The sequence below is a fragment of the Nyctereutes procyonoides genome, unplaced genomic scaffold, assembly GCF_905146905.1.
Source record: "Nyctereutes procyonoides isolate TBG_1078 unplaced genomic scaffold, NYPRO_anot_genome, whole genome shotgun sequence".
NCBI classification, from domain to species: domain Eukaryota; kingdom Metazoa; phylum Chordata; class Mammalia; order Carnivora; family Canidae; genus Nyctereutes; species Nyctereutes procyonoides.
In genome coordinates this window covers 73,970,656-74,111,145 of record NW_026575140.1, presented here as the reverse complement: position 1 = coordinate 74,111,145, position 140,490 = coordinate 73,970,656, and the positions used below count along the sequence as shown (strand labels likewise).

Below are 140,490 nucleotides of genomic sequence, written 5' to 3'. Positions count from 1 at the left end.
GCTTCACTTCATTCCCCAGGGCCTCTCTGACTTGGTTTGAACTTGGCTGGCCTCTCTGAGGGTCTTTGCTCCAGGCATGCAGATGGCCCCCAGCCCAAGTTAGACGACCATATCAACTCACCTCCCCACTCTGGGCCTTGGTGTCCCTCAAAATGAAATCAGTACTTCCATGTCAGTACTAAAGACATGGAAATCCTAAAGATTTAGGAAATAAAGAAATAATCAGACTTGTATACTGAGATTTATGAACATGGTTGCTGTAGCCCTGATGATAATTCAACATTGAAATCATCCTCAGTAACTGTCAGGAAGGTGATGATTCACTAAATCAGCATTCCACTCAGTCAAATACTACACAATCCCAAATGTAACGGCATGGGAAGATGTCCCAGGAATCACATTACAGAATATATAGCAGGATCTCATTTTTATAAAAAAGAAAATTAGATAATACTCACTTTGGCAGCAGATGCAATAAATACATTTTGTGTGAGTGCAGTAAGGCCTGCATTGAGAAAGGTTGGAAAGAATTATTCCAAAGTATTAGTAGTGCTGTTTGGGTGAAAAGAGAAGGTGGATCCCACAGGGGCAGGAGGTTTACTGGAACTTCAAACTTAACTCTCTGAGTTTCTTTATTATTTGAATTATTTTACAGTGAGAAGATACAACTTTATAATCAGAATGTATGAGAAAACTATTTCCTCCACTTTGAGACAAAAAAAAAAAAATGACTTCTAGCTTTAACCCTGATTTTTTTTTTAAGTTCTACCTTAGACCAAAATAGAAAAAAAAAAGGAACTATATTAAGTGGCAGATGCAGAGGGCAGATGGTCAAGAGATCAAAGGCCAAGGGCTGGGAAGGGGCCAGGGTTGGCAGCTTAGGGGGTTTGTGGCACTATTTCTGCTCAGCCTCTTCCCCAGGGGAGGAGCCTTTGAACTGTGTGTCTCAGCTGAGCTTCTATTGCCCCCTGCTGGCATGGCTACATCTCCCTACTCCTGGGTGAATGATAAAAATCCAATCCCATGATGGCCCTCCCTATTAATTCACTTAAAACAGTGTGGACACAGAAAGATGTTAAGTAGGTAATAGGGAAGTCAGAGCCGTTCAGCCCAGACTACCTCCGGAATGCTTCATTCTCTCCATCAGAGAGATGCACTGCTCAGATTTCGCAGTGAGCTGGGTGGCTTTGGCGGTGGGAGTCTAGAGACAATGGTTCCCCCTCTGGGGTCCCCCTCATCACAAGACTCTGTGGGGTCTCATGTGGGCACCCTGGAATTTACAGTGCCAGCCAGTTAATTCCACATGCTTTTCCTGCCTTGCAGCTCAGTGACATCCACAACCCTGGTAAAAAGCCTGGAGAACATAAAGAAGGCTGATCCAGAGGTAAGGCAAGAACTCAAAACTCCGTTTTGCAGCTGTGTCCAGTGAGGGCAGGGTAGATATGGCTCCAACATCCAGGGTGTCATTGGCATTATCTGTGGACTGTCTTACTCAGTATTGTATCTCAGTGTGGTGGTCAGTGCTGGGAACAGCACAGGGGCTCAGGAAATCTTCATCACCAGAGTGAGAGCCCCCCACCCCACCCCAGGAGGGAGCGGACAGGGCCCTGGGGACTCTGGGTAGGGTCACAGGAAAGAGCCCTGGGCTCAGTGTCAGAGAATCCCCATTCAAGCCCACCTCAGCCACCTCCCAGAGCCACACTTGTCTCACCAGTAAAATGAGGATGAGGACAAGCATATTTGCCCTGTGGTAAGGTTCAAATAATCAGATGATCTGTAAGTGCTTCATCATCTGTGGGCACTGTGGAACCATAAGGGAGAATTGTGGTACATTCAGGAATTAAGTGAAGGAGTTAACAGTTCAGATCAAATATTCAGGGACTCTAGGTGGCTGGGTGGCTCAGTTGGTTAAGCATCTGCCTTCGGCTCAGGTCATGGTCTCAGGGTCCTGGGATTGAGTCTTGCATGGGGCTCCCTGCTCATCTTTATGCACTCTCTCTCAAATAAATAAAATCTTAAAAAAATATTCAGGGACCTTAAGAAAGAGGATCAAGAAGAGCTTTTTCTTCCATATTACTTTGTAATGGGGCTATAAATAATTGCCATTAGGGTCTGAGAAATGAATTCATTTCCTTAAACTACCTTTCCTCTCTCCTTTCGTCCCTCCCTCCCTTCTTTTAAAAACTCCTCTTGGAATATTTACTTTTTCCACCTTTTGCCCTGTTTATGACCTAAGTGTAGGATTTTGTCACAACCTAGTGCAGGGGCCTCCAGAAGCCCAAGAGTTTGTCACTGGATGACATCACCTCCCCAAATAGTGACAGGAACGTGAATCACAAAGTACCACCCACCTCACAGATGTGAGGTTCAGTGAGGGCTGTCCCTGCCATATAAACCCTCTCAGAGATGACCACAGTTAGTGGCCAATCAATGCCATCCTGCCATGGCTCCAGTCAGAAGGAAATAAGCACGGAGTACAAATAATCCGGCAAGGTAAGAATTCCCTGCTGCTGCCTAAGTGCCTGTCCAAACAAGGAGCTTTGTCTTTTGAAGCAAAGAATTTGGTTCTCAAGAGAGTAATCTTTGCTGATGAGCCAACTTTCTTAATTGCCAGGAAGACTGGGAACTAAATTATCATTATCCACGATAATTTTCTAACTCTCAATTACCTTTTGGTGTTGATGCCCTGTGAATAGTAGTAGATGGTTTTTTCCTCTGGCATCTAACATTTGCTGATCTTTGGTTAATGTTCCCACCACTCCTGTCCCTCTAGAAACACGTTTATTCTTCAGTAGCCACACGGATGCTGATTGAGGATGAAGAATCAAACGGAAAAGCAGAGGCTACCTACATGACCATGGTGAGAGTGCTTCTGGGCCCAGCCGAGCCAGGTGTCTGGAGGGTGGACAAGGATCTGGCAAGGATGTGGCAAGCCCGTGCGTGGTGGGCATAGTTAGGTCACCTGGGGAGGTGACTGCTGAGGGCAGAGATTTTTCTAAGTCATAGGGAAGTCTGAGAAGCTGACGCTCTGCTGGATAGAAGAGTAATACCAAACTTGCCTTCATACCTGGTCTCCAGTATTAAAGGTCATTAGAGCTAAAGATGATCGATTTGGGGGGTGAAAAGAGCACTTTCATCAAGGATAAACAAAATGGCTCATTCGAGGTTAAGCACAACCTAGTAGGGTACCTTAGGTCCTTGGACAAACGTTGTGTCGCAATTTTCCATCCTATTCAAGAACCCTTTCCAATTCTAACATTTTAAAATTCTGTGGCTTATGATGTTTTGACATAATCTGATTGCCAGGAAGGCTGCATGCTGCATTCCATATAATAATATGGAGTCGGATTCCTTTTTTCTCCTTCCTCTACTCCTCAGGGAGGCACAACACCTACAAGAGGCACCTGGTGTGTAGTGAGTAGGAGTAAAGACAGAAGGAGTGAGCTGGCAGTGGGAACGATACTATTTGTAGGCTAATTATAGGCACCCAGGCCATGAAGGCAGCAGTGTTCCTCTGGGCTTGGGAAGGCTGGCCTCCTCTTTTTGGGGGATGGTGACTTCTGTTTGTTCCCATCACACCAGCACTGAGGACACATGATTCCCAGATGATTGCCGCAGAGAAAGATCCTGCCAAGGAAGCGTGAGATCAGGGACCTGGCCGGGTTCCAGCAAATCAAACAGTAGCTCCACTCTGAAGTTGTGTGCAGTCATATTTCCCCTCCGTCCCTCTCCCGTTATTACCATGTGATGCTTCGGGCACTGCCAGGCCTTGTTTGGCCTCTTAGAGACCTGCTGATGACAGCTAACGGTGGCTACTGCTGAGTGTGGCACCACCTGGGTGACGCTGTTTGCAGAAAACCTGGGAGGTCTATCCTCCTCATGATCGGCAGAGGTTGTTGGATTGAAACGCTATGGGAAACAGCACTTCTGTCCTTTTGAAACAGATCCAGTAAAGCAAGCGTGATGAGAGGCCAAAGCCGCAAAACTCAGAGGCCTGTGGAAGCCGGTCAAGTTATTTTAAAGACTGTGTGCCAAATTCAGGAAGCCTCAGGGTGAATTCTGGCCTGCAGGCCACCTGTTTGAGACCTCAGGTGTAGAGGCGTTATTTAATTAGAGAGCATAGATAACAACAGATCTTTGGTTTTCTGTTATTGTTGTTGTTGAATTGATTACATTTACTTCAATAAATGGGGCACCACACTGTGTCCCCTTTATAAGGCTGGACAGCACAATGGTTAACACCACAAGCTTTGAAGTTGGGCAGACCGGGCCCAAATCCTGGCTCTGTGACTTAGAAGCTAGATGGCCCTGGGCAGGTAACTTAGCCTCTATGACACTCAGTTTCCTCATCCTTAAAATGGGAATAATAGTACCCACCTCCCAGGTGGTGAGGCTCTAACTCATTAGTGCTAGTGAAATTCAGAATTGGGCCAGATAGATGGAAAGAGCTCAATAAATGGTAACTATTATGATTGAAATACTTACGCATGTGCTTTGTTTCTCCCCCCCCCCCCACCCCTGCAGCACCCAGTTTGGCCTTCTGTGAAATCAGCACCAAATAATCCACTTGAAAAAAGTCAGCTGGGGGAATTCTAAAACCAGAGCAAGACTTTTGAGAAGAAGCGAGAGTTCCTTTTGTCTTTAGCAGTGGCAGCGGCTCTCTCCTCTGTGTGTCCTGAGTTACTATGCTGGTCATTCTGGGACTCCTTGCTCCCTGTGTTGTTCTCTTGCCTCATTGGTCAAAGGGCTGAAGAAGGAGGGTTCAGAACGTGGCAGAAAGACAGGACAGCTTGGGAGGAACAGGCCCGATGGAGGGAAGCCTGCATGCAGTCCTTTTGGACTGGGACACTGGCCCTGGGGACCGTGGCGGAGCTGCTATGGCGGCCTCAAGCATTCCATTAGATCCTCTGCTTCGACGGTGTTCTTCGTGATGGGTTCCTGGGAAGAAGTGCAGAAATAAACACCAACTCAAATGATTCCTTTGGCAGATTATCCCTAAATAAACATGGCTTGTGGAAATCATCTTGTTTGTGTACCCTGGCTGAGGGGCAAGTGGAGACTTGGTAAGGAATTTATGGTCAGGAATGCCTCAAACAACTGAAGTGATTGGAGGAGAGTCATTCTTGGCTCAACACACAGGAGACCAGTGTTGGCCCTGGGACGGTGTGGGGGTGAGTGGGTTGGAGTGGGGTATGAATACAGCTTGAGGATTTAACCCAGCACTTTGTTAGCCTGGCTGGCTATAAGAATGGCTGGAGGCTCTTTGCTGGGCCGTTGCTGTCCTTTTCAAAAATGGCTGCTCATGGGTTGCCAAAGTGGACAGCCACCGATTTAACTCTTGGTCTAAAAAAGTGAGGTTCCTATACTTTTTGGTTACCACTGTAAGATATAATGAGGTTTGTTTTAAAGACCCTTTGGCTCTGAGCTCCCATTTCTAGCCTGGGCTCTGCTCAGGCCTCCTCTCTTCGACCACTAAGGCCCTTCCTCATTCTCTGCACCCCATTAGCCATTCAGGGCATGGGTTTCTGATCCAACCTCAAGTGGAGCTACATTTTTGTTTTGTTTTGTTTTGGAGGGAGGAGGAGGGGCAGACAGAAGAGGGAGAGAGAGAATCTCAAGCAGACTCCTCTCAGAGCCTGATGCAGGGCTCAATCTTACAACCCTGAGATCAGGAGCTGACTCAAAATCAAGAGTCGGATGCTTAACCGACCGAGCCACCCCAGTGCCCCTGGAACTACATTTTTTAAGAATTCTCCTAACTAGGGCAACCCTGGTGGTGCAGCGGTTTGGTGCCGCCTGCAGCCTGGGGTGTGATCCTGGGGACCCGGGATTGGGTCCCACGTCGGGCTCCCTGTGTGGAGCCTGCTTCTCCCTCTGCCTGTGTCTCTGCCTCTCTCTCTCTCTCTCTCTCTCTCTCTCTCTCTCTGTGTCTATGAATAAATAAATAAAATCTTAAAAAAAAAGAATTCTCCTAACTCTCCAAACATCAGGACCCTCTTATAACACATCCATTTTTACCTCTTTTACCAACTGTTCTTCGTTATCTACTTGGAGTCCTGTAGTCTCTTATTGTTCTTAGCCAAGGCTAAGAGTCATTATATGTTCCCTTCTCACCTGTTAGCTCTAAATAAAGAGTATGTCAATAATTTGCAATACATGCATCCTGTCCAAGACATACCAGAGAAGTGACACATGTTGCCATGATAAGTAGAGCGGGGAGAAAGACTCTTTCATATCCTAAAAATTCATGGAGAGGAAGTGATTTCATTTCTGGGCTCTAACACTCTCTCCTGGCTTAGGGGGTCTTTTTCTACTTCCTCAAGTATTATTTGCAGAGGATGAGGACCTTGAGGATACGAGTTAGGTGGATGGATGGTGATTTTAACTCTGCTGTTCTGGGTCAAGGAGAATGAATGGGGGTAAGTGTTGGAGGGTGGGCTGTGCAGTTGCCCACAAGCTCCTGCAGAGGGCACTTGGATGGGGGGCAGCGTGGGCACACCCCTCTGGAGGTGGGTAAGTCCAGATTTGAACTTGATTCATTACAAGGGTCGCTTCCATTCTGGGTGGAGCAGTTGTAACTGAGGAGGAAGAGAAGCCTACTTCTCTCTCCCTACCCTATCTCCGCACAAACCTGTCTTTTATACACGGGCCTCAAGTCGAGGTGGAGACGGAAAATGCACAGATGTCAAATACTAATTTTGCCTCACACCCCAACAGCCCTGCGGGGCCATGAGACCTGCTTGCTTGTCATGCCCTTCTCCTAGGGGGTGTTTGTTAAATCCAGGAGTATGAAGACATATGGCATAGGGGATGTGCCTTATGCTCAAACAAACCTGGTTCAAACCCTGGCTCTCCCTTTTGCTCTCTCTTCAATATTGCAAACTTTACTTAACTTCTCTGAGACTGCTGCCCCTAAATATAAAATGGAGACTCACAGGGTTTTTTTGTGAGGGCTAAATGGGGTCCCTTAGGTGCCAGTGCTTGGTGCGGGCCCTCCAGCCCCTTCCAATATGTTCTTCCCCCACTGGATTTGTCTTCCGGGGACTCAGTCTCCATTTCTCATTAATTTTTATTTCTATGGGGAGGAAGCCCTTTACCCCAACACACCTAAATCCCTCTTCCCACCCCAAGGAAGAGAGAGCTAGGAAGCTGAGCTTCCGGAAGGGTTTTACATGGCTCCTAGGGCTGGGAGAGCTGCTGGAGACAGCAGGCTGGAGCTCCTTGTGGTAGGTCCTTTTGCCAGCACTTTTGTTGCTTGAATTTGCACTAGTTTAAGTCCCTAGAGCACCAGATGCTCCCATATTCAAAGGTTTCCAGAAGTATGCAGGCTTTTGGCAACAGAAATTGGGCCTTGAAAGGGTGGAGAGGGTGGGGTCACCCATGAGTAATGCAGAAGCTAGCAGACTCAGAGCTTGGCACTGGAATTGAAAACACTTCAGCCTGTCCCGTGGGGACCTGTAGATGTGCCTCCTGGAAAAGCCTTCCACCAGCCCTTTACTCTTTGTCCCTGATTCCCACCCCACTTTGTCTCCTTTTGGCTACTTAGTATGCTTCTATGTCTACACTGGCAGTTTATTTTACGAATCACTAGCTGTGCGCACGTGTGTGGGCGAGGGGAGGTGGTTTGGAAAGGGTCACGCTACCACTGAATTAGCTTAGTTACTCAGGGCCAGAGAACCTTAGATTACAAATTTTGCCCCAACACAGACCAGTTATCCCCTTATTAAGAAAAAAAACAAAGTTCCTAAGGACTACTGACCTCTGCCCAGGCCTGCTGGTTTGCAAATGTGGTCTGGCCTTCCTCAAGGGAAATCAGGCAATCCATAACCACTTCTGTAAAACTCAGCTCTCAAAACATCTTTTTTAGAAAAAAAATAAGGGAACTCAGAGTTTTCTCAGAAAGCTAAAACCTTATTTTATGGTTGATGAGAACAACAGTGGGTGGCCTGTCCCAGAACTTTCAAAGCATCTGTCTGGACCCCACATCCTATGTTCATGGCCTTCTGAGATTGAGTGGCATGTTGTCTACCCATCCATTTCTCTCTCTCTCTCTCTCTCTCTCTCTCTCTCTCTCTCTCACTCTCTTTCTTTCATGGAACCTTATGCTCCATATACCTGTGTCTTTTTTGCTTCTGAGCCTTTGCTCTTGGTATTTCCCTGCCTGGAATTCTCTATCCCTTCTTTCCTGCCCAAATCAATATTCTTTCAAGGCCCTGCTTCAGTCCTGCCTGGGTGGACTGTTTCTCACATCTTCCTAGCTGTCTCTGCACTTACCAGATTTTATCTCCTAATGTTCTCTAATGGTCTCATGGGTATGGGGCTTTATTTTCTCCAAGAGATCTTAAGCTCTTAGAGATCCTATTTTTAGGTCTTTTCTGTGTGCTTTGTAGCATCTGACCCCATGTAGGTCAGTCCCTTGTTGAATGGGATTCCTAGAAGTGGCATAGGCCAGCATGTACAGGGAGCTGCCGGATCCGTCTCCCAGTTGGGGGTCTACCACACGTTGGCCGCACAAACTCAGGCTGATGGAGTTTCTGTCCTTTCCCCAGATGTAAAGTAGGCATTCATTCATTCTCATGTGCTCAGGGACAAGGAGAAGCTCTGCTCAAATCTGAAATAAGACCTAACCCCTGTTCTTCAAGAGCTATAGTTTAGTTGGGGAGATAAGATACATTAAACAAAAGATGACAATACTTTCTGACACCCAAGTAATACCCAGTATACCTTTGTTTCTGTACCCTTGTCAAGGGTCATTTATACCTTTGTCTCCTTATCTAGAACGTGAGCTCTCAGAGGGTGAGCTGTATCTCATTCATGTCAGAGTCTCTAGCTTCTAGCCCAGTGTCTGGACATGGGGGATATTAAGTAGATATTTGAGTTTGTTGAATGAGGGAGTTGATCAACAAACGAGTTGAACGTACCCATGGGAAGAAGAGGTATATAGGAGACAAGGAGTAGATGAGTTGGTGGCAGATTTTTGAAGAAAGGCTAGGAGGTTGCTGACCAGACAAGACAGGAAGGGCATTCCCAGACTAAGAGACTGCAAAGGAAGGACACCCAGTTGTGAAGCGCTGTGCTGGGTGAGGGGAACCACCCGGTGTGCAATGGCTGGAGAAGGGCATGGGGCAGAGAAGAGAGGTGAGTAAAATGAGTCCATGCCTTTGTTATTCTTCACTGGGTGGCTGGTGCTCTGCAGAGTGTGGGACCAGATTTTCATCCTATGCTTGCTCCTGCTTACCAGTCCCTTCTCCTCAGCCCCCAGCCCTGGGTTCTCATCACCCTTTGCTCACAGGATGCAAACCTTTTACTATCAGTTGAAGTCAAGTCTTGGATGTGCTCAAGAAGCACCTGGAGATCTTATTGAAAATGCAGGCTGTGGTTTCATGGGTCCGTGGTTTCATGGGGCCTGTGGCTCTGCGTGTCCAAGGAGCTCCCACATGATGCTGCTGATGCTGCTCCAGGGACCACACTTTGAGAAGCAAGGCTTTAAGGCAAATTCACTAGGGAGACTCTGTAGAATTGGGATTGGGCATTCCAAAGGCAAAAGGAAACAACCTTCCTTCGGATTATTGAGAACACTTCTTCTCCCAGCAGGGTAGGTGATTGAATGTTGTCTCATAAAATATTCAGTGGTAAATGGTACCGGGTAGAAATGCCAAAAATAGGGCTTTACTCCTCAGATAGCTCATCTTTGATATTGGTGTCTTCATTCTGCAAAATACCTCTGAGTTTCAGCCTCCTCGGCTTTACTGGCACCTAGGGAAAGCTTACTCTTTTGGAGCACGTGGGCGTTTGGAGGTCCAAGTGAGCCATGGGAGGTTCTAGGGTAGCCCTCCTTCTGCCTCACCCTGCCAGCACACTTCGACACCCCTCACCCCCCCACCAGATCTTTTGACCCTTAGTCCTGGGGGACAGAATTGCACAAAGGCTATTCTGTTATAAATGGGACACTTGGTTTCTCTTAGTCAAACTTTGGATAGAAGCAGAGAAGCAGATAAGAATTTCTTATCTCAGATGTCCCCAGAAGTTTCTGGACCCTGCGTGAGACCAAATGAGCTGAGGAAGCAGCTTCTCTGAGCCCCACAGTCACCCTCAGCTGCATTAAGGAAAAGGAGGAGGCCGGCTACGTCAAACCAAAACTCTCTGGCTGACATGTGCCTGCGGCAGCATGGGTGACTGAGCCGCAGACCCGGACAGGCAGGGCTGTGGCCGGGCTGGTGCCAGCCTCTCCCCTGGGCACACCTGCAGCCTGGCCGCTGCGCGGTGGAGGAGGACTGCGGCCCGAGGGCAGTGGGGAGGGAGATAGGCCGTGGCCACTGGAGGACACCTTCCCTAGGCTGCCCCCTCCGCGCCTTTGCTCCTTTGCTCCCTTCCTGTGGGCTGTGCATCGGGTGGAGGAACCTGCCTGCTGGAGAAACCTGCTGAACCAGCCACAGCCAGATGCTAGTCAAGTGACAGAGGCTGAAGATCCGGCAGGGACAGGCACCTCTCCACCCACCCTTCTGCCTTCAGCAACTGCCACAAAACCTGGCCCACATCACTCCTCCCAGCCTAGCACAGCTTCGGCCGCCTTGGTGGCTAGGAAAACCTGCCTTCACGATGCTGTGTACCCCTATTTCCTCATCAAATTCATTCATTCCCTCGTTCACTCATTCATTCATTCATTCATTCTTTGGTTCCTTCATTCAGGCATGCTCTTGTGCAGTGATGTATATCACCTGTTTCTCGAGTGCTCTGAGCCAGACTCTGCACTGGGCTCCCGGTTCTGTTCCTCTACACCCTGCGATTTAGCACCTTTTTTTTTTAAATTTTTTTAAATTTATTTATGATAGTCACAGAGAGAGAAAGAGAGAGAGGCAGAGAAATAGGCAGAGGGAGAAGCAGGCTCCATGCACCGGGAGCCCGATGTGGGATTCGATCCAGGGTCTCCAGGATCGCGCCCTGGGCCAAAGGCAGGCACCAAACCGCTGCGCCACCCAGGGATCCCTGCACCTTTTTATATCCTATGCAAAGGTCCCTTGCTTTGTCCATTCCAGTCTTCTTTTCCCTGTGCCTCTAAACATCCTGGTGCAAGGTCTGGGGTCTTCTCCCCTGGGAGATAGGCAATGTGGAATACTTGGAAGTGCCCCTTGTTTCACACAGACCTCAGTTTGAATACTGCTCTGACTCTGCCCTTGACTACCATAAGTCATTTTGGGTAGGGTAAGTTCGGTTATCCTCAGTTTCTCCATTTGCAAGTTAAAAAAGAGAGAGAGAGATAATAATAAATTGCCTATCTCAGGGTGACAGTCCAGTTGGGGTATCACAGGTGGAGTTATAGCTCAAAAATATTCATTGCTCCCTTTTTGGTGCCTCAATAGCCCATTGCAAGTGTGAAGAATTATTGCACAGGAACCTGCGTTCTACTTCAATGTCTCCCCAGAAGCGTGGGGGCCACCTTCTGTGCCCAGGGCCACTTTGCTACTCTACCACAAGTCCTCCTACTTGTGCTATTTGCCTATATTTTTCTTCCTTTTTAAAAAGGAAAGTTTTCAAGCATATACAACCCAGAAGAGAATTGTATAATGAGTCCTTTGCACCTGCCACCAACTTCATTGAACAGTCACATCTGTGCTTGTGTCACCTACCTCCCCCAGTTCTTTTTTTTTCCTGGAATATCTTTTTTTTAATTTTTTAAAGTTTTTATTTATTTATGATAGTCACACACAGAGAGAGAGAGAGGCAGAGACACAGGCAGAGGGAGAAGCAGGCTCCATGCACCAGGAGCCTGATGTGGGATTCGATCCCGGGTCTCCAGGATCGGGCCCTGGGCCAAAGGCAGGCGCCAAACCGCTGCGCCACCCAGGGATCCCTTTTTCCTGGAATATCTTAAAGCAAATTCAATTCACCCTGTCATCTTATCTATAAACCCTCCAGGGTATATAACAGATAAAGATGTTCAAATCAAAATGAGATACCATCTCACACCGGTCAAAATGGCTAAAATGAACAACTCGGGAAACAACAGGTGTTAGTAAGGATGCAGAGAACAGGGAATCCTCTTGAACTGTTGGTGGGAATGCAGACTGGTACAGCTACTTTGGAAGACAGTATGGCAGTTCCTCAAAAAGTTTAAAATAGAACTACCCTAAGACCCAGCAATTGCAGTACTAGCTATTTATCCAAAGGATACAAACATAGTGATTTGAAGGGGCACATGCACCCCAGTGTTTATAGAAGATTAGCCAAACTATGGAAAGAGCCCAGATGTCCATTGACAGGTGAATGGATAAAGATGTGGTATGGAATACAATGGGATATTAGCCATGAGAATGAAATCTTGCTATTTGCAACAGTGTGGATGGAACTAGAGGGTGTTATGCTAAGTGAAATAAGTCAGAGAAAGACAAATACCATATGATTTCACCAATATGTACATTTAAGAAACAAAATAGATGAACATAGGGAGAGGGAAAGAAAAATAAATAAGATGAAATCAGAGAGGGAGATAAACCATGAGACACTCTTGACTCTGGGAAACAAACCTAAGGGTTGCTGGAAGGGAGGCAGGTGGTGGGACGGGGTAACCGGGTGATGGGCATTAAGGAGGACACGTGATGTAATGAGCACTGGGTGTTATAGAAGACTGATGAATCACTAAATTCTATCTCTGAAACTAATAATACGGTATATGTTAACTAAATTGACATTAAATAAAAAAAATACAGATAAGAACGTTCAAGAACAGAATCGCAATATTTTTATAACACTCAACAAAATTAAGAATTATTCATTAATATAATTTAATACTCAGCCCACATTTATTTTTTTCCCCAATTGTCTTAAAAATGTCTTTTTACTATTGATTTGATTGGGTATCAGGAGTCCCCCCAAAGGTTCCTATTACATTCGATTGCAAGATCTCTTAGGTGTTTTTACACTGGTCTACTTGGACATGTTCTGGTTTCAGTGGAAATGGTAGAAAAACGAGGAAGTCTTTACTTCCAGAAAGTCTCCCTAACTCACTTCCCTGAATCCTTTCCAAATAACACAAAACAAGCATCTCCTTTTTTGGGTGTTTTTAAATGACAAAATAGATCCCCCCCCTTCACAGCAGTTTTGAAATGAATGAGCTCCTTTACAACTTTCAAATCCCAACAATCATCTAAGAGCAGCAGCAGCACAGAAGAAGAAGAAGAAGAAGAAGAAGAAGAAGAAGAAGAAGAAGAAGAAGAAGAAGAAGTTGGAGGAGGAGGAGGAGGAGGAGGAGGAGGAGGAGGAGGAGGAGGAGAAAGGCAGAATTTGCTTTAGTTCTTGATTAATTGGGAGAGAATTGCTGGGGAACTTTGTTCTTTTCAAAAAGACTTTTTTCCTGCCCTCCCACCTGCTTTTCAAAATCCACCAACCACAAAATTTACTCCATCCCCCCTTTTCTCTCTCCCTTACACACTCCCTCTCTCTTTTTAGCAGCAACATACAAGCCGGCCATATTAGAGAGATGGAAATAAAGCTTCCTTAATGTTGTATGTGTCTTTGAAGTACATCTGTGCATTTTTTTTTAGCATCTAACCATTCCTCCCTTGTAGCCCTCGGCCCCTCAAATCACCCTCTCCCCCATCCCACCCGACTAACATCTCAGTCTCTGAAAATGCACAGAGATGCCTGGCTACCTCGCCCTGCCTTCAGTCTCACGGGGCTCAGTCTCTTTTTCTCTTTGGGTAAGTTAGACTGCACATCTGCATGCTCCTGATGGTCCAGAGGTGTAGCCACAGCTGGAAGAGGATGGGGGCCGGGGGCAGGAAAGACGATATTGGTTGAACTTCCCTTCATGTCCTTGGGAAGGGAGCTAATGAACGGGGACTGGGGAAGACATTACTGGGGACTGCATAACGCTGAGACTACTTGGTCGTGGAAATGTTGGGTCGTGGGATCTTGAGTGTGCCTGTGTGTGGGGGGGTGAGGGTTATCACGGGAGGTGATTTTTCTTTGGATTTCCCTGAAATGGACTTGTGTGGGGGTGGGGGCAGAGGGTGGGTCGATCTGCAAAATCTCTTCGTGGATTTTTTTTAAGCTGCTACAAATATGGGGTCCTGGGTCTTCTTGCTCCCTTAAGGGGCTTCTCTTGCAGACCTTGATCTTTGGGATCTGGTGGATTCAGGATATGAAGAAAGAATGTTTGGGGGAGTGGGAAGTGGGAAGTTGAGTCTGGGTCTTGCTTCCTGGAAATCTATACCATTGATTTTTTGAAATGTGTCAGGGAGCAGGTGGGAAGCAGGCTTGAGGTATGAGCTTGGCACTGGGAAGAGATTTGCTGAAGCAAGTGCTGATGGAGGCCTCTGACTTGGGCCCGATGGAGTGGAGGAAGGGGCCAGGTGAAGGGACCAGGAAAAAAAAAGAAAAAGAAAAAGGAAAAAAAAAAAAAAAGGAACTCCAGGCTGGGTGTAGCTGTGGCCCTTTAAGAGCAGCCCAGCCTCGCTGACTGCCTTGTCAAGTGATCCACATGTTAATTTCATATTTGACCACTCATGACTTCCTGGTGAGTAGGTGGGCTAGAGAGTTATTTGCAAGCCTGCTTTATGGGTAGTTTCATTCTTGCTCCTACACTTACTCATCAGTGGTGTACTCATTGGTCAAGTCCAAGGACTGTCAGTGGGATACTCCCCATCATCGAATCCCACTTCCTCTCTCTGTCTCCTCTTTCTCTGATGTGCTGTGTTGGATATTAGGCAGGAGTCCTAGACAGAGACAACATAGAGCCCCTGGCAGCATCATAAGGCCCATTAGCTTTGCTGAGTTACTGGACATGTTAACAACAGAGCAGGAATGTGACGGAAGCCAGTGCGGGGCAGTATCAAGAGGGTGAGCTTTGGAATCAGCTCTGGGTTTAAAGCCATCTTTGCCATTTACCCCATGACCATAGGCAAGTTACTTGACCCTTCTGAGATTTGGTTCCTTTGTGGGTAAACTGGAGAATGCCTGGGTTTTTTTGGGGGGAAGCTGGCATACAGCAGGTGCTCAATAAGAGCTGAACTTTGTGAATGCTTGTCATGCATTCAGATGCTGTAGAATTTTAGTCCTCATGGTAATCAGTAATCGAATGAGATAGATACTGCTATATCCTTCTGTAACAGATGAGGAAACAAGCACAGAGAAATGAAGTAACTAACTTATTTAAATTAAGTGACTTAAAGTCACATGACTAGTTTAAGGCGAACTGAGTTTTGAACTCATTTGTCTGACTTCCGGTACTTACCTGTTGGACTCTACTGCCCCCAATGTTCAAGAAATGGCACTGCTATATCAATAGTGATCAAAGAATTTCAAGTGCAGGCAAAAAGATGGGGAGTTGGGTGGATGACCTGTGTGTAAGGAGCCAGGGATGGAGGACAGGTGACTCCTCTGGGAGTTAGGGAGAGCTTTCTGTGGGAGAGGGAGAGAGTCTTGTGAGAGCCTGATCTAAGTGAAGGAGGGAAGGGGGCTCCATGACCGTGACCAGGGTGTATCTTAGGGGGAGGATGGGGTCTGGAGTGAAGAGGTCAAGGAGTGGGGGTTGTGAGGCAGTGGTGGGAGGAAGCTAGGGCCTCTGCAAACCTGGGTGGTAGAGGATGCAGGAACGGGGAGCTTGATCGATGCTATGATGAGGCTTGCCTTGGCACTCCAAGGCTAAGAGCTCAGAGGCACAATGGAACTTTGGTGGTTGTAGTGGTATCAGTCCCCAAGATGGAGGGACAAATTGTGAAGAAGGGGCCGCCTTAGGGGCAGGGTTTGTGAGAATAACCATAGAGCTGATAAAGGAGGAAGGGGACCAGCTGGGCAACCTGCCTTATACACAACAAAAGCATGTGAGACTAGTTTTTACCTAGAAGCAATCCAAATGCCTGGACTTCCCAGAGTTTTTCTTAAGACCACTGGCTCTGCGGGCATCAATCTAGTTATCCAAATGTGGGTTATATTAGATGAAGCCTAGAAAGTGGAGTCTGGTCCTCACTGAAGCCCACTGCACATGTCTGCTGCTGGGGGCAGGGATCCAGACATGGAGGGAAAAGGCCTTTCCTTCCTTTTATAGGTGTTTATTGAGTGCCCATCTGCGCATCAAATACTGTTCTGGATCCAGAGATACCAAGATGAGCAAAAATCAGCTCCCCAGAGCCTCCTGGGGGGCACAGGCACATGAACAGATAATGAGAGCACAGCATCATAGGTGCTGCCACAATGATAATCATAATGATGATGACAATGACAGCGGCTAGCCTCCGTCAAGGGCTGACTATGCACCAGGCATTCCTGTGAGCTTCCTACATTAGCAAGTCATGTAATCTTCACAAGCGCCCTAGAAGTCAGGTTCTATTATCATCCCCCATTTTACAGATGAGGAAACTGAGGTCAGAAGGTTCACTATCTTGCCAAAGATCAGGCGGCTTGGCCACAATGCCGTTCTGCCTTCTGGTCATGTAGGTCATGTAGAAGAGAGAACAGGGCTGGGGAGAGGGCCCAGGCGCTGGGGATGCTGTCATTTGGGCATGCCTGGTTAGCTGGGAACCGCGGGACAGGTAAGAGGGCTCCAGGTGGAGAAGGGTGAACGAGCTTCCCGACCTGAAGCAAGCATGTGTGCAGAGGCATGGCGGTGTGAAAGAAAGTGGGGTTAACAGAAAAAGTAAGAAGTCAGGGATCACTGGAGTGGAGGAAGCATGGAGGGTTGGGAGCTGGCAGGAGAGGAGGCCAGGACCTAGATTGGTCCCAGATGGCAGAGGGTTGGAAGCCGTGCCCAGGAGCCTGGACTCGATCCTGAAAGCAACAGGGAGGCAGTGGAAGGGTGATGAGGACATGCTGCGTGGGGGTAGACTGGGCTTCCATCCTGGTGTGGGGGAGGGTCTGAAAGCAGTAGGCGAGGTCTGGGTGTCACACTCCCCTGGGATGCTGGGGCTGCTCCAGGAGACAACATGCTCCAGAAGCTTGGGGGGACCATTTCTCTGCTTGGACGCTCTCTCTTTTATTTTATTTTTTATTTTTATTTTTTTTGACACTCTCTCTTTTAAACAAGAAGAAAATAAACCTACCTCATTGGTTGCTGTAGGGTTGGAAAGAGGAGTGAAGAAAATTCACTTTTACCTTCCAGGAGGTAGCACTTCACCGGAAGTGAGCAAATTTTTGTGATCTCTGAAAGATGGGCCAGTTAGAATAGTGGATAACATGGGGCCTGGGATGCCCAGATGTGCCCCCAGAGAAAGAGTGGGGGCCTGGGTGCCAGTGATGCCTTGGAACTAAGACCAGAAGCCACATCCTCACTGTGCTCCTAAATAATTCTCATTTTCTTTCTATGAGTTGGAAATCAGGAGACCGACCTGGTCCCAAATGGGGCAAGCAGGAGGACTGGGCTTCCTTGTATGGAGGTTCCTTTAAACAGGACCATTCCCCTCTGGCCAGCCTGGCCTGAGCTGGGAGCTGCTCTGCTATGGAGACAGTGGGAGGCCTGGGGGTCCCTCGCAAGTCTTGGAATGTCACCCAGTCTCAGCCCTTCACCCCTGTCTGGAGCCCAGCAGCCTGGGCTAAAATCAAGCTTTCTCACTTACTAGCTGTGACCTTGGGCTGTTCGTGTAACTTCTTTGTGCCCAATTGCATTGTCTGGAAAGTGGGATGGTAATAGGGCTGTTGTAAGTATCAAATGAGGTCATATTCTTGGAATGGGTAAGACAGCCTCTGGCACACAGCAAGCACTTAGTTGTTATCGTGAAGTCTTTTCTGGGACCCTTGCTAGAGACTCGGCTACTTTCCTGAAGCCGCAGAGTTTATTGGGATTTTGCTCACAGCTCTGACCCTGCTGCATGGTGGTTTCTTTAATGGGGGTCTGGATTGGTGAGAGACCTAAAGCCCCGGTGGGGACTCAGGTTGACGTGGGAGCGTTGGAGTAGGAACCAGGAAGTACGGTCTGGCCTGGGCTCTGGCCTGGGCTCATCCCTGTCCTCTGTGTGTCTCCCTTGGGCCTCACCTGCCTCGCTGGTGAGGCGGAGGGTCTAGATTCACAATTCTGGAGGTGCCCCTGCCTGGCTGCCTCTGATCTGGTGATCCTGCGCCCCGATCTGCAGTTGGGACTGGCTGGACATCTCTGACCACTAGAGGGTGCACGGTTCCTTCTGGAGCCTCCAGCAAGGGCCATGCTGCAGGGTTGCGGGAAAGGGACTCTGAATTGCACCTGTGCTCCCCCTCCCCCGCCAGCCAGGAAGGACCTCCCCATAGCTCTGCCCTTCCACGCGGGAGGATGCTGGCTCCTTCACAGTGGAGGGGGCTGCCCTGGGGGTTCAAGTTCTAGCCTGAGCAGTGTGGGCCAGGCTGGGAAAGGGGTTGCAGATAGGTCAGCCCGATTCACAGCCCCTGCTTTCTGGGGTCACTTGGAGACCCCTTTTGGTAGGGGGCCCTGGGAAGGTCGCGGAGCTCGAGCTTGGAAGGGGTTAGAGAAGCAGGGCCTTCCCCGGGTAAGAGGTGAACTCAGGACAAGGCCTTGCCGGGTTCCTTCCCTGCAGATTCTCTGCCTCTGCAGAGCAGGGGCGGCAGTGGCATTTGCTGCACACCTCCTCCTTGCCTGGCGCCGAGCTACGTGCTTTCATAATGGTGGTGAAAGCGGGGCTGTGGGAACTGGGCTTTGTTCTTCTTGGCAGGCCCACTCAGCCTCCCCAGTTCATGCTCCCCTAGTGAGTACTCAGCCCACACACGAACCCGAACCCAGGGCCCTGCAGGTGGATGTGCATGCCTAATCCCTCCACCTGAGGCTCTTCTGGGACCTCTAGGGCCAGCATTTTGGAGCATCTCCTGTCCTTAAGTCCTGTTCGCTAGCCCTGGCCACTCATCCTGAAGGATGGGCTGAGCAGATTGACAGTCCTACTTGCAGGCAGGCTGCTGTGATGCTGCGTCCTTCTGGCTTGGGGCCCATCAGCAGTGCCCTACACAGTTGTTTGGGAAACCAGAGCCCTGTAGGGGATGCTGCTGGACTGTCACTGCAGGGGTTGGGGGGGGGTGCTGGGCCTTGTGCCAGAGCTGGGGGGATTCCAAGGGGCTGCCCTCTGCCAGGAGGAGACTGTCCCAGAAGGCCTTCCTGTTTAGAGAACTTGAGGAGAACATAGGGTAACAGGAGCTGCGACTGTCCACCATGCTTCATGCTTTACATATTTTATCTTTTTAAAATGATCATGGCAATCCCTGGAGGTGGGTGTCATTAGCCAAGTTTTACAGAGCAGGGGACTGAGGCTTGGAAGGTGAAGTAGCTTGCGCACATTCTCCCAGCCGATTGAAGGCAGAGCCGGAATGGGACCTGAATCTCATGGGATCTTCTTGTCTACACTAATTCTGCATCCACAGCCTCCTAGTCAGCCCTCTGACTCCCTGCCTCCTCACCCCCACTGAGTCCCCTGCTGGCTTCCTATCTCACTCGGAGATGAAAATCCTAACTGCCAGTTCTAGCCCCCAAGGCCCCCAGGGCCTCGCCCCTGCCTAACTCTGGGACCTCAGGTCTCACCACTTGCCCTTTGAATCACCACTCCTTGTGCTTCAGACACACAAAGCTTGTTGCAGCCACTGGGACTTTGCTCTTAATATTCTGCTGCTTGGAACTTGATTCCTTCAGAATTTTAAATGGCTCACTCCCTCACTTTGCCAGGGACTGCCTACCTGTCAGCCCCTTCGAGCAGTCCTCCCTGACTACCAACAGGAAACAGCACCCCTTACGATGGCCACCATGCATCACGACGTAAAGTCACATTATTATTTTTTTTCTTGTTAACGTCGATTCCCTTCCCTAGAACACAAGCTTTGTGTTGTGGCCACTCGGGCCTGGCTTGTTCACAGCCATAACCCCCAAGGCCTAGGCTAAATGTGTGGGGCATAGGGAGTGGCTTATTAATAGGGGGTAAATGAGCAAATGCATGGCTCATACTGACCATTACTGTTTATCCCCTGTAAAGAAAATGAACCTTTTGGGATGATGTTTTGATGATTTTGGCAGAAAATCTTAGTGTTAAGGTCAGGACTTGGGTGAGGCCAGTGAGGTGCCTATGGTGTACAGTTTAAGGAGGTATTTGCCTGACACTGAGGATGGGTCCTCCCTTCGATTCTGTGTTCAAGGCCTTCTTCTCCATGGCGATCACTGCAGCTTCAACTGGAAAGGCTTGGGCTCACTTACCTCACCCTAGACTTTGCTCTGCTTTGAATGTCAGAGAGGGCCGGGCAGCCCCAGCACCCAGCTCTTCTGGCCCAGGGCTGGTGCTCCTTACAGGATTTGACAGAAAACTGCCATTCCCACCCTGCCACCCCTTCAGCCTGGATCAGCTCCTTGCTGTGGTGCTTCCAGGCCTGACATCTGCAGAGGGGACTCCTGTCCTCATAGAACCATCCGTCAGTCCCTTGGAATCGTGCTTATTCTGGGATGCATCTTCCCTCCTACTGCTCGTCTGCCTTCTTTCCTGCTTGCTAGAAGCTGGGGGGAGATGAGGGGGCTGGGCTGGGCTGGGTATGCCGCTTCACTCTGGTCTTGGTGTATAGAGAGCAAGGCCTTCTGAATCTCCATCTGTCTGAAGGCTTTCTGCCACATGGGAGACACTGTAGCTTTAGCTGGAGGAGCTTTGATCACCAGAGATGGTTGGAAGTGGTGGGGAAGAAGGGGAACCTGAGGCCAGTACAGTAGAGTCCGAGGTCTTCAGTTAGCAGGTGGCAGTGGTAAAGCTGGGGCAGGCCAGCCAGAGGAGCGGCTGCACAACCATGGTCCTAGGTAAGTCTTGGGGCCATTTGTCTGCCTCTGGTTTGGTAGGCGATTCAGTTCTCTCCACCCCAGCCTTGCTCTACCCCAAGGCCCACATCAGGTACCCCTTAGGAGCTTTGCCCACTGCACTCCACTCTCTGACTAATTTCAGATGTAAGGGACCCAATCCACTGCCATAGCTCTGCCCCACTGACAGCAGGTGCAGAAGGCTTGCCCCCCTCCCTAACCACCCCCCCCCCCGCAACCAGAATTCTCACCAGTTTGTGGCTTTATCCACAGTGCCACCAGGGCGGAGCATGGAGGTCACAGTACCTACCACCCTCAACGTCCTCAATGGCTCTAATGCCCGTCTGCCCTGTACCTTCAACTCCTGCTACACAGTGAACCACAAACAGTTCTCCCTAAACTGGACTTACCAGGAGTGTAGTAACTGCTCGGAGGAGATGGTGAGTCCGGGATGGAGGTGGAGGTGAGGGAGGGGGTGGGAGCCCCTGGGCATGAAGCCCCCATTTCTCACCACCTGCCCACACACTCGACCAGCACCCTGGAGATCCTGGTGGGCTAGTATGCTCCAGGGGACTTTGGCAGAAGGTGTACTGTCACGCCTGGGTGGCCCTGGGAGGGTAGGGCCCTGGAGGTAACTGCCTCTTTTCCAGTGGGGTGGGGAGGGGCACCCCCTCTCCCGGCGCCTCCTTGCTCAGCCAGCTTCCATCCCCAGTTCCTCCAGTTCCGCATGAAGATCATCAACCTGAAGCTGGAGCGGTTCCGAGACCGCGTGGAGTTCTCGGGGAACCCCAGCAAGTATGATGTGTCTGTGACGCTGAGAAACGTGCAGCTCGAAGATGTGGGCACCTACAACTGCTACATCATGAACCCGCCCGACCGCCACCGCGGCCACGGCAGGATCCAACTGCAGGTCCTCATGGAAGGTGAGGGGTGGGCGGGGCAGGCAGGGTGAGGAGCCCGCTGCCCTGGGGGCCCCTGTCCCACCCACCACCCTCCAGCAGGAGGAGCCCCCTGGCTCCTTGGGAGGGGCTGTGCTCTTGGGGTAGAGCAGGGCTGGGGTGGAGAGAACTGAATCTCCAGCGTGTGCTGGGCACCCTATTTACCAGGGATTAAGTAAGGATTAAGTTAAGGATTAAGACCAGGTTTTATCCTTATAATGACCCCAGTCACGGGTCAATCGTAGTAGCAGCTCTCATTCGTTGGGCACTTGCTATAGAGAGGTCATCACCCAAGGTCACAAGGTGAGTGAATAGTACAGTTAGGACCTTTCCACCAAGAGCATCCGGTGAGGACCACAGGGGGGTGGGGGTGGGGCACACACTGCAGGGAGGGGGTGCTTGGGGGAGGCTCCCTTTCGGGGCCCCGGTCCTCAGTGGGTCTGTTTCTTTTCCTTCTCCAGAGCCCCCTGAGCGGGACTCCACGGTGGCTGTGATCGTGGGCGCCTCCGTGGGCGGCTTCCTGGCGGTGGTCATCCTGGTGCTGATGGTAGTAAAGTGTGTGAGGAGGAAAAAAGAGCAGAAACTGAGCGCCGATGACCTGAAGACAGATGAGGAGGGCAAGACTGATGGAGAGGGAAACGCGGACGACGGCCCCAAGTAACAGGCCCCGCAGCCCCCCTCCCGTCCTGTTGCCCTCCCACCCTCCACCCCGCACACTGTGCCCCTGCCTGCCCTCTCTTGGTGTGCTTCTCCTGAACCGGGGTCCCAGTGCCCACCTGGGGCCTCCCGAACCCCTCATGTCGTGTCCCCCACCCTGCACCAAGAGTGACCCACCTCTCTTTCATTTGGGAAACCTACCGTGGCGAGTGGGATGTGTGGGCCCCCAGGGGAGGGACAAGTGGGCTCTGACTGCCGGCCCCTGAGTGGAGGCAGGAGGCCTGTGAAAGGGTCCCAGGAAGAGACGGGGCGCCCAGCCCGCCCTGTCTGTGCACTGGTCTGGTGGGCCCCAGGGAGCACCTCCGGGCGGCGGAGGGGCTCTCCTGCGCTGCCTCCCGGAGCCACTCCAGGCCTGGCGGCCCTGTCAGGCTGGGGGTGCTGGTGGGTTCCTATAACTTGGGTGGCGGGCGTGTCAGAGGGACGACTGTGTTTCCTGGACATTGCAGGGAAGCTGGGGCCGGAGGGCAGGTGGAGAGGAGCCTAAGCCCGGGGACCCATGGTCTTACCCCCTCTCCATCAGTAGCTGCTACCACAGAAGCCTTGGGGAGTTTCTGTGGGCTGCTAATCTCTTGGGATTTGGAGGGGGGAGCATTGTGCTGAAGAGTTGCCAAGCTGGGCGGTGGGGAGGTTGTATCATTTTTCACCATAGCCATAAAGAACAGGAGACAAAATTCAAAGTCAGCTAAGATCTGAAGGGGTGGGGGTGCCACTGTAACATGGAATTGGTTGCAGACTGGCTTCTCCAACCTGGTGACCTTCCTGTCAGCTGAGTGTGGGGCTGGGGAGGCGTGGAAGCCACGCGGCAGTGGGTGAGGGGAGTCGGGGCTTCCTCTGGGCCCTTGTGTTTTGTGTTTGAACTTTCCCAGGTACCATCAGCAGGGCTTTTAGTTGGCTTTTGGGTAGAGACTGGGAAGGGAGCACCCCGAGGGGAGAGTGAGGGGAGCCTTGGAGCTTCTGAGACGCTATGGGCATGTTATACCCTCCCTGCCCCAGGGACTCCCTCTGTGGGGAGGAAGGTAGCATTTATGGAGAGCCAACTTTCACTGCCATTTTACTCACATTAAGAGGGAATCATTTAAGCCTCAAGAGAGGGAGAGAACCAGAGAGAAACTGCTGACGTAAACACTACCTTGGAAGATCCTCAGGGATCAACCAGGCAAGTTCCACTACAGATGGGGAAACGGGTTCAAAATGACAGAGACCAAGAGTCCTGCCATCCCCTCCTCCGGCTCCTCAGTCTCCAGTTTGAATCAACAGAGCCATAGTTTTCCTCTCCATAGGGAGGGGAGGGGACGGGAGGGAGGGCTGCTCCTCTCCCAGGCCGGTGGGAATGGAGGGATGGTGCAGGAGGGCAGAGCTGCTGGCAAGGCCCTGCCCCTGCCCCGCACTGACTGACCTTCAGCCCTTCCCTGGCCTTTCCAGGAGCTCAGACCCCACCCAGGTTCTGGGAGTCAGCGCCCTGGGCAGGAACCGGTCTGGGGAAAGTGAGTGGAGACAGGACTGTGACAGTCTCAGGGACAGTCTCAGGGACCATTCTCTGCCTCTGCCCATCAGATGGCCAATTTGGGGAGAGAACAGTAGCATCCATGAGGTTCGGTTTAATTCACTTCAATTCGACATCCATTTATTGAGCATCTCCTGTGTGCCAGGCACTGTGCCAGGTGCCAGGGATGCACACAAAGCCATAACACAGTTGGAAGCTGCCAGGTCAGCACTGTGGGGACCAAGATTAATTTTTTTGGTGCATCTAATTCCACCTCCGCAGCCACTGCTTCCAGGGCTGGAGTTGGAGAAGGAAGACAGTCCCAAATCTGGGCCCTGGGAAGGGAAGAAAGGCAGGAAGGCGGGTAGTGGTGGTGAGGGTGGGAGATTCAACAGGGAACAGGGTGACAGGCCAGGCAGAGTGGGCACAGAGTGGGGGACGGACAGCCTGGGTGACAGCTCCCGGGTGGGGGGAGTCCAGCTCAGTACCTAACTGCCAATCAACACACTGCCAATGGGGGTGGGCTAAGCCACCAGGATGCCTGGGGCAGGAGGACACAGCCATCCTTGGAGCCAACCAGCCATGAGGGGAGCGATGGGCAGCTGAGACCAAGGGCGGTTGCGATACGCAGAAGCAGCCCGCAGATTTCTCCTCGCGGCCACCTCTCAAGTATTCTCTTCTCCCAGGATGAGTGAGGATCTGTGCTGATGCGGGGCACGCCTCACATTTAGGGAACTTTTTGCGCGATTCCCTAGGGTTATTCTAAGAAATCCCAACTCCCCATCAAGAAGCTCCAGACTTCTGGGCTCCTTCCTTCCAACGTCCTGGCCCAGGGTGGGGGGCCTCCCGAGCTGCCCCACTCTCTTGTGCACTTTCTCCTGCAGCCTCTTTGAATCTCTTCGGGAGGAGGTCTCCTAGAGCTGCCTCCCCCAGGGCCATGAGGTTGGGAACAAGATGGGGCTTCTGTGCATAGAGGTGGGAAACCCGTGACATGTTTCCACAGCAGCCATTTCTCTACCCTGCTTTCTAGTTTATACCAGCAAGCCGCTCCTCTCCCTGCACTGTGGGTTCACGTCCCACTTGTCCCACTTGCGGCTGCATGTTCCCATCACTGCGCTCTCCTGGGTCCAGTCTGCTGGTTTTCCCAACAGCCCCTGCCTCTCCTGTTGTCTTAGAACTCCCTGTCTGTCTCTTCCTCCTAATTTAAGGGCCACTGTAAGGAGATGGGCTGGCCAACCCATGCGATTGAGCTTATAAGAGCAGAGTACAATTTTTCAGGACTGAAATGCCTTGAGGTGCCTTGAAACTGGCTTTGAAAACGGCTGTCTGCCCCTTAGCGATGGACTAATCACAGTTATTCCCAATCTATAAAAAGGAAAAGCCAACTGGTTCCATATTTCTCCCTGGAGGTCCCTTTGGGGAAGTTGGGCTGGTATTTACAAGGTCAGGTTAAAGCAGATGGACGATGGAAAATACTGGCCAGGTCCCAAAAGACAGTCCCAGGCCATAGGAATGGCGTGATGCAGTTGGAATGAGTGATGAATCAAGAAATTTTCCTTGCAACTCATCTTAAGGATAGACAGCCTGTGTCTCTTGCTGTGCCTCGTGCTAATGTCTTCCTTTATTGAAGCTTGCTGATGCATTTGTACATAGTCTATATATAGGTATAGATATATTATATATACAAATATAAAACATCTCACTACATCCACTCCAAAAGTTACACTGGGTGTTGAGGGAAAAACCATCATTTCTCAGTGTTTTGAGTTGATTCACCAAAGGCAAATTATGGAATGTTCTTACTGCTTTTTGTGCACTTGGAGGAGAAAACTCAGCTACTTACGCACTTTCTGGGTTTTCTGTGCTGCAGGGTGGTTGGAGGGGGTGGTGGGGAGAACAACTTCGATGGTCCTCTGTGACCCAGCTGCTGTGATGTGTCTGCTTTGGGGAGCAGGCTGTGTTTTCTTTGCAGTTTGTTGTATTGCTTGGATCTATTGGCTACAATAAACAGATCATCTCCCCTGAACATCCCTCGAGTGTGGCTTTTTTCAGGGCTCCAGAGCGGGGCAAGTGGAGGCTTTGCCAGGATCCTGCCAGGGACCCCTCCTGCTCCTCTCATGGGAATCCCACTACCATTGCCGGGCCCGCAGCAAGGACACAGTCCTTCTGCTCTGCTCATGTAGACGAATGCCTTATCTCTTTCCCTCTTTGCCTTCTCTCAGAATCCTGGAGGACTCTATCCACCTTGGAAGCACCCTGAAGACAGGGTGTCTGAACACTCCCCACTTTTGGAGGGCCTCTTGATTACTTCTGGGATGACGACAACCTTTGATATTGTGGGTGCTGCCTATTTTTTCCCTGGATGGGTGAGCCATCCTTCCTGCCTGCCTGTGTCTGAGCTGCGTCTGACCAGACAGACGCTTCCTTTGCCTGCTCTGGACTCGGGGGAAAGAAATAGTTGACAGTGCCTCTGAGTCTGCCCTCATGCACCTTCAAGGTTGAGGGTGTCTGGGGGGAAGAGTCAGGATGTTCAGGTCCCACCTGAGTCCTGCTGGATCTTATTTACATGCACCTGGATCTTCGGAAGCTCAGGACCAAAGAGGACCCCCTGGTAGAGGGGCTCCACTAGCCCGGACACACCCAGCCTTTTTCTCTTTTGCTACCTGTTCTCCATCTCTGCGTTTTTCTCCTATGCGCACACACGAAACGTAAGAAATGTTTCAACTTTCTGAATGGCAAGTGGAAGTGGTTGGTTCCTACTTTTGTTCTGGTTTCTTGGTCTTCCCTGTCTCCTCCCTGGTGACCCAGAGACCTTTGCCAGTGTTCAGTGGCCAGATGCACTTTAGAATACTTCCAGAGGACCCTGACCCTGTAGTTGTAGCACCTGCGGGGGTTGCTGCTGCTACCTGGGAGCGAAGCCAGAAGGAGCGGCAGCATCAAACAGAGGGGGCTGGTAGTCAACTGAACCACAGATACCTTGGCTTAAAAGGGTGTCTGTCCCCCAGAGCCCCTGAGTCCTTCCAAGGATGGGATGTCAGGCGGTGCTTCTCTACCTGACAACTAGGGAAACTGAGGCAAAGCCTGTGGACTCGGCAGCAGAAGGCACTAGGGATTCTGGCTGGTTCTCTCTGGGGTAGGGCCAGCATCTTCCTCATTCTAGGGCTTTTCTCCCAGAACACTTTGGATCTGGGCCTGGCTTCTGGGAGAGTTGGATTTGGCTCTGGCAATCTCCTTAAATTGATGTTCTCTAGCCCAGCCTGCTTGGGGCCTGGGTGGGGGTAGTTCTGATTGCAGAATGAGGTGCCTTGTGGGGGAAGAGCTAGTTGCCATTCTGGGGTTCAGAATCGGTCACCGACTTTCTGTACCCCCATTTGTGATAGAGGCGTCTGTACAAGAGCCTCTCCATTCCCGCGGCTCCTTCACTTCCTGCCGGAGCCCCCTGCAGGGCTTGGGCACCCCATCCACCCACCCACTGCCTGCCACCTGGAATAGGAGTCCATATGGGCATGGGGAGAGGGTGATTTCAGAGTCCCTAGGACAGGTCCCAAAGGCCAAAGGGAGTGGGATGGGAGAGGAGATCTTTACAACATCAGAGACAAGGAAGGGTCTTGGGGACCATTGGCCAAGCCTCCGGAGTATCCTGAAGGGAAAGTTGAGGATCACAACAGGGAAGTGACTGGCTTAAGGCCACACGATGCGTCAAGGACAGGACAGGATCTCCAATCAGGCTCTAGGTCGGTGGTTCTTCCCACAGTCCACAGTCTGGGCACAGCTAGGCACAGCTGGGCACAGCTGCACACACAGCCCAGAACCCTGTCTGCCCCTCCCCAGCTGGGGCTGGGTGGAGCTTCCGCAAAGGCTGTTTATAAAGCTGAGATTCAGAGAGCGAAAGCGTTTCTCCCAAAGTCACGCAGTTGGCTAATGAAGAGCCTGGCAACCAAGTCTCTCTTCCCTAGGTAAGGCCTTCCCCAGGTTGACCTGATGCCCATCAATAGACAAGAGACGCATGTCTCCCGGCTCCAATTCCCAGAGTCCCATTCCCACACCCCGAGTGTAGTTTGCTTCATGCTTTTATATGAGCCCCTCTTAGACTATGTGTCTCCTTCTCATTTTGCAGGGCTGGGCGTAGTACCTGAAAACCTTCAGGTGAGGGGAGGTGGGCTGGGCAGCTTGATGGACAGGAGCATGAGTCCCCACTAGGTCTCTGGCCCTCCTGCACGGCATTTTGAGGTCCCGGAAGGTCCACACTGGCAAGGATCTGCAGGAACTCTTCTCATATGGCCCTGGGAGCATTGCCCCCCACAGACTTCTCACCCTGAAGCCCACCAGGTTCTAGTCCTCCCTGGCTGCACACTGCCATGCTGATGTCCAGGGCACCAGCCACCCTTCAAGACAAGCTCCACCTGTCCAGTGGATGAGAGCTCCAGGGGGCCTTGGGGAGGGCAGCCCATCTGAGAACTCTATCATGGCATCTTGACATAGGTTTGATCCTAAGATAGACTGGCCTAGCCTAGAAGCCCCTTGCCCTGCAGGGCTGAGGAGGCCTCTGGATAGAACCAAGAGAAAGACTGATAAAGTAGCTTTTCCTTTTCTCTGGCATTAATGATCTCGAGAGCCCAGGAAGTGCCAGGGAAGGGGGCAAGTGAGCACTGGGCACTCAGCCTGGCTACTTGGGATTCCACGGGAGGGGCTTCCCTTACAACCCTGGCAAAGTCACCTTCATCTCAGCCACAGCTGCTTCTGCTTCTCAACAATGACAACTGCCCCGTAAACAGGTGACACAGGGAGTAGAAACTGTTTGCCTCAATAGACTGAGAGCCCCTCTTGTGGGCAAATGGGCAGATGGAGAGGGTTTGTTCTCTGCCTGTGGGTGGGGGAGAGTGTGCATCCCAACTGTTGGCCAATACGGTGGCTGGGTCTGTGGCCACCGGGATAGGGATGAGACTTGTCCCATTCTGCCCCAAGGCAAAAACACTAGGGCAGGCGGGCAGAGACAGATATTGATCCAATGTAAGTCAGGGCTGTGCAGAGGGTTGAGTTTCTCTGAGGTAATGAGATCCCCATCCTGGAAGGTATTCAAGTATAGCTTGAGGGTGTTGTTGAGAAGATTCATATATCAGGGCATACTTTTAGATGACTTCTAAGTTCACTGATGATTATCCCTCTGCAGCTCTCACTTTAGGATTCAAGTGATAGAAGGGGGATTAACTCTTGCTTGCCCGAAGAGAAATATGACACATGTAGGGTCAAGCTCCTGTCCCTCTGCCTTCTAACTCTGTCACACTCTACTCCAGCCTGCTTCTGTGCCCTTCTGTGCCCCTTACCTGTTCCTCTTTACCTGATTATCCATGGTGGGGGGAGGGGAGGTGGTAAGCACCTATTCACAGTGAGAAATAGGCTGGAAGAGGGCAGAAATTTGGGGCCACGCATCCTCGGGAACCTCTTTCCAAAGATGAGGCCATGCAGAAATTGCGTCCTTGGCCCTTTGGCCAGGGCGAAGCTTTCTCTGTCCTTCCAGCCAAGACTGTAGAGAACAGTCTTCACAGCCTTCTCTTCTGTGGAGGGCATTTGGCTTCATCAAAGTCTCCAGCTTCCCCTCCCTGCCCTGTGTCCTGCTCACACCACAGGGACACTCTGCTGCTGGGAAGGGCTGTGGGGTTGGGTTTGAGTCCAGCCCAGAGAGCTGGGGGGTGTAGTGGGGGGCTGATGAGTAAGAGCTGGCTGGGCAGGTAAGGATGGCCACCAGTTTCCTGGTTTCCTGAGTATGGACCCTGCCCCTGGCCCCGAGCTGAGTATTCCATGGATGTCAGCTGACGGAATCTTCAGGGCAACTCCCCAAACTGGCACTTTTCTGACTTTTATAGATGGGGAGGCCAAGGCTCTGCTCTATTAAGTCCAAGGCTAGAGCAGGGCAGAGGACTCAAACCCAGGGCAGAGTGATGCCAAAGGCACCATGTCATGCAGACAGAACGGGGCTGAGGACTGGTCTCTCTCGGCCCAAAGCTCTAGGAGTGAGAGTGGGGGAAGTGTAGCTCAGCGCCAACTGACCAGATGACCATGGACCAGAGAAGGGCAAAAGTGTTTGGAAGCAGAGGCGAAGCCTTCTCAGTGGGCCCCTAACACCCCACTGCCTCCACTGCCCAGCCCTTGACTCCACAGCTCTGTGGCTACTACAGTTCTGGTCTCTGGTGGCCGCCTTCTCCTCTCTTGGTTTCTAAAAACCTTCAAAACCTCTTCTTCACTTGCCTGGGGGAGGAGTTGTCTCCGGGCCCTACCCCTCCTCCTGGGCCTGTGTCACACTCTGACTTCTCCAAGTTACCCTTCACTCCAGGGAGCCGCCTCTCCATCTCCCCCACCTTCTTCCCCAGCCATGTATCCCTCCTACCCACATCCTCTCCTCCCCTCCCCTCTCCTCCCTTTGCCAGATCTGGGCTCCTGCACTACAGTGCTCAAAGCGGACAGGATCAGGACATTCAGCGAGTCTTGCCTGGCACTCCACACCATTTTACACTTCTGTTTTGGTCGATGCGTCTCAGCACCAGTCTTCAGGGCAGAACCAGGTCCAGGGGCCAGGACATCTGGCCATCCAGCTGATGAGGCAGTCCCATGGGGCAGCTGGGCTGCCACCGATTTCCCAATGCCTCCAGCCCCCAGCCCTTCTGAGCCCCCATGCTCACTTGACGGGAGGGCAGGGGTTATGGCAACCCACGAAGCAGGGAGTAAGCACAGCTCTGGGGTGTTGGCTGGGGCTGCTGAGACCCCAGCCTGGGACTTCACACCCCACCCCGATGTGGCCCAGAATAAAGAGATGTCCAGGACTCACCCCATCTCTGAGCTGCAGCGGGGAAGCAGACGCCTGCTCCTGGAAATGGGCACACGCCCCTCCCCAGCTTGGGACTGTCCGGTGAGCACCTTTCTGGTCAGGATGCTTCAGCTCCCTCCTCCCTCGGCCCTCCTCCTCCCAATGAGCTCATCTGTCTGGGGCTCCCCACCCCCTTTGCCTGAAAGGATGTTTGGAAAGAACCTGGAAGAAAACAGAAGACGGGGTGGGTGGGATGTAGGAGGTGCCTGCCTACCTGCCTGTGCCCAGAGCCCTTAGAAAGTGGAGGGTTCAGGAAGAGCTTATCTCTACTCCAACTCCACCAGGCAAGGCGGGCTGGGGAGCAGCAGCAGTGGCCAGTACTGGGTCCCAGTCGGACTGCTAGACCACGTGCCTGCGGGCTGGTTTGGTGCATGCTCTCCTGTTAACCCCCTCGGCACCTGCCAAACTTCAGTGGATGCGGACACTGTGGCTGGGGGTGGGCAAGCAGGCACTCTGAGCTGGAGGGAAGGAGTGGAGAGGAGGGGTGCACAGGGAACAGATGTAGGTGCACGAGGGAGGAGGCGCTCAAAACTTTGTGCAGGTGGGATCCACCCAACCCCAACCGGAGAGGCAGAAGGGTTTGAGGGCGTTTAACTTTAAATTAATGCAGGCATGCAGGCGAGAATGTCACCTGCATTTCCACTGTCCTGAGGTCGGGACTCTGTGCATAAGCAGAGGGAGAACAGCCCAGGGAAGTGGTGGAAGCAGATTCTGGTGTAGATCAGAGGCTGGTGGGAGAGGAGCTGTGAGGTGGGGGTGTAGGGACTCCCCACAGAGCCCCATGTTCTCTGCCTCCCGGAGCAGAGTCTGCGCCACTGCCAGTGAGCTCCGTTACCTGCAAGGCTCTGCAAGGCTCGGACAGGGACAGAGACAGGAGCCTTGCGCAGGGGCTTGTGGGGGCAGAGAGGAGAGGGGAAGCAAGGGCCTGGGGGAGCCAAGGGCAGGAGGCTCCCTGCCAGGCTCCTGTTACTTAGGAGAAACTCCTCTTAAAAAAGACCTCTTAGGAGCATTCCCTTTCCCTCCCTCCTCTGTCAGGGTCTAGACAGCCTTTCTGAGAACTGGCAGGAGACGGGAACCTTCTATCTACCTGCCCTGGTAGAAGGTGGGACCCCTCCCCCACCCCACAGCCACCCCTGCATGAATGCCTTCCCATGGGAGAGCATTTCCCAATTACTGGGACCTGGAGCTCCTCCCCAGAACTGCGGGGGGGGGGGCTCCCTTTCTCCCTAGCCACACACTGACCCTCTACAGCTCTCCCTCCAGCTCCAATCCAGCTCCCTGGAGGACAGGAACTGACAGGTCATCTGCTCTCAGAGAGGACTATTGGATTGACTGTTTCAAAGAATCTACATGACTCCCTTTCCCAGGAGACAACCTCCTTCTCTTTAAATCTGGGCCCAGTCTCCTCATCCTTCCGCTGCCACCTCCCCTCCCCCAAATGACAGCTCCCTGGCAGCTCCTTGGCATGGGGCCTGCTCCCTCACTGCATCCCTGAAAACTGGCTCTCCCAAGACCTGAGTGTGCATTACCCATCACCGAGGATCAAGCCTCTCAGGTGCACTGGAAGCTATGTCCAAGCCACCATCCCCACCCTCAAGGGACTTCCAGCCAAAAGAGGGAAGAGAACCAAAGAGCCGAGGTGCTGTGACATTGCTTTGCACCCCCATCCAGAGACTGGGGGTTCTTGAGTTGGGCGGAGGGGGCCAAATAGGGAGGGTTCCTCAAAGAGATGGTTCTCAAAGGTAGGAGAGAATGAGCCTGACCTTCTGTCACCCTCTCCCTGAGCACCCTCAGGAAGATCCTCCAAGCTGGATCAATGGTCCAGGATTTTGAAAAATTTTGAGGAAAGTGCTCTATAAATGTAGAAATCTTCTAGCCACTAATGCATTTCTCAAGCACTTTTTCTGCCCAGGGTGTGGAACCCTCCTGATGTTCTTTAGAGAAAAGCTGAGGGTGGAGGGAGGGAATCACATAGTGGGGGAGGTTCTAATCCTGACTTTAAGACACAATTTCTCTGTGACCTTGGGCTACACATTCTACCTCTCTGGACCCATTTCTTCATCTGTGAAATGCCTGTGTCTCCTAAGGATTCTTCCGACTCTCAGCAAGGTGAGCAGTGAGGCAGTGGGGAAAGTGGAGGGCACTGGGGACACTGGCCCCTTTTCCTATCGCCAAGATCTAAAGATATCCAGAGCTCTGTCCCCTTCCCTCCCCCTTCTCTAGGCAAGGGTCATTTTCCTTCCCTTTGGCTCACCTCCTCTCTCACCTCAGCCTCCTCTTCTGAGAAACATGACCCCTGCTGTAAAAATAAAGTGGGCGGGCATGGATGCCTGGCTTTGTTGATCTAGTGTCCAGGACCTCCTGGGGGGGAAGGAGAGGGCGAGCCTGCAGATGGGAAGAGACTGAGTGTTTTTGGGCCACAGACCTCTTGGAAAATACCAAGAACTAAAATGGACTGTGTGCTTATTACCTTGTCCAGCACTCTGCTAAGCACTTTTACACTCAATCATGTATCATTCGGTTCTTCACAGCCAGGTCCCCTTCCGATGTTCATAAGGCCTGGAGCATGTGTACACACATGCTTAAATATAAGTTATAAATCAAGATAACAAGTGTTAAAGTTTATGTTATCCTCTGACTTGATTACTTTTCCCTGGCCTTAATTTGAAGACCAGGACCAGAAAGCTTTCTCTGGTCCACATTCATGCATGTCTGAGAACGTTCAGCCTGCATGTCAACTTTTAGCCCCTCAGCAGCCCCAGCGAACAGCTGCCCCTTGCCCACTATCTGTGCCTGAGGTTGCACATCTGGCTCAGGTGGGCTCCTGCGAGGTGGAGCCTGGGGAAGAGTCTTCCTTGCAGGGAATTCCAGGGTTCTGGATCCCCAGAGCATCGTCTAGAAGTGGAGGTGCATGGACCACCCTTCCTTTCTAGTCCATGGGACCCCTTTGCCAGGGAGGAGACTATGGCCAGAGGAGGGCCAGAGTGAGGCTCCGGAAAGCTCAGGAGCCCAGGGCCCCTGAGGCCCCCTCCCTGTTGTTGAGTCTAAGTGTGGCATTGTTCTTAACAATCTCACGAGGTAAATATCATTCCTTTCACCGGAGTACAGATGAGGCTTCTGCAGAAGATTGCATAACTTGCTCAAGGTCGTACAGCAATACATGCTGGAGCTGGGATTCGACTCCCCAGTGCTTAACTCCAGGGTGACAGTAGCACTGTCACAGCTACACTGGGGAAAGGCAGTGGGGTCTCTCTTCTGGAAAAACAGACATTCAGCTTTTTCCAGCCAACCTCAAGGGGTCCTTAATCTCTGGGTAGCACATGGGGGGACAGGTTAGGAAGGTGGGGGTGTTGGAGAGGCACTGGTGGGGCTGTAGCAGGGGTTGAGCGATGTGTGGGAGCAGGTTTCCCAGTTGGAACCAGCCTCCAGACCTACAAGGAGTGAAGGACCAGGAATGTAGACAGGATCTGCAGGGGAGGGACGGGGGTCTGAGTGGTTGGCTACCACCGCCAGGGAAAAGCACTTCTCACTTTCCCCTCCAGGTTCGGAAAGATTTGCTGGTTAGCAGTCTCACCTCCACCCTCTGACCCGGCTGCAACAGCAAGCAGGATGGCCTGCTCTGGGCTCCTTCACCCCCGCCCCCAAAGGGAGGCCCAGGGAATCTCTTGGAGGAGGGTGAAAGCAGAGTCTGGGGGGTGGGGGCAGCCTAGGTGGGAATAATGAGAAGTAGGGGTGCGGCAGATAGGGAGTGTCTTGCCTGATTCCCTAGCTGGGAGCATCACGATTTCCAACGAGTCCACGGAGAAATGGGGGAGGTTGGTGGGCGGTGGGCGGGGGCGTGTTGCAACTGGAAGCGCTGTTCTCCGAGCCCTGAGCCGCGGGGGCGGAGGCGGCAGGCTGCAGGCTGCGGGCGCCGGGGTCCTGGTGGGCAAGCTGCACCTGCACCCGCTCACCGGCTGCGGCGGGGCCAGCTGCGGGCGTTTTTCGAGCGGTCCCTCTGCGGCCCGGGGAGACGGAGCCGCTACCTGACTCATGTGCCCCGAAGCAGAACAACACAGCGTCCTAACACCCGAAGGGCTCCACATCTACTCCCCCCTAGTCATCCCCCCCACCCCCCAAAAAACCCCTATCCTCCCAACTGGCAGCTCAGCGCCTGGGATGATGCGGGCGGCCCTGCAGTGCCCAGCCGCGGCCGCCCGGCCCGAGCTGGCGAGGGAGTGGGGTGCCCGGCGGGCTCCCGGGGCTCCGGGCAGGGCGCCCCGGGCTCCGCGGCGGCCACCGCCCCTCCTGCGGCTGGAGCGCTTCCAGGGCAGAGGCGCAGCGCCGCTCTCCTCGGCGCCCGCTCAGCGGTCCTCCGCTAGTCGCCGTCCCCTCCTCTGGCTCCTCCTCCTCCCGGTGCCCTCAGCAGCCGCCCCGGCAGCCGGCTCCTCCTCTCCCCCCGCCCCCCAGGCCCCCCCCGCCCTGGCGCGCTCCCCGCTAACTTTCCCGAGCCCCGAGCGGCGGCGCAGAGCTCCCGGCGGCCCCGCGGCCCACTGCAGACCGCGCTGCGAGCGGCTGCGCCGCGTCCCATCCCCGCGCCCCCGGGCGCTCCGGAGACCACAGAACGATGCCCGGGGCCGGGGACCGAGGCGCAGCCCGGGCGACATGGCTGGGCTCTGGGCTTTTGGGTAAGGCAGCCCCGGCCCATCCTTTCCCCCTCTTTCTCCACCCTCCTTGCCCCCGGGGAGGGGACACTTGGAAGACAAGTGCCTTGGACCCGGTGGGCTCTGGAGTGCGGCGCGGCAGGAGCATCGATGCCACGAGTTTCTTGCTGGCCGCACGGCTCGGAAGGCCGTGCTCCCCGGGGACCGTGCGCGTCCCCTGCCCAACGGCGGCCAGCCCCGTCATTAGTTCTTTGCTGTCTGTGGTGCCTTCGGCTCCCGGCTGCTGGAGCCGCGTCGTGGGGGCTGCGCCCGGGTCTCCCGAGTTCCGAGGTTTAGGCACGCGGCGGGGAGGGCGTCTGTGCCCTGGGTGTAGGGGGTGCCAGGGGGGCGCACGTGTGATTGTTGGGATGGCGCTTCCTACCCCTGCCCGGAGCTGTTTGCAACTTGGATGCTTGTTGCCCAGGCGTTGGGGGCGGGCTTGCACCAATTGGAGGGGGTGGAGGAGGGTGCCCGGGGCGGAGGGGGGGGTCTCCCCTTCCTCCTGGAGCTTTTTCTATTTGTCTCCTCTGCCCTCTATCTTCTCCAGTGCCCACTGTCTTCCCTGGGGCGCCACACCAAGGACTGGAGAGGGTTGAAGGCTTGGAGGGACTTGGAGGATCCTTCAAGCCCCCTTTTAGGGAGGATCTTGTCTCTCTTCTTATAAAGAGATTCCACAGGGAGGATCTGTTTAACCTGCTCTCAGCTCTTCATTTCTGAGATAAATATGAAGACTGGGGAGACATATCCAGAGGACACAGAAGGAACAGGGTATTAATATCTATTAATATGTACATGATCATTTTGAGTGGCAAACTCCAAGAGATGAGAGAATGATAGGAGTCCAGAATATCATCTCCTCGTAAATCAGAGCTGGATTTCAATGTAAGCTGATTCTGTCTCTGGCACCTGTACCTCTTCCTGTTTATATTTATCAGATTTGGCTTTTGGCAGCTCCCCTCATCGGGCTAGGTACATGATATAGGCATTTGTGCTGAAAACAGGGAGACCGGGCTTTTGAGGGCAGTCGCTGCTGTTTCTGCAAATGCAAATAAACTGTATGCTGACCTGCCACACTAAGCACATGGTAGTGGACGGGGGACTGAGTATTTCTTTCACTCAGGAGCCACTGATTTAATGACATCCCTACAGCTAGAGAGAGGACACTGGTGCTTTCTCTTGTCCCTTTGGCACAGATGTGTGCTGGTTTCACAGCGACCCTAATGAGGCCTGAGGCGCCTCTTTGTGGGGTAGGCATAGTGCCGCTGGGCACCAGCACCCCCCATCCCATCTGATCAGCTCAGGTTCCCACTGTGACTGTGGCTGGGGTAAGGGGTCACTGGGGGAATTCAAACTCATACAGCCATTAATCCAGCCCACTTATCAACACCTCTGGTTTCCCTTCCACCTACTGCCAAGCTGGGTGGTGGGAGGCCAACCATTAGAATAATCATAGAACCAGTCCTCTGGGGAAACCACATTATACACTGGGGGAGGAATGTGGGCAGAGTCATGGTGCTTTTCTCCGGGTGGAAGCCCCCAGCTCCTCCAGGGACTGTTCAGCTGAGTAGACTAGGTAGGAGCAGAAGCCCAGTGGAACGGGTTTGGATGACTCCCTGAGCTACCCTTTGGGAGCCCAGGAGAAAGCAGAGTGATTTCTAGGTAGGAGACTTCCAGGCCCAGAACTGGTCCTGTCTATACCACTCCCCGCCCCCCTGGTTTACCAAGGGAATACCAACAGGGTCCCCTTTTGGACCTTGCCCAGGCAGCCGCTGCTGAGCCCTCACAGAGGGCATGGCTTTGAGCTTGGGACACAGATGCTAAGCTTGCTCTCAGTCCAGTAGGGGTGATGCGGAGGCCAACTGGAGAAGCTCCCTGGCAGCATCAGAGCTGGCAGGAAGTTTGGGAACCGTATCACAGAGCTCCCCTAGGATGAGGAAGCCAGGGTCCAGAGAGGGAAGGTGACTCGTCCCACATGACCAATTGATGGTCAAGTGGGATGGAATCCAGGTTTCTTCGGCTTTGTCAGACCAGCTTACCTCCCTAAAGTTTGGTCAGCAGGATTGTGCAGCTGAGCCGAGGGAAGGGGTGAGGCATGCAGGGATCCAGGCTTGGGGGCCCCCCAGACAACTACAGAGACTGGGGATGGAGCAGTAGGCTCCTGGGAGTTCCCTACCTTCCAGCCTCCTGGCCTCATATCAGTCTCACACCCATCCTACAGATTCCCCATAACCTCGCAAGACATCCCTCTCTTAAGTGGAGAAAAGTTCATTGTTGCAGTTGAGGTTTCTGTGGGTGTCAGTCCTTTCCTGAGCCTGTAACTGGTAATCTATCTGTCCTGCCCACCCCTTCCTTGTTCCTTGATTTGCTTAATTGCTGTGATCTGTGTTTAATTATCACTTGTGAGGGTGCTATGTTGTGCAACCCTCTCTCTCCGTATGTATTTATTAAGGGTTTGTTTAATGAGAATGCAATTAAGGAGAGGGCTCTCAGACCCCCTGCTGGAAGAAAAAGAAAGGAAAGGGGGAGGTAAAGAGTTCAAGCAGAAGCGGGGCGGGCAGGGAAGGGGAGAAGTAGGGGGATGCTCCAGGTTTGAATCTGGACCTGGTGATTGGTCTTTTTCTGGAGATGCTGGCCTGTAGGGTACCCCAAAGCCCTTCTGACTGGCCGTCCCCTGCTGAGATCCATGTGAAAGGTGGATCAGGGCACAGATTCTCCCACTTTGCCCTCTTGCCGAGAGTGTGGGGATCCTCACATAAGTCAAGGGCTGAAAAAAAAAAGTCATGGGCTGGCCGTGCCAGTGCACCCATCCTGTGGCCTGCAAGAGAAGGGCCAGGCACAGTGATTGGACTTGTTGGCAAAGCTGGTTTTGTTGAGCATCCAGTCATCTCTCAGGGGCATGCTTGTGTCTCAACAAAGCTCCTGGGGGTGGGCAGGAAGTAGGCAGGTTGCCTAGGGAGAGGGAGCTGAAATCTTTCCTGTCTCTGGGCCCAGGTGCCTTGGCTGGCCCAACCCTGCCTCCCGAAGCCCCAAGGGCCTGCACCCCAGGAGGGGTCTTGTCCTGCCTCGGCCCACTTTCTGCCTCTCAGCTCTCACTTTGAGCCTGTCTGACTCCCCCAGGGCCAGAGAGTATCAGCTTCCCCTTACAGTCAGCCTGTTTCCATCTGCGTTGCAGGCAAGCCCTTGGAGCTAAACTTAGAGTCCCTGCCACCTTGCCCCTCTTTCAGCGGCCCTCCCCTGTGTGTGTGTGTGTGTGTGTGTGTGTGTGACTGATCCTTGGATGTGGAAAAAAGTGGCAGACCATTTCCTGCCTTGGCATTTACCGTGGAACATCTGATGGTGGCCAGAAGATTCCTGCTGGTGTGAGTATTTAATAATAAGATTTGCATGTGCTGAGTACTTTTTTTTTTTACTTTGGTAAAACTTGGGAGCCCTGAGTCAATCCTCAGGCTCCCCCCAATCCCAGCAGCACCCAGATGAGGATGGGAGGGGCCGAAGGCTTCAGAGAATCGCTAGCTAGTGGGTTAGGGCTTTTCAGGGAGCGAAGGCAAAGCTTTGGGGCTCAGGGTGGAATTCCACAGGATCATGAGGACTTGTTCATCTATCCCATGGTGCCAGAAAGAGGCCTCTAATCCTAAACACACATGTGCATGCGCTAAAGTTGTGAGCAGAAGAAATTCTAAGCAGCTTCTTTACTCCAGGGAAATGGCCACATGGCAAGAATTACCTCTCTGAGGTGCTACAGGGTGTGAGTAGAAAATGTGTGGATGGCCTGTGGACATTCTTGGCTGACACTGGTCATTAAGCTAGGGGTGCCCTGGTTCCTTCCAGACCTGTGATGAAGGCCAGACCTGTCCCCCTCCCTCCTTTCAAACACCATCCTCTTCTACTTGCAGGGTGCCTAGGTCAGAGGGATGGACTCATGGGAAGCCCTGCTTGTGTTTTGTAAGCTCGTGTTTCGGCTTTACACGGAAGTTCAGGAGGGAGGAAAGACCGCTATCCTGGCTTGGGGGTGTGCACGTGGGACATGGCATCCCTGACTTTCTCAAGGTCAGCCAGCAGAGCGGGGCCTGCCTTGCACCTGCTGACCAGTCCGCTCCTGCTCCTGGCCTGGCCACCCTACTGAAGCACCCTTCTGGGGGCCTCTAGTGGATTGACACCTGCCTTTGCTCCCTCCCATCCTCCCAGCACAGCATCACAGGTGAGGGAGCATGGGAGACAGGCCCCCCAGAGCTTTCCTATGTACCAGCCTCTCAGACACAGCGGGCAGGGCTTCCAGATGGCCGGGAGGATGTGCGGTGCAGAGGCCAGCCTTGCCCACCTCCAGTGTTGCCTTAACTTGGGCAGGGCTCTGGACTTTTCCGTGGAAGCCGCTGTGCCTTTCCCTTGTTCCCTCCAGGCTATGGTGAGAATGGCAGTGTTTCACTGTGGGAGTCCTGAGAGTATTAGTTAAGTCATCCACGCAGGCACACACTAATCAGGCAGAAATGTGCACTGTCATGAGCTAGACCTTAAAGAAATAGTCTGTCTTCTGTTCTGGATTGTTCTTTTGCTCATTTTTGCTTCTACCTGTTTAAAGCAGTTAGATTTTACTTGTGTATTTTTGGTGCTCTTAGAGACCCTGTTCTGGCTGGGGTCGTGGAGGTGATTTGACCCCTGACTTGAGTTCCCCCCATCATCCTGAGGACCCAGGTTCCTGGACAAGGGAGCCAATGAGAGCTGGAGGCTGGAGCTATGGTTCTTCTTGGAGCTTGGGTCCCAAGGGAGGCCTGTGGTTATCAGGAAGCTTCTCCTGAGGGATTTCCTGTCATAGTTCTGTACTCTGCTCCTTGATTTGGAGGAACAATGGAGATCAGAAGCAGAGCTGGGGTGGCCTGTCTGGCTCCTGTCCCTAGACCTCTGGGGGAGGTGTGCTGCAGGGCAGGAGCAGAGGTAAAAAGAAAGCCAGGAGTGCTAAGCAGAGCTAGCCTTGACAGTGTGAGTACTGCTTTTTCCCCTCACTGAGTGTGTGGCCCTGAACAGTTAATTTCTGTGTGCCTGTTTCTTCATTTTGTGTATCAAAGATAAAAATAATAACCACCTCCCAGGATTAGTTTGAGGATTACATGAGACAATGTGTATAAAATGCCTCTCCTCTCTTATAGAAAGTGCTAGTTCCAGATTCCCCATTTACTCCGTGGCCCTGGGCAAGTTGCTTAACCTCTCCAAGCTTCAGTTTCATCATCTGTAAAATGAGGAAAATTATAGCTACCTTTTGGTGTTCTTTTTTTTTTTTTTAACCTTTTGGTGTTCTAATAAAAGTTGGTGTTAAGGGGATCCCTGCGTGGCTCAGTGGTTTAGCGCCTGCCTTTGGCCCAGGGTGTGATTCTGGAGACCCGGGATTGAGTCCCACGTCAGGCTCCTGGCACGGAGCCTGCTTCTTCCTCCTCCTGTGTCTCTGCCTCTCTCTCTCTTTCTCTCTATGTCTATCATAAATAAATAAATAAATCTGAAAAAAAAGTTGGCGTTAATATGTATAAATCCTCTAGCACGACGGTTCTTGAAGCGCAGTCCATGACCACAGCATTCCCTGGGAACGTTCAGAAATGCAAGTTCTCAGGCTGTAGACCTTCTGAATCAGAAACTCCAGAGGTAGGGCCAAGCTGTCTGTTGTCCTCTAGGATGTTCTGATGTTTTCTCAAGTTGGAAAGCCACTGCTCTAGAACAATTCCTGGCATATAAGCGCCAATCAAAGGATCAGTGCTAACTTTTTAGCACTGACTGGAACGTTGGTGGGCAAGTCCTGCCCTCTTAGGATGAAAGAAAGGATTCTTTTGCTTTGGGGCTTTGGAATGCTAGAAATAGTTCTTGTTGACACTAGGCAAGTCACTTAGCCTCTCTGTGCTTAGTTGTCTCATCTATAATAGGGCTCTTCAATAGTATGTCACTCACAGGGTGGGTGTGAGGATCAAATGGGCCCGGCACATACTACTTGCTCAATAAATATCAGCTATTATCCACAGTGGCAGGGGTGATGATGGGTGACCGGACCACTGGATGTTGTTTCTGACCTTTGGGGTGAGAGCACTCCACTTTGCCTTCAGAAGCAAGGGCAATGTGAAGAAGCTGAGTGGAGCCTTGAGGGCAAGAAGCAGGGCTGCCACCTCTCCTCGGAGACCTTTCTGTCATTTAAAAAAGCATCACTTAGGTGGGACAACTGGGTGGCTTAGTGGTTAAACATCTGCCTTCAGCTCCGGGCATGATCCCGGGGTCCTGGGGTCGAGTACCACATTGGGCTCCTTGCATGGAGCTTGCTTCTCCCTCTGCCTGTGTTTCTGCCTCTCTCTCTGTGTCTCTCATGACTAAATAAATAAGGTCTTAAAAAAAAAAAAACATCACTTAGATGCCACCAGGAATCATTGTTTCAGGTGAGCAAAGCAAGAGGAATGGTTAGGTGCCATAAGGAATTTATGTAGACAAAAGAGGTCCTTCCTTGATAGTGAGGATGGGAGAAAGAGCAAGATTATTGACCTTTAAAATGAAGACTGATCCTGGCTGTTTTGGGAACAACACCAGTTCTGGGGACTGCCTGTAGATCTGAGAGCGGACCTGGGCTGAGAGGGGGTTTCCTGGGGCCCAGCCAGGACGCCCAGTCAGCACAACCAAGTTTCTTTCCACATGGGGCCTTCTTGTCCTGTCTCTAAAATGCACAGAAAGAATAGTTGGTCAGCTTGGAGCCTATAGCTCTAGCATTCTGGGAACACCAGGCTGGAGGTGCAAGTCGCTGAGAGGTGTTGCAGTCTGGGAGGAACTGGGAAACTTTGGGACAGGAATTAATACAGTCACATGGCTGCTCTCAACTGCCCATTAGCTCTCTAGTCAGACCTGGGTTCAGATTTCAAGTCCCCCTAGAAGATGATCAACTTTGGGGAAGGCACTTTGCTCTTTTTTTTTTTTTAAAGATTTTATTTATTCATGAGAGACACAGACACAGGCAGAGGGAGAAGCAGGCTCCACGCAGGGTGCCCAACATGGGACTCCATCCTGGGTCTCCAGGATCACACCCTGGGCTGAAGGTGGTGCTAAACTGCTGAGCCACCTGGGCTGCCCCGCACTTTGCTCTTCTGAGCCTCACTTTCCCATGTGTAAAATGTAGGATTGCTAATACCCATCTTACAGGTGTGTGTGTGTGTGTGTGGGAATGAATGGGATTGCCCATTTGCAGCCCATAGCAAGGCTCTGGGCCAGAAGAGGGATCACTGGGAACCTGAGTAGGACTCTCTTGGAGACTTCACGCAGGGAGACCCCAGATGCCCCTTTCGCCTGGGGGCAAGGACATTGCCTAGGCACCTTATTCTGATGCCCCTTCTCCAAGGACCTTGAGTTACAGTGGGATCTCCTCCAGGACTCTGTAGGAGAGGAGGAGGGCCAGGGCCCCTTTCAAGGACTCCGGAGGCTGGTCCTAGAGGCCAGGAGTGGACTCTGATGGCTTCTACTCGCCTAAGTGGCAGGGGTAGTATTGGTGCCCTGGGGAGTGGGTGTGGGGACAGGAAGAGCTGGGGAGGAGGGGGCTGGTGCTCGAAGGACCTTCCCAGGAGGAGGGTCCCACGGGCTGCAGATCTGGAGGGGTCAGCGGTCCAGCGCGCTCTCCACGCCGCCGCCCCGCTCTCGCGTGTCCCTGTGGCGTGGAATCTGCCCCACGCGTGTCTCCCACCCTCCTTCTCACTTTGTGTCCTGCGACCCCTTTCCCCGCCGCCGGCCCCCAGGGCTGCCGCTTGTCGTCCTGGCCTGGGCCGGCTCCCCTCGGTCCCCAGGGTTGGGCGGGAGGTGGCCCTTGGCCTCTCCACCCGTGGGGCCGTGGGGCCGGTGGGAGCGTCCGGGGCTCGGGGTCGAGAGGCCTCTGCGCACGATCGCGGGCTCCGCTTGCCCATTTTCTCTTCTTCACCACAAGTGACCGGGCTCCAGCCTCCACCCCGCTCTGGACCCCCCCTGGACCCCGCCCCTCCAGCCCCCAGACCCGGACACTTAATTGGGGGGCGGCGCCCCGTCCCAGGGGAAAGTCCCTCGGCAAATAGGCGGAGCGGGTCGGGCCCTTGGGGTGGTGGGGGGATGGCACCTGCGGGGATGGCACCTGCGGGGATGGCACCTGCGGGCACTGCGCCCGCAGGGTGGGGGGTGCGGCCGCGCGTGAGGGCCTCGTTTTCCTGGGTTGGGGTGACCTCTGCTGGTCATTCGGAGTGCCACACGGGCGGCTCGCTGGTCTAGGCCAAGCGCCCAGTGGGGGTGCGAAGGGGGTGGGGTGGGGGTGGGGGTGGGAGTGGCTCAGACAATATTAATTGACATAAAGAGAACCGTCCCCCCGAAGTTGATACAGAGGGTGACAGCGACCTCCTTGCCTGGCCAAGCCTCTCCTCCCTCCCAGCGTCCTCTTCCAGAGCTCAGGCTGGAGATCCCCTCAGGGGTTTATTAAGGGAGGTGGTGACTGTCACACAGGTCTCTTCCTGCTCCCCGCATCCCTGTCCCTGGAGGTGTCCGTGGGGAAGGCCACCACGATCTACGCTGTCAATGGCACGGAGATCCTGCTGCCCTGCACCTTCTCCAGCTGCTTTGGCTTCCAGGACCTCCACTTCTGGTGGTCCTACAACACCAGTGATACATTCAGGACAGTAAGTACTGGGGAAAGGACAGACCCTCCTCCCTTCCCTGTCCCCTCACCGGTGCCTCCCTATTCCCTGCTCTGGTCCCTTCTGGACTGACCTCCCTGTGACGGTCCCCAGAATCTACCTTTTGTCATCCTTTCTCCTAGCATTCTTTCCAGAGCTTGTCCAGAAGGATGGAAGTGGGAGGGATGCTTAGTTGGTGCTGCCAGAATTTGGGGTTTGTTGGAATTCTTGGCTAGAGTCCTTTGTCTGGTCTGAAGAAGTGCCTGAAACTTGGATTGCTTGTGTAAAAATAATTTAATAATAATAATAATAAAAAAACAGAAGAGACAAAGACCTGTGGAAGGCTTGGAGAGAAGAAATGAGAAGCATCCAACTGGGAGAACGGCTAGGGAACTGGACCTAGAAAGAAGGGAGAGGAAGCTAGGGAAGAGAAAGCTCTCCTGCAGGAGCATTGGCAGGGCTGTGGGCTGGGGGTGGGGATGGATCAGGCGACAGGTGTTTAGTGAGTACTCGCTGTGCAGTCTCATAGGGGACCCGAAGTGTACATAAGGAAGCCACAAGAGACCAACTCTGGTTGTAATTAAACACTGAGTTCAGGGATCCCTGGGTGGCGCAGCGGTTTGGCGCCTGCCTTTGGCCCAGGGCGCGATCCTGGAGACCCGGGATCGAATCCCACGTCGGGCTCCCGGTGCATGGAGCCTGCTTCTCCCTCTGCCTGTGTCTCTGCTTCTCTCTCTCTCTGTGACTATCATAAATAAATTAAAAAAAAACACTGGGTTCAGAGGCTGTTGATGGACATTGCCTTAGGATAGATCCAGGTCTTGATGGAGGGCCAGAATCAGGGGGACGGGGACAAGTTGTCAGCAAAGGCTGAGGTGGTGGCAGTGGCGGTGGTGACAGAGGGAAATGAGAGTGGTATTTGCCATAGCCATTACCTAAAAGGCTTTTATGAAGAAAGCAATAAAAGCTGTGCTTCATTCCAGGGAGATCTTAATGACAGAAAATGGGTTTTGCTTGAAGCAAGTGAAATTCAGGTTAGACAAGCGGAGCTATCGATATTGGAAGGAAACCAAGTCCGGGGAGCACCTCTATAGGCTCTTTCTGGACCTGGACAGGGAGGCACCCAAGGAGTGGGCTCGAGTGATGCTCTCTGACTCTTGATCCTGCTTCTTTCCTGGCCACCTCTTCCCCATCCCCTCCCCCTCACAGCTCATAGACGGGACGGTGAAGAACGAGAAGTCTGACCCCAAGGTGAAGTTCAAAGATGATGATCGCATCACTCTGGAGGGTTCCACTAAAGAAAAGATGAACAATATTTCCATTCTGCTGAGGAACCTGGAATTCAGCGACACGGGCAAATACACCTGTCACGTGCAGAACCCCAAAGAGAATAATTTTCGACACCAGGCCACCATCTTCCTCCAAGTTGTTGATAAATGTAAGCAGTGGGGGGCTGGGGCCAGGGCAGCAGAGTGGGAAGCACTTCATTTCAGTCGGATGGCAAAAAGGACCACACTGGTGTTTTCTTTTTGCTTTATGCTTTCAGAAGTTAATGGAGTCACATCTGGAAGCTCAAATAACTTAGCTCCAATACTTTCTCTGTCACTGAACAGCTTATGATACACACTTAGCCCCTCTGAACCTGGTTTTCCTCATCTGTAAAATCGATATCACCCTATGGTGCCCGTGAGAAGTAGGGATGTGATGCAGGAGTGGCTTGTGGTGGGAAAGTCCTCTGCGTGTGCTGATTATTACCATTCTTGTATACTCCCCTGGCAGCTGTTGATCGAATGCCAGGTATCACACCAAAAGTGCTATGAATGATCCCTGGTGTTCTTACTTGAGGAACTTAGAGTGTGGGTAGGACAGGAGACTGGTAGACAGAGGACTGACGTAGGGGAAGAGCTCGTAGAGTCACAGGCAACTGAGATTGATAAGAATGGCCACCCCACTCTGGAGCTTAAACCCCAGTTGGGGATCACAGTCTGACACAGTTGGAACAATGGGGCAGTGAAGAAGCCTGTGGGGAGGAGCCAGGTGGTGACATGACCCCAGACACTAGATGTGGTTAGGGAAGGGGCTGGAGGTGTAACGCTAGGCTTCCTGGGCAGGGAGCCTGGAAAGCTAGGGAGGCACAGAGGTAGAGACTGTTCTAGGATCCTGCTTGTACCACATTTCTTGTGTGCCTGGGGGCTCCCTGCTCTCCTGGATGATGGGCAAGGGGGGGTGCGCCTGGAGAGAGAGATGCCTGTGAGTTCACCTGTTGGCTGTGCCCAGGGTAGAGCCAGAGGCCATCTAGGCAGCTTGCTCTGAGCCTGGAACCTTCTGAGTCTAGGCTGTGTATGGCACCTTCCTCTATGTTGGGATGTTGTCGCACTTTGTGCTCAGTCTTTGTAAGAGTGAAGAGGAGGGAAGGGGCAACAATGTTTAAGGAGCATTTCAGGGTGCCGGGCACTGAGGTAGGTGCTGTCCCTTGCCTTTGCACCTTTGTCCCTCACACATCCCATTGAGGGGATCTTTTCTCCATTTTTCCAGATTCCTTTATTCATCTAGCCAACAAATATTTATTGAGCACCTACTTATGTGACAGACATTGTTCCAGGCACTGAGGATATAGCATGAACAAAGTAGACAAATTCCTGCCCTTACGGAGATTTCCTTCCAGTCAGGGGAGATATGTAGTAAAATAAAGAAGGAAATGATGTTGGGGCACCTGGGTGGCTCACTTGGTTTTGCGTGTGCCTTCAGTTCAGGTCATGATCCCGGGGTCCTGAGACTGAGCCCCATGTTGGGGGCTTTTCTCTCTCTCTCCCCTTGCTTGTGCTTTCTCTCTCTCTCAAATAAAAAAAAATCTTAAAAAAGGAAATGATGTTGTATAAGAGAACATAGCTAGTGTTGTAGAGAAAAAGCAAAATGGGGAAGGAAAGAGGGGGTGCGAGCAGTGTCACTAGGGAAGGCCTCACCAGAGAGGTGACAGAGAATAAGCATATTTGAAGAAACCATGAGGATATCTTTGTGAAGATAGTCCAGGCAGTGGGAACGGCAAGTGCAAAGGCCCTGAGGCAGATACTTGAACATCAAAGAGGTCAGAGTGTCTGGAACAGGGCAAATGGCAAGAAATGAGTCAGGTTAAGCCATACTGTGTGGGACCTTGTAAGTGAAATGGGAGCCACTGAAGAGCTCTGAGCAGAAGAGTTAACCCAGAATAAACTCTCTGTAGTGTGAAGAATAGACAATGGAGTAAGGAGTCCAGTTAGGAGGACTCCAGGCCAGGATATCTTGGGCCAGTGAGGTATTGAGCAGGCAGATTCTGGAATTTTTAATTTAGGGCCATTAGGATTCTTAGGTGAATTGGCTGTGGGTTTGGAGAAGGGAGGGGTCAAGGATGACTCTAAGGATTTTGGTCAGAACAACTGGAAGGATGGAGTTTTCTCAGCAGAGGTGGGGAGATGGTGAGTGGAGCAGGTTCTGGAAGTCAGGAGTTTAGTTTTCAGAGCGGGAAGCTGAGGTAAAAGGTTACTAGTTCATTAGTGACTACTGAGATCCGATAGTTACAATCCAGATAACCTGACCCCAAAGTCTTCCTGCCACATAGAAGTTGTTATAAGGAGATTCTTGATTTTTCCCACATGTACAAAGGGGGCCCAGAAAGAGGCAATGAAATTCTCATGTGGCAGTTTGGGGGTCAAGTCAAAACCGCTCTGGGCCCTGGGTCTGGATTATTCCAGAACTGTGTGTGTCTGTGGGAGGGGATGTGGGTGGAGGGGGTGGAGGAGGAACCTCTTTGTGTCGTGCCTTCACCTGATGGACGCCATCTCCCAGCTTCTGCTTCCTGCTGGAAGGCCTCCGGAGGGTTGGGGGCTGGGTGCGGGTGGGCATGTCCCAGATGCCAGGGTTGGAGGGCTGTACCCATCGGGCTGCCATCATGCTGGGCTCCAGGTGACTCCTCCCCTCGCCCAGCCTCTTCTCCCCCTGCTCTGGCCATATAGTGGAAGAAGTGGACAACACGGTGACCCTCATCATCCTGGGCGTCGTGGGTGGGGTTATCGGGCTCCTCATCTTCATCCTGCTGGTCAAGAAGTTCATCGCCTTCATCATCAAGAAGACTCAGGAGAAGAAGTGAGTTGACTCCATTGCACCCTCCGGTCCTCCCCCGGAGCACTATCCACTCCCGTCTTGTGCTGTGGGTGTTCCCAGCATTGTTCCATTCCACTGTCATCTGCCCCCACCCGCCTTCATCTTTCCATCTGTCCCCTCATCCCATCCTCTCTTCCCACTCCTGTCATTCTTTCCTGTCTCCCGGCCCCTCTTTCTCTCCCTCCTAATACATATTTATTGAGCACACGGAGTTCCCTTAGTACATGAACTTGCTCTTCCTCATCCTGCTGCCTTCCTGTCCATCCCATTAGCTTCTCTCTTTCCATTTGTACTTCCCAACCTAGATCCTACCAAAGGATTTAGGTTGCCTTGTTTTTTTAATCAGAGAAAATACGAGATTCCATGCACAGAAACTCTAAAATGGGAAAACCCTTCTAGGCAGATGGGAGTCTCACTGTGAAATTCTTTTTTTTTTTTAAGATTTTATTTATTTATTCATGAGAGATACACGGAGAGAGAGGCAGAGACACAGGCAGAGGGAAGAAGCAGGCTCCCTGTGGGACTCAATCCTAGGACTCCGGGATTACACCCTGAGCCAGAGGCAGACGCTCAACCACTGAGCACCCAGGTGTCCCTGCGAAATTCTTCAAGTTCACATGTGGGAGACTGAAAAAAATCTAAAAAGGCTTATATGGCCTCCCCAGAAGCCCCAGGGTGAGCTCAGGTTTAAGATAGACACTCACAGGGCAGCCCGGGTGGCTCAGTGGTTTAGCGCCTGCCTTCAGCCCAGGGCCTGATCCTGGAGACCCAGGTTCGAGTCCCACGTCAGGCTCCCTGCATGGAGCCTGCTTCTCCCTCTGCCTGTGTCTCTGCCTCTCTCTCTCTGTGTCTTTCATGAATAAATAAATAAAATCTTAAAAAAAGATAGACACTCACACCTCTAAGGGGAAGGAGAGGGAAGACGGGGAGGTGGAGAGGGTACAAGCCCCAGATCCAGACTTGCCAGAGCTGTGGCAGGCTCCGGAGCAGCAGGAGTGAATGTAAAAAAGCATTTTGAAGCTGTGTTATCAGCAAGAAAGATGAGAGGACAACTTCGGGGAGTTGGAGCAGAGAAGGTGGTAGAAGCGAAGAACAGAGAGGGTGATAGTAGCAAGGAGATGCAAGGGGGAAGGGGGAGCTGCTCTGGTTCTATTCGCATCATTCTGCTTTCTTGAGTAGACGAAGTTAGGCTGGAAAGGGCAGATATCCTGCTGGGGTGGGGGAGGCTGCAGGCAGAGGGGATGTTAAGGGGATGGCACTGGGGGTGGGGAGCAGGAGGCCCTGGGTTTCTCCTCCAGCGCTGGCTGAGATGAAGAATTCTTGGATGGCCTCCCTGCATCATGGCCAGGGTTTTGGAGATTTTGAGAGGGGCCAGGAGCATGGAGTTAGATCAAATTCTCTTCCTAATAACCAGTTTTGCTATTGATGGTTAGCAAAATTGGAGAGCAGATTATTCAACGTGTGGTTTAAAAGCACCTAGAAAAGAAACCAGGGATCACTGGGAGCCACCATGGGTTCATCGAGAACAAGGTCGACCACACCTTTTCTTTCTGGGGTGCTGGTGGATCAGGAGATGGCTGTGGATAATAACACTTCTTGTCATTCATCGAATGCCTACCATGTGTTAGGTACTCTGGCAGCTATTTATATAATAGCCATAATTTTTATTTTGAGCAAGGTGGGGCTCAGAGTGGTTACATGACTTGCCCAGGCCACACAGCCAGAAAGTCATAGACCTGAGATTTGCACCCTGACTTGCCTGGCTTCCAAGCTTTAACCACTTTCACCATACCCTGCTGTTTCAGGGAGTATATCCAGAGTTCATTCATTCATTCTTTCATCTGATGGCTATTTTTGAAGTAGTGTGTACAAGGCACTGTGCCAGGTACTGTAGGAAATTCTGGAAGGAATGACATTCCGCCCTTAAGTAAAGAAGACAGGACGTATATGCAAATAAATGTAAAACAAGGTAGAGAAGGTAGGTGCTTTGGAATGCTCCAGGGGTTCAGAAGAGGGTGGAATTCTAGTGAAGGATTTTTGGCTGAAGGGTGATTGTGGTAGGCCTCGCACAATGGATATAATTTAAGCCTTGGGGAGGGTGAGGAGAAGGGTGTTCCAGAATTTCTGAGAGCAGAGGCAGAGAGTCTGGGAAGAGGCATGTGTCTGGAGAACAAGGTGTTTTGTTGGTTGAGAGGGTGGAGTGTGTTAGGGGGGAAGGAGAGAACAAGCCTGCAGAAGGTGGTGCAGGGAGACCCCTGGGGACCCAGGAGTCCAGGTTGAGATTGGCTTTCCTCCTGGCTGCAGTGGAGCTGGTGAGGGCTTTCAGGGCCTGCCATGGTCAGAGGGCATTGGAAGAAAGGGTCTGGCTTTGGTGGGACTGGGCAGGGGGAGGCTGGAGGTGGGAGACAGTCCACAGGGAAGCCTGAGAGCGGTCCTCTGAGCATGAGAAAAGCCTGCATGAAGAGCAGGGATGGGGTGGCTTCTCAAGAAGAGGGGAGGTGTTGGACAGCATCTCAGGATCCGTTCTGGACTTCCACTCATGGGGGCAGTTCCCTTTGCCTGAAATGTCTCCTCCCTCCTTTCCTGCTCATCTTTGTGGGTCTCTACTTCTGTGACATGTCTGAAGAGCCCTCCCTGATCCCTGGAAGGGGGCTTCCTAGGTGGACCCCTCCTTGGTAAACCCTTCATCCTATCTTTACCACGTTGTATTACGGTTACTTATGTAATAATGCCACATTCTCTGGAAGACTGCAACTTTTCTGAAAGCAGGCACCCTTCTAGTCTGACACAGTGCTTGGTACCCACAGATTCTCAGTAAGGAAATTTGGAGTGCTTAGGAGTACAGTAAGGTGGACAGGAATTGTCTGGGTTGACTATACCTTAGGTGTAGATAGATGATTGATAGATTGATCCATCTGAATAGAGGTCTTCAGGGCTCTGCTTATTCATTGTTATTAAGATTTGAATTGTACCAGGAATGATGCCAAATTTCCAGGAACCTAGTGACTATGTTGGAGAACAAAATTGGGATTGAGGAAGAAGGAGCTCCATAGGCTGGAAACATGGACTAAGTTTTGCAAGACAAAATTGATGAGGACTAAGTAGTAAGCCCTTCCTGAAGTCCTCAAAGTCAGCAACACAAGCCCAAGGTGAGGCTAAGCTAGTTTAGCCACGGCAGCCGTGGAAAGGGCTGGAGATTTTCACGAGCAGAAAGCTCGGGGTGAGGTAGGAGTCAGGTGTGTTCTGGAGAGCTCTGCACAGCCTGGGTGCTGCCGTTGGGGTGGGACGTGCTAACTCTGGAGCATGTCCAGGTCCGGGCAGTCAGGGGGGTGAGCCTTCCAGGGGATGTCTTCCCATGTGACCATCTCTCCTTCCTGTGGCCTTCTCCCCCGTCCCACCACCCTCTGCCCACACCTGCCATCCTTAATGCCGGGACCTCTGCCCCTTCCACGAGCATTCTTCTACCTCTGGTCACAGCCAGGTCAGGGAGGAAGGGCCTGCCCGGGGTCTGGGGGAGGAGCTCTGTGCCCTTGCCATGTTGCCTGCTGGCCTGCACCCTTCCCCCTGGGGTGGCACAGCCTGGGAATTAGTTTGGTTTGGCTTCCTGTGAGCACTGATCCCTGGGAACAGTGCCTGGTACCCTTGCCTCCTGCCACGCTTGCATGACTAGGTGATGGTGGGCCTTAGTGGGTCCTGTCTGCCTGCCAGGCACTGTTCTAGGTGCTTACTGATGCTTCATGGCACCCCCACAAGGAAGGTGTCATCGTCATGTCCATTTTATAGATGAGAAAATTGAGGCCTAGAGAGGTTGGGTGACTTGACCCCTTGCCTTGTCACCTTTGCCCTACAGAAGGCCAGGGGGAGGGTGCGAGGCTGGTCACAGGGCCCACGGCTCCACTCCACAGCTGGCCCCTGACTCTGGCTTCTCTCCTCCTCTCTCCCTCTCCAGGAAGGAGTGCCTCGTGAGTTCCTCAGGGAATGATAACACAGAGAATGGCTTGCCTGGCTCTAAGGCGGAAGAGAAACCACCAACCAAAGTGTGAGGCCCCGCTGGGGGCCAAGCAGCCGCCCGGGCCTCACTTGCCGATGATGAACGGATGCTTGAGCCATGTCCGTGAACCCACGTGCCTGAGACACCTGCTGCTTGGCTCCAACTGTAGTCTTTCTGGGGAGACATTGGGGTCCAGCCCAGCCTACCTGCCTCCTCCCAGCCAGGGCACCCCACAGATGAGGGCTGGCCAGAGGAGGGGGTCTGTGGAAAGCTCAGGAAAGGAGAGCTGGCTGGTGAGGAAGGCGGGGGGCCTCCTCCCACCCCGCCAACACCTGGGATACATGGGGTCTTCTTCAGTCTCCCCACCCTGTATGAGCAATACCTTGGTTTTCCTCCAGATTTCTCATTAAGAGAGGCTTGTGGGGATCAGCAAGGCCTGCCCCAGTAGCTGGACCCCAGTGAATAGTGTGGAGATCTAACCCTTTTGGTGGTGGAAGTGGCCTAGGGGACTGGGTGCAGGATCTGGGGGTGGCAGCCTGCTGAAGGGGGGCCTCTAGTGAGAGGCTTTGATGGATGCGTGATCCACCAGGTCCCTCTAGGGAGGCGCTTCCCTTCCTCCCCACCACGGGGTGGCCCGCTGTCCCCTCCGCCCCCCACTGCTGCTTGGAGTCTGTGAACACTCCCCACTAGGGCTGGCCACCTTGGTCTTGGGGGGAGTCCCAAGACCTGCTGCCAGGGGTCTCCCCTGGCTTGTTCCTCTGATCTCTGAGTTTGTGAGGGGCTCGTGAGGGGCCTTCCAGCCTTCGTGGAGCACTGGGGCACTACCTATGCCTTTCCTAGGCATTTCTTTCCTAGGCATTTCTCCTTGGGGAACCAGGACTGCAGAGGTTGGCGAGCTGGTGTCCAGGGCTTCTTGGCTACTGGGGTACCCACCCCAGCCCGACCAGTGCTGGCTGCCCCTTCTCCTTGGCATGGCGGGACCATTGCCGTCCCTGGGAACTCCCAGGCTTGGCTCCCCCACCTCTGTTCCTCTTTCCCGATGCAGCAGGTGGCATCATCTTGCTTGAGATGTTGCACCCTCAGACCCTCCCCTCCCGTGGGTTCACTCCTCCTGTGCCCGTGCCCAGCCATCACACCCTCTCCCCTGGCTCAGGGTTGTTCACCTCCAACCCGGGGTCAAGGGCTTGCTTTCACCTCAGGGATCCTCTTGCTTTGGAAGAGGGGGCCCTTGGGTTTTCTGGCTGCTTCCTGTTCAGCTGTGCCGCCGCCTCTCCCTCCCTGAGGTTGGGGAGGAGCAGGAAGAGAGTGATCACAGTCTTCCTTTGCTTTTCCGAGAACTGGTTTGCACACCCCTGTGTGGGGGGCTGGACTGTGCCTTAGCTCCTTGTGTCCCGGCTCACCCCCTCCGTCCCTTCTCCAGCCTGAACGGGACAGCCAGCTCTGGTGTGTGGCACTATGCGAGGGGTCCCCAACCCGCCAACGCCCAAGGCCACGCCAGGGACCAGGGAGCTGGGGTGGTGCCAGCAGTGGCCCCCTGGACGTGATGGGGTCTTGGAGCTGTCGGGGTCCCCGACAGGGAGGGCAGCCCTCTCTGACACTGTGTCCTCTAGGCCTGGGAGGGAAAGGGGCAGTAGAGGTTAGGGGGCTGCCTCAGGATCCTCCCTGTCAAAAGGCAGCTGCAGGCTTCCCCCAGGGCAGAGGCAGGGGAGGCCGAGGAGCAGCAGCTCCTGCAGGGCGCCTGGCTGGGGCCCACGGCCCTCACTGCATCTGATGGGTTTGCAGGGTCCCACTCTGATCTGCCTCCGGGGCTCCCATCCTTGTCCCCCCAAGAACCCTAGGTTCAGGTTCAGATTTTCCTGGCTTGAGAGCAGACAGACCAGAACTACCAGGCATTTGGAAAACTTCTTGTGGCTACCTTCAGGAGAACAGTTTTCTTCCCCCTTCCCACTTCCAACATTTGAACAAGCTGAGTCTCCTGGGCTCCTCTTACTCTCTTCAGAGGAGGGGGGCGGTGGGGGAGGAGTGTCACCCTCTCCACTCCTGGGTCTGTCTCTTGCTGACTGATAGGTGGGTCATGCATCTTCTCTGGGCTCAGCTTTCCCCATCCATAAAGTGGGTTTAATCATATTTACCTACCTCCCAGGATTGTTGTGAGGCTCGGCAAGTTTTTGTCTAAAAAAATCGTTTTGGCTTGGAAAGGGATCTTGGAGGCCAGGCATTATAAGTGGAGGGATTTTTCCAAGTCCATCCTGTCCTCACCTCTGTGTCCCCTCCCTAGGAGACACACATGCACAGACATACACACATGCACATGCACGCATGCACTTTCTCTATCTCTCTCACTCACTCTTGCTCTCTCTCTCTTCCCACTCCTCCCCCTTGGGATTATTTTAGTCTTTGTAATATTAGAAACCTTGGCACTGATGCTTAAAGGTACTTATCCATGGCTTTTGTTTGGGAGTTTTCAATTCAGGTGATAGAATAGGGATTCTAGGGGGACATTTTTGGTGGCCCCAATGCCTGGGGGCACCACGGACATTTAGTGAGCAAGTACTAAGAATGCTCAGCTTCATCCTCACAGCAGAGAAGTGTTCTGCTCCAGTGCTGGGGTGAGACCCATGGAGGAGCACTGGATGGATTGCGATGGAAGGTATATGGGCAGAGCCATCTTCCCAAGCAGAGCCTCAGTGTGTGCAGATCTCAGAGGGCGGTCTCCAGGGGCTGGTGAGGGTGTTTCCAGGGCTGGTGGGCTAGAGAGAGCCATTTGTAGGATTGATCTTGGAAGCCCTGCAGGCATCAGCTGTGCTGATAGTAAAGTCACTAAGACCAAAGACAGTCTTTCCTAGCTCCCCATCCTTGACTTCAAAACGAGACCTCAGCATTCCAGGCCTTGGGGTTCTCCCTGGGTAGGAATTGAGCCAAAAGCCATCAGAATGAACCTGTAAGGTGAGGGTGGCCTGGGAGAGGGGCCAATGGAGCTCAGACCTTTCCCACCTGGCTGGCTGACCAGAGCTGGAGGTGAAGCGAGGGGTGTGACAGCGTGCCCTTGAGATGGTGGCAGGAGAGGGTGTGCGAGTGGAGACACACACCTGTGGACTGGGGGCTGTGCATGGAAGAGCAGATGTATGGAGGTGTGTGTGTCTGAGATGGGGGAGACTCTGCACACGTGGGGAGCCATCTTCCCTGGCCGGAGCTATACCTGTTGGGACACCAGGAGCCTGAGAAAGGATAGGAGACTAAGAGGAAGACCAGCCATGCTCTTAGGTTCCATAACTCCATGACTCCCTCCCTGTTAGGGACAGCTGCCATGAGTGCTGGGGGAGGGGGGGCAAGGAGGGGAACTTCTCAAGAAACCCTACAGCTTGCTTCACTTTAGTCTGTCCCAGGTTGGAGTCCCGCCCCTCCCACCTCCCACCTCCCACCTGATATTCAGAGCTTATGACTATCTTATGCATGGTTTATTCCTCTGGCTTGGATGACAATACCCATAGTCAATCGTTTTATATAACTATAGATCAAATCAGTGCAGCAATAGGTCTGGGAGGCCTCTGGTCCATGGGTGCCTCTGGGAGGCACACATATGCACACACCCAGCAATGACTTGTGTTCAAGCACAGAATGGATGTGATCAACTATCTTGCCTTTATAACATGTTTGGCATTGTAGAATTTTATTTAGCTTTGCCTTGGATGAAATAAAAAATTATGTTTAATAGAAACGGCTTGGGGTTTCCATTTTTAGGCTCACTGGGAGCTGGGTTCCAGTTTTATTACTTGTCAGCTGTAACTGGGACAAATTCCTTTGCTTCCCTGAGCCCCAGTCTCTCTAGTCTCCTTGTCTAAAATGTTACCTGCCTCGGTAAGATCACACGTGGAAAATGTCGAAGAATGTGTGGCACATTCCCGGGGAATTAAAGTTATACTAGTGCTGATTCCTTCTCTGGAGAAGTTGGAAAGCTGGCCCTTTAGTACTGGAGTCATTGCCAGGGCCCTGCCAATACTGCTGACCTTGGTAATGATCCTGGTACCACACTACATGTCCTCACATTCCCCTTCCTCCGGGGCCCCCTGCCCTAGGTTAACATTTGGCGACAGGTGAAATCTGCTTCAAAGAAACAAGGGTGACTTTGAAGAGGAAAAGCACAAGACAAATACTGCCTGGTGTATATGAGGGCTTTGCTTGGCTGGTCCCTCCCACTGGCTGTTCCAGGGCAAAAGCTATATGGTGGTAGGAGAGGAGAGGAGCTTTGGCTTGTATCTCAGGAATGACCCAATCCATGTACATTTCTTTTTTTTTTTAAATTTTTTTATTTATTTATGATAGGCACACAGTGAGAGAGAGAGAGAGGCAGAGACACAGGCAGAGGGAGAAGCAGGCTCCATGCACCGGGAGCCCGACGTGGGATTCGATCCCCGGTCTCCAGGATCGCACCCTGGGCCAAAGGCAGGCGCTAAATCGCTGCGCCACCCAGGGATCCCTCCATGTACATTTCTTATTGTTGATCATAAATGATCTGAACATGGATTACCCAAGCACTCCTGGCTTCAGAAGCGTTCCTGGCTGTCGGGCATAAGGCCAGGCTGGTAAGGAATTGAGGATATGTATGAATGAGTTCTGGCCAGCAAGGGTAGAATCTACTACGCCTGCCTATTTTTTCTCACACCTGAAACCCTTTGATCAGCAAGTCTCATCGGCTCTGTGTTCAAAATGCACCCTGAACTCAATCACCTGTGCAATCCTGGAGCAGGCCGCCATGGGCTCTTGCCCGGATTCCCACAGTACCTTCCTCACTGCTCTTCCTACCTCTGTCCATGCCCGACCTCAGTCTGGTCTCTTGAGTGGTCCTTTCAAAACAAAATGAGATGATGTCATCTGTGCTTCCAGACTAGGCAGAGACTTGGGGACCATGTATCTTTGAACCTCAAACACCTAAGAATAGATGACATGGTGGTTTTCAGATGTAGGAGCAAAGGGATTGGAGGACGGTGATTCCAAAGAAGGATAGACAAGCACGGTTATCCTACTGTTGGCTGAGCTTACAGCATGGAGAAGGTTTCCTGACCACAGTGCGGGGAGGGGACCCCGGCTAAGCCCGGCAGCTCTAAGTTGATGAGAAACTGAAGTAAGTCAGTCGGAGAAGGACAAACAGTGTATGTTCTCACTCATTTGGGGAATATGAATAATAGTGAAGGGGAATATAAGGGAAGGGAGAAGAAATGTGTGGGAGATATCAGAAAGGGACACAGAACATAAAGACTTCTAACTCTGGGAAATGAACTAGGGGTGGTGGAAGGGGAGGAGGGCGGGGGGTGGGGGTGAATGGGTGAAGGGCACGGAGGGGGACACTTGACGGGATGAGCACTGGGTGTTATTCTGTATGTTGGTAAATTGAACACCAATAAAAATTAATTTATAAAAAAATAAAAAAATAAAAAAATAAACCTATGTAACATAAAATCTAAAAAAAAAAAAAAAAAAAAAAAAAAGAAACTGGAAGGTGATGGCAATTAGAACTCACAGGGCCAGGGATCCCTGGGTGGCGCAGCGGTTTGGCGCCTGCCTTTGGCCCAGGGCGCGATCCTGGAGACCCGGGATCGAATCCCACATCGGGCTCCCGGTGCATGGAGCCTGCTTCTCCCTCTGCCTGTGTCTCTGCCTCTCTCTCTCTCTGTGTGTGACTATCATAAATAAATTTAAAAAAATTTTAAAAGAACTCACAGGGCCAGACACCTGCCCAGAGTCCTGGCGAGTCTTCAGCTGACACTGATGGTGGGGTGTGGGAGGAGACCACGGGAGGCCCCGGCAAAGGCACGGGGAAGGGTGGAGGGTGGAAGTCCTGGGGCTGACAGGGGAGCCTTTCATCTGGGGCTGATCCCACCCCCTCCGGAGGCAGCACCCTTTGAGCACCCTTCCTACCTCCCATGAATTACAAAGTCAGTGGCAATGTTCTTTTTTTTTTTAATTTTTATTTATTTATGATAGTCACAGAGAGAGAAAGAGAGAGAGAGGCAGAGACATAGGCAGAGGGAGAAGCAGGCTCCATACACCGGGAGCCCGATGTGGGATTCGATCCCGGGTCTCCAGGATCGCGCCCTGGGCCAAAGGCAGGCGCCAAACCGCTGCGTCACCCAGGGATCCCAGTGGCAATGTTCTTATTCTGCCCGGTGTGAGCTCCAGTTCTGGCTGCACCTCTGCTGAGGCTCTTCTGCTCCGCAGGTAATTCCCTCACCTGCAGGCCTCTCCGTTGGTCTCCACAGACGCCAGGGGCCCCTTTGCAGGTCTCCAGAGTTCTCCCCGTGAAGCTCGCTCTGCTCCAGGACTTTGCAAGGTAAGCCCCACCGGCGTTGTCCCCCCATCTCTGGGGCTCCGGCAGGTTGCCAGGCTCTGGCCGGCTCCCCCTTCCTGTACTTGAGCAGATGTAGGGTGCACTTGCTTTGCTTCTTTGCTCTCGGAGATCTCGGTCCTGTGCTGCCTCGGGTCCTGTGTCTGAAAGTCATTCCGCACACGGCGGCCTCAGTTTTTGAGTTGTTTCAGGTGGGAGGGTGAATTTGCTCTCATTCTTTGTCAGAAGAAATTCATGAAAACTTGCAGTCACAGAGAAACCAGTACACGCGTGTTTATAGAAGCTTTGTCATTGCCAAACAAAAAAAACAATCTAAATGTCCTTGAGCTTGTGAATGGATGGAGGGACAAGCTGTCGTCCAGCCATACTGCGGCCTAACCTTCCGTGATAAAGAGCTGCGTGTGCCAGTGTGGATGAACCTCTAACGTTAGCATTATGCTAAGGGAAAGAGTTCAGGGTTGAGCAAGTACCTACCTTATTGTCCCACTTCTGTGCCTTCCTGGGAAATGCAACATGGTAGTGATGGAAACCGATGAGCGGTTGCGGGGGGCTGCAGGTGGGCATGGGGAAGGCGCTCAAGGGCCAGTGAGGCTTTTGGCGGGTGATGGAGCTGTGGTTGCTTGCTTGTACACGGTTGTCAAAATTGGCAGAGCTCTATACTAAAAATGATGAGTTTTACTGTATGTAAAGTACGTCTTAAAAATTGCAAAAAATTAGATATTACTCTTTTTGTTCAGAACCTTCCAGTTTATCGCCCAGAAGGCTCTATCGTTCTGCCCGTTACCTCTCTCTCTCTCTTTTTTTTTTAAGATTTTATTTATTTGAGAGAGAGACTGTGAGCAGGGGGAGGGGCAGAGGCAGAGGGAGAAGCAACTTCCTGCTGAGCAGGGAGCCTGACATGGGGCTCGATCCTAGGACCCTGGGATCATGACCTGAGCTACAGGCAGACACTTGATTGAGCCACCCAGATGCCCCCCTGTTGCCTCTTTGATGTCATCTTTTTCTCACATTCTCTCTCTGTGGACTCCTAGCCTCCTTGTTTCCCTTGCTGTGCCTCACATATCAGCCTCTTTTGTCTCAGAACCTTTGTGTGTGTGTGTGTGTGTATATATATATATTTCCCAAGAGAAGAGAGAGAGATATTATATATATATCTCCCCCTGCCCCCCTTTCCTTGAAGGGATGGGATCGGTGGAGTCTCTAGGGATGTGCCAGTCCTGCCCAGAGGGAGGCCGGAGTGGACTGCGAGGTCAGTTGTCTGAGGCCTTGACAAGGCCGAGCATCTGTAGACAGCTTTCAGGTGGGCTATGGGAGGGGTAGGAGTCCTGGGTGCCCTGGCTTCTGAAAAATGTAGTCAGCATGAGCATCACCAGTCAGCTTGTTAGAGAGGATTTCAGGTCTTCTCCCTGCTCCCCACCCTCCACCCCCTGGTCAAATCTACTGAAGCAGAATTTGCTCTGTAGCAAGTTTCCCAGCTGGTTTGTGGGTACATTTGACAAGTACTAGTCTCAGACTACAGGTGTGGGTCCCTGGCCCGAACCTAGTGCTCACCCTGGTACTCCCTGCAGGAGGCTTAGAAAAGCAGGGCTTTGTCCTACCCATTGTTTTCCCTCATCTTTGGCCCTAACCAGGAAGTGGAGGCCTCTGGGAGTGGGCAAGGGTAACCTCAACCTCATAAAGTCATGACGAAGGCAAACACGAATCGAATCCCTAGGGTCCCAAGTCACTTTCCTGCAACATATCAAAGTCTCATGGTATTCCTGGAAGGCGAGTATAATTATCCCCATTTTACCCGTGATAAGAACAAAGCGCTGAGAAATTAAAAAAAAAATTCCCAAAGATGTAACTCTTAGGTAGCAGAGTTAGAATTTAAACCCCATGCATTTTGTAAAACAAGTAGACAACCCATTTATGGATGTTTGCAAATACTAACGTGCTAGTCACTGCCTTAGGCTGAGTGCTTGCAGGACCTGGTCCTTCTCCGAGTACTTGACATGAATATTCAGTCATTTTGCCCTCAGGGCACTTGTCCCTGGGAGGGAAGAGCCATTGTTGCTAGTCCCATTTCACAGATGAGGAAATGGAGGCCCAAGTGATGTTCAGTGGTGTCTGTAGAGTCTAGATCCGGCAGTATAGATCCGGCTGAGATCAGTGGCTGCCTCTGAGGAGGGAGGCGAAGGGTTGAAGGGAAGTGTGACTCTTTAAGGCTTCAGCATTGTTTAGAACTGGGTAATCCATTCACAGTGAGCACACAGTTTTTTTCTTTCCTTTTTTCCCCCCTTCTTTTAAAGATTTATTCATGAGGGATACAGAGAGAGAGGCAGAGACACAGGCAGAGGGAGAAGCAGGCTCCCTGCGGGGAGCCTGATGTGAGACTCAATCCCAGGACCCCAGGATCATGACCTGAGCCAAAGGCTCAACCACTGAGCCACCCAGGCGTCCCCACCCAGTCCAGGTGTGCCTGGCCTTGAAGCCCAGATTCTTTTCACTGCAAAGCCATCTTACTGCTCCTTTTGACTTCCTGTTCTGTCCCCTCCTGGGAGCACCCAGCTCCTCCCTGCCCTGCCTTTATTCCTGCTGTTCCCCTCACCCCAAAGCCCAGATGGATTCAAATCCTTGGCTGCTAGTTCTATTTCCTTTTTAAATTTTATTTAAATTCAACTTGCCAACATCCAGTATCATACCCAGTGCTCATCATATCACGTGTCCTCCTTAATGCTCATCACCCAGTTACCCCGGGCCCCCACTCCCCTCCTGCACCCCTTTGTTTGTTTCCCAGAGTCAGGAGTCTCTCTCATGGTTTGTCTTCCTCTCTTAATTGTTCCCCACTCACTTTCCCCCTCTTCCCTTATTTCTACTTCTATTTCATTTTTTTTAAAAGTTGGTCCAAAGCTCAGAAACAGAACATTTCAGTTGGCTCAGTTTTTTTTTTTTAAGTATTTATTTATTTATTGAGACAGAGAGAGAGGCAGAGACCTAGGCGGAGAGAGAAGCAGGCTCCATGCAGGAAGCCTGATGTGGGACTCGATCCTGGGATTCCGGGATCATGCCCTGAGCCAAAGGCAGATGCTCAACTCCTGAGTCACCCAGGCGTCCCGCTACTTCTATTTCAAATGCCACTTTTCTATGGCATTTATACACAGCTGGATTATGTCATGTTAGAATTCTCCCTTTAGCTTCCCCACAGCATGGATGGACTGGGCTGCACCTCCCTTTCTTTCCTCACCCCTTTCCTGGTATCTGGCCGGGGTTCACACTCAGGGCTCTATCATGCTCCCTGAGATGGTTTGGTTTCACGGAGGACTCTCTCGCGGAGCTAGCTCTGGAGCTGTGAGAGCCAGGTCCAGTCTCTCTGGGATTCAGCTCCCTTCCATCCTTGTGGAAAAAGAAAGAATCTTCTCTACCCACCAACCTCTCTCCACACCTCTCCTCCAGAGATGAGGAGGCTCTGCTGTGAGGGCCTCTGTGTTAGCCATAGTATAATTCCTTGCTCCCTCTTGGCCTCTCTGGTTGGAATCACTTATGCTCTGACTGTAGAAGGCAAAAGTAGGCCCATCTCTGCACATGCCCAGGTTGGGAAAGAGCACAGGCATTTCAAGGTTAGCTGCTAAGTGTCACCCTAGAACATTCCATGAATATACACACATGGATAGCTATATCTGTCTGTATATGTATATAATAGATTATATATTTTTTATTCTGAGTAAATTTTATAATTTTTGACTATGAATGACCTATGAATTATTTAGAGGTCTTTTTAACATCACATGCGTATTTCATATTTTAAAAAAGATTTTACTTATTTATTTGAGAGAGAGTACATGCACATTAGCAGGAGGAGGAGACAAGAGGGAGAAGCAGACTCCCTCCTGAGCAGGGAGCACAATGTGGGGCTGGATCCCAGGACCCTGAGATCCTGACCTGAGCTGAAGTCAGACACTTAACTGACTGAGCCACCTAGGCACCCCTGTTTTATATTTTAAAAACTATTGTTAGCTATTGCCTTTGATTTAATAGCATTATAGTCAGAGAGCTTTATCTTAGCCTAGGTTTCTTAGAAAACTTATCTAAAAATAAAAAAAAAGAAAGAAAGAAAACTTATCTAAATTAAAGGTACAACTTAATGCTTTATCATGGGGTTCCATCCCAGGAAAGTAGGAGTCAGAGGGAAAGGGCTGTGAAGCAGGGAGAAGGAGAAAGCCATCACAAGGTGAGGAGTTCCTGAACTGACCACTGTTCTATAAGCTGAATCACAGGACAGTCCCTGGGGAACTAGGGCTTCTCTGAATAGTTCCATACTGGGAAGAACGATGAGTAATTTATCTGCTGGCTCCATCCTGTCTCCTGTTTTCCATTATTCAACATTTGTCCTATAGATAGTAATTTCTATGTTACATTGCTCAGCCTTTCCAGGCAGCTCTGGGGAAGCTCTGAGTGCTAGAGCTACTCTGGCTCCCATAATGGTGGGAGCGATGAAGACCACCCAAGCCAAAGCCCGGCCCTGGCCCCAGTTTGTGCAGGAAGATTGGTGTGGTGTTAGAAATGATGGGTTACCAGAGCTTTAGAACCATGGACATGAAAGCGGCCAGAGCTGGGTCCATGCAAGGCAGGAATCTGGGCTGAGAGGTGGGAGGATGGGGATGTAGGCAAGGCTGAGTGGGGATTGATGGGAGCATGAAACTGGGTCTGGTGGGTGCCCATACTACTTTTGAAATGTGTCAAGACTTTATGGCCTAGTATATAGTCGACTTTTTACAAATGTGCTTGAGACGGATATTTATTTTCTAAGTTTTGAGTGCAAGATTCTGTACCTATTAGGCATGCTAATCATATTATTTAATCTTCTCTACTAGTATTTTATCTGTTTGACCTAAATCAATAAGTGGGAGAAGAATGCTGTGCTGTAGTCTTCTGTGTTGGTGGATTTATCAATTTCTCCTGTAGTTCTATTTTTTCTTTTCTTTTTCAGATTTTATTTATTGGAGAGAGAGAGAGAGAGAGAGAGAGAGAGAGAGAAAATGAAAATGCAAGCTGGGAAGAGGGGTAGAGGGTGAGGGAGAAGCAGACTCTAGCCCGTGGAGCAGGGAACCCGATGTGGGACTCGATCCCAGGACCCTAGGATCATGACCTGAGCCGAAGGCAGACACTTAACCACTTGAGCCATCCAGATGCCTCCATTAGTTCGTTTAGGGCTATTTTTATATTCTGTTTATACAAATAAGAAAAACATATTTACTGAGAAATGTTTTTGAAATATATTTTAAATATACAGAAAAGTAGAATGAAACATCACTTTGATTTCACACTTGATGACATTTTGCTGTATCTGCTTCAACTGTTGTGTTTTTCCTGAAGTCAATTACAACTTCAAGTCATTTTATCCCCAATTTTTCTGCATGCATGTCTAAGGATATTTTTGTAAAGTATAATATCATGGTCACACGTAAGGAACTGTTCCTTATGACCATTTAATCCACGGATCCTATTCACAACTCCCCAGTTACCTCTTTACCCAAATGTCTTTTGCTGCTAATTTGTTCAAGACCCAGTCAGGGAGCTCCTATTTGGTTGTTATGCCTCTTAAGAGCCTTTCACGACATTGACTTATGAAGAGGTTGGGTCACCTGTGTGTAGAATGTCCCACCTTTTGGATTTATCTGTTAGCTTCCAAGTGGTGTCATTTAACTCATTTTTCTAACTTATATGTTTAGCTGGAAATTAGATGTAAAGGTGTAGATTAAGCATTTTTGATAAGGTGCCTTGAGGTGACGCAACATGAGGCATACTTCATATTCACAAGAGGAGGCACATAATATCTCTACTCCACTGTTAGTGGGCAGGGTAATGTCAGCCTGATTCCTTGATTTTATTTTTATTTTTTATTTTTATAAGGTTTTTTTTTAAAGATTGTATTTATTTGACAGAGAGAGAGAGAGAGAGAGAGAGAGAGAGAGAACGAAGCGTGCTCACAAGTAGGCAGAATGGCAGGTAGAGGGAGCACTTGATGTGGTGTTCAATCCCAGGACCCTGGGATCATGACCTAAACCGAAGGCCAGATGCTTAACCAACTAAGCCACCCAGGTGCCCCTAATTCTTTGATTTTAGAGTTAGATTTTCCTGTTGAGATTAGCAAGGAACCTGTGGGATGATACTTGGGCATTTAACAACTATCCAGTTCTCCATAACCTTTCCCTTAATGCTTTTCACCTCCATTTGACGATTCTTGCCTGAATCCATGATTTCATTAGAGGTTGTAGATTTTCTATCATTCACTGATTTGATTAGCTACATTTTTTGGTGTGTGTAAAGAAGAGCTTCCCTTCACTACCTTGAGCACCTTGTTACCTGGAGGTAGATTTCTATGGTGAAGCAGAAAGATGCTTGCTTCCTCGCCTCCCCACCCCCCATTACTATTTCAGAGTAAGGACTTGGTATGACAGTCAACTCCAGTGGTGACAAAGGGATTGTGTTTTTTTCTTTTTGTTTATAGGTTTTAACTTGCTCTGTCTTCCTGGTGAATTGATCCTTTTATGACTATGCAGTGACCCTCTTTATCCTAAAGTCAGTTTTGTTTTTTGTCCTAAATCCCTGCTTTAAAAAAATGTTATATAGCTTTTCCAGCTTAAATTTGGTAAAGTGCTTGTGTTCTAGATATTTTTCAATCTTTTTATTTTTAATAGTTCCATAACCTAATGTTTTGGATGTATCTCTTATAAATAACACATAGCTTGATTTTACATTTTTATTCAACTTAATTAACTCTATTAGTTGGTAAGTTTAACATTTAGTGTGATTATTGATAACTCTTATTTTTACCCACTTACTTTGTACTTTTTGTTTATTTTTTCCTGCTTTCTTCTTCAGTCTCCTCCTCAGCCCTCTGAGACTGTGTTATTTGTTTTCTTTTCCTGAATCTATTTGTTTTTTTTTAATTTTATTTATTTATTTATTTATTTATTTATTTATTTATTTATTTATTTATGAGAGAGAGACAGAGAGAGAGAGAGATGCAGAGACACAGGCAGAGGGAGAAGCAGGCTCCATGCAGGAAGCCTGATGCGGGACTTGATTCCAGAGCCCCCGGGATCATGCCGTGAGCCAAAGGCAGATGCTCAACCTCTGAGCCACCCAGGTGTCCCTAAACTTCCTTCTTGAACAATTTCAGAACTTTGGAATATTTTAACTCCAACTGTCCCCTCCTGACTTACATGGCATTGTTATCCTGTATCTTACTTAGGTTTTAAAAAAATTAACCCACAAGATAGGTGATATTTTATGTAGACAAAGTTCATTTAGATTTATGTACATTTTTATCAGTTGCTTCACTATGTCTTCTAGCATCTCTGCTCTTCCTATGGGGATCATTTTTCTTTTTTCTAAAGTACATACTTGAATTTACCCAAAGGATACAAACATACTAATTTGAAGGGATACATGCACCCTGACTGTTACAGCAGCATTATCGACAATGGCCAACTTATGGAAATAGCCCAAGTGTCCCTTGATAAAGAAGATGTGGTATGTATACACAATAGAATATTACTCAGCCATGAAAAAGAATGAAATCCTGTCATTTGTAAGATGGATGGAGCTAGAGAGTATAACGCTAAGTGGAATAAGTCAGTCAGAAAAAGACAAATACCATTTGATTTCACTCACACATGGAGTTTAAGAAACAAAACAAATGAACAAACGGGGAAAAAAAGAGAGGCAAACCAAGCACCAGGCTCTTAACTATGGGGAACAGATTGATGGTTGGTTACCAGAGGGGAGGTAAGTGGGAGGATGGGTGAAATAGGTGATGGGGGTTAAGGTGTGCATCTGTGATGAGCACAGGGTGATGTATGGAATTGTTGAATCACTATATTGTACAACTGAAACTAATATCACATTGTATGTTAACTAGAATTGAAATAAAAACTTAAAAAATACATACTTGAGATATTTCTTTAGAGGAGACCTGTTGGTAGTAAACTCTCAGTCGTTTCCTTGAAAATGCCTTAATTCTTAAAAGGTAGTTTTGTAGGATTCACAATTCTCTATTGTCTCAGCACACTGAAGATAGAGTTTACTGGTTCCTTTACTGCTATGGGGAAGTCTGCTGGCAATCTAATTCTGGTATTTAATTTAATTTAATTTAATTTAATTTAATTTAATTGAGAGAGAACAAGCAAGTGAGAAAGAGCACAAGTGGAGGGACAGAGGGAGAGGAGAGAGAGAATCCCAAGCAGGGTCCATGTTCAGTGAGGAACCTGATATAGGGCTTGATCCTAGGACCCCGAGACCATGACTGGAGCCAAAACCAAGAGTCGGATGCTCAACCAACTAAGCCACCCAGGCGTCCCTCACTCTGGTATCTTTATGGTGTTGTAGGAAGCCTGGGTTGTCTCTCTGGTTGCTTTAAAGAGTTTGTTCATTTTTGGTGTTCTGAAACTTCACTATCATGTGTCTAGGTGAGGATTTATTTGAATATTTCTGCCTTGGTCATATGTGCTTATGCACTATTGGGGCAAATGCTGTATGTGTGGATTCATGCCTTTAATGAATTTTGAACATTCTCAGCTGTTATCTCTTTAGATGTTGTTTCTCCTTCATATTTCTGTTCTCTCCCTCTGATTCTTCAACTGGATTTGTTAGACTTTCTTATTCTAGTCTCCATTGTCCACAGCCTTGTTTTGTGTGTATATATATTTTATATCCTTATTTCTTTCTATAGCAAACTTAGTAATTTCTTCCATCTAACTTCTGGTTCATTAATCTTCTCAATCTGTCTTAAGTGCTATTTACCCCAAACATTCAGCTTTTTTTTTTTCATTCAGCTTTTAAATTTAATAAAAAAGGTAGTTTTTTTGAGGTTTTATTTATTTATTCATGAGAGATAGAAGGACAGAGACAGAGGGAGACGCAGGCTCCTCATGGAGTGGGGAGCCTGATGTGGAACTTGATCCCAGGACCCTGGGACTATGACCTGAGCTGAAGGCAGACGGTTAACCAACTGAGCCCTACCCAGGTGCCCTATAGCTCTTATTTCTAAGAGCTCTATTTGGTTCTTCTTCAAATCTACTTGTCACAGTTGCTTTATTAAAATACCTATTTTTTGGCTGTTTTTAGAGAGACAGAATTGTGTGCATGCATGAGTGGAGGTGGGGAGGGGTAGAGGGAGAGAGAAAATCTGAAGCAGGCTACCTGCCTAGTGTAGAGCCCAACAGGCTCGATCTGATGACCCTGAGATCATGACTTGAGCCAAAATCCAGAATCAGATGCTTAACTGAGCCATCAGGGTGCCCCCAAAATACCTATTTTTTTTAAAGAGAAAATAGATATTGGTGAGGTTGTGGAGAAATTGGAACCCTTGTGCACTGAATGTAAAATGGTGCAATCCTCATGCAAAACAATAAAAAATTGGGATACTTGATGGCTCGGTCAGTTCAGTGTCTGCCTTTGGCTTGGGTTGGGATTCCAGGGTCCTGGGATCGAGCTTGTGTCGGGTTCCCTGCTCAGTGGGGCATCTGCTTCTCTCTCTCTCCCCCGCTTGTGTTTTCTTTCTCTCTCTCAAGTAAATAAAACAATTAAAAAAAAAAGGAAAACAATAAAAAATTGAAAACAGATACCATATGTCCAGCAATTCTATTTCTGGGTATATACCCCAAAGAATTGAAAACTGAATCTTGAAGAGAGATTTGTACACCCTGCTCATAGCAGCATTATTCATTATAGCCAGGAGGTAGAAACAAGATGTCCATTGATGAATGAATGAATAAATGTAGTATAAATAACGGAATATTATTCAACCTTAAAAAGGAAGAAAAATCTGACACAGGCTACAACCATGGATAAACCTTGAAGACACTCTGCTAGGTGAAGTAAGCTGGGCACAAAAAGGCAAATGCTATGTGATTCCACTTACATGAGGCACCTAAACTAGTCATTTTCATAGAGACAGAAGGTAGACAGGTGGCTTCCAGTATCATGGGGGAGGAAGAAATCGGGGAGCTATTGTTTAATGGTACAGAATTCTGGAAGGGAAAAAGAGTTTTGGAGATGGACGGTGATGGCTTAATACCATTGAACTGTATACTTACAAATGGTTAAGATAGTAAATTTTTGTGGATTTTAAATTACAAATATTTAAAAATATCTTTATGAGGAAAAAGTACCCATTTTAAGCATTTATTTTTAAGATTTTATTTATTTGAGAGAGAGCTAGCACGGGAGAGTCTGCATGAGTGGGGGGAGGGGCAGAGGGAGGAGCAGACTCCCTGCTGGAGCAGGGAGCCTGATGCGGGGCTTGAACACAGGACCCCAGGATCATGACCTGAGTTGAAGGCAGATGCTTAACTGACTGAGCCACCCAGGTGTCCCTCATTTAGAATTTATTTAAAGATTCAGAAATTATGATATTGGCATAATGTGATAGTTTATAACATGAACACTGGAATCAGAATACTCATATTCAGCTTACCTATATGTAACCTCAGGCAAGGTACTTAGCTTCATTGAGCCTCAGTTTTCTTACTCATAAAATGGGGATGGAAATGGGGATGGGATACGAATGGCAACTATCTCATAGGTTTGTATGAGTCTTAAATGACTTAATACACAGTGAAACACTTAGAATAATGTCTGGCACATAGACATATTCTATAGTATCAGTTTTTCTTATAACCTGGTAATTCTAACATAAGGTCCTTGACTATTTTTGATGATTCCCACTCCTGGGATTTTCTTTTTAAAAAACCTTGGCTGATCTTTGATGGTGAGCACTGGGTCTAGGTTTAGTTCTGATCTCAACTTTCATATAGGTCTTAGTCCCTTGGACAACCCAAGATTTTAGTTAGCTGTTGCTCTCAGATCTCTACCTTCATTTCAGCTCACGATTCTGATAATTTTGTTTTATTTATATGTGTTTATTCATGTTTTTATTTGGTCTTTGAAGATTTCTATTTCTTGAGAACCTAGTAAAGCGTTTTCACCTAAGATCTGACCAGGAGGGTCCTCAGAATACCTGGGCCCCCATACAGTGGCCAGAGAAGTCCATGGGGCTTAATTCTCTGACAATTTGAGTGCAAGATTTATTCATGCTTATGTACCCAGAACCCTACTTAGGTCCCACTTCAGACTTTGCATATATATGTATGTGTGTGTGTGTACATTTTTTTTTTTAAAGAATGGAAGAAACCATGCCCAGGGCTCTCTAGGTAGAAGTGAGGACTCAGGTGCAGTATCTCTTTCCAGGCACTGGGTGAGCCATGGTTTACCATCAGCCTTAAGCACGCAGATCCTCTCTCTCCCAAGTCACAGGTGTTATCTCCCGTCTTTGGGTCTCCTTTTTCCTTCTTTGGGTATCAGTGGTCTCCCTAGGACCTTTTCCTACCCAGGTGCAGGAATGATGCAATAGTCTCAGCTCAGTTCTTAGCATGCAGCCCAGTCCACCAGTGTCAGACTTTACCCACCTGTTTAGTAGCAGCATCCATAGAATTGTCATAACATTAAGTAATAGTATTGAGCCAATAGCAGGACTGTGCATTTTACATTACAACTGGTTTCTTCCTGGATGGGCTTGAGGATGGGTGGTGGAGAGGGCTGGCTTAGAGCCTTTCCTCCCTTCAATGGGTGATCTGAGCTTTTACTGGAGAGTCTACTTGGTGATCTGAGCTCTCACTGAAGAGTCTACTTCCATTTAGTAGAATAGGAAAGTTCCTTCCTGGCTTAGCAATGCCTTCAGAGACCTTGGCTAAAAGGCTGGCCTGTTCAGTAGGCTGTATCTTTCTCCTTGGGATGCCGGGAGCCCCAGGGGTGGTGGAGCTGGTGGTGGTGATTTCCTCTGGGTGCTTGTGGGCTGTGATGTCTTTTACAGGAATGGAAGCCCTTTGCTGCACCAAGAAATGTTGAGGCGATTGGCAGAGAGGTGTGCCCACAGGGGCTCTTGCTCTGTCTGACTTCTAGGGGGATCCCCAGTGGGCAGGACAGGGGGAGGCAGCTTCCAGCAATATGAAGGGGCCGCAGCATCATGGTGTAGACTATGACAAGAGACCAAGAGTCAGATGACTTGAAACTGGACAAGGTGGTGATATGTGCAAAGTTAGTCTGCTTTTTCTGAAGCTCTTTGCTCCTCTCTCTCCTCTAGGGATGTTTCTTGAAAGTTTCCACCCTTTTCATCCCAATGGAGTCTGTTCTCTGGAAATTCTTTGCCAGAGAATAGAGAATGATAAAGCTGGGTGTGTTCTATATCCTAAGGCATTTGTATTTATTTGGAATCTCAGGTCTAAGGAATTCCAGCTCTTCATGGCGGAATCTCAGGTTGTCACTGAGGGGCAAATTATTTAGGATGTAAGGGGTCATCTCAGACCATTTAAATCAAAGCTAAGGACAGTTTGGTACCTTTAGGGTAGAGAGGAAGGTAGGGAAGGTACAATAGTTGGGGCTCACCTTTCGGACATTATAGATCCAGTTGAGATAGGCTGTGACCTTGGTGTACACTCCCGGGGTACTGGGACCCCCACAGCCATGGCCCCAGCTCACGATGCCCACCACCTGCCACTGGTCAGAGTGATACATCAAGGGCCCACCGCTGTCACCCTGTGAGACACCAGAACAGGGGCTGCTGGGGAGGGCAGGCAGGGCTGGCATGGAAGAGTGGGCTTATCTTTCGTCCCTTTCCTGCATTGGCCCATCCTTCCCCTGTGCTCCCCACTGCTCCCCAGTGCTGTGTGCTGTTCTGCCCTCACCGCTTCTGCTGAAGCTCTTCCTGCAGCTTGGAAGGCCTTTCGATTTGGGGTGAGAGGGTTCTGTTTGTGGTCAAGAAAGTAGTTGGTGTGCCTTCTTGCAGAGATTCACAATGCACACTAGAGCAAACCAAAGTCTCTAGAAGGTTCTGCAGTGAGAAGCCCAAATATTTCTTTTTTATAACCGAGTATTTCCCAGATTATTTAGCTGCTCAGGAGATGCCTATTGCACGCCAGGTACTGTTTTAGACAATTAGGATTTGATCAATTAAAAGAACAAAGATCCCTGCCCTCGGGGAGCTTAGAGTTAAATGGAGAAGAGAAAGACGGTAAACAAGACCAGAACTTGTCAGGTAGTGAGAAGTGCACTTATCTGGGTGTCTGTCCCAGCTCCTTGTAGTCCCTGAGACTTCCTCCCTCAGAACCCAACAATACCGGGTAGCCTAACTCTTCCCCCTCCCGCCCCACCCCCGCCACTGTGAGCTCCCCAAGGGAAGAAGACACTGTCCCTAAAACCCAGTATTTATTTACCTGACATTCAAGAGATGGCTAAGAGCTACCTCTTGAGTGAAGGAATTTAATGGCTGGGAATGGGGGCAGGAGTAGGGATAGGGACTATAGTGAAAATAGCTTGGAAGATTGTTTGGGGGTGGAGGGAGTGAGAATGTATGCGGAGACTGGTCAGTAGGGTTGGCAGGGAGGCACTGCACCAGGGCTCATCCAGCAGCAGATGGATTTTCTCTAGGGTAGTTCAGCATCTTTGCAGTTCTAGAAAGAATAGACCTGGCATTCCTGCCCTCAAGTGACCCCTACTCCTATGAGTGATGGGAAGTAAGAGCAGGTGGGGTGGGTAACATCATCTTTGTATGTGAAATACACATTTGAAATCTTTCCACTGGTCTCTGTCCATCCTTCCTTCCATCATTCCATCCTTATCTTATAGTCTTTCTTCCCCTCCCTCTTCCCTTCATCACAACATTGAGTGCCCACCATATGCAAGACTTCATGTGAGGCAGTCGGCCTCTGGACTTATCTCTCTAGGACTCACATCCCTTTCCAAGGAACTCCCTTATGATCCCACCTGGCAGGTGTCCACGCCGCCCTCCAGGATGCCTGCGCACAGCATCATGTCGGTGACTTCCCCCTGGTATGCGTCCTCTGCATTGCACCGAGTGTGGTTAATGACCTGGACAGATGCCTGTTGCAGGGTGTCGGACATCTTTCCTGGGAGGTTGAAAACATGCTCATATTCCCCTTCTTGTTTCCTACCCCCAGCCCAGGAAAATTCTCTGGGTTGCCTGGCACCTTGGTGCTTGGACTTCCAGGATGGGTTTTTCTCAAGGATGGTCCTCCTTCCCATCACCTCCAAGAGCTGTTCCTTCAGCCCTGTGGTCCTAAACCCAGGACTTACCTCCATCCGGCTCCGTAAAGCCCCATCCAATGACCCAGAGTGGGGTGGCTGGAATGAGCTCCTCATCAAAAAAAGGCAGGCAGATGGGCCTGACTGTGCCTGCCAGGAGCAGAGAGTAGGGGGAGAGACTGGTGGCTAAGCCCTCTGGAAAGGTTGACATCAGGGTTTCCATGACTAGTGTTCCATGGGATGTTAACAAAAGTGGCATGAGAAAGTTTTGTGCTCAAATAAGTTGAGGAGATATGGTTTAAATATAATAAATTAAAAAAATCTCGTATCTTTAATATACAAATGTGCCCCAAGAAGAGAGCTCTACTATAAAAATATTTCCCCAACTTATTTGAGAATAGAAGCATTTTACTTTTCTCCTAAGGGATCAGTGTGTCCTGTGGAACTGACAGTTGGAAATGCTGATACAAATATTATCCAAGCATGAGTCATCTAACAGAGCTGTTCAAAGGTTCCAGGGGCTGCCTTAAAGGTAATGAGCTCCCTGCCCCTGGGAGACCAGATGGGCACAATAACCCCTCGGTAAAGATATTGTACAGGCTCTTGGCATTGGTTGAGGGTGGAGGAGGGACTAGATGATCTTTTAGGTCCCTTACAACCCCAAGATCAGATGAATCTATGATTCTCACTTGAGGTACTCCACAGGGAGAAAACAGACCTAAAAGAATCCGGCAGGGAGTGGGGTGGGTTGTCAGCTGAATGCTCAAAGGGGCCTCATGCCCCTCCCTGATGTTAGGCTTGTATATTCACTGGAAACAAATGCACAGCTGAGGGCTTGAGAGGACAAGTGATGTGTCCAAAGTCACTTAGTGAGCTAGAGGCAGGGTGGGAGTATAACCTGACCTAAGGGGGTCTGGTCCCAGATGTCACCTCTCACCGGAGAATGTGAGTGGGAACTGCAGCTTCACAAGCGCAATGTCCTTCTCTTTAGGGTATGTGGTGTTGAGCTCAAAGACGAAGATGTTGGCCACAGGCAAGGATGGGAAGGAGCCCAATTTGTCAGAGCCAGCCCTCACCTTCCAGTTGGACACATCGTGATGCTTCCTAGGGGACAGAGAGCAGGGTTCAGGCCTGAGCCAAGCATGTGCAGGGTTTGCGAAAAGCTTGGTCCCCAGGGCCCTGGGGATTGGGGTGCCAGGTGTCCCTACTTTAGGAGGTAATGATGGTGAGGCCAGGGGTGGTGGAGAAAAGGAGCAGGTGTGAGGAATCACCTACAAAATGCTAAATTCTAAAAGGGGGTTTGATCTTTTCACCCGGTGAAACCTGCCCAAGGAACCTTCTAACTGGAGGGTTGCAGAAGGGGGCTGTTCCCAGTGCCTGAGCTCTGAGGTCCTGGCACTCTCTACGCTGTCCCCAGTGCTTTTTACTCTGTGTTACTCATGTGGTACTCACATTGCCAGTTGTGTACTTGTCTGCCTTCCTGGTGACTCCAGATGCTCTTGCCTACTTAGTGTGCAGGGGTGGTTTTCCAGGAAAGGACTTAGAGCTTTGTCAGATCTCAAAAAAGGTTAAGAATCCCTGGCCTACACTGTGAGTTCCTCCAAGGCACTGACGGATCTAATGCATATGGGCACATAATATAGTACTTCTTAGATGTTGAATGAATAAATAAAAGAAGGAAAGTGAAGGTGGCCTGGGAATAGTCCTCCTTCAGCTGTTGGTAGGTACTGTTAGGTTGTAGAACCCGTGACTGAGAAAGGTACTTTCAGAAGTTCCAGGGGCATATGGCAAAGGTTATCCAGAAGTTCTCTTGTCAAACTGTGGCTCTGTGCAGGGGTTTCAGCTGAGGAGTGGTGCTTGTGGCAGCCCTCAAGGGCTTTGAAGAGGCTGTGGTGTGCAGGCCATTGGAGAGGGCCAGAGGTATGGGCTTGGCCTGTAAGGGAATCTATGTTTTTTGATTTTTTTTTTTAAGTTTTTGGCTATAATGGGGGAAGTGGCAGTGACTCTAGACCCTGGAACCTCTCCGTGGAAGACTGGCAGAGGGAGAGCATTCTCAGGACTCCAGAGAGCTCGATGGGAAGAGCTGCTGTGGAGTGAGAGATAAGGGACCAGGGATGCCTGGGTGGTTCAGTGGTTGAGTGTCTGACTTTGACTCAGGGCATGATCTCAGGGTCTGGGGATTGAGTCCCACATCGGGGTCCCTGCAGGGAGCCTGCTTCTCCCTCTGCCTATGTCTCTGCCTTTCTCTCTGTGTCTCTCATGAATAAAAAGTAAACTAAAAAAATCTTTAAGAAAAGATAAGAGGCCAGACTGAGGATGCTGGGTATCTGATTGCTTCCCAACTGGAAGAGGTTAAACTTGGTGATTGAGCCTGGTGACCAGCGCCCTCTGCTCACCCCGGGTGCCTAACAAAGGACATCATACCTGCTGACTCATTGGGGTGGCCACACCCAGGGACATGGTCTGCAGAAGGAGGGCAAAGAGGGGTGACGACATTGGAGCACAAGTTGGGAGACGAGGGACCCAGACACTGGCCCTCCAAGGCTTTGATCCCTCGAGGCTTCCTGGTGTGGTGGGCCTTACCTGAAGCAGTGGGCTGCCGTGAGGATCCAGTGGGGGTCCAGGACGCTCCCTCCGCAGATATGTTGTTTGTTGTACTGGATGCTGACCTGCCAGGGCCAAGAGTCCACAGAGGCCTTCTCCCCGCCCACCACCCGAGGGGCCTTCAGGCTCTCCCCACAGGCTGGCGTCAGTAGGAAAGAGGGAGAAATCAAGAGTCAGGCTCTTGAGGGATGGGCCTGCCTCCCCCTTGGAGGCCTGGCTCTATCGCCTTAGAGCCAGGCCCTTATGACTGGGACTTGGAGGGGTGGGGAGAACCAGGCCCATTTTGAGTTATTCAAAGGGAGAGAGTACCCCAGACCATAGGCCTTCCCCTCAGCCTCCCCCTCCTTTGTGTGGCTTTAGATGTGTTTATATTGTGGACGCGGGTGTGTCCGTGGTGCTGGGAATTCATGGCCTTCAAACCAAACAAGTGATGCGGAATTACGAAAGTCCTGCCCAGGTGGAGTGTCCCCAGCCACTCCTGCTGAGGTATCGGCAAACAGACACCCACAGACTGCTCTGGGTCCCGGAAGTAGGAAGAAAGTTCCAGAAACAGAATCTTCCTATCCTAAACCCCCCTTTCTCCGAGTCCTCCCACCCCCATGAGTGAGTCTCCCAGGTTGACACCCTGTGCTGTCTTTCATATGCCACCGTCCTAGGCTTTTCCATCACGACCCTGAAGCTCGTGTAAAAGCCTCCGTTCCCACCTCTCCGCCCTGCCCTTAGCCTCTCCAGTCCTGGCCGTCACTGCCACAGCTGTGGTGCTCACAGGAAAAGGCTGCTCTCCTTTCCGGGCCAATGTTGGCCAGGGGCTTTTCAGACACCTCATCGTCCAAACTCTGCTTTCTCTGTGTCTCCTCACAGTCCCAAGGCATCTCTCTCTAGGGTAGAGTTTAAAGTCCTCCTCCTGGCAGCAGCCTGTTGTCCTTATATAAGGTTTCTGTCTAGCCGAATCGATCTGCCTGTAGCTCCCTAAAAACCCTTCTGTTTTTGCTCAAGGAAACCCCCATCCCTGAGATGCTAGCTCTCCTCTTTGCTGCTTATCTGAACCATTGATTCGCTCAGCAAATTTGTATCATGCGCCTGCTGTGTTCAGGGAGGCTGGGAAGAGAGTGGAGGGCAAGACGGAAAGATGGACAGACAGACATGGCCCCTCCCTTCTGGGAGCCTACCTCTCAGTGTTTAGCCTGGGCACCACCTCCCTGGGGCTGCCCAACCCCTGGGGACTTTCTTGTCCTGGAATTTCCATAGCCTGCCCCTGCCGTTGGCCTGCCTTTTGTTTCTGTTGTGCTTAGCTCTTCCCAGTGAGATCGATGGCTCCTCAAAGGAGGGTCTGTGACTTAAACCTCTCTGTGACGCCTGTGCCATTCAGCGCCAGCCATTCAGTCATTCACTGGCTACCCACTGTGTATCGGTCCCCATGCATCAGGGATTGTGGGTGTCACGTTATAGTGACAAAAAGTCTTAACATCCAACAGGAGAGCACATCTACCGCCCAACGGCAGAGGTGGGGATGATGAGCTGGTTCCACTCAGCCTGTCCAGTTTCTGGCCAATGGGGCAGCCTCTGGTCGGTTCTTCCACAAGCCTGGAGGACAAGCTGGGTCACAGCTTGTTTCCTCTTCTGATCTACTCTGTAAGAGCTGGGGTTCTCCCAGGATCCCCTTGGGCAGTTGGATGCAAGGCCTTCTTGGGAAGAGGAACCTCAGAAAGGTCAGGCAAATGACTCAAGGTCACAATGGAAGCCAGTGGGACTCGTTGGTGCCTGGGTCTCCCTGTGGCAAGTTGGCTGTGAGTACTGCTCCCACCCGTGGCCTGGCCCCCCCCCCCCCCCCCCCCCCGCCGTAAGCTCCTAAGGAGAGTGGCCAATTCTGTTACTTGTCTGGTATTTTCTACTTTGAACTAGTGCACCTGACAGTGCTAGATGTGGTCTAACTGTTCAGTGTATTTTTGCTAAACTGAATGATCTGATCTTGGATGGCTGAGCACACCGTGCCCAAGGAGGCCTTATGGACCTGACCAGGGAGGAGGGGATGGAGTCCCAGTGCGTCCTTTCCAGCTTTTTGTTCCCTGCTAGCTTTCTGCTTAGCTTGCGGGCTTGTGAGTGCATGGTCCCAAAGAATTCTCAGCATCACCCACTTGAAGGAGCACTGACCTACAAACCCAAGACCCAAAGAAGTAAGTTTGGGACAAAACAGAAACTTAGGATCTGAGAAATTTAAGAATGAGGATGAAGGGCTTTCTCTCTGCTCATTGCTGGCACAGGGCCCAAACGCTCAGGGAGGGGGTGTACTCACCGAGGCAGTGCAGGGAGACCAGGGAGCCTGAGAGACAGGGTCTGGAAGGGAGACACAGAGCCTTGTGATTTCTGTGGGAGGCGAGGACTCCCGTCCTCTGGTAGTGTTGGCCCCAGCCCCTGTCCCAATACCTGGAAGTCTGGAACCCACGTGCTAGGGGACTATATGGAAAGTGCATGGCTGCTTAGTTCAGTTTAATTTGATTCGTTTGGATTCAAAAACCCCTGCTGCTAAGCACCCACTGTGTGCTGGGCCCTGCCTGTGTCAGAGCCCAACCCGAGCCCTTGGCATTCCTGGAGTGGAGGAGACCAGAGCCTGGAACCCTGTCTGTTACACTGTGGGCTTTCAAATGGACAAGAAGTGGGATTTCAATGGAATTACAGGCAAACATCATTCTGCTACCATCTTGGTCCTTTTTCAGATTTACTCTTGGATGAATAAGCAGCTGTCAGCAGCATCCTCTCTGGGGTTCTCTGCAGCAATGTGGCCATTTTTATCTAGATGCTGACCTCTCATACAGGGTGGTGAGGCAGAGGAACAGGCCACTGCCAAAAGCCATGTGGCCTTTTCTCTGGAGGGCTGGGAACGTGGAGAGGTCTTACTCTGGCCCGGGTGAGTGGCTGGGAAGGACACGGTGGCTTTTGGAATCTTGCCTATTGGGTTTAATCAGGAACACAGAGCAGTAGGAAAATTTTTGATTTTACTCGGATGAAAAGACCACTAACATGTGGACAGCACACTTTGTCCAGCTGTCTATCATATATAAAAAAGGGAGTCAACCCAGAAAACCTCTCAGAAATCTGGTTCTCTAGCTCTTGGTATCTAACAGTCTGCATGGCCTGGAGTTCTTCCTGTTGTCTGGCTTACATTCCCCTTGCTGCACCTGCTCAGGGTAGCCTGCCTGCACCCCTGATGGCAGCCTCCATATGTGAGCCTCTTATGGGCCGGAAGGCATCCTCCCACTTACCCACTTAGGTTTTGCACCTGAAGCTCTTGGCCATTCTCTGTGATTCCAACAACATCCAGATCTTGGTCTGGGCTGATCTCCACAGCTCTGAAGGTGGGTCTGCTGCTCATGTTGGGAGGGAGAGAGATGTGAGCTAGGGCAGGAGGTTAGAAGATGGGAAGAGTAGCCTCCTCTCCCAGGACTTGGCTTTAGGCACGATGCTGATGTGTTCTTGCTTCCCCAGAGCTCTGGACAAATGTTAGGGACATGCTTTCCTAACTCCCAGCTATAGCCCTATTTCAAATGTCCTAGCATTTTTTTTTTCTCTCACTCACAGCCAGAGAACTGGAATGTGATATTTGGTTTTCTGAACAAGGCGTCTGGGCTGAATTTGGTAGTGGTGGTACATTTATGGCTCCCTTGGAGATAGGACAGGATGAGATCAGTCTTCACATGAGTCCAGAAGAGTCTTTCAGTCAGACCACCCTCACCCTTTCTCACCCCTAATCCATATTTTTCTTCTTTCAAACCTTGGGTTTAAGTCTTTGTTCCTCCAGGAAGGCTCCCCTGATTCATCCCGTTGTTCTGATTATCCCATCCTTCCCCATCCAGCCATGCTAGTACTGGCTCTGTGTGCAGGGGTCAGATTGACTGAGACACTGGCCGGCCAGCCAGCCACTGATGCTCTCACATTCGGGGCCAGGAATCCTGTACACCTCACGGGCCCAGGTATGCCTGGAGGGACGTGAGTGTGGCAGTGCTGGGTTTTAGAGCCCTGGAGATGGAGGTTCTCATCCTGCCTCTGACACTAGCTCGATGTGTAACCTTGACAGGTCACACCCTTCCCCGGTTTCCGTAAGCCTCAATTTCTCCCTCTATAAAATGATAGAGGTGGACGCAGTGATCTCCAGAGCCCTTCCCACCTTGAATCATCTCGGGTATGATGGTCCTGGGACAAGAAGGACTGCTGACCTAGGTAGAGGAAGGAGAGAGAAATCCAAGACCCGGCAGGAGGGACAGCGCTGGAAATGGACAGTCCCCGGAAAGTTAACCTCTGTTCACCAAGCACACCCTAATGAATAATTCTAACCAGTTTTGATTTTGTAGAACTCAAGGAGCCAGCTGGTTTGGCATGTCAGTCTCTCTGGAAGGGCAGAAATTCCAGGAACTTGTTACCTTAAGAAGCCCCGGAGACACCTTGGTTGCATAAGGCAGCCGCAGCCTGTGCGGGCACTGCTGACGCTGCAGTCAGACGCTGGACTGCAGTGGGGAGGAGGGACTGGCTGCAGGGGAGGCTGGGCTGGGCCCGCCGGGGGGAGGGGGAGGGCAGGGCTGGGGGTGCCTCCCCAGCTCTCCTCAAAAATGAAGCAGGCAGAGGTGTTCTGTCCGGGGTTGTGCCCCACCGTGAACAGCAAAGACCTGCTAGCCAGAGAGCAGAGGGAGCCGAAAGGTGTGATGGATCAGTCATGCCACCCGGAGGAGCACGTATGGAAAAAGGACCTTGAGGCTGCCATGGGGGCGGGGGGGGGGGGGATGGGAGAGAGTTCTGTGATTGACGGTGTCTGCCTAGCATTTCTCATTTCTGCCTAGACTCTGGGTCTAGTTTCTTAGAGTCCTTGGGGGCCTGCCAGGGAGAGGTTCCCCCACTCTGCAGCTGAATACATGGATCCTTTTTCCTCCTCTCTGGTTAGGTTCTCTGAGTGATCGGTGGCCTCACTTCTCCCTTTGCAGGGAAAGCCCTGGGAGGAGAGAGAATTACCCAAGCCCAGGAATTAAGGGGTCTTGGGCACAAATGCCAGGCCTCTCTCTCCCAGCTCCTACCCAGGCAAGTTACTTATCTTCCCTGAACCTATTTCTAAAATAGATACAGTAATAAATACCTTTTCTGGTTTTTGCCAAGATCAAATGAATATAAACCCAACATGCAAATCACCCTTATGATTATATAACTCTTCATCTGCTGAAGATTAGGAACTACTCTACAAATTTGCTGATGGGGCTCCAATGTAAACAGGTTTGTTTACACTGAATTTTAACCAATGGGACATTGAATAAGTAAATATATTCTGGGACAGGGTGGCTTCTTGCAGAGTCAAGGAGTGAGGGTCTTGAGGAGCCAGAAGTGTGTGTTAGGGTGAGTGGTGAGGCTTACATTTTCTCGCTGCACCTGATCATTATCCTATGATGTTGCCAATACTTTCTCCAATTAACCATTGAGGAAACTGGGGCTTAGGAGATTGAACTTCATGTTGCTTATATGTGAAAGTGTTCAGGTTCAAGAGCGATTCTGACTCCAGTATCTATATTTTTAGGAAAGAAAGAGGAAGGGAGGAAGGAAAGGGGGAGGGACGGAAGAGGTAATGGGGGTTAGGGGCCAGCCTCTGGAGGCTTGAGCTGGGTACCTGTCATAGCCCATCTGCCCACAGGCTGTCTTGGCCAGAGCTTCTGTGAAGTTGTCAAAGCAGGCAGAGGCCCAGCTCCCTGTAGCTGGATCCAGCACCTGCAGGGTGGATCGGTCCCTGGAGAGGCGGACTGAAGGGGAAGAACCTGGGTCAGTTGCAAGACAGGGGCCTGTCTGGCCCATCTCCCTCAGAATTCATCATGGGGCCAGCACAACCTGCCTACACCCAGACCCTAGAGCATCATAGAACACCAACCCTTTCAATCTCAAGCAAAGTTCTTCCATTTGGCTTTGCTGGATTGAGCCTCATTTTGATGGTAGCTAGGGTGACCAGATGTCCGGGGAACAACCTCCAGGTTGACCTGTTGTCCTGGCACAATTACCAATAGCTCTCCCTCTCATTCTTCTAGATATCAGTTTTGGTGATATATGGTGACTCTACTCATGGTCCCAATAGCTTGCCTAGCCTGGGGTACTTCTCACTGAGGAACCTAGCTCCTTCTCCACATGTGGTGAGGAGGAGGAGGTTGAGAGGGAAGTACTGTTGGCAGTAGGAGGGCAGGAGCTCATAGGCATTTGCCTTATGATTAAAAAAAGAAGATATACCCAAGAAGGGACTTAGTCCTGACCCTTAAAAGCCCCCAACACTCATCTCCTGAGCATGAGTTTTTGGTGGAAACATCTATTGCTTTGAAGGACCTAGCTCAGTTTTGTTACATAGCATGTTACAATAAACACCTAATGAGTAGGAGGATCAATAGCTAGTTAATGGCCTTACACTTGATTTTCTTGTCCCTTGGAAGTAACAGATTTTGTAGAAAGGAGGCAACTGTCCCAGGGTTATCCAATCTAGCCACCTACCTCAGTTCTACCCAAGTGTAGCAGAATGGGGCAGGCTATGTCACAATTTCCTGTCTCTCCGGTCTGCATTTGTTCATCGGATATTCACTGTATTTGCTACACGTTAAGTACTGGAGATCTAGTCGGCAGGATCTGGTCCTGTTCTTATTCTTAAAAACCTTCCAGTGGGGATGGAAACTGACAAGCCAGTAGGCAGATGCTAAGTAGCGGACCAAGGGGGACCTGGCCTGCTTTCCTGCTGTGCCCACTCCCCTCGTCCCTCCAGCCCCTGGACTCACCTGCCACTGGGGACTCATCGGGGAAGTTCTTGACACAGTGCTGCTCATCCTCCCCTGAGGCACAGTCCTGCTGGCCATCACACACCTGCCTCCTCGGGATGAAGTGGAGAGGCTGCCCGCAGAGGAAGTAGTATTTGTCCAGAATCACCTTGACTGGAAGGCAGAGGCAGGGAGAGGGCAGAGAGGGCTGACAGTCAAGCAGGCAGCCCCGGGGGTGGGCTAGGCTGTGTTTCTCTGTGAGTACGCTGGCTTCGAGGCAGGCAGATGAGGGTTCCAGACACTGTGATGCCCCTTGGTAGCCTGTTTACTTGGTCCTGAGCCTCAGTTTCCTTATCTGTAAAATTTAACACCTGTCCCATACCTACCAGATGGCTGATTTGCTAAGTGAGAGAATGTGTGGGAGAAATTTAGGAACAGCCACCACTGGCCTCCTACTCTCCGGGGCTGGCACGTGCCTCTGGTAATGGATAGACGACACTGGGCCTGGAGCCCAAAGATGAGAGTGCTGGTCCTTTCCCTCCTAAGGCCTCCATTTTCTCATCTGTACAGTGGGGTGAGGTTGTTGGGAACATTTGGTGAGCTGGTGGCCTTGAGCGTCTTGCAACCACCAAGGGCAGTTCTAGAAACTAGGTGTTTTTATCTGGGACTGAAAGATCCATGGAGGGGTCAGTGTTTTGTCTTCTGCCTGCTGCTTTCAAATTCTGTTGCTCCTTTGCTGTCTCAGGCTGATGGGAATGTCTCAGGCTGATGGGAATGAGTCTAGTGTTTGTAAAGTCTCCTGATAGGCTGAGGCCCTCCTGCCTAGCTGCTTTGTACAGTCCTGACAACAGCTTGAGGAGACAGGTGTCATGATTAACTCACATCATAAGGGGGGACACCAAGGCTTAGAGTTGGGGTTTATTTCCCAAGGCTGCAGGATTCCAATCAGGGTCTAACTCTTAAGCTCTTTGCTGCCTCTCCATGCCTTCCCTGAGGGGGTTCAAGAGGGGATCTGCTGGCCCTGGTGCCCCTGGTGTGAGGGAGCACTGGAGAAGGAGCAGACTGCGTCTTTCCTAGACCTTCAGAATTTAGTTCATGGTCAGGAGCCAGGGTAAGGCAGGGTCACTCTAGCCTCCTGGGACAAAGCCAGGACAATGTCACCAGTTGAGACCCCAGAAGCCAAAAAGTTGAGGGAGCTTTGCCTGGGATGGAGGTTCAGATTCCACAGGGGAGCCTTGTGGGACGGAGAGACCCCAGTTCTAACTCATGCACCACTGCCTGCCCGGCACGCCCTGGATGAGTCGGGCCCCTTCACTCTCCAGTGTGGCAGGGCATGTGCTCAGAGAAGGCACCCTCTCCTTCACGTTGGTCTAAATAGAACAGGCTTAGGATGGCAGCTCTGCTTATGCTGCTGCAAACCACGGCCAAGGGCCAGCCAAGGTCAAGAAGAAATCCGCATCTCACGGCTCAGCAGGGCTCTAAGGGATCTGGTGGTGGTAGTGTTGTGGATCCGCACTTCCATTGCCGCAGACGGAAAGGCACTTGTTCAGGCCGGGTCCCCAGGGTCCTGTCCCAGCTGTCTCTCACTGCCACACCCCCTCTCTCAGCCTAGGTGCTCAAGCAGAGGAGGAGGGTTTGGGCTTGGTGATCTCTGAGTGGCAGTGGCTGCTGCTGGTGGAAATGCCACCATGGTTCCAGGTGCGGGCTCTTGAGGGCCCTGTCCCAGCTGGGTTAGCAAACACATGTTTATGGCCTTGGTCACATCTCAGTACCCTATATGATGACCCATACTTTTGAACAACCTGATTTTCATCCAGGTAGTTGACCCACATTATCTCCAATATCCTTCTGGGAGAGATGGGATGTTCTACTGATGAGAGGAGAGTGCAGTTGGCAGAGGTCAAAAGATGACTTCCCACCCTGAAAGCACAGTCAGTAGCCTGCTGTGACTATGGGGGAGGAGAAGCAAGGACAGTCACAACTGAGACGGGATGTGGACATGGCGGGTCATTCAGTTCACTCTTTGTCCCCGAGTGGCCTGCCCTACATCACACTGGGTCTCAGGCACTGGCTGAGAAGACAGAGCTGAAATGGGGTGGGGAGGTGTTGTCTGCCTGGGTGGGTTTCCCTGGTGCCTCCTGTCAGTGTCCCTGCCTCTCTTCTAGCCAGTAGGGGTGCTCAGGTGTCTGTAGACTCCTGATGAAGGAGGCAGGGGCCTCCTGGCCTCCAGGGGGCCAGTTGCCTGCATGGATTTGTACCATGTACAGCTGTGCTTTCCCTGTGGCAGAGATTATCGGGGTAGGTGGGGGCTGCATTCACCTCCCTCTTTCACTCCTGGGGAAGGCTCCCTTCATTTTTTTTTTTTTTTGGAAGGCTCCCTTCAAAGCCGGGGGTAGACACATGTCACACAAAGCTTTCTGCAGATCACCTGCCCAGGACTGCTCGGTGGAAGGGTGGAGGGTAGGGTTGTGCTCAGGCGTGGGCAGGAGCTGCTGTTTACTGTGGGGGTGAGGACAGAGGTGGGGGCAGTCATGAGGGGGTGAGGGCCGCCACTTACTGAGGACAGCCACGATGATGATGATCGCCACACTCAGCAAGGCTGCGATGATGGGGATCCCCACCTTTTTGAAGGTCTCCAGGGGAGTGCGGGGTTTGCGCAGTGGGGTGACATCTGTGAGGCAGAGGGAGAGAGCCTGAGGTCAGCACTTGGAGACCATCCCTGCTGAGGCCCACAGCCTCCCTGCCCTCTGACCCCAGTGCTGAGCAGCCGAATGTCTCTCGGGGACAGTTTTGCTTAGCACTGGGGGTTTTATTCCTGCAGACTGGGCTTAGCTTCAGCAGCACCTGGTCATCCCATCTCCTTTGCTTACCCAGGCTTATCCATCTCTCACCTGTGCCCCTCTAATGAGCCTCCAGACCATGGCATCTTCTCCTTGTCTTAGCCTATTCTGGGATGTTTCACCCTGGCCAGTCTGCCTTGGAACTGCCCCTGGAGAGGCAAGTACTCATCTGCTTTACTATCATTTATCCTCTTTTCTGACTTATCTTTTGATTAAATTGTAAGCTTGAGGAGGGCAGGGACCTCCAACATATTGGAGCTCTATGCTCATAGAGTCCTAAAAAATGCATCCTAATGGACTCCATCTCCAACTCAACAGAGAGGGAGTCCCTAGAATGGTCCTTGTTTTTAAGGAGATAGCAGTTTGGGGGAAGATGTGAACAAGGACACAGTCTCCAGTACTGCCAGACGCCATCAAAGCACTCACTTAAATGGGCCTCTGTAGGTGAGGTGGGGGGGTTAGGGTGGACCAGCTGGGCAAAGGCCTAGGGGTGGGTGACTGTGAACTCCTGAGGTGTAACATGGGCCGGTGCATGTTGTGGAGGCAGGACTGGCAATGTCAGTCTGTGGAGAGTCCTGAATACCATGCTAGGAATTTGGATTTGATCATGAAGGCAGTGGGGAGCCATGGAGAGCTTTGAGCAGCAGAGAGACATGATCAAATTCATATTTTTGATATTTAGAAAGATGAATCTTTCATCGGGAAGGAGGTGGATGGGAACAAGAGTTTGGGGTTAGGAAAACCAGGTAGGAGCCTGGAGATGCCTTAAAACAGAGGAATGATTTCACTGATATGTGGAATTAAAGAAACAAAAGAGAGGATCATAGGGGAAAGAAGGGAAAAATAAGACGAAATCAGAGAGGGAGGCAAACCATAGAGACTTAACTCTAGGAAACAAACTGAGGGTTGCTGGAGGGGAGGGAGGTAGAGGTACGGGGTGACAGGGTGATGGGCATTAAGGAGGTCACAAGATGGAATGAACCCTGGATGTTATACCAATTAATGAATCACTGAACTCTACCTCTGAAACTAATAAAAACTATGTTAATTGAATTTAAATAAAATTAAAAAGGTAATCATTTCCTGTCATCCTTCCCCATTTAAAAAAAATACCACTTATCAGCTCTTAACATACCCTGTATTTTACATATTACATATACTCTCTGTCCCCTCCCATCCCTGCCTGAAATGAAGACTCTATGAAGATAAGGAGTTTTTTTCTTCTTTCTTTTTTGTTCATTGCTGAGTTGCTGGTGTCTCAACAGATATTTGCCAAATGAATACGTGAATCGCTCTTTGCTTGATCTCTTAAGCACACATCCTTTCCATCTTCTAGGTCTTGTTTTCTGGCTGGGATGGTGGCTAGTTATATGTCTGTCTCTAGCTCTTTCCCCAGCTCTTTAAAAGCAGAGAATGGCATCCAGCCAGAGCCTGGTGCTCAGTAAATGCTGGTATCATTGAATCTGTTGAAAGCGTTTCCTCAGGGGAGTTGAAGCCTTGGATGCAGAGCTGAGGCCCTGGGGATGTGGGCTGGCACCAAGGAGCTGATCAATCTAAGCAGGTATCATTTTAAAGTTCTAGCAGTCAGTGTGCAGAACTGTCCTCTTTCCCGAGGCCGTGGGCATGGTGACATTTCGTTCATTCTTCCTCCATGAGTGATTTTTTTTTTTTTGTTGTTGAGCATCTCCCACTGGGGATGCAAGGTGGGCTTGTTTTCTCAGAGGTGGACCGTCTATAAGGGAGTCCCTTCATGAGTTCCCCTGTCCAGGTCCTGATTTCTCTGCCTCCCTGATGCTCTCAGGAAGAACATGATCAGGCACTGCAGAGTTTTCTTGGCTTATGTTTCATACTTAAAGTTAACAAAGCCACCATGAGCTATGAGGAGCCTCCCTGCCTGCCACCGTTCCTTCCTCCAGCCTGTCCTGCCCACCGCTGTGGGACAGAGCCTCCCAGCATATTGCTGTCCTATCCCTGCTCGAGAACCCTCCTTGACTCCCTATCTAGACCATGCTCTTCTTCAGACTGTCAAAGCCAGTGTGATTTGGCCCCTGTCTCCTTGCCACATGGACTTCCCGCTGCTAATCCTCGCCAGCTCCCAGGGCCACATGGGCAGCTCCCCCCTGGTCCTTGCACACCTGCCTTCATTCCTACCTCTGAATCTTTACTCCTGCTCTTCCCTTTCACCACTGAAACCCTCGTCACATCCTTCTGTTTTGTGATAGTCTATTCCTGTGGGGGCTTTGTCAAAGCTTGCCTCACCCATGACACTATTATCTCTGATGTCTTGGCACCGCTCTCTCCTTCTTGAGCTCCCTTCACACGGGCATTGGTGGCAAATCTAACTTGTTTTCTGGTTGGGTAGTTCTCAGGCTTACTCAGGTGGTAAAGCCCTTGGATGTCTGGTGTTCTCCGGGGACATGATCTATTGAATTCCAAAGGATAAACTAGGTGCCCTCTTACTTGGGAAGATGACATTGCTTATGATCATTATTAATTTGAGGCCCTAATATTGTTGAAGTAAGGGGGATCGGTTATTTCCTTGTTGATTTGTCCTATTAATTTGTGCTTTGCTCACTCATTTTGTTAATTCAGCAGGCTACCAGGAATTGTTATCAGTGGTTTAGCAGAATGGAATGGGAGGGAAAAAAAGTGTTCCCTTAAATTTGGGAATACTTTACCTCTTAAACTATTCTTCTCCTGTAAATCAGGCAAACACTATCATTTTCTAGTCTACCAGGGAAAAGACCTGTGTCTAGCTTATTCTGTGGCAGCATGGTCAAAACAACTTCATGAGGGCAGGGACTTTGGCTGTCTTATTTCCTGCTTTAGTCTAGTGTCTAGCCCAGAGCCTGGCATGTGGCAGGCATCCACAGAGTTGTTGAATGAATAAGAAAGTGAGTGACTGAATGAATGAGTTGGAGAATCACTGCTCCTGTGGCTTTAGGTTTGTTGGTCCTATTTCCCTGGAGACCAGGCATCCTGCTTCTAGAATTATCCTGGACCTTACAGTTGCTTAATACATTTTTGCTGAATGATGAATGGGTGGGTGGATGGAGATCTTCCACAGCATTTAGCCCTTGGTGGCAGTGGTGAGGGCCAAGCAAGGGGGGTTTAGTATCTATTTGGTGACTGGTGGAAACTTGGAGGCTGAGGTGGATGAGGGGAAGCCGGATTTTAACTTACCAAGGCTGTTCAGGGGTTGATCACTGTCCGGATCCTGTAATTAAAGGAAAAATAGTAAGATGAGTGAGGGAAGCCCTCGGGCTGGGGCTGAGAGCCCAGGGGAAGCTCTTGGTTCTCATCTCCGTCTCCTTCTCCCTGCTGATTCTAAGTTGGGTGGCTCAGCGATGTCTAACTGGTTCAACATGTAAAGTTCAGTTTTACATTTATATTAACTGGTACAACTAGCTAACTAGGTGTACTAGTTAGCAATTGTGGGAATGCCAGGCTGCTTGGTTGTTATATTGCTAAGTTTCTCAGGATGATTCTGCTCTGCTGTCTGTTTTACAACCATTTATGTCTACTTCAATAGGTGTTATAATTCTGTAAAAACTCAGACGCTGGGATGCCTGGGTGGCTCAGGCTCAGAGCGTGATCCTGGAGTCCTGGATCGAGTCTCACATTGGGCTCCCTGCAAGGAGCCTGTGTCTCCCTCTGCCTGTGTCTCTGCCTCTCTCTGGGCATCTCTCATGAATGAATAAAATTAAAAAAAAAAAAAAGACTCAGACCCTTCACAGAAAGGGATACTTCAATGGTCAATCAGTGCCAAAAGATGCTCATCAGGCAAGTGCAAATTCATACCACAATATCTCTACATAGACACCAGAATAGCTAAAATGAAAAAGATGGACAATGATAAGTATTGCTGAGGATGGGGAATATTGGAACTCTTACACACTGTTGTCAGGAATATAAGTTAGTACAGGTAATTTGGGAAATAATCTGGCTGAATCAGCTAACTATGTGAATATTTTAGGATTCTATGACCCAAGAATAAGCCAGGAGAAATGAGTTCGTGTGTCTAGCAAAATACCTGTACCCGAATGTTCATAGTAACTGCATTCATAATAGCTAAAAATTGAAACAACCCAAAGGTCAATCACTGATGGAGTAAATAAATAAATTGTGGTATATTCATATGATGGAATATATTTCAACAGTAGACAAGCATTACCTAGTGCTAAGTGCAATGACCTATGGATGAATCTCATAGATATAATAATGAAGGAAAGAAACTAGATACAAAAGAGCAAACTCTGTATGATTTCATACATACAAAATTTAAAGGGTAAAGTTAATCTATGGTGATACAAGTCAGAATAGTGAACACTACTGACTGGGGAAGTGGGGCAGTTTTTGGAAATAGCACAATGGCAACTTCTGAAATGTTGGAAAACTTACAGATCTTGATCTAAGTGTTGGTTACATGGGTGTATATATGTTTAGTATTCACTAGGGGGTACACTTTAAATTTGAGTATTTTACTGAATGTATTTTATACTGAATAGAGCAAATAGACAAAGATAAAACAATATCAGAGCACTATGGTACTTCTGCAAGTATACTCTTAGGTCACCATGGACACACATACACAAATACAAGCCTCTGTTCTTCCAGATACATCACTTCATGAGTGCACTCAGCACACACACAGCCACACAAGGTCACACACAGGAACCATGCACATAAGGCTCACATACGAAGTCCATATACCCCCTTTCCTGCAAAGCAAAGGGTAAGGGAGACAGGACTGCCAAGGCGCATGCCTCACTCTTGTGCCTCCTAGAAAGCTCTCTTCTCTTTGCTCCCTTTCCAGTTGCTATAGGGGCTGGAGTCCCTGGGCTGGGTGAACGGCAGGCCTGTCTGGGGTCTGTGTCTCCATCCTGGGACTTGTTTGCTCATGGTGCTGAGGTCACAACGGTTCCACTGGTAGGTGGAGGAGCTGCAGGACTTTGAATGTTTTCATCTGAGAATTTTTCTAGTCCCATTTGGGGGTGACAGGGCTTCTTCTAAGCCTTGGGTGGGTGTCCCAGATTAGGTCTGGTTGGCAATGGCAGTGGGGAGCGGGGCATCCCTAGGTGGTGTTTGCTCCCATGACTGAGCATGGCAGACATAGTCATTGGGAGAAGGAGCTTCTTCCTTTCCTCCCAAACTCTGTAATCTGCTGGAGGGGCATGCCTGGCTTTGCCCTTGGGTGGCATGAGGGCTTAGGCAGTTGGGGGATGTAGCAGAGACAGCAGGCTCTGGAGTCTGCAGGGCTGAGTTGGAATACAGGTTCTGCATCTTATTAATTGTGAGTCTTGGGTGTGAGATAGTTAACCTCTCTGAGCTTCACGTTCCCCGGTTCTCCATTCCCCCTTCGTAAAGTGGAGAAGATGGCACCTACTTTCAAAGCGCCACTGTGAGGTTTAAGTGAACTATGTAGTTGGAGGGCCTGGCTCACACCGGCGGGGTCTCTTCCCTCCTAGGCCCCCCAGCATTTGCTGCAATGCTTTCCCACTGGGCAGTCAGTCCCTGCTTCTTACGGCTGTTGCACCCTCAGAATTTTGCACTGGAAAGATGGGACAGATGCTGTTAGACGGAACTGGACTCTAGGCTCTGCCCTATAGATCATTCCCAGCTACCTGTCCTCCACCACCTCCAACACCTGGAGGGAGTACTATTTCCAGGGTAAAGATGAGAAAAGTCCTGCAACGCTGCGTTGCCATGGCTATAGAGTTGGGTAATAGTAGTATCAACAGTACTTAATCTACATACAGTCTGTGTATAAGAGTTTACAAAATTCTTTTGTCTGACTCAGTCAAGCTCAAGGCTGAAAAGGATCTCAATTGTCTGATAACCAGTACGGGTAGCATTAAGTCACTGAGTATTCAATGAAATATTTCACAAAGCTCTGCTCTAGGAGCTGTGGATTCAAAGACAAATAAGAAATAAGTGCAGCAGGATGGGAGAGGTGCCCAGACAGGCCAGGCCAGGCCAGGCCCTGCCCTCACCTCTGGTGGGTGGGGAATAGGGGAAAGCAGGGGGAGGACAGGTATGACCAGAGGAAGCTGGAACCAGTAGTGCCATGCAGAGTGAAACAGGTGATGGGAGACAGTGCCTGGTTGATACTTAGAGCCAGAGACCTAGGGAAGTGGCCAGGGTGGTTGGAGAGAGCCCCTGGGGTGAGATCTGAATGCCAGAGAGGAACAAGCTCTCAGAGAGTCAGAACAAAGATCTGCAAGAACAAGAGGAAGGAGAAAGACGCTGGTGGTGGGGAAAGTCACCACGTGCTTGGGAGGTCAAAGCAGCAGGCCTTGCCAGTGGGTTGGATGCTCTGGGGTCTTCAGGGGAGAGCGTAGGAGGATATTTGCCGAGATGCAAAGGCTGTGGGAGGGGCAGATTAGAGGGACATCAGGAACATCCACTTACTGGCCTTTCTCAGTCAATTCATTCTTTCTCCCTGAGTCTGCCTGTGCTCACATGCCTACATTAGTTGAGGTAGGTAGGGCAAGTCTTGTGTTTATTATTAATTCAACAAATATTGACTGCATGCCTTTGATGGGACTGGAATTGTGCTGAAGCCGAGACACGGAACAAAAGAGGTTCACAGTCTGCACTTTCTTGATTCCTCATCTGTGAACAGAAGTGACCTCAGTACCCCTTTAGCTAATATGTTTTCGATTGCAATCTACTGAATAGTGCTACAGAAAACATTCCACACCTTTTTTGAAAACAAAATAAACTAAGTCAAAACTACAAGATAGAATGACAGAGACTATGACTAACTGGTAATTAGGGCATCCCTGGTGTCTCCTACAATGCCTGGCATAGAGTGGGTATTTATTTTTTTAAGATTTTATTTATTTATTTGAGAGAGGGAGAGATAGCATGAGCATCAGTGGGGGGCGGGGGGCAGAGGGAGAAGCAGGCTCCCCAGTGAGCAGGGAGGCTGACATGGGATTTGATCCCAAGACCCTGAGATCATGATCTGAGCTAAAGGCAGATGCTTAACTGAGCTACCCAGGTGCCCCTAGGGTGGGTATTTAATACTTGAGTGAAAGAATTAAGGAAAATATCTTGGTTTCAGGGCTCAGTCCCAGGCCCGCCTTGAATGAGCCGACTCTGGCACACACACACACATTGGAATATTATGCTACAGTCAAAACAAATGAACTATGGCACCGCAAAATAAATGGATGGTATCAGTAATTTAACATTAGAGGAGAAAGTAAATCCTCAAAAGATTACACATAACCCAGACTCTTTTTCATAAGGAAGCAAGGAAATGATAAAATGATGCTTATGTTCCAGAGGGCTTCTAGCACCTTTGCTGGCCTGGCAAAGATGTAGAATCAATATTCACTGAATTACTAAACATAAGAGACTTGCCCACCCACCTGGGCAGGGGGAGGGGATGTGTGTGTGTGAGGGCAGGTGGCTAGATGCAGTGTTTGTTAGGGGTGGTGGGTTTATGGAGGTTTACATCTTTATTAAAGCCATCCAACTAGTTGGGGAGTTACAAAGGGGATGCTGCGGAAGCCAACAGTGGAAAATGTCATGAATCAAGAATTGATTCATCCAGTGGTGTGCACCTGAGATTCAAAGAGAAAATAAAGAAGCAGTTGGCTATGCTGAGGGGTTCAAGGAGTCCAACTCCTATCCTCCCATCCTCCCGGGCTCTACTCTGACTCTCATACCACCTGAGTTCTTACATTGAGTGGCCTGCTCTTTGGCTTTCTTGAAGCCTCTTCTCCAACATGGTGAGATCAGGGAGGATGGGTTGCCAGACTTCCTGGAAGAGGAGCTGCTGAAGGTCATAAGCATCTAGGGTAATGGACAGGGAGGTGGGCACATTTAGGTTTATGAGCGGCCACTGGCAATATCAATGTGAATTGCCTTCCTGAGCAGGATGAGGATGGGAGTGTGCAGGAGCCGTGTTGCCTTTCAGCCCAGAATCCATCCCAAGTTGGGGGTGGGGGGGAAGAGAAATGGGGCCGAGAGATGAGGTAAGAATCAAGGACAGACTGGGTGGCTCAGCAGTTTAGTGCAGCATTCAGCCCAGGGCATAATCCTGGAGACCCAGGATCGAGCCCCATATCGGGCTCCCTGCATGGAGTCTGCTTCTCCCTCTGCCTGTGTCTCTGCTTCTCTCTCTGTGTCTCTTATGAATAAATAAATAAAATCTATAAAAAAAATCTTACCAGGTAAGACTTAGGAACCTGGCCATCCCCCGTCATTGGGTGAATCTGGGCCATGATCATAGGATGCAAAGCTGAAAGGGTCTCTGGGGACTACCCCAGGCTTCTCCTGGTTTCCTAAACTGGGGAAATGTCTAGCCCAGGAGTTGGTAGAAGGAAGGAGCTTGAGAGGCCGTGATACATCAACTGTGCTGCCTTCTGCTTTGTTGGAGATGTCACAGTTTATCTTCAACTTGAACTCATCCCCTGGTCATAACTGCCACAGCCCAGGCCCAGCCCAGGTTTAGCAAAGGCACCAGCCTTTCCTGTGTTGTTGGGTTGCTGGCTGGGTCAGGCCTGTCTGCTGTGTTGATTCAGTCCACTGTGGGGCCCTGACTCACAGGCCCAGCCCAACTGGTGTCTGACTTAGGGGTTTATCTCGGAAGGAAGCTCCTGCTGTCTGGGTTACAATGCCTGGGCCCCTGGAGCCAGGAGGGGCTAGGGGTGAGGAAGAAGGAGTTAGAAGGTGGGTGTTAGAAGGCTGATGAAAATCACCTATTGATTGCCTGATTCAGAGAATTATCTTTCCCTGCTTTTTGGTCCATTGCTGGTCACAGAAAGACATTATTTTGTGACCCAAATATAGAGGCAGAGCAATTAACATTGGGGATCAGTACAGAGCTTACAATGTCTTGCATAATTGCTGTCCCATTTATTTTACTTTTTATTTTTTTAACAAATGGATTTTAAAAAATTATGTATTTATTCATGAGAGACACAGGCAGAGGGAGAAGCAGGCTCCATGCAGGGAGCCCAATGCGGGACTCAATCCCAGGACCCCAGGATCACGCTCTGAGCCAAAGGCAGGCACTAAACCACTGAGCTACCCAGGGATCCCTGCTGTCCCATTTAATTTTCAGAACCACCCTGAGAAATTATCCCCATTTTCCAGGAGAGAAGACTAAGCCTCCTGTAGATTAAGTGGCTGCTGTGGCCTCAGAACAAATCAGGAGCAGATCCAACCCTTGGGGGCCAGGGTTTTGGACTCAGTGGACTGTTGTTTTCATCCCCCCGCCCCGCCCCCTTGTAGGAACCTACTTTGGGAAGGACCATTAGTTGGGACTGTGTCCTTTTGATTGTCTACTCCCTGGTGTGAAGTCTAGTTGTGTAGTTAGCATGCATTGGTGGGCAGAGATTACCCCCAGCAGCTCCCCAGCTCCCCAGGCAAACCCATGTCTGCTTGGTTCCTGGCTCTCCAAGTCTTCCATCAGCAAGAGTGAGAGGTCCTCCCTCCCTGAGTCTGTCTGTGGAAGGGCCTACTGCTTCCCGCCTAGCAGGGGCTTTGTGGTTATTAGCATCCCTTCTTCATCTCTCTCCCTTGAGGTGTGCATGTTTCTCATCTCTTCCTCCTCCTTCCTTTATTTACCCTTAGGCCCTGGTTGGGCTTAGTGCAGCTTTAACCTTCTAGCTCAGAGCTGATGAACCCAGGCACCAGGCAGTTCTTATTTTTAACTGAGGATGAGGCTTAAGTGTGCTGCAGAGAAGACACCAAAAGCCCGCCAGCCCGGGGAGTAGAAGGTCTCATATTGCCTTGTCTTTTGACTTGCTGTGTAGCTCTGGGCCCACACCTCAATCTCTCTGAACTTTAAGGTCCCTTGGATACATGGAGACTCTCAAAGATGGTAAAGCAGATAAGAGGGTTATTACTACACATCGAAACAGGCAGGTGCCCCGCCAGCCAATACTGAGAGGTGGCAGCTCAGAGGCCAAAGGAGCAGCAGAAAGCCTGGCCAGCTCTTTTGTCTGCTTTCCTTGCCAAGCAGCCTGCCCCTGGGCCTTATTTTTCTCTGCAGTGCTGACTCTGAGCTTCCTTGCTCTGGAAAGAAGTCAATAGGGGCAGAGCTCGGATGATTGGGGTGCAGGGGAAGGGGGAAAGGCAGGGGCTCCCAGTAAGGGGCTTTCTGGCTCTGCTCCACGGTGTGGCAGTTTCAGGCTCCTGTGGGGGCTCCAGCCCTGGCTTCCCATGGTCTCTCCGGAACACCTAGAGGCAGAGATGCTGCTGTTGCTAGGTGATGGGATAACTAGGTCCTTTGTGGCTCTGGCAGGTGGGAGCTAGGTTGCCCAGGCCAGGGACACGGCAGGGGAGAGCCCAGGGGAGTGGGTGGGGAGGTTCTCTAGCGAGCCAGGAGTCCCAGAGGCTGCTCACGGCTCACAGAGCAGGGCTTGGCCCTTGACTGGCTCAGGGGCTGCTCTGCAGGTGCCTCCCTCTGCTCTCTGACCCTGAACCTGCACTCCCCCCACCCCCTGACCCAACAGCAGGCGGCTTTGTGCTCTCCACCTGCAGCAGGTCTGCCTTTACCAGACTGGGCAAGTACTTCCTCTCTTGGGTGCTTCAGCCATGACAGGTAAGATGAGGAGAGGGGCCATGGGGGCCGGGAGGTTGTGGGTCAGCAGAGGGAGGGTACGGGTTTCCCGAGATGGGCCTGGCTGTGATGCAGCAGCCCTGACACATGGAATGTTCTTGGAGATGGCAAATCAAGCTGGCTCTCAAGGATCCTCTCCAGACAGGACCCCCTGCCGGGGCCATGCACGGCTGGGTGCCCTAGCTCTCACATGCTGGGGTCCCAGCGAACGTCTGCACTTGCTCTGCCTCGTGTGAGGCATCCGTACAGCAGCGCATTTTCCTTCAGGGCTGACCTCAGCCTCGCCTGCTACATTAGAAGCCACTGGGCCTTGTTCTGAGCCATGTAGGTGCTGACCTGTTGGCAATTTGAGCTGAGCACCCCAACCCCCATCGCAGGGCACAGTGGCTCGAGGGCAGGGCCTAGGGGGGCCGGGAGGTGTCAGGTAGCCTGCCACGGTCCTGCCACCAGCCCGCTATTCAGCCTTTGTCCAGGCACAGCTCTTGACTCCAGGGAGGGCCACGAAGAGGGTGCAGGGGTAACTATTTCTGTTTCACAAGTGGGGAAACTGAGGCACAGTCGCCATGCGAATTCTCCCAGGTCACATGGCAAGACAACGTGAAAAGCAGAAGTGAGGTATTAGTACATGCCCGTTGGGTTGGGTTGAACTTGCCCCCTGTGATGCTACTGTTAACGGTAGCTCAGTGACTCCTACAAACCCCTCTGGTGGCCTATTTTTGGTGTTTGGGGGAAGCAGCCCATTTTCTACAGCCCGAGTTCTCCACAATTCTACTTGGCTCAACTTTCTTTTTGCCCCCGTGGGGGGGGGGCGAGGCAGCTCCCTCCCCTCCCAGAAGGGTCTGTTGGAAAGGAAGCAGCTCCACCTCCGCGCACCTGCAGGTGATGTGTGGGCAGTGGCTGAAGGGGCCACGAGAGAGGCCTCAGGAGTCAGGCCACCTGGACCGACGACGGTGACCCTTAGGGGTTTGCCTAAGGAAATGTCGGGGTGTGCCTTTAGGAGGGGCTGATGGGTCTTAAAGTTTGGGGAGTAGGGGAGCGTGCTCTAAACTGCAATTTATCTGAGCTAAAGAGCTGCCACCCCAGGTGTGGTCTGATGTTTACAAGAGCATCCCGCAGAGTTTGTACTGCCTTCGAAACATCCCGCCCTCTCTTTCTTGTTCGGAATTGTCCTTTAAACTTTGAGGAGCGAGGTGGTGTGAGGGAAGAGGGGCTCTGGTGTTCTAAAGTCGAGCTCTACAGTTTACCTGCTGAGCAACCTTGGGCAAATCACTTAACATCTCTGGGCCCCAGTTTGTGCCTTTGGAAGCAGGGGTGGCAAATCGGTGATAGAGCCAGTGAGAAAGCCTCCGGGCGGGGCTCCGCCTGCCAGTGACGACGAACCTTTCCAAGGCCCCAGGAACCCTGTCTGGACCTCTCCTGCTTTTACGGGTTTGTTCATGGTCCCCCTTGGTGGGTCTTTGTGGTTCGAGGGGTCTCAGCTGCTCTGGCCAGATGACAGTTGCCCCTGTCCCTGTTCCTTCTGAGTTCTGTGTCAGGAGCTCTGGCCTGGATCCAGTTCTGCCCCTTATGAGTCCTGTGCTCGTGATTGAGTTTCCTCATGTGTAAAATGGGAAGAGTGTGATCTGCCTCCTGGGTTCGGGGGTGTGGATGAACTACATGATGCAGGAGGCGCCCCTGGCTCGGTGCTTGGCATCTAGAGGAGTGTGGGACTTGGACATTCGTGCCCTCAGCTCCAGTTATCCCGGAGGCTCAGGGAGCAGGACTGTACTCAGCGTTCAAGGAGGGTGTGTGTGGCAGTGCATGTTCAAGGGCAGGACTGAGTGTTCTCGCTTGGTCCGGATGCTCCCGGGGAAGCAGCCTCTGGGGAGCTGGTTTGGCTGCTGGGGCCAAGAGCCTCCATCTCCTGGCAAATGTCTGCAGTGACTCTCGGTGTCTCCCATGAACTCCGCACTTGTGATCCTGTAAGTACTGCTGCAGCCATGCCCTGTGGCTCCTCTGCAGCTAGAGCTTGGCAGTTACATAACTGAAGCTCCCTTTTACCACTTCCCTGCCCACTCAGGAACTCTGCGCCTACGTGAGGCTGTCCTCCCTGGGCTGCCATCGGCTGGGGAAGGCCATGGGCTGTGGACAGGGCACAGGCGTTGGGTGATGTCTTCAACCCCCAGAGCCTCAATTTCCTGTGTGTGTGTGTGTGTGTGTGTGTGTGTGTGTGTGTGTGTGAGTGAGAGAGAGAGAGAGAGAGAGAGAGAGAGAGAGAGAGGTTCTAAGTCTTCTTAATGAGACTAGAATATACACAGCCTCTAGCCCATTGCCTGGTATAGAGTAAGAACGCACTAACTGCCCCTAATAATAAACACAACAAAAATTAAACTATTTTATCCATTCAGTGAAGCACTGTTCTGGGGGCTGGTCATATAGCAGCGAATACAAAAGACAAAGTCCTTGTGCCCACGAAGCATATATCCTACTATTTCTTATTAGTAATTAATGACTACTACTATGGAACCTAGTAAGTACTTGGCCTTGCACATACTCAAAAACTGTCATCTGTGGAAGGAGCCTGGCAGAGGGCCTTGCATGTGTGGACCAGGCCCTGCACAAATGGTCATTTTTGTGATTTTATGGGGCCTGGGGGCCTGCCCTCAGGAGGGAATCTTCACCCTGGAGCACGCATAGGGACAGCGGCATTTAGGGGTCCTAGGATGATGTCATGTGACCTCTTTAGGAACAAAGGGAGGAGGCTGCAGGCCAGAGAAACAAAGACATTGGGTAGCACAGACCTGGTCTTTTAAAGTGGGTAGGGCCGTCTCAAGGAAGCAGCAAAGGGGATGCTCAGGATGAATGGGGGACATTACAGAAAGTCTCTTTCTCTCTCAGTGCAGGGAAGATCATCTAAGTAACAATGTGTGTGAGTAGAAGCTAGATGATGTAGATGTCCAAAGTAGACCAGGGCAAGGCCAGAGAAGGGCTCTCTGGCACCCTAGAGGACCTGGGGGGGACTCCTGGGGTTGGTGCAAGACAAGGGAGGCAGGGCAGGAGTGCATGGGCGTCCCAGGCTGTTTTCCCCTTGGGGGTTCTATGTTAGATCTCAGTGGGCAGTGGGCTCTGAGGCTAAAACAAATTTGGGAAAACACTGGCCTCTGATCTGAGAAGACGTCTAAGGTCCTTTCCTGAGGGCCTGTGACTTGGAAGAGCTGCTTGTTGTTAGCCTGGTGCTTCTGTTGCCCTCTTCCATGGAGAAGATCAGTCTTAGCCCCGATTTGGTTAAAATTTCCTCTAAGTCAGATTTCTATCCTTCATGATCTCATGGCAACTTGAGTGGTTTTCCCAGGCTGCATTGGGAAATTTCTCAGTTGTCTTGAGAAAAATCTAAGTTAATTCTGCCCACTGGTTTCCTTTGTCTGTGTGCTCACATCTTCCTTGTGGCCTTTGCTAGGGTAGTGAGGGCTGAAGTCTTCTGGCAGAAAGGATAAGCTCCACTTGCTCATGCTAGTCAACACAGTTTTCACTCAATGCGTGCTTTAGATTATAGAGTTGATCAGCTTCTAGGTAGCGAGGTGGGGCTCCCTGGTTCTGCACTTTATAGTGCAAGTTCAAGGTCTAGTCTCAGGTTCACATCTATGGGTTCACATCTTGGAGGAGAAGGAGGGCATAAGGAAAAATCTGGGTACTTGATATTGAAGTCCTAGAGCTTAGGGATCTTGCCCTGACTCTTCTTGGCCAAGTGACCCTTTCAGGTCGTCATCAACATTTTGAGCCTTGGGATTCCTTCATTTGTAGAACAAGGATCATGATGTCTTAGCTGGTGTCAGATTCAGGGAGATTCTGGATGTGAAGGTGCTTCTCAGGCTGCAAGATGCTGTGCTTGCTGCATTCAGGTAGGGACGAGATGTTGCTGTTGGCATTCTCTTTAGACCACCCGTGACTCGGGAGAGATGCTCCCAATGGCCCTGCAGTACCGTCCTCTCTGGGGATCAGAGATGTGATCATGAATGAAGGCCCCGTGTCAGGGTGGGAATGGGATGGAGGCAAGGAGGAGTGACCTCAGCTGTGTTACCCTCTTGGTGTCAACATCTGTGGGTGAACAGGTGGCCTGCTCTGCCCGGGGTGGGGGGAGCTCTTTACCCTGCCTCTGTTCCATCTGTGGAGGATATAAAACTGAGAGCTCTGATTCTACATATTCTCTGAATCTTCAGGTTCTTGCCAATGCCTAGCACATAGTTTATGCTTAAGGAACACATGCTGCATGAAGGAGTGAATGCATATTATAAAGGAAGAAACTGCAATCACAGGAAATGCCTAAAGCCATGGTGGGCTCAGCCTGTGAATGTGGCTGAGCCTAGCCAGCCCGACTTGCAGGACAGGTCGTGACAGGAGACTGCTACCACCGTGGACAGGTGCCACCTGAGTATCTCGCCCTCTCCCTCAAGCATCCTGTTCACCCGCTACCCTATGAGAGTTTCTGGTTGCATGTGGATTATGCCAGGGAACTGGGAGCTGCTTTGGGAGGGAGGGGGCTGGGGGTGTTGTGGTTTTGAGCCTTGTTTACCAATTTCTGTGCTGCAGTTGTGATAGAGCAGCAGGCTGTGGGGTGGAGCTAAGTGCGTCGCAGGGGGATTGCCACTTGGGCTCTGCTCAGACTCTCTCTCCAGTCCCTGGGGTTTCCAGGCAGGCTTGGGCCTGTCCCTCCCTCACCCCAGCCCTGACTTAAAACACCTTGGCAACACCTCTGATAGAATCTGGCATCTTTTCCAGTTGGACTTGGCTCACTTTGTTATCAGTGTCAGATAAATCAGCTGGTTATGGGAATTCAGTCTTTTGTCATTTACTTGTCATTCACTCACACACATTTATCATGTGCCTGTTGTGTGCTGGGCCCTGTGCTAGGTTTAGGGGCAACAGGTGGCAAAGACCCGGTCCTCAAGAAGCTCACAGCCTGGTGACAACAGGTTTAAATAAAACTGTGGCAAATGAGCGCATTTTAGGTTGTGAGGGATTTGCTGCCTTGGGGGAATTGTTGCTTGGGAATTTGAAGGGTTTTACTGAGTAGATGTTTTCATCTGAACAAGAGGGAATGCTGCGGGGAGCTGCTGGGAAATCTGAAATGCAGATTCTCAGGCCTGAGAGCCTCTGTCTCCTGACTTCCCAAGGTGGAAAGTCTGTTCAGAGTTCCTGAGTCCTGTTGTTCCCCATCTTCTCCCTTGTTACATCCCCCCTCCCCAAATCAGCTCCTCTGATCCTCTTAGGCTTTGTCAAAGAAGCCGGCTAGAGGAGTACAGGGTGGTTGCTGCCTGTGACTGCTGGCCTCTGCAGCTGGGCACAAGGAAGGATGGTGGGAGAGAGGCCAGGGGCACGGAGGAGACCTGAGGCCTAGACACTTGTCCCTGTCAGGAGCCAGGCCAGAGTTCTACCCAAAGGCTGCATGGGAAGAGCCCTGGGAGGTGGAAGGGGATCTGGGAATGTGCTTCCACATTTGCATCCTCTGTTCCCTCTGCCTGGAACTGCCCCTCCTCCCCACCCTCCTGGCTCCTGTGCAGCCGAGGCTCCCCTGACCCCCAGATGAGGCCACATCCCGGCCTGAGCTCTCACAGCCCCTGTGCATTTCCACGCCTCACCGTTGTCACTTGTTAGTTAGCCTTGGTTGATGTGATTGAGAACCGTCTGTCCCTTCCCGCCCTCCACCCCCTCTGGACTCGGGGCTCCGTGAGGGCAGGACCCGTGTCTGCTTTCTCTTGCCAGCAAGGCTAGTGCCAGCACAGAGGAATCTCACATCGTGTGGAATACAGGAACGGAGCTGGGTGCCCGCTGCACTGCCTGGTGGGCAAGGGTGGCCTCGACCCCATTCTGGACGTGGCTCGGCCCAGAGTGTGAGCCTCCGGGAGCTGGCCTGGCCCCACTGGGCTCCAGGGCTCTGTGGGGACCCTGAACCCAAGCGCCAAGCAGGGGCCTGCGGGACCACCGTGGGGTTTCCGGCCCCCAGCTGTGTCCCTCTCTGCAACCTGTTCCCCCCGCTCCAGCCTCCCCAGTGCCCCCATCTGTCACTCTCACTGTTCCCATGTAGTTCCTTCTGCCTGGAACATGCTTCCCACCGTCTCTGCCTGGAGAGAGCCTGGCGCAACAGCCCACTGTTTCTTCTGAAACAGCTTCCCGACCACCCTAGAGAGAATTCCCTGCCTTCTCTGCCCTAGGGGTGCCTTGTAGTCCCCCCTGGTATTGGACTTGGCACATTCTCTTATGATCCTTTGCGTAAGGAGCTATCGACTTTGGGAGGTTATGGGGCAGAATGTGGTCACTGTACCCTTTTGCCCCCCTTCCTGCCGTCTGGAGGCTGGCCACTTACAGGGGCTGGTTAAATGGTTAGGTGGATGGAACTATTTTTGGGGTCACAGCAGCATCAAGCCCCTCGCCCAGGTAGTGAGGGGACCCGGGGGGCAGGCAGGGACCCAGCCTTTCCTTGCCGACCTTGCCCTCCAGGGTCTTTGCAGAGCCCAGAATGGCACCACCAGGGCTGAGAGGGCGGCCAACTCAGCCCGTCTGCGGTAGGCCTGCCCATGCTCCCAGACCCCCACTGCCACGGCAGGCCTGCTGACCTGCTCCTCGGTCCAGCGAAGCCCAGCAAACCCTTGAGGAGAACCTGCTTCCTCTGGAGCAGCCAGGCCAGGACTGACCTCAGGTGTCTAACACTCTGCTCTGGTAGCTCATGGTATATTTGGGGCCTCGTGGGCAGTAAGGAGCCGAGACCAGGATGGCTCTTGCCAGGGTCCTAGGTTTCCCTCTGGGGCTCAACTGCAGCTGAGTTAACAGGGCCACATTTCCCTTGGGGTCAGAGATTGGGCTCAGACCTCTGCCCGGGGCCTTCCGCAGCTCCTGCTCTCCCTGGGTCCTCCCAGTCATGCCCAGCTCTCAAGGGAGAACCACTGTGGTGAGGTAGCAACCAGACAGGACTCTGTCCAGGGCGGGCCGGCAGGGGTGAGAGGGAGGCAGGGAGGGGCAGGGGAAAGGGAGGGCTGGGCCTGGGTGTGAGCTGTTCCATTGCTCCCCAGGGCTGGGAGCTATGGTTGTCCGGGCCTCATTAGAGGGAATCACTGGGTTATTAGGCACAGGTGGTTTAGTGGTTAGCTTGGGCCAGAAGCTCCCTGGCCCTGCCCAGGATCCTGGCCCCGCTGCTACCTTGCTGTTGGGGCCTCAGACCTTACCCGTGCTGCTGTGTGCCCACCTGCCCTGCCTCCCTCATACGGCAATGTCCAGCTCCCTCTCCGGCTGGTGAAGCTCATGTTGGCTGTGCCGCCCACCTGTCATTTCCTGGAGTGGATTCCTCTGGGTCCTTACATTTGTACAGGGCTTCGAGGTTTATGCAGCTATTCGCATCACTGGCCCATTCAATCTTTCCACCCACTGTGTGTGTGCATAGGGGGTGGCATGGAAAATGTTTCCATTTTACAGAGGAAGATGATGAGTCTCAGGAAGAGCAAAGTGTCCGGAATAATACGCTAATAAGGGAGCTGCCATTTGACTCTCTGATCCTATAGTTTGTGCTCCAGTTAAGTGCCTTAGAATCTACCTCCTTCCTAATGTCTCTACTCTCTCAGGAGACACCCAGGTCTCCCCAGTGCCCCCAAAAAGCAGCTCGCAGGCAGGCGCTACTTCCTCTTCTCTCCAGAGAGCCCAGCAGGACCATGGGGGATCAGCTTCTAGGTGCTTCCTTGGATGGGGACAGGGTAAGCCGGCTGAATTGCAGAGCAAAGCAGGCAAGCCCTTCCCCCTTCCTGACCCTCTGCTACCCCAGCACTGGGGCTAGAGTTTTGCCAGACTTTCCAGAGGAATGTCATGGGAAGTGCTCAGGCTGGGGGTCAGGGGACCGCCGCTCGCGAGGCCCCAGCCAGTCACCTCTGTTCCCCTTGGACAGAAAGCTTCCCCTTCCTTCTTTTTCCCTCCCCTTTCATTTTTGTGTTGATTTTCTGGCAACTGCAACCTGTTCTCCAGGAAGCAGAGAAGGAAGATTCCCTGAGATCCCCCACTCAGATCCAGATATTATGTCTTCCCCTCCCTGTCCTCAGTTGTCCTGGAAAGATGGGATTGATTCTCTTTGTCCCAAGACAGTGAAGAAGCTCTCTAGGTGCTCAGAGGGGGAGGAAGAGAGGGGACAGGGCCCAGAAAGAGACCAAGTAGATCCCTGCACACATTGGGTTGTTTTGGGGCAGCTGTCCATTGTTTGGTTGAAGAAGAAAAGGAGTCCATTACCCCAGGGAGGTGACGGGGCCGTCACAACAGCCCCTTGCCCTTGGAACAACAGTGCCAACCTTAGCCAACAGACCCGGAGACCTTGCACGAAGAGCGGGCAGGATTTAGGAGGGAATAGTGGCCCATGTGTCCAGCTTCATGGGTGCTGTGCAGCGCCCTTTGGTAAAAAAGGGGAGAGGAGGGCAGGGGGGTACTGAGGCTTCTAGGGCCTGAATGTGGGGGTGACTCGGTGTGACCTCTTTTCTCACTGGGAAGCTGTTACAAAATCCACAGGCTGCCAGAAGGGCCCTTTATGGGGAGACCTCCCCTCCCCCAAAATTCAGAGCAGAGGGCGCCCGCACTCACCATGCCGGCTCTGCGATCTGCCAGGTTTCTCTGAGGCTGGAGCTGAGGGGTGGCTGTCTGGAGGGCCTCCTGGATGGGCCCTGCCTGGCAGCGGCTCGGAGGCCCCGGGCAGCGGCGGCTGGAAGAGGCCTTAAGTGCAGGGCACGCCTCGGGGCCGCGTGTGCTGCATCCCTCTCCCCTTAGCACCCTGGCCGCCTCCACCGCCCTGTTCCAGGAGTGATTGGGGACCGTGGGGCCAGTTGATTAAAACAACCTCACAGGCGAAGTTGCTAAACTGGAATGATTAATGCATCTTGTAACCTGACACTGTCCTAGGGGCTGGAACACACCTGGAGTCATTCATGGCCCTTTGGCCTCCGTATAGGGGACACGCCTAGGATGTTGCAAAAGCCTTCCTGCCTGAATGACTCCCCCCCCCCCCCCCCGTGTTGCTGGTGGGGATGTCGGAGGGTGCTCCCTTTCTCTCTCCTAGCCCTGCCACTTCTCCATGTGTGGGTGCTTTTGATGGGGGTTGTGGGAAGGCGGAGGAGTTTGGGGTGCTCAGGGAGGACTGGATTGTTGCCATGTGTGGAGCAACAGGTTGGGAAGGCTCACAGAGCACCTTCTGCCCTGGAGAAGATGCGCTATGCCCCCTGCCCTGGCCCCCAGGTGCGGAGCTGGTCCCTGCGGGGCTCCTACCCAGCGCACCTGCCGACACCCCTTCCACGTGTCCCTTGCCCGTCCTTACTGGTAATTACATATTTGAATATCTTGGGCTGAGTTGCCCCCCCCCCCCGCCTCATACACACCTCCCCGGGCAGGGGTTAGATGAGGTGAAACCATGAATCAGAGAGGCAAGGCCACATACCCAAGACCACACAGTAAATTAGCGTCTGATTCCGAACAAATCCAGGTCTTCGGTTCCTTGGCTTTGACCCTCCTGGAGACCAGCCCAGGGTAGACATGTACCCTGGCCCCTCCATGCCTGGGGCCCACGCAAACATGTGAGGAAACGTTTTGTTCCCATTGGATCATTGAAGTGATCAGAGCTCATGGACAGGAAGTGGGTGGCCCCCAAATTGCACCAAGTTTTTGGCAGAGCCGGGACGTGAATCTGGTGTTCTCCACGTGAACAGGCTGAAAGCAGTGCGAGTGTCTGAAGCTCTAGGCCTAAGGTCTGGGAAACACGGTTCATGGAACATGGTAGTGATGTCTGAGCAGGAGGGGGGTAGATTTAACTGCTGGTTGGCCCCCTCTCAGCTACTCAGTGTGGGGTGACCTTGGACTTGTCTCTGAGCAGCACAAACCCGGGGCTGATTTGAGGGTCTCTTGAGCCAACATGGCACCAGCCCTTCCCCCCTCTAGGGCAGGGGGCTTTGGAACTGGAAGTCTGGAGCAGAGTGAAGTGCCTCTCATGTCAGAACAGGTGATTTTGGGGGACAGGCTGCAAAGACCTAGGTGGGTGCCTCCCTTTTAAGGAGGACTCCCGCAGTCCGACAGTGCAAGGACAGTGGGCCACCCTGCGCCCAGCTCTCCCCAGCCCTGGTTCCTTGTGTGGCCCACATTTGAATCTCCTCTCTGGGTGCTCAGGTGATGAACCAGGAAAGAGAGGTAGCTGCCTACACTAGAGTGCTGCTGGGGCGGCATGTTGGAGGGGTACTTCCTCGACCCTTCTGGCTTAGCTCTGGGCCCAGCTCCCTGGGGGGTCTGGGGGCCCAAGGAAAGGCGGGGCTGCTGTGGTGTCTGGGAAAAGGCTGCAGAATCTGCAGGTGGAGGTGCAGAGGGCCCCGTACCTCCCAGGAGCCAGATGGGAACTTCTGCGGGACTCTCCCCACCAATTCATCCAGGGACAGCCTTAGCTCCCCACTAACTGCCTCCTGTCCCCCCTCTGACCACTGTCTCTTTCACTTATCTCTTTAGAGTCCTATCCTGGATTTCTTCCCCCTCTCTTCCCTTCCTTCTGCTCTCCTCTGATCTCTCCCTCTCTCTTCCTATTCCTTTCCCTCTCATTTCCAGCATGTGGGTCAAGATCAGAGGCAGTTTCGCCGTGAAGCTAACGCAGCCTGAGCTGTAGATGTCACCTCCCCAACCCCCCCCCCGCCCCCCGCTTCCCTTGTGTTGGCCGCTCCAAGGCCAGGAAAGGTCCCAGAGATTTGTCCACATGGACATGTTATTGGAAATTGTGCAGCAGTTTTTTGGTCTGGTTTTTTTTTTTTTTTTTTTTTCTGAAAAAAGGGCCCCTCAGAAAGCTTCAGGCCTCACAAAACCTCGCCCTCTCTCGGTCAAGGGCATGGGCTCCGGGAGCCTAGCGTCCTGCGTCCTCATCCCAACCCCTGATCACACACAACTGGCCATTTTATTCAATCCTTCTGAGTTCTGTGTTCCTCTTCTGTGAAAAGCAGATGATAATATTACAGACCTCACAAGGTTGTTATGAGATTTAAATGAGATAATCTCCACCTGACCCCTAAAATCAAAATCCTTCATGATTAGAGCAATTATCCCTATTTGTTTCACAAAACATGTATTTATGGAACTCCTGTGAGAGCCAGGTCTCGTGCTAGGAGCCAGGGATTCAGAGATGAGAGACACGGGCCAGGCACACACTCTGGGAGGGGATACAATGCATCCGTCAGTCATACTGAGTTCCACAGTGGGGTGTCCTAGCCGGGGCAGGGGTGGTGGGAAGAAGACTCTTTGGAGGTTCAGAGATCCTTTTTCATCATGTACTGCCCTCCCCTTAATTTCCTTCTTTCCTTCCTCCTTCGTTCATTCCCCGCCCCCCCAGGACATTTTTACTTAGCTATGTCATTTTTAGGACAGTGTAGTAATTGCCAGTTGTTCTGATTGTACACTTGATCTTCATATCAGAACCATCTGCTCCTCCACCCAACAGTTAATTTTCTATGGTGTTAAAGGCACTGTGGTGCGGTGCCTCGGGGCTCAGGCTCAGTCTGCCTTCAGCTCGGGTCATGATCTCCAGGTCCTAAGATCGAGTTCTGTGATCGAGTCCCATGTCTGCTTCCTGCTCAACTGGGAGTCTGCTTCTCTCTCAGTCCTGCCCACCTCTGCCCGTTCATGCTCTTTTCCTCTTGTTCTCTCTCTCAAATAAATAAACTCTTTACAAAAAATAAATAAATAAAAACACTGTGGTTTGTGGTTGGAAAAAATAAATAGCTTGTGTCTTAGAGAGCCCAATCTACCCATGTACTGTATTTCTTCTCTAAAAGCAGGAGCTTCTGAGGGCAGGAAACCTTCTAGATCCTTCCTGCTCAAGGTGTGTCTGTAGAGCCACCAGCATCGATGCCTCACCTGGGAGCTTGTTAGAAATGCAAAATCTCAGCCATCTTTGCCCCGACAGACCTACTGAATCAGACTCTGTGTTACAAGATCCCTGGGTGATTCGTATGTACCTTAAAGTTTCAGAAATGCTGTTCTACATCTCTTCCCACGCTCAGGAGTGGGTAGAGGCTGTTATTTCTGGAGTGAGCTGAATTTAGAGACTGGAGCTTGCCACAGATGAACCTTTGGGGTTCCATCCAGCCAGCAGAGTCTATGGTTCTTTCCTTGGAGCCCAAGTAATTTGAGCTCAGTTTCAGCGACAGACCCTTCCGTTGGGGCCTCTTCTGGGAAGTTCCAAGGAGGAGGAAGATGCAGACGGTGGGCACTTACTGGCAACAGCCCCTACGGCCCAAGCCAAGTGGCTCTGAGCTGCAAGCTGCGGTGCTCGGGGAATGCAGTGTGTGTCTTTGGGGACAGAAGGGGCGCCTTGGCTCACTGTGAGGTGTGCAAGTGTAGCCCTCTGTTGATTTGCTAACCTTCTGGAGGATTTTCACAGCTAACCAGCCCTTCTCCCAAGACATGGTTTAGGTCTCGAAGTCATGGAGTGAAGCTTCACCCATCTGCACCAAAGGGGAACTGGGGACGTTGAGAATCCCTAATCCTGGTGGATCCCTGTTGGGTGGGAGCTGACCTTCCTTTTGCACCCCTTGCTGGGGTGAATTCCGCTGAGGCTGGGAGAGGGTAGGGGGGTGAGGAGAGACAGGTGTATCTGACAGAAGGATGGGACACGTTTGCTTCAATAAGCCACAGAAGTAAAACTTTGCTAACACATCGCCTGGGTTCCTGTGTGCCAGGCTGTTACATCTGTGCAGAGAAATGGCATGACCTCCCATCGTGAGGCCACCCAAGCATGTGGCTGCTGCTGTTACCTCCGTTTACAAAGGGGGAAGCTGAAGCTCAGAGAGTGCCAGGCCCCAGGTTCATGTAACCTAGGACATCTGAGGCTTTTCCACTTCATCGGATGTGGGCGCATCGTGCGTGGAGAGGGTCCGCAGTGGCCTCTGCAGTCCTCTGGAGACCTCACAGAGCCATTCAGGTCCCCCTAGCCCCAGAGCTCCGTGTGGACCTGCCTGGCCCCTGGGGGCAATTTCCACATTGCCCATGTCATTTGACATTGGTCTCAGAAAAATACCTTGTCATTCAGCCTTCTCCCCACAAATTAGGCAAAGAATGAATTTCAGATTATTGCTGAGTCCCGCCTTTCCTTCCATCTGTCTCTAGAAGATGTTCTCATTCCACCCTGCAGCAGCTGGTGGTGGAAAGAAATAGGGAGGGCCCTGGGGCTGGGAGACATTGCCTTTCATCCTAACTGTGCTGTAGATATGAGACCATGAGCATCTAGGATTTTGATGATTTTTTTTTAAAAGAATCTGGCTAGAAATTAAATTGTATAGATGAACATTTAATTACATTTAGATTCTCAGGATCAATAGCTTGTACAAGGCATAATCACCATGCACGGCTTTAAATTTGGACTAGAAGGGGTCTGTGGCTTACTGGCTGTGTCACCTTGGGCACGTTAATTAACCTCTCTCTGCCTCACTTTTTTCATCTGTAAAATGGGTGACAATAAAAAGACCCACCTTCTAGGGTTCTTGTGAGGATCAAGTGGCTTAGCATTCATTTACTGGTATGTGGCACACAGTAAGTGCCACGGAAATACTGCCAGTAAGGTGAAAATGAGGATTATTTTAGTCACAGGTAAAATGAATCATTACCTTCAGAATGTGTTTTTGGATTACTGTGTGCCACATATACTGCGCATATCACTCATTCTTTAATGCTTCGTCAGCACTGCATGTTTGTCATTCTGGTTCCAGCCCTCTCTTTTGCCAGTAGGGTGGGTGAGGGCAGGATCTTTACCCTTTAGGTCTCAGTTACCGGCAGGGTAAAAAGACCTGCACAGTCTGCCCCATGGGGCAGCTGGGAGCATGGGGTGGCCCACAGGGGAGGCCCTGCGCACCTCCAGAGTGCTGTCAAGGTAAGGGGCCAGCTACTTGTATCGGGACTTGTGAGAATTTCAAGGGCCCATATGTCATTCCTCCACCTGCTCTGGGAAGGGCTGGATTGTCCTGCATCTGCTCCTTCTAGGTTCTTAGAGCTGCACTGAGTTTTGCCCGTCATGTGCTTGGCTCATTCTGTTGGCTCGTTCTGCGTCTCACTACGGTTGCAGAAGAGGTCCAGCCCCCACATCTCCTTTCTGGCATTCTACTCTTGTCCCTCTCCAGGGATGGAATTACAGGCTGATCCCTGAAGAGAGACAAAAAAAAACAAAAAACAAAAAACAAAAAAAAAAACAACAAAGTGCCAGAGGTAAGCAGGGGCCCGAACCAGAGAAGGTGAGCCAGTCAGAGGCTTGACAGGACAACACCCCTGGTTCCCTCTGGCCCAGCTACCTAAGGGTGCCGTCTAGAGCTGCTAAATCACAAATATGATCCAGCTTTGACTTTCTGCAGAGGTATGTTGGTGAATGCTTGCTGATGTGATTAGGGCAGCTCTGGGTGCACCCAGGGAGCCGACAGGTGACTGGTGTGATAGGCCTCACAGGTGCAGAGGGCATGATAGCAGGAACCATGAATCCAAGAAGGAGGCAGTGAGAGCATCAGTGTCTTATCTGGCGTCGTTGGGAGAGAACATGCATGGATGAGTGAGGAAACATCATGTATGTTTACATGCAAAGCTTTATAGTAACAAAGCACTCTTTCTTTGACCTTCAAAATGACCTTGTGCAGTTGACCCAAGCACCAAGGCTCAGAGAAGCTGAGTGACTTGTCCGGGATAACACTGAACTGGAACTGACCCAGTACCAGTCCCAAACCCATTCACATGGTACTTTCTTCTACCTTCTGTTGACCCCTGGGCAGGATAGCTTTCTGCTGGGTGGTAGATGTCAATACTGGGTTGGAGAGAATCCTCCAAGAATTCCTGTTCAGCTGAATCCTCAGAGCGTGACCTTACTTGGAAGCAGGGTCAGCGTAGAAGTAAAGATTAGGTCACGTTGGAGCAGGATGGGCCCTTCATCCAACAGGACCGGGGAGGAGACAGGGGCACAGACGCACAGAGGAGAAAGGCTGTGGAGACCCAGAGGGAGCACGGGAAGACGGGGGCAGAGATGGCGTGGTGCAGCCACAAGCCAAGGAACCCCTGGGGTGACCAGAAGCTGGACGGGGCAAGGCAGGATCCTCCCCTGGAGGCTTCGGAGTGAGCCTGGCCCTGCCATCATCTTGATTTCAGACGTCCGGCCTCTGGCACTGTGGGACAATAGGTCTCTGCTGTCTAAGCCACTAGTTTGTGGGCCTTTGTCACTGTCACTCCAGGAAGCCAATGTAGTGGCCGTTACCCAGGTCCTGTCTTACTATTCTTTCTGGTTTTGCTCTTCCTCTGGGGGTGCCCTGTCCTTCTTCCTCCCTGACTGTTACACACACACGGTAGCTAAATCCTGGCGGCTCGTGCCCTGTGGAGATGGGAGTTTTGATCCTTGACCTAGATTCCATTTATTGTGGCAATTCCTTTGTCTACTCGTGTTTGGCTCTGGCTCTTTTTCTGTGTAATTTCTACTACCTCAGCGACACCAGGCGTGTCCTGCTCTGCATCGTGGTGCGATGGTGCCTGGAAGAGGAGGTGGGAGGCGGTGGTGGTCATCATGTGTTGGGAGTGGGCTTTTTTCTTGCAGCCTGGGATGGCTGGGGTCATGCTGGCTCTTGCTCTTGGCCTTCAAGTTCGGGCTGGACCAGCACTGCCCAGGGAGGCTGGATGTAAGCCTGGGGCCTTGGGCTTGTGTCTTGTGGGGCGGACATGCTGGGTTTTCTGCTTTTGTGTGCGGAGGATCTGATCTTGCTCAGGCTGCCACCTACAGAGAAATATTGAGCAGGGAAGTGACCCATCCCCCACCCACATCCCAAAGGCACTTCCTCCACCACAGCCATGAGCCAGATGCTTGGAGATGTTTGAATCCTAACATTGGCCTGCTCACGGTTTCTATCACTGCCCCTGGACAGTCTTTATGCCGGGACTTCCAGCTATGAGTCTTTGTGCAGAAGGTGGGCTGGGAGGGAGGGAGGGGGTGATAGAGATGGGGTGTTGAACTGGAAAGATCAACAGTTCAGTTTGAGTCCCTTCGAGCTAAGTGACTTTTTAGCTAAAACAGTCTGAGGTACTTACCAACCCTGTGCTGGGCTTCCTAAGAGGAACCACATTTTTCTTTAGATCTGCAGCCCCAGTGCAGTGCCTGCTGCACAAAAGAAGCTTAAACTTTGCTTGGGTAAAGGTAGCTTAAAACACAACTCCTGCCACAAAGGAAGAGCTTCTGGCAGCCGTGCAGGGGAGAAGATAGAGATAGGGAAGAGGCATTTGCAGTAGTTCAGGTGAAAGATGGAGAAAGCCTTAATCAATGTGGGGTCCACCGGGCTGGGAAGGATGAAGAAAAGGAAGAGTCGTTCTGATTTTCCACTGTTTTGCCAGGTGCTGCCTGCCGTGTGTACCATAACTACTTGTGTCCTGATAGCCTTATAGACTTAGTCTTACTGTTCCCATGATGGCTGTGGGGACAGAGGTAACTGGCCCAAGAGCCTGCAGCCTGTACTGGGCAGGCTGATCTGGAACACAGGCTTGTGCAGGACGCTGGGAAGCTGGAGTTTAGACACTGCAGCCGAGAACCAGAAGGATCCACTGAGGGAGGGATTGGGGGTGGCTGAGGCTTCTCTGTGGGTGGTGGTGTTGGTGGTACACAATTAACGAATGAGTTCATTGGATTGACCCCATTGGAAGAGGGAATGCTTTTAGATTGTCTGTGTCCAGGCCTTGCCAAATCCCATGGATGATCATTTATTGATAATGCTGGTGCCTCTCGCTTGATTGAGTGCTTTTGGCCACGGAGTGATGCTTGGGGAGAGGCTGCTTGGCACCTTGAGGCTACTCGGCCTCCGTGGGGTTGCCAGGATGCCGACACAGCACTGTTGTGTGCTGGGAGCTCACCCCCTTCCCTGGGGCCTTGCTTCTCCTCCAAGCAGACTTCATGTCTGGCCTGAAGGGCCATCAGTGAGCAGCACTTTGTGGATTTCAGCATGTAGACACGGTCCTGGATGCCCCTCTCACCATCTCCCTTGGCCTCTCCCTGCCGGTTACCCTGAACCAAAGTTCTCGAGCCTGAAAGTCTCTGACCCAGACCATCTCTTGACCTCATTCCTGGATCTGAATCTCTGATTCATCAGACATTTGCTGAGCACTTACAGCATGCTGGGGACACACAGATGAATGAAGTGTCTTCCTTGTCTCCACAGCTCTTTGGTGGGGAGTGGTGGGGTGGGTGGGAGTGACCTGGTCCAGACATTACACTCTGATCTCCTGGTAGACGTTGCACTGAAGAGCAAACAGCCAGAGGTCAGGGCAGCCTCTCCAGAGGAAGTAACATTTGAACTGAGCTTATGAGGACGAACAGGACTTGCTCAGATGGAGAAGTAGGGGCCCTAAGGGGAAAAGAACATTTCACAGCACAGAGTGTGTGAGGCTGAGTGTGTTTGGGGAGCCAGCTGTTAATTCCACAAATATTTACTGAGCACCTGCTCCATGCCAGCCTTGTGCTGGGCTTGGGAACATAAATAATACATGGCCTCAAATAGGAGAACTGTACAAGACGTCTTCTTTTGTGGGACCTGCACACAAAATAAGGACTTAGGACAGAGACCTTATGTACACACCAGAAGTTCCCAAGCCTAGGGTTCTTGAGCCCTGGGATTATGCAAGATGAACCATTGGGGTAGGGGAAGAAAATAGCGAAACCTCTATTTCTGTGTATGTTTTTTGACTAAAAGCAAAATATTTGAGCTTCTATAATATTTACTATATGGGTTGACCCTGGGGCCTGCACTTAGCTCTGATGTGCCACAGGTTGCCTACATTAGAGAAGGTCTGAGGGAAGCGGGGTGAGGAGTTCCATGAAACTGGTAGGGGCTCCTTGTATCCTCATTCAGTTTTAGCATATTGCAATATATTTACACCTGCTCCTGCAGCGGATTTATGGATGATCTGATCTGGCTTCAACTAGATTGACCCTCACACAATGGACAAGGGCTCAGCAAGTGGAAAGATGCCTGGCGGCAGGAGAGAAGATGGATAATGCAGGCACGAGCATACAGCAAGACCATGGCAAGGTGGTCGCTCCCCCACTCTTAAAGGGCTCCTTGTTATCTTTCCATCTTGAGGAAAAGATGGTAACAATCTAATTGTAATCAGTGGAAGCTGATGAGAAATATTCAAAGTAATTTTGCAACATAGATTCAAATCTCTTGATGTCAATGATATTCCTTCTCTAAAGGCTCATTGTCTTTTAGGTATTGGCTAATGATGGTGGTACATGGAAACGCAATATACACATAAATAAAAATACGTGTGTTAGGGATGGGTACCAACATTTGTTCGGTTATGGACAGGGATCAAAGAGGCTTGGACATCCTAGCTCTAGGCAATATGTAGAAGCTGTTTAAGCAGGAGGATGACTTGATAATTTCCGAAGCCCCTCCCTGGCAGTCATGGAATGAGACATTAGGCTATAGAGATGAATACAGGCTTTTGCAGAAGTCCAGGTGGCTGAGGATGAGGTCCTGACCCCAGGTTAGGGGGACAGGGGAGGAGAAATTTTACACATGGATCAGACTTGGCGATTAATAAGTTTGGAAAACAAGGTGGGCAGTGGGGGAGGACCCAGGGTGAGTCTCCAAGTGACTGGGCAGGCAGTGGTACCACTTACCACGGTGGTGGTGGTGGGTGGAAGTGAGGGGTGGGCTTGGGGAGGGAGGTGTGAGTTTGTATTTGAGCAGGTTGAGTCAGAGATGCCAGGTAGAGCCTTGGGTGGAGCTGTCCTGCTTGGTGAGGCTTCTGGGGGTCTTGGGCTGCAGATACCCCTTCCCCAGGCAGGGCCCGGGTGAGTGAGAGCTTGAAGGAAATGAAACGAGTTAACAAGGCAGCAGTGGCATCTTCGGTTCAGTTTTGTGGCCGTCCCAGGGATCAGACTCCGACGACTCCCCATATTGCACTTCTGGGAACCCCCCCCCCCCAGAGTGTGGGGATTCATTGTTTTTTTTCCTCCTCTGAGCCATCTTGGGTTGTGATCAGGCTTCTTACTCAGGGTACTTCAGGCCAGAGTAATTGGGAAAGCCTGATGAGGCGGGTGTGTCCTTGCTTCATCTTCTGGTGTTCAGATAAGCAAAGTGGGGAGGAGCTGGGGTGGGGCAGGATGGGGTACAGGTGCTGCATGGATGCCAAGGCGGGGACAGGTGTTGGCTTACTAAAGCTCCACTGGGGGCCATGCTCTGGCACAGAAATGTTTCATTCTGTCCCAGTCTGGCCATTTCTGAGTTGAAATTTCCATGCTGCCCTAGTTCAGGATATGCCCCAGTTCAAGATATGCTTGTCTGAGAGTCCACCTGGGGCTTGACAGGGAGAAGAAGCAGTTTTATCAATGATGCCTCTGAAGATGGCCCCCAGCACCACCAGCATGGCCCTCTGGCAGGATCCTGGGCTCTGTGTGTGTGAGTGCATGGGGCAGGGTGTGTGACATTGATGGGAGGCTGAGGGCTGTCTTCTCCCATCTTAGTATTTTTCTTTGGAAGGGAAAAGAAGAGAGGTAGACATGGACCACAGGGGAAAAAAGTACCTAAGAGGATGGAGTCGATTTAGAAATAAAGACAGGAAAATGATGATGAGAGAGCGTAGAGACGGAAAACAGGAGAGGAGAAAGGTGTCTAGAGAATTACCTGCTGGAAGAAGCAGAAGAGTGGAATTTGAGACAGGCAACAAGAAAATAAGACAGAAGGTATGAGGAGGCAGGAACCCAGAGAGGTGAAAGAAACAGGGCTCAGGGGGGTCAGGGGTGTGAGACCTGCTTGGATGAAGCCCCTGCCCCACCTTCCTTCTTGCCCCACCCACCTTCCTGTTTTCTCAATTGCAAAATCAAAGGGGACAGAGCTGCCCAGAACTGCCTGCCTCGGGTCCTGACACCCACTTGCAGGCAGGAAGAGGTCAGAGGCGGAGTCCCCTTTGCTTCTGTTGGGGGCAGAGAGCCCTCCAGCAGGGTCTGGAGAGGAGCCAGGGTGACCTGAGGTCCTGGCCCCTCTGAACGGAAGGGGTCCCTGCCGTGATGTAGTAACTCTGGCTGCTTCTCTTGACTTGCTTTTCATTGCAATGGAACAGAATTGTAAGCCTAGGTGATGGGTGGTCACAGACCAGGTCACAGACTGTCACTGACCTCACAGTTCAGGGGGAGAGACCAGGTCGTCATAAGCCGGGACCAAGGCAGTGCGTGGGGTGGAAGTGCTTTGTAACGGTCACACCCTGCACATGGCGAGTGGCATGCTTGCACACCAACAGCCAGGTTGTGGGCTGCAAAAGCGGGAAACCTCTGAGTAGTGAGGGTTGGTTTTCTAAAGTTAACTCATAATAGGAAGGGAAATGCTATCTCGAGGGCCCAGGGAACAGAGGCCGGAGTCTGACTTAGTAACACTCACACACCTAGGCAAAAAAAACGTCATCAAAAGGGGGATCCCGGGTGTAGAGGAAACAAGCTGCATAGGTCCAAACAAGCCTAGGTCAGAGGACAGAGGGGTACTAGCAGGTTCCTTGTGGAGAGCCACCCTTGTGGAGTTTCTGGAGCCTTTTCAGAGTGTAGGTGAAATTTTCTCTCACGCCTTCCCACTTTCCTTGATCGGATTGCGTGTTCATTTGGTACCTGGTCACTGATTTGGCTTCCATGGGACATTGATACCAGGAATGAGACAACTTGAGGTGGGCACTCACCACACTGGTCCCTGTAATAATTTACTATTAAAAAAATCAATATGTTGGCAAAATAGTAGCAAGAAATGCCACTTGCAGAGCAAGCACTTACCAGACTCTGCTAAATGCTTTACGTGAATATGTCATCCGATGCTGCTACCGATCTTGTGCAGTGGGCATTCTTTTCTCCGCTTTGTAGATGGGAAGATAGGCCTAGATCTGAGGTTTGCAGCAAACTCTTGCAGGCCAAAAGCCTGGTCGCTTCACCTTTCTCTTCTTGGAATTGCAGGGGGTGGGGGTGATGCTGGGCTCAGAGCCCAGGCCCAGTACAGCCTGAGTCATCCCCACCAAGTGTGGGCAGTGTGTGTCTGCCACTGAGAAGGTGGTGTGAAGAGTCTCATCTCTGGACACTCAGGGCTGGGGCCAGATGCTAGAACCAGTGACTCAGCAGGAGTGACATCTGTGTGAGGCTCTGCTGGCCTGGAGGCCTCCCCATGGAAGTCCCCCCAAACCTGCAGCCAGGACCACTGTGATGACAGGACACTGGGACACAGGGGGCACACAGAATCCTAAGCTTGGATGAGAAGTGAGGCACCACCCCTGGGTTTCTACCACGAATCCTTCCCCGGGGCTGCCTTCTCCCCTGGTCAGCTTCCACCGGCCACCAGGGAAAGGACGTTGGAGATGGCATTGGCTGCAGCAGAACCCTGACTCATGCCTTCCAGAGCCAACAGATCTTACTTTAGTAATTCCCAGGGCTGCCATAGGCACCCAGAGCTCATTGCAAGAGGGCTGTGGGCGAGGTGGGAAAGGGTGTTCACACTCCGAGCATGGACAGGGGCTGGAACTCCTGCTGCTGGAGAAAACCCTCGGCTGTGCTCCGCACCCCTGCTCACCAGGGCGGCTGTGGGATGAGTGCTGTCTGGGCTCCCAGTGGGGATTCCAGGTGGGCTCCCCGGGGAGAGGCCCTCGAATGGAGGCGGTCTTGGCTGCCTGCGAGGGCCCCAGCTGTCCCTCCGCCTTGTCCCACACAGGTGGGTGTACAGGTGTGTCTGTCAGGGCGGGGCAGCCTCCACCCCTCCCAAACGACTCCCAGGCTCTGGGCACCGAGATAAAATGCTAATTAAATTCTCAACCTTCTAGGCCTGCAGGTTTTTAGCTTGCTTCACACAGCCAAGTATTCTCCTTCCATGATTCCCTGACATACAGGGAGGGGATGGGGGGTGTCATCGATCCTCTTATCTAGCAGGGGTGGAGCACGTCACCCTGTGCTCCCAAATCTGGGGGGCACTTCAAGGTTTCATCTGGACCCAGGTGAGGGAATCCAGACTGTTTTTCTAGGCAAAGCAGCAAAGGCATGGAGATAGAGCTACATCTAGAAGGCCCGTTGAGAAGGGGGGATCCTGATTGGCCCCAGTGCATCCAAAGGCCTGTCATCTTGCTTGTCTCGGCAATGGAGCTCCCGTGACTTATTTTTTGTATTTTTATCAATGGTGGCAAACATTGATGCAGTGCTTTGCAGTGGGTGAAATTCTCCCACGGGTTTTCTACTTTAATCTTTAAAGTAATCCATGAGGTAGGTCATATCAGGCTGCTCATTGACCCAAATGGGGGAGGTGACCCCTCAGTGCCAGAGCCAGGACCCAGGCAGGCCTGAGGGCCCCACGCTGGGAGGGCCCCGCCTGTGCTGATAAGAGCTGGGCCTGGTGAGAGGAGCCCGGTGGCAGCCCGGGGCCTGAGAGCAGCCTCAGCCCAGCTGTGCCAGGGCCTCTGGTGACATGTCTGTTCAATTTGTAACTTGCCCTATTTGGACCTCTCCTACTTCCCCAGAGTTAGCAGCAAACCCTCTGAAGCACAGTGCTCTGCTCTAAGGACAGGGAAGTGGGGGAGATACTCTGCAGCCACTGCCCACCCCTCTGCAAAAGGGTGCCTCCCACCTCATTTCTGTCCCAAGTCCCCAAGGCAGGGCCCTTGGTCAGATCCCCAGGGCCATCTCACCTGGAGGTGGACCCATGCCCTTGAGTCTGAGGCGGATCCAGCCCTGTTGGTGCTCGGCTCCCCCAAATGGCTTCATTTATTATTATTTTTTAAATATTTTATTTATTAGAGAGAGAGAGGCAGAGACACAGGCAGAGGGACAAGCAGGCTCCATGCAGGGAGCCTGACATGGGTCTCGATCCCGAGTCTCCAGGAATAGGCCCTGGGCTGAAGGTGGCGCTTAACCGCTGAGCCACCGGGGCTGCCCACCCAAATGGCTTTAAGTAGACACACCTACACCTGAGTTTCCTCAAGGTTTGAGTTTTCTCATGTTCTTGCAGGTGAGTCTCTGGTTTGATCCCCACTCCACGCCCTGCTTCTGGGATCATGGACTCATGCCACCCCAATCCCTGACACTTGCCTCTCACGCACCTGTTGGGCACCCCATCCTGAGGCCCACATTTGTCCTTGTGCCCGCACCATGGCTGCCTGCCGGCCCTCTGCCCACAGCTGCTCCTTGGGGCCCTTTCCCTCTAGCCCCGGGGTGAGCACTAAGACCCAGACTGGGAGAGGAGGAGAGAGAGCTGAGTGAAAGGACACGGACAGACCCAGGAAAGGGGGACAAGGGACCACCCTGAGGGCTGCATGGAAGCCCCCAGCGGAGATGCCAGCCCCAGGGCACGGTTGCCTGACACATTGTTAAAAACAATTACTAAAGCTCTGATTAGGGAGGATTAGCTCCCAGCCTGGTCTTAGGGTCACTAGCGCTGAATCCCCGGCCTGTGATGACTCCACTCTTGCAGCCAGCTATCGTGTCGTTACAGGCTTGGGTCAACTGAAGATGCAATCGTCATTATTTATTTGTAAGCCGTTTTGTTTAATTCCCAAACATTGCACCCTGAAGCAGACCTTATGGGTGGGGGTGGGGGCTGGGAAAAGGGAAATTGAAGTGACTATGGGTCTCATTCACATTTCACTCCCATCCACCAGGTGGGCCCCTTCCAGTGGTGCATTGGTACTGATGCATGTGGCTTCCACACCGACGGATTTCTGCGTGTGTAGGGCTTGGCTTTAAGACCTAACCATGCAGGGTCTCTATGCTTGGGGCAATTTAAGTCAGGCAGGAGGCCTAGCCCCGGGCGTGGCCGTGGTCATCACACTTTCCTCTGGTTATCGTTAATCATTCTAGTGATAGCATCCCCTCAGACTGCTGGGAGGGAAGGAGGCGGGTAGAGGCTGGTGCCAAGCAGATTGTAGAGTGTGTGTGTGTGTGTGTGTGTGTGTGCATAAGGTTGGGTGGGGAGAGAGTCAAAATTCCAGGCAACGTGGAGGCTGCTGGGGAGTAAGTGGGAGTCTGTTCCCTTGGATGGACAAACCAGCTGGGCAACAGCTGCTCCTCCTGGAGAGGCCCAGGCCGCCCCAGGCTCTTGGTCTGCTGCTCTTTAGTGGCTCTAGGCATGGGGGGGCTTGCAACCTGGCTGGTCCCGTGACCCAGGACTGGGATTTCTTGGGGGAAGTGAGTGTTGTAATATCTCACCCACGTTCAGTTTAGAAACCCAGGGGGAAGGGTGTGCTGTATGGCTGGCATTCCCAGGCCTCTATCCCCAGGGCCCTCAGACTGTTCTGAAGTTAGAGTTGTGGGTAGTTCGTCCCCGGCCTCCTGTCCCCTCCACCGGCCCCATCCACGTTGAAGGGCCAGATGCAGGCAGACTCCAGCAGCTGGCTCTCTATTCTGCTCCGAGCTGCTCATTCCTCCTCTCCAGGGCTCCCATTCTGGGAGAAAGACACCTCCATGATCTCAACATTTCTCTGAAGGGCCTCTTTCCTTTCCTAAACCCCAACCCGAGGACCCTGGCTTCTTTCCATCCTCAGCCAGAAGCTGGTTAGTCTTCCACGCCCCGTGTGTGGGGAGGTAGGAGGGAAGAGCAAGGGGCAGTATTATTGCAGCTCCCCATCGTCACTGCCCCACCTCCAAATGCATGAGAAATAAAACCCTCCTACCTCCGGGACTCAAGCCTTTGGGTGCTACCATCTGGGACCCCTCCTGTTGGATTTCTCACTGCTGACCGCATCATGCTTTCAAGGGAGAGCCTGGCATCCCCTGTAAGTCCAGCCCACTCCCCGGGTGATGGTACCGGGTACTTCCTTGACCAACATCTTACCTTCCCATCTCTCTCTCTCTTTCTCTCTCTCTCCCCCTTCCTCCCTTCCTTCCCTTCCCTTCCTTTCCCTTCCCTTTTCTTTCTTTCAAGATATTTTTTTATTCATGAGAGACACACAGAGAGGCAGAGACATAGGTAGAGGAAGAAGCTGGCTCCCTGTGGGGAGCCCAATGTGGGACTCAATCCCAGGACCCCAGGATCACACCCTGGACCAAAGGCAGATGCTCAACCACTGAGCCACCCAGGTGCTCTACCTTCCTATTTCTTGAACAACCTTCTCCTAGGCCCCAGCCCACCCACCCACCCGATTGCCCGTGGCTTGGTGTCCTCTTGGCCTTATAAAACTCAGGCTCCAGCTGTTTTTCCTGCAGCCATGCTCTCCTGTCCCCCCCTTCCCCTTCCCTTGCCTTCACCACACCTGCCTCCTCAGTGTCCTAAAGATCCAGCTCCTGGACTGCCTGGTTTCTCTCAATCCAGCAGCCCCTCCTCGGCTTTGGCCTCCATCCCCTCCCACCCAGCCCCAAGGCCCGTTGTCCTCGGCATACCTCTCGGCTGCCAACACCCTTGTCTTTGTTCTTCTGCTGCACCTGCCAGCGAACGCCAACCCTCCGCCTACTCACGCCTGCACCTGGGATGCTAGAGGATGCCTCTGGCGTTGTGGCTGTGAGCACAGCAGCAGCATTGTCTCTGACCCCCCGCTGACCTGTCCCCACCCTGCCCCATGCTCCCTCTACGTATCCACCCTTGGTGCTCTCCCCGTGGCAGCTCTACCAAATTTTCAGGGCTCTCAAGCTCCCTGTCATGCTGCCCCCAGCCCCCAATCCTCTCACAAACATGTGCACCTCAATGACATGGAGGAAGGTAGAGACCCTCAGATATGGGAACACGGGTCCTGGCCTCCCCTTACCCTCCTCCACCGGCCACAGCCACAGACAGGTCTGAATCCAAACCCCTCCATCACTTCCCTTCCGTTGCAATGAGAGGTCATTCACCCCCTCCAAGCCTCCTGAACCCCAGTCTCCAAGCACCAGTTAGCAGCCTTCTGGGACTTCACCTCCTCTACACGTGTAGCTGTGTCCAAGCCGCCGCCGCCTCCTCTCACGCCCTTGACTCTACATCTGGCTCTAACTTCTGCCAAATGGTTTCCCTTCGCCTCACTGCTCAGCCCAGGAGTCAGAGGGGGACCCCTGTGACCTATTGTGCCCCACTCTCAGCACCCCTGCCCCCTGCATCCCCCACCACCCACGTGGTCTGGCCCTGCTCCCCCGGCCCGAGGCCGGGTGTCCTTGGTGCTGGGACCCACCGCCCAGGGCACGAGGGCCTCCAGGGACATCTCTGCAGAGTTGGCCTGTGTCCCTGGAGCCTTCCTGCCACTGTGATGGTGGTGCCTCCTGTCTGATATCTTCTCTGTTCCCTCCACCTCATGGCCGGCTCTCCTCAGGGCTCCCCCTGTGACCCTCTCTTTTTCTTGAGTAAATTCTTTCCCCGGGGACTTCATCCACTTGTGCCACTGCCATCGTTGCCCTGTCACCTGGGTGCTGCACTCTCCCATATGAAGTTGTCCAGTCCAGAGACCTCTCCTAAGCAATAAAGCCATATTTCCATTGCCCGGGAGATATCTCCTTTTGAGGGTCCAAAGGTACCTCAGATCCAATGCGGCAAAACGAAATTGCCTTCTCCTGTGACCTCCCTTAGCTCAGTGGCACTGCTGTCCACCCTGTGGCCCGTGTCAGCATCCCAGGAGTCATCCAGGGTCCCCACCCCCTTCTAGACTCGGTGCATGTAGCCCATCGCCAGATGGTGCTGCGTCCCTAGCACCCCTGCCCCACGCCGGGCTCCCAGCATCTGTCTTCAGGATGATACTTAGGGCTCCCAAGGGTCTTCGTAGCTGGCCCTGCTCTTTACCAGTGTGTCCCCACACTGTGGCTGCAGTGACCCTTCTAAGCAGCCCCTGTGACCATGGTCTCCCTGATAAGCAGCAAGGTCTCCAGTGACCCACCCTTGGCCACCACTTGACACTCAAAGCCTCTGACCACACAGAACTTTCGGTGCCCATCTCTCTGGCCTCTCCTTGCCTTCAGCCCAGAGCACCTTCTTCCTTGGGCACCTCCTCTGCGTGGCAGCTGACTACGTAGTTATTTCTTGCAACTCAGTGCACACATCACCTCATCCAGGATCACTTCTGTGACACCACCGGCAGATCTGGGGTCTGTACATCCCCCAGAGCTCTAAGAGCCCCGATGCTCACCTCTTAAAGCATGTGTCACCCTATAATAACCACTGTAAGAATATCTCAGCTCCTCTGTCTCCCCCACCAGAGGTCTTGGGCTTGTATGCATGGCCTGTTCATCAGAATCATGCCACGTGATTATTGAATAAACAATTAGGAGGACTTCCTAGGAGAGGAAATTATTAAGTGGTATTTTGTAGGCAGCCATGAAATAGTGTGAAAAGGAGGATACGAATGAATGGTTAGAGTGGGGGTGGTCTCTGAGTCAGATTTCTTCAGGGGGAGGGGGGAAGGAAATGACTTGTATTTAGTGGGGGGCAGGGGATACCAGCAGAAGGCATGCCTCAGTGACAGAGCACTGTGCTGTTCAGCATCACTGAACAGAGCACTATGGTTTGCTGTCCCTGATTCCAGGTGGCAGGGCGGGGGGTGGCAGTGGCATTATGAACTGGAAGGGTCCAGGGTGAGGGAGGCAGTTGGAGTAGAGTAGCTGGGAGGCTCCTTTAGAAACCCAGAGGTAGGGTGTGACTTTGCTATGCTGAGGGTCCCCATAGCTCATCCTGGCCCTGGTACCAATCCTGGGTGTCTCGGAGGCCCTAGGTTTTCAGGGACTCACTCACAGGGTGCCAGGCCAGCGTTGGAGGCCACAGCTGGGAATGTCGGACCAGAGACAAAGGAAGCCGAGAACAACCTTCCCTCTTCTCTGAGATCTCCTTAACAGATGTGGAGACTACCCTCCCCCCGGGGAACCAGGTCTGGAGTGGGGTGTTTGAAACCACGGGGGAGAGGAGTCCTCATAGTCCCTTCCAAGGAATTACAGACTTTGGCCTCCACGTGAATAAGACCTTGGTTAAACACATTGCTCTGGGATGGGGGTGCCAGGCATTAAACGAACGTCCAGGACGTCCTGGGACTGTTGCCTCTGGTTCTGGGGGAAGGTGCTGGTGGCCACTGCAGCCACACGAGGGCGCACGGACTCCAGGAATGGTTCCCCAGGGCTGGGCTTCTCAGCCGAAGCTGTGTCCAGGAGGGGTGGCTCCGAGGAGCGCGACAGCCCTGGCGGCAGGCAGGACACCAGGACTGTGCCCTGACCTATCAAAATCACTCTGTCGTTGTCCCTAACACCAAGGCCATTCATTTATTTATTTTTACATAGGTTCCATCCCCAGTGTGGACCCCGACACAGGGCTTGAACTCATGATCCTGAGATCAACACCTGAGCTGAGATCAAGAGTTGGACACTTAACCCACTGAGCCACCCAGGCACCCCTGGTCAATTTTTTAATTTAAGAAACATTTGCCCAGCACCTGGGAGGGGCCGGCTCTGAGCTGGCAGGCTCTGGGGATACGGAATCAGGCCCACCTGGATGTTGAGGGGAAGATATAGCCTGGCAGGGAGGCTGAGCCTCAAAACGGAAGTTTCCAGGTGACATTTTTTTTTATTTATTTATGATAGGCACACAGTGAGAGAGAGAGAGGCAGAGACATAGGCAGAGGGAGAAGCAGGCTCCATACACTGGGAGCCCGACGTGGGATTCGATCCTGGGTCTCCAGGATCGCGCCCTGGGCCAAAGGCAGGCGCTAAACCGCTGCGCCACCCAGGGATCCCGACATTTTGTTTTTTAATAAATTAATTTTTTATTGGTGTTCAATTTACCAACATGCAGAATAACACCCAGTGCTCATCCTGTCAAGTGTCCCCCTCCGTGCCCGTCACCCACTCACCCCCACCCCCCGCCCTCCTCCCCTTCCACCACCCCTAGTTCGTTTCCCAGAGTTAGGAGTCTTTATGTTCTGTCTCCCTTTCTGATATTTCCCACACATTTCTTCTCCCTTCCCTTATATTCCCTTTCACTATTATTCATATTCCCCAAATGAATGAGAACATACACTGTTTGTCCTTCTCCGATTGACTTACTTCACTCAGCATAATACCCTCCAGTTCCATCCACATCGAAGCAAATGGTGGGTATTTGTCATTTCTAATGGCTGAGGAATATTCCATTGTATACATAAACCACATCTGCTTTATCCATTCATCTTTCGATGGACACCGGGGCTCCTTCCATAGTTTGGCTATTGTGGACATGGCTGCTAGAAACATCGGGGTGCAGGTGTCCCGGCGTTTCATTGCATCTGTATCTTTGGGGTAAATCCCCAACAGTACAATTGCTGGGTCGTAGGGCAGGTCTATTTTTAACTCTTTGAGGAACCTCCACACAGTTTTCCAGAGGGGCTGCACCAGTTCACATTCCCACCAACAGTGTAAGAGGGTTCCCTTTTCTCCGCATCCTCTCCAACATTTGTGGTTTCCTGCCTTGTTAATTTTCCCCATTGTCACTGGTGTGAGGTGGTATCTCATTGTGGTTTTGATTTGTATTTCCCTGACGGCAAGTGATGCAGAGCATTTTCTCATGTGCATGTTGGCCATGTCTATGTCTTCCTCTGTGAGATTTCTCTTCATGTCTTTTGCCCATTTCATGATTGGATTGTTTGTTTCTTTGGTGTTGAGTTTAATAACTTCTTTATAGATTTTGGAAACTAGCCCTTTATCTGATATGTCATTTGCAAATATCTTCTCCCATTCTGTAGGTTGTCTTTTAGTTTTGTGGACTGTATCCTTTGCTGTGCAAAAGCTATCTACAAAAAGCCCACAGCAAATATCATTCTCAATGGGGAAGCACTGGGAGCCTTTTCCCCTAAGATCAGGAACAAGACAGGGATGTCCACTCTCACCACTGCTATTCAACATAGTACTGGAAGTCCTAGCCTCAGCAATCAGACAACAAAAAGACATTAAAGGCATTCAAATTGGCAAAGAAGAAGTCAGACTCTCCCTCTTCGCCGATGACATGATACTCTACATAGAAAACCCAAAAGCCTCCACCCCAAGATTGCTAGAACTCATACAGCAATTTGGCAGTGTGGCAGGATACAAAATCAATGCCCAGAAATCAATGGCATTTTTATACACTAACAATGAGACTGAAGAAAGAGAAATTAAGGAGTCCATCCCATTTACAATTGCACCCAAAAGCATAAGATACCTAGGAATAAACCTAACCAAACCAGGTAAAGGATCTATACCCTAAAAACTATAGAACACTTCTGAAAGAAATTGAGGAAGACACAAAGAGATGGAAAAATATTCCATGAACATGGATTGGCAGAATTAATATTGTGAAAATGTCAATGTTACCCAGGGCAATTTACACGTTTAATGCAATCTCTATCAAAATACCATGGACTTTCTTCAGAGAGTTAGAACAAATTATTTTAAGATTTGTGTGGAATCAGAAAAGACCCCGAATAGCCAGGGGAATTTTAAAAAAGAAAACCGTAGCTGGGGGCATCACAATGCCAGATTTCAGGTTGTACTATGAAGCTGTGGTCATCAAGACAGTGTGGTACTGGCACAAAAACAGACACATAGATCAATGGAACAGAATAGAGAACCCAGAAGTGGACCCTGAACTTTATGGTCAACTAATATTCGATAAAGGAGGAAAGACTATCCACTGGAAGAAAGACAGTCTCTTCAATAAATGGTGCTGGGAAAATTGGACATCCACATGCAGAAGAATGAAACTAGACCACTCTCTTGCACCATACACAAAGATAAACTCAAAATGGATGAAAGATCTAAATGTGAGACAAGATTCCATCAAAATCCTAGAGGAGAACCCAGGCAACACCCTTTTTGAACTTGGCCACAGTAACTTCTTGCAAGATACATCCATGAAGGCAAAAGAAACAAAAGCAAAAATGAACTATTGGGACTTCATCAAGACATATTTGTGCTATGAGAGGCACCCCTGAGGGAGTGCTGATTCTGCTTGGGCCTTAGGTGAAGACTTCCTACTGTCGGGAGTATTTGCTGTGGGTCTTGCAGAGTGAGTAGGAGTCCAACAGGCCAAAAAGTTAGAGAAGATGCAGTCCCAGTAGGGGAATGTCAGGAGCCCAGGTCTGGAAGCAGGAGCCCACTGGCCTGGACAGGCTGGCTAGACAGGTGAACGTCTGGTGGGAGGAGCCCGGCTGGCAGAGGGTGTTGGCTATCGGACTGGGAGGAAAGATGAGGAGAGAGGAGTCAGGGCAGGTCCAGGTTTTATGAGGCCAGAAGCTTCTAAGGTTTTGGAGGTTTCTTAGAACAAGAATAGAAAACTAGGTAGAGGGGCTTGGAAGGACCCATGTAAGTGGGAGACCTGAAGCTTCAGCTTATTAGCTGCCTGGAAACCCCCCCAAAACACACACCACCCTGGTACGTGGGAGATGCATCTTTCACATCTTTCCTCCTTTTAGATTTCCCGCAGGCCCTCAGCAGCTAGCTTGCCACAGGCAGCAAAGAGCTTCTGCTTTTCCCCTCCCTTCCCCGGGTGCCCTGGAGCCTCAGGCAGTGGTATGAGGCGGGATTCAGGGACCCCAAGTCTCTTCTAGAGGCCGGGAGGCAGCACTGCTCTGCTGGGGGTGGGGGCTGGGAGGTGGGTGGGGAGGATTTTTCACACTGAATCTATGCAAATAGTGGCCTGCAGGTTTTCCACCGGGTGCCTGTGAGTCTGTCCAGCCACTGCTGTTAGCGCCTGAGATAATTCACAGGTGCGGAGGCTTTTCTGTTTGTCAAGCACTTTTCACACCTCACCACATCCCAGTGAGGCAGGTAAACTGTTCCCTCTCCCCAGAAGGCTCGTGATGGGCCTCCAGGCACCTGGCGCCTGACCCAGGCAGCCGGACTTCACAGCTTGTGCTCTCCCAGCTTCCCTGCTGCCTCTTGTTCACCATTGGCTCGACAAGATGTAAACCCAAGATGGGTTTACATGGGCACCTGTATGGGACCACGATTCACCTTAGAAGTGAAACCATGGATCATGTGGCTGGCTTTGGTATCCCCCCGTCCTGCTGTGTGTTTTGATGGCAAAGGCGCATATAGGTAGGATGGAGCTCATGGGCTTTCTGACCTTGTCTGTGTCTGCACGGTGGTGAGAGTTCTCACCTCTACCCTCTTCCTGGGCTGACGAGAGAGCTCACACTTGGGTAAAATCTCCATCTCAGGCTATCACCTGTGCAAGGGATCTCTGAGGATCGGCACTGATTTGCAAGGTCCTCTAGGTTGTCCAAAGCCTGTCTTTAACTTGGACATCTCAGCCAGGACAGGGGGATGGGAGGGGGTGGCTGCTAATTCCTGCAGCTTTAATCAACTAAGCAGTGCCGAGCATCCGCTGTGCTAGACACTGTACCAGCCCAGTCCCCGTGAGGATAGAGCCGAATCAGCCAGGCCCCTGTCCTCGTGGACAGCATCTACCTGTGCCAGGCACGGAGCTGGGCAGGGAGCAGTGGAGATGGATGAGCACCTGTGTGCCTGTGCCTGAGAAGCTCAGAGTCTGTTTCAGGAGGTCAGTGGAGAACAGGAAAAGGCATAAGATAGTCTGTACAACATTGGGAAGGACAGTTTCTCTGCTTCTCGTGCCACCAGCTTTAGTGACCTCCCTTGATTGTTTCTTGGCCCTGGACACAGGCAAAGATGAGCCTCCTACCATCGTCACAGAAGTGTATAGTTGAACTTCCTTTCTCTCTCTCTCTCTCTCTCTCTCTCTCTCTCTCCTGCTTCCCCTAGTGGCAAGAAATCAGACGTGAGGGAGAACACTGAGTCAAAGCATATTTCTGCTCCTGGAAAGTTCTTTTGCAGGGACTTAGAGGAAATACATGGGATGGAAATGGATCCGGGGAGGTCAGTGGAGACATTTCCTCCAAAGGGTACACAAAGGTTTGGGAGCCTCTGGTCTGGGGCTCAGTATACATCAGGGTGACTAGTGTGACAAGGGAGAGAAAAGGGGGGGAATCGCCCAAGGATTCAGGTGTTTCTAGGTGCATCAAGGCCAGATCCAGAAAACCCCAAAGCCTCTCAAAATGCAACTGTACAAAGTGGCCCCAGTTTATCATGTTTTCTACAACATGCATGAATCAGCCTGGGCTGTGGCCAGGAAGCAGAGACTTGGGTGAAAAGGATGCCGTGAGGTGGGAGGGACCCGGGGTGGTGCTCAGAACAAGTACCTGCCACTGTGTGCATGTGAATGTGCACACTGTCTCCCCGCCTCCCTTCCTCCCCCTAAAGTCGAAGAGTGAGCATCTCCTTGCTCCTGAACTTCCCCAGCAGCTGCAGGAGCCTGGAGACAGCAGGGTGGGGTGTGTGTGGGGGAGTGGTGGATGGTTGGTGTGAGTGGCTGTTCCAGCTCGCCTGGGCTGTGCATGACTTCTGGTCCACTTGAGCAGAGGCCTGGCTTTGTCTGGGCAGGGGCCTTAGCACATATACCCCTGGCTGGCCCTGTGGCACCTGTTCCTTGCAGGCTTTGGAGCTTCTGGGGCCACCTCACACTTGGGACATTACCTGGGAGAAGGAAGATGTTCTGTGATTCCCCATAGCCCTTTTGTCTTAACCTGGACTGAGTTTTGCAACAGTGCCATGTGGTATGCAGCATTCATTAGCTCTCTTCGCTTGACAGAAGATGAGCTTGAAGTTCAGAATGGCTCACCCAAGATTGCACAGCTGGTGTACGCGAGGGCTGGGGCTCTAGTGCATGTCCTTCGGAAGGCAAGCCCCGTGCTCCTTCCAGGACTCTGAATAGACTCTACAAAGCCTCCCTATACCTTCTCCTCCCAAGAAGCCTGGGCCCTCCAGCCCCTAGAGACCCTGCTGCAGCTCAGGGTGGTATGAACTCAGTGGCACAACTCCTTGAACCCTCCTCCCTCAGCACTAGCGGGGGCGGTACAGTTTACCCAGAGGAAGTGTTGACAGCCATCCGGGCAGGTGTAGTTAGTGACTAACACAGACCTGTAGCTGCCAAACTCTTTTGACCCTGCCTCCCATCTGTAAGCCATTTTGAGTGTACACTCTGATACCTGTGTATTTATAAGTTATATATGGATTGTGCTCTAGTATATAGGACCATCAGGGAAACACACATCAATTAAAGGTGAGGATGGAATTCAACATGCAAGAATATAGGAACACAGCTTCTTTTGAAACACTCCCAGATGGCGTCTTTGGACCTGCCCTCTTGGTCACCCCTTGGCAGGGCCGTCTCCCTTCTCTGGCTCACCAAGGCATTGTCACCTGTTGCCACTAGTGTCAGGGCTGCCACACTTAGGGGGAGGGCCTCCCTCATGCCTGCAGACCTCTCATGTTAGTGCCAAGGGGCCATTGTTTCCTGTTGCTGTAGCTGCAACAGCTCATGCTTACCGTGTCCCATGGAAAGTTTAGTGAAATAACACTTTTTTTTTTTTTTACATTTCTTACAAAAGTAGTGTGTTAGGATTATTGACAAAGCTATTGTGGTTTTTCTTTTTTGTAGCTCTTCGGCTTGGCGGTAGGCATGAAGTTGTGGGCGGAAGGAAATATGAGGGGTGACTTCCCCTAACCCCTCCTGCTCCCCCTTGCCCAGAGCCTGTGGCATTTTGTGTCTTGAGGACATTTTCCTTTCCAGAAGGCATCTCTGTCTCCTCTGGGGTGGCCTTGTGTTTAGCTGTTACTCATACGCTGTGTTTTCCTGACCGCTTTATGACCTGTGCCCCACTCCCAAACTACTTGTACTACTATTTAATATTTTTCTCAAACCTGAGTCACTTCTTGAAATTAAATCTCGTTTCTTTAAACTTGTCCTAAGTAACAAAGTCCACAGAACCCAGACGCGATGTGCTCATCATTCTTCTTAAATGCATTAAAATGAACGCATGACTATTGAACAGAAACCTGGCTTCAGGTAAGCACTATAATGACCTCCAGATAACCAGCAGGTGCACCCACACTCTGGAGAACAGAGTCCTTGGCCAGGTTCCATCTGAGCCCAAAGGCCACCACCTAAAAGACCATGGACAGGACTCAAAACCCTCAGGGATGCCTTCTCCGTTCCACACTTCCCAAGACGCAGAGCCTGTCCAGCAAGGCTTGGGCACTAAGACTGGTGCCCTGGGGTGGGGGTGGTGGGTTACAGTGATTCCCCAGCTCACAGCAGCCATTTGCTTAAGCCGATATAAAGGAAACTTGGCTTAACTACCCCAAGGTGAGTGACCACAGTTCATGCTCCAAACTGGTGGCAGCTGAAGTGTTTTTATTTGCTTCATCTATTCATGGGGGCTGGGCTCTGCAGGCAGAGGTGGCATCTTCCCCGTCTCTCCCAACCCCTGGTCTTTGAGTAGGACAGTCTAAGGTGCGGGGTGGCAGGGGGATTTCTGAGATGGCTGGGACTGGCTGTGGATGTACCATGTGTGCCTCCCCCTGGATGATGTGTTGGCTCAGTAGACTGGAACATCACCAAGACTCTATTCAGAGAACTAGAGCTTCTGGGTATTATCTGTCAGGAAGGCCCTAGAATGCTAGCCCTGATTCAGGGCCAGTCTTTGTATGTTTTCTCTGTCTCTGTTGTCAGACACCTGTTGATTGGATCACTTCTCTCAAGATCACCAGGCGGGGCGGTGAGGAGGGGTTGCTAACACTCAGCGGTCAATTTACTCCTAAACCTCACTTATTAGAAATGAGGTTTGCTTCAAATTTTCTCATTGACCTTATCTTGCTCAGAGGAGTATTAAAACCATGTATTCTTGGGACTAGCATCTACCAAGAAATCTAAAATGTTTATTTATCTTCAAGTCTTACTCAAAACAATACATTTCCAAACCTAAGCATCATTGTGTCTAACCTTAGGCATATTCACTATGACTCTTACCATCTTCCTCTTCAGTGCAAGATAACTGGAACTATTTCTTTGGGAAACTCCCTGTACTGACTCTCATAGAATAGGCTTTGGTGGATGTGCAGACCCAAATGGTGGCAGTCTGTAAGAGAGTCTCCTTAGGGGCTTATTGAAAATTACAGATTCCTGAGCTCCCACTCTGCAGAGTTGGAGGAGACAGTTCTGGAATGGGTTCCAGATAGCTCCCTTCTTGGAAAGATCCTTAGGGGACTCTGAAGTCTTTGGGACCCCCTGCTCTACAACTGTCCCAACTTGCCTAAATTGCAGGGAAAGCTTGACTCAAGACACAAGCTGGGGCCTGTGATACATAGAGGTGTGTTGAGGCACAGGGCTGAGTAGACAGGGAACCAGCTGATGTTAAGACTGCATTTCTGCTTGAGCAATTGGTTGCCAGGACTTGAGTCTCCTACTCCATAAACCCTACCATGAGCATGAAGGGTAATGCTCAACTTCCTGTGCAAAGAGACTATATCCATCTAATCTAAAAGTGCATCAGATCATGTGGCATCACTTAAAGAGCAAGGGGCCAACACCCTGCCTTGTTTTATTTTTTTCAGATATTATTCACTTATTCATGAGAGACACACAGAAAGATTGGGAGAGGGAGAAGCAGTTCCCTGCAAAGAGCCTGATGTGGGACTCAATCCCAGGACTCCAGGACCACAACCTGAGACCACTGAGCCACCCAGGCATCCCCCAGCCTTGTTTTATGTCGTGGGAGATCGTGCTCTATCTGGACACCATTTCTACCCACCCTCATTATTACATTAGGATCAAAGGCAGACTTGTGAACAATGTGGGTAGATGGTAATCACTGTATGAACCCATGATGCTTGGTGTCAGTGGGTTTCTGCACTGGGGGTCAAAGTTTGCTTATGTATCAATGCAAAGCTGCCAGCACTCTAAGGCTGTTCTAGAAGATTTCACCTTTGGTGAAGGAAAGTAGCTTGAGTGAATACCGACTGTGTATCAGTACATGGCATGTATCATACTACTTTCCTTTTCCCCACAAACCTCTCAATCTCCACAATAACCATGTGAAATTCATAGTTTTATCTCCACTTTGATATAGGCAAGGATTGAAATTTGATCTGTTCAAAGTAACAATATTTCACCTGCCTCTAACTCTCATTCCATGATGTCCTGCCACAAAAGCAAGTATTCCGGCGGCCAAGAGTTAGGAAGACCTGCCTGACGTCTGCTCTCCGCTGGTTCTTGACACTGGATGGAAAGAATGGGTAAAGGTTAAAAATTGAGGGGCAGTAAGCAAATCAATGTGTCTAGTTTTTTTTTTTAATTAAGAGCAGTTTTAGGTTTACTGCAAAATTGAGAGGAAGATACAGATTGCTCATAAACCCCTGCCATCACACCTGCACAGTCTCTCTCATCAACATCCCCACCAGAGTGCTAACATTTTTTACAACTGATGAAACTGTACTGACACATCATTACCACACGAAGTCCATAGTTTATATTACACAAACATTACTGTTTCAAAAAAAATAATAAAGTGGTATGAAATTGCTGATATCGGTCTGACTTCCCAAAATGGCAATTTTATAGGGTTCAATTAATTCAAAGGCAACATTTGAAATTCTTTCTTTACTCCTACCCCACATCCAACCAACTACAGTGTCCTTTCTGTAGGTGTGTGGGCATGCCAGTATGTGTGCATATATGGCATCTTTTGCAACTTGATCTTTGAAAAATGGAGTTGACTATATTTTAATTTGGCTTATAACCCAAGAGTTAATCGTAGTAAAAAAACAAAAACAAAAACAAAAAAACTACAGTTGGCCCTTGAAACAATAAAGGTTTGAACTGTCTGGGTCCACTTACACCCAGATTTTTTTTCCCTGCAAAGAGCTGTACTGTTTCACTTGGTTCACAGCGTGGGCGAGGGCTAAAAGGCTGCCTAGGGGCTGCAGGGAGAGGCTCACGCAGAAGCCCCCAGAACCGGGGGGGGGGCGCAGAGGGGCCCCTCCAAGGCTCCGGAGGCTGCCGGTCTGCTGCAGGGGGAGCCCCTGGAAGGGATGCTGCGCGGCCCAGCCCGCCGAGCTCAGGCAGGTGCGCCCCATCTTCCCGAGGAGCCTCACCTGCTCCTCTAGGTTCTCCGGCAGGTCCCGAGTCTACGCGGACACCGCCCGGGGCTTGCAGAGCCACGAGGGCCTGCTTCTGGTTCTCCCCGGGGTTCAGGGGTTTGCAGGGCCCGTCCCGGGAGGCCTCTGCTCGTCCTGCGGGAGGGCGCGGCCGCGGGGCCGGGTTTGCACCCGAGGGCTCCCGGCGACCCGGCGCTGGTCCCCGGCCCGCTCGCGGAGGAAGTGGCCTCGGCGTGCAGAGCCACAGCGTCGCGGTGGAAGTAGAGGCCCCGGCGGAGGAGGGCAGGAGGCCGGCAGGTGCAGGCGGACCGGGCGGCGGGCCGCGGCCTCCACGTGGGTGGAAGGATCCCGGCAAATCCCGGCTGGTAGCGGGTGGGCAGTAGCGGCTAAGCTCGGGAGCTGCTGCGGCCTGGTCCCCGGGGCAGGGGGGTTGGGGCTGGTCAGAGGCTGGAAGAAGGGGCGCCCCTCCGTCCCTCCGTCCCTCCGCCTCTTCCCTCCCAACACTGTTGCAGCAAGAGACGGGCTTGAGGGACCGCGGGGTGCACCCTCTGTATGTTTTTTTTTTCTTTTGCAGCGCAGTACTGCAAATATATTTTCTCTTTCTATGGGTTTCTTAATAACATTTTCTTTTCCCTAGCTGACTTCATTGTCAGAATACAGTATAGAATACATACAACATACAATATATGTGTAAATAGACTGTTTATGTTATCGGTAAGGCTTCCCGTAAACAGGCTATTAAGGTTTTGGGGAGTAAAAAATTATACTTGGTGCCCCTAACCCTGTGGTTGTTCAGGAGTCAAGTGTAAATTTTAGGGTTCCCAATTCAGAATGAGTTTAAACAGTTTGAGAAAAGTGAATTTTGCATCATTTTATTGCATCATTTGATGAACAATTAAAAAAAAGGTGGGGGGGGGGGCGGACCCTGGGTTCCTGCTGCCGAGAAGTGTAGGCTCCATAAAACTTGAAGTGTTGGGGAGCAAAGGAAACCAGATCTACCAGAAGTTCACCGAGGTCAAAGCGTCTGATTTTCTATTGCCAAAGCTGAACCCCCCGCCCTATTGTGTGTTTTTTAAAAATCTTTTTTAAAGATTTATTTACCCATTTATGATAGACATAGAAAGAGAGAGAGAGGCAGAGACATAGGAGGAGGGAGAAGCAGGCTCCATGCCCGGAGCCCGATGCGGGACTCGATCCCAGGGCTCCAGGATCACGCCCTGGGCCAAAGGCAGGCGCTAAACCGCTGAGGCTGAGCCACCCAGGGATCCCCCCGCCCCCCCCCCCTATTGTCACCGTGTCTGCCTTCCCCATTAATCCTAACACTTGAGCCTAGGGCTTCCCATTAGGGTTTATTATATTGAAACTTTAAATTTCAACACTTTCTTCTGATTTTGTTTGACATATTTGCTAATTTTATTGTTTTTAAGCCCCCTGGCAGTTTGAAGCCGAAAGTTAGAGAGATCCAACCACTTGTTAGAGGTTCCCCCTAAGTGAGGGGGTCAAACTGGTGTTTGTTTTGTCAAAATAAACTGGTAAATGGGAGTCGGAGGGGCATCTTCGGGGAAGGCATGGTGCAGGTAGGTGGGCTTACCATTTGGAAACTTTCCTGGTTTTAGGTCAACTCATCCACGTGTTTCCCCATCCTGGCAGATTTCCCAGTGACTAAGACTTTTTTTCTGGAATATGAGCAGATGAAACCCTAACTGTAAGGATTTTGATACCTCAGCTTTTTGCCTGGGTTTTAAACATTATATCTGCATGATACTTGGATCATACAAAATATGTTTCAGTGCATTTCTTTGACTTTAAGGATTTAGGGACCTCTTCTTTCCAGCTGCAAGTGGGTATAATTAGAGATAAAAATAGGCTGGCATTTTATTTCTTTTTTAAACAGCTTTATTTAGGTATAATTCACAATGCATAATTTACCCATTTGAAGTATATAATTCAATGATTTTTAGTGTATTCACACATATCTGCAACCATCATCACAGTCAGTTTTAGAATATTCATCACCTCAAAAAAAAAAACAAAACAAAACAAAACCTCACCAAATCCTGTGCCCTTTATCTACAAACCCCCTTACCTTGCAACCCTTCCACCTCCTACCCCAAAGCAACCAATAACTGCTTTCTATCTATAGATTTCCCTATCCAAGACTTTTGGTTGAATAGAATCATACAATATGCAGACTTTTGTGACTAACTTCCTTCCCTTAGCATAATGTTTTCATCTAAGTAGTTGTATATATCAGTACTTCATTTCTTTTTATGACCAAATGGTATTGTATGGATATGCCACATTTTTTTGCCACATTTTTTCCCCATCTGTTTATTGATGGACATTTGGGTCGTTTCGGTCTTTCAGCTCTTATAAACAATGCTGCTATAAAACATTCACATGCATATTTTTCTGTGGGCATGTTTTCATTTCTTTTGGGTGCATATGTAGGAGGGGAATTGCTGGGTCATATGGTAACTCTGAGGAACTGCCAGATTATTTTCAAAGTGGCTGCACCATTTTATTCCCACCAGCATTGTATAAGATTTTTAATTTCTCGGCACACTCACCAACACTTATTATCTGACTTTTTAATTCTAGCTCTCCGAGTAGATGTGAAGTGGTATCTCACTGTGGTTTTGATTTGCATTTCCGTAATGACTAATGATGTCAAGAGCATCTTTTCATGTACTTATTGGCTATGCATATATCTTCATCATAGAAATATTTATTCAGGTCACTTGCTTATTTTATTAAAAAAGATTTGCTTCTTTCTTCTTTCCTCAAGTATGCATTTACAACCACAAAATTCCCTCTAATCACTGATTCAATTGTACCCCATAAGTTTAGGTCTTTTTGAATTGTAAGAGTTTTAAAATATATTTTGCATACAAGTTCCTTATCAGATATAGGACTTGTAAATAACTCCATTCTGTGGGGGAGTCTCACTTTATTGATGGTGTCCTTTGAAGCATAAAAGTTTTACATTTTGATGAAGTCCAATATTTTTCTTTCATTGCTCATGATTTGGGTGTCTTATCTAAGAATCTTTAACCAAATCTAGGTTACCCCTTCATTTTGTTCTAAAGGCTTTATAGTTTTAATTCTTACAGTTAGGTCTTTGACTCATTTTGAGTTAATTTTTGTATATGGTGTGACGTAAGGGTCCAACTGCATTCTTTTGCATGTGTCCCAGCACAATTTCTTTTTTTTAAAATATTTTATTTATTTATTCATAGACACAGAGAGAGAGAGGCAGAGACACAGGCAGAGGGAGAAGCAGGCTCCATGCAGGGAGCCCGACGTGGGACTCGATCCCGGGTCTCCAGGATCACACCCCAGGCTGCAGGCGGCACCAAACCGCTGCGCCACCGGGGCTGCCCCCAGCACAATTTCTTGAAGACAGTTTTCCCATTAAAGAATCTTGACATCTCTTTAAAAAAAAATCAGTTGATTATAGTTGCATGGATTTATTTCTGGATCCTCTGTTTTCTTCCATTGATCTATATGTTTATCCTTGTGTAAGACCATAATCTCAATTACCATTGCTTTGTAGTAAGTTTTGAAATTGGAAAGTATGAAGCCTATTTTTTTCTTCTTTTTTCAGGACTGTTTTAGCTATTCTGAATCTTTTGCAATCCTATGTGAATATTAAAATCTACTTGTCAGTCTCTACAAAGAGGTCCCTATATGGAATTCTGATAGGGTTGTGTTGAATCTATAGATTAGTTTGGGGGAGTATTGCCATCTTAACAATGTTAATTAAGTCTTCTGATTCTTGAACATGAGATGTTTTCCCATCTGTTTAGATCTTCTTTATTTTTTTCAACAATGATTTGTGGTATTCAGAGTATACGTTTTACATTACTTTCATTAAGTTGATCCCTAAGTATGTTATAATTTTTGATGCTATTGTGAGTGACTATTTTGTAATTTCATTTTTGGATTATTCATTGCAAAAATACAACAGAGTTGTATATATTAATCTTGGATCTCGGAACCTTGCTATGCATTTCTCATAAAGGCTTTTTCTCAAGGTGAAGTTCCCTTCGATTCTTAGTTTGTTGGGTGCTTTTATCATGAAAGGGTGTTGGATTTTGTCAAATCTGTTAGTTAATTGTATAATTTAAAAATTCTATTGGTATGATGTAGTAATTGATTTTCAGATATTGAACCAACTTTGCATTCTTGGGATAAATCTCACTTGGATATTGTATATAATCTTTTTAATATAATAAAATCCTATAATATTGCTGGATCCAGTTTATTAGTATTTTGTTGAGGATTTTTGTGTCCATTTGTCTGTAATTTTTATGATTATCTTTGTCTGGTTTTGGTATTAAGGCAATAATATCTTTAAAAAATGATTTGGGAGTATTCCCTCTTCTGTTTTTCAGATATTAACTCAGTAGTGAAGATATTGGGCTTGGGCTTTTCTTTGTGGGTAGGTTTTTAATTACTTATTTAATCTCTTTACTTGTGTCTACTCTGGTAGTCTATTTCTTTTTGAGCCAGTTTTAGAAGTTTACATCTTTCTAGGAATTTGTCCATTCCATCTATGTTATCTAATTTGTTGTTGTTCATAGTATTCCTTTATAATCCTTTTTGTTTCTGTAAGGTCAGTAGTAATGCCCCTTTGTTCATTTCTGATTTTAGTAATTTGAGTTTTCTCTCTTTTTGTTTCTTGGTTAATCTAGCTAAAGGTTTGTCACTTGTTTAACTTTTCAGAAAATCAACTTCTGGTTTCCTTTATAATCCCTATTGTTTTTCTATTTTCTGTTTAATTAATTTCCTTACTTCTGCTTGCCCTAGTTTTGGCTGTCCTTCATTTTCCAGTGTCTTAAAGTGGAAGATTAAGCTATTGAGATCTTCTTTCTTCAAGTATGCATTTACAACCACAAAATTCCCTCTAATCACTGGTTCAATTGTATCCCATAAGTTTTGGTATGGTGTATTTTTATTTTCATGCATCTGAAAGTGTTTTCTGATTTCTCTTTTGATTTCTTATTTGACTCATTGGTTATGGGTGGTTATTTAGGAGTTTGTTTAATTTTCACGTATTTGTGAGCTTCTTAAATTTTTTCCTGCTGTTGGTTTCTAATTTCATTCCATTGTAGTCAAAGAAAATACTGTGGGTTATTTCTATCCTTTTAAATTTTATTGAAATTCGTTTTATGCCTAGCACTAGAGAATGGTCTAGACTAGAGAATGTTAGATGCAGACTTGAGAAGAATATATATTTTATTGCTGTTGACTATAGATGTCTTTTAGGTTGAGTTGATTTATAGTGTTGTTCAAGTCTTTTGTTTCCTTCTTAATCTTTTAATTGTTATATCCAATCTTGGAAGTAGGACATTGAAATTTTCAACTATTACTGAGTTGTCTGTTTCTCTCTTCATTTCTGCCAGTTTTTACTTTATGTATCCTGGTGCTGTGTTATAATTATTATATCTCTCTGATGGATTGACCCTTTTATCATTATGAAATATTCCTTTTTATCTATAGTAACATTTTTTTTAAGAGAGAAAGGGGAGAGGAGGAGAAAGAGAATCTTAAGTAGGCTCCACACTCAGTATGAGATCATGACCTGAACCAAAATCAAGACTTGGACACTTAACCAACTGAGCCACCCAGATGTCCCCCTTGTAACATTTTAAAAAAATCTATTTTATCTGATTTAAGTGAAGTTACTCCAGCTTTGTTTTAGTGACTGTTTGCCTGATATGTGTACTTCTATCCTTTTTATATTTAACTATTTGTTTCTTTGAATTTAAATCATATTTCCTGCAGACAACATATAGTTGAACCATGTTGGTTTTTTTTTTAAAGCCAGTCTGACAAATTTCTGCTTTTTTATTTGGCTGTTTAATCCATTCATATTTAATTCTATTATTGACATAATTGGATTTACATCTGCCATTTTACTTTCTGTTTTCTGTATGGCTTGTGTCTTTTTGTTTTGTTTATCTAGTCCTTCTTTACTGTTTCTTTTGTGTCAAGTGGATATTTTTCTAACACAGCATTTTAGTTTCTTTAATATTTTTTCACTATTTTTTAAAGTGGTTGCTCTATGGTTTACCATATACATTTTAGCTTCCCAGAATCAGCTTCAGATTTACACTAGCTTAATTTTAGTGATATTAGAAACATTTTTTCTAGATAGCTCTATTTCATTTTCCTCACTTTTGTATATTATTGTTATATACATCACATCTATTAATGTTACAAATCCAACTATCCATTATGTTATTCTACTAACTGCAGTCATTTCCTTAGCCCAATATAGCTTTGCTCCCATCCACCTCCTTTGTATTTTTTTTAAAGATTTTATTTATTTATTCATGGGAGACACATAGAGAGAGAGAGAGAGAGAGAGAGAAAGAGAGAGGCAGAGACACAGACAGAGGGAGAAGCAGGCTCCATGCAGGGAGGCTGACATGGGACTCGATCCTGGGTCTACCAGGATCAGGCCCTGGGCTGAGGCAGCGCTAAACCGCTGAGCCACCTGGGCTGCCCCTTTGCATTGTTTTTAACCAATATTATATTTTTATATGTTAAGGTCCAACATTAGATTATATACATATTATTTATACAATTGCTTTTTAGTTATAAGAAGGAGATAAATATTCACGTATACTTTAAAAATAATTATATAATTACCTGTATTGGTACATATTACCTTTGTTTTCTTTGTATGGATTCAAATAATCATCTAGGATCATTTTCTTGCAGGCTGAAGAACAACCTTTAGTAGTTCTTGTAAAGTGGGTTTGCTAGCAACAAATTGTCCTAGTTTTTATCTGGGAAAATCTTTATTTCACCTTCATTTTTGAAAGATCTGCTGAATAGAGGATTCTTGGTTGATTTTTTTAAAAAAAGCTTTGAACCGTTTGAATTTTGTTATTCCACTGCTTCTGGATTTCATTGCATCTGCTGGGAACCTAGCTGTTAATCTTTGTTAAGTGACAAGTCCTTTTTTCTCTTGATGCTTTCAAGATTTTCTCTTTGTCTTTGACCTGTGGCCTTTTTTTTTTTTTTTTTTTTACCATGGCATGTTTGTGGCTCTCTTTGTGTTTGTCATATTGGGGTTTATTGAGTTTCCTGGATGGATAGGTTATTTTTCAATAAATTTGGGAAGTTTTCTGCCATTATTTAAAAAACTATTTTCTCTGCTTTTTTCTCTTCTCGCATTCTGGTACTCCCATTACATATG

General features: G+C 50.5%; 4 protein-coding genes across 5 annotated transcripts in view; 3 read left to right on the top strand and 1 right to left on the bottom strand.

Annotated features, from left to right (window-relative positions):
• The window catches only part of JAML (junction adhesion molecule like), a 27,938-nt gene extending 22,916 nt beyond the window's left edge, over positions 1 to 5,022 (top strand). The window contains exons 9-11 of the mRNA XM_055305384.1: positions 1,324 to 1,384; positions 2,774 to 2,860; positions 4,525 to 5,022. Of these exons, the coding sequence (XP_055161359.1) occupies positions 1,324 to 1,384; positions 2,774 to 2,860; positions 4,525 to 4,596 (220 nt within the window). The 3' untranslated portion in view covers positions 4,597 to 5,022. The remainder of the gene's footprint in view (positions 1 to 1,323; positions 1,385 to 2,773; positions 2,861 to 4,524) is intronic.
• A 1,246-nt stretch (positions 5,023 to 6,268) lies between these two features.
• Positions 6,269 to 25,895, top strand: SCN2B (sodium voltage-gated channel beta subunit 2). 2 transcript variants are annotated; one of them, XM_055305390.1, is made up of 4 exons: positions 6,269 to 6,419; positions 21,005 to 21,171; positions 21,444 to 21,654; positions 22,131 to 25,895. In XM_055305390.1, exons 1-4 carry the CDS (start codon positions 6,410 to 6,412, stop codon positions 22,328 to 22,330), a joined length of 588 nt encoding a protein of 195 aa, XP_055161365.1. In that variant the 5' UTR covers positions 6,269 to 6,409; the 3' UTR covers positions 22,331 to 25,895. The 2 variants fall into 2 exon arrangements, with proteins under 2 accessions (XP_055161365.1, XP_055161364.1); XM_055305389.1 differs by lacking the exon at positions 6,269 to 6,419 and adding an exon at positions 13,470 to 13,697.
• Positions 25,896 to 35,218: 9,323 nt separating this feature from the next.
• SCN4B (sodium voltage-gated channel beta subunit 4) lies at positions 35,219 to 55,898 on the top strand. The gene is made up of 5 exons (XM_055305387.1): positions 35,219 to 35,398; positions 43,883 to 44,055; positions 45,262 to 45,490; positions 48,042 to 48,171; positions 52,139 to 55,898. Exons 1-5 carry the CDS (start codon positions 35,338 to 35,340, stop codon positions 52,230 to 52,232), a joined length of 687 nt encoding a protein of 228 aa, XP_055161362.1. The 5' UTR covers positions 35,219 to 35,337; the 3' UTR covers positions 52,233 to 55,898.
• A 9,974-nt stretch (positions 55,899 to 65,872) lies between these two features.
• TMPRSS4 (transmembrane serine protease 4) lies at positions 65,873 to 104,253 on the bottom strand. Its single transcript, XM_055306024.1, has 13 exons — positions 103,979 to 104,253; positions 87,994 to 88,027; positions 84,528 to 84,641; positions 81,992 to 82,144; positions 80,854 to 80,983; positions 78,473 to 78,574; positions 77,506 to 77,546; positions 75,192 to 75,351; positions 73,546 to 73,712; positions 72,660 to 72,758; positions 72,330 to 72,472; positions 70,953 to 71,102; positions 65,873 to 70,543 (listed from the first exon to the last, which is right to left on the bottom strand). The coding sequence occupies exons 1-13, from the start codon at positions 103,979 to 103,981 to the stop codon at positions 70,532 to 70,534; spliced, it is 1,308 nt and encodes a 435-aa protein (XP_055161999.1). The 5' UTR covers positions 103,982 to 104,253; the 3' UTR covers positions 65,873 to 70,531.
• Positions 104,254 to 140,490: the final 36,237 nt, after the last annotated feature.

Excerpts from the sequence above, each read along its gene's own strand:
- SCN2B (XM_055305389.1), top strand. The coding sequence starts at position 13,628 with ATGCACAGAGATGCCTGGCTACCTCGCCCTGCCTTCAGTCTCACGGGG. Across the intron at positions 13,698-21,004 it reads CAGTCTCTTTTTCTCTTTGG|TGCCACCAGGGCGGAGCATG; the intron begins GTAAGTTAGACT and ends CTTTATCCACAG. Across the intron at positions 21,172-21,443 it reads GTAACTGCTCGGAGGAGATG|TTCCTCCAGTTCCGCATGAA; the intron begins GTGAGTCCGGGA and ends TTCCATCCCCAG.
- SCN4B (XM_055305387.1), top strand. The coding sequence starts at position 35,338 with ATGCCCGGGGCCGGGGACCGAGGCGCAGCCCGGGCGACATGGCTGGGC. Across the intron at positions 35,399-43,882 it reads GCTGGGCTCTGGGCTTTTGG|GTCTCTTCCTGCTCCCCGCA; the intron begins GTAAGGCAGCCC and ends ACTGTCACACAG. Across the intron at positions 45,491-48,041 it reads CCTCCAAGTTGTTGATAAAT|TGGAAGAAGTGGACAACACG; the intron begins GTAAGCAGTGGG and ends CTGGCCATATAG.
- TMPRSS4 (XM_055306024.1), bottom strand. Across the intron at positions 82,145-84,527 it reads CATCATCGTGGCTGTCCTCA|TCAAGGTGATTCTGGACAAA; the intron begins GTAAGTGGCGGC and ends TCTGCCTTCCAG. Across the intron at positions 72,473-72,659 it reads CTTTACGGAGCCGGATGGAG|GAAAGATGTCCGACACCCTG; the intron begins GTAAGTCCTGGG and ends TCAACCTCCCAG.